At 41.7% G+C, this 130,559-nt stretch overlaps 5 protein-coding genes across 5 annotated transcripts; 4 read left to right on the top strand and 1 right to left on the bottom strand.

Annotated features, from left to right (window-relative positions):
* Positions 1 to 9,648: 9,648 nt before the first annotated feature.
* LOC124128796 lies at positions 9,649 to 16,043 on the top strand. Its single transcript, XM_046492264.2, has 6 exons — positions 9,649 to 9,752; positions 11,766 to 11,856; positions 12,449 to 12,570; positions 13,043 to 13,121; positions 13,347 to 13,468; positions 15,789 to 16,043. Exons 1-6 carry the CDS (start codon positions 9,725 to 9,727, stop codon positions 15,866 to 15,868), a joined length of 522 nt encoding a protein of 173 aa, XP_046348220.2. The 5' UTR covers positions 9,649 to 9,724; the 3' UTR covers positions 15,869 to 16,043.
* Positions 16,044 to 22,830: 6,787 nt separating this feature from the next.
* On the top strand, positions 22,831 to 25,902 carry LOC125374832 (glutamine-rich protein 2-like). The gene is made up of 4 exons (XM_048386494.1): positions 22,831 to 22,849; positions 23,199 to 23,777; positions 23,860 to 24,833; positions 24,877 to 25,902. Exons 1-4 carry the CDS (start codon positions 22,831 to 22,833, stop codon positions 25,900 to 25,902), a joined length of 2,598 nt encoding a protein of 865 aa, XP_048242451.1.
* A 2,544-nt stretch (positions 25,903 to 28,446) lies between these two features.
* Positions 28,447 to 65,049, top strand: LOC124119157. Its single transcript, XM_046481570.2, has 25 exons — positions 28,447 to 28,626; positions 30,130 to 30,197; positions 37,688 to 37,772; positions 38,305 to 38,502; positions 39,761 to 39,988; positions 40,694 to 40,885; positions 41,691 to 41,927; positions 42,725 to 42,790; positions 43,153 to 43,274; positions 45,614 to 45,677; positions 46,032 to 46,235; positions 46,437 to 46,655; positions 47,786 to 47,851; positions 48,371 to 48,492; positions 50,381 to 50,471; positions 50,600 to 50,794; positions 51,266 to 51,496; positions 51,811 to 51,867; positions 52,465 to 52,586; positions 53,043 to 53,157; positions 53,921 to 54,048; positions 54,636 to 54,717; positions 56,509 to 56,709; positions 57,723 to 57,965; positions 64,718 to 65,049. Exons 1-25 carry the CDS (start codon positions 28,542 to 28,544, stop codon positions 64,789 to 64,791), a joined length of 3,495 nt encoding a protein of 1,164 aa, XP_046337526.2. The 5' UTR covers positions 28,447 to 28,541; the 3' UTR covers positions 64,792 to 65,049.
* Positions 65,050 to 71,197: 6,148 nt separating this feature from the next.
* LOC124119151 (kelch-like protein diablo) lies at positions 71,198 to 81,238 on the bottom strand. The gene is made up of 9 exons (XM_046481565.2): positions 81,085 to 81,238; positions 79,395 to 80,081; positions 78,589 to 78,874; positions 77,721 to 77,867; positions 76,675 to 76,806; positions 75,769 to 75,945; positions 74,757 to 74,903; positions 73,441 to 73,606; positions 71,198 to 71,517 (listed from the first exon to the last, which is right to left on the bottom strand). The coding sequence occupies exons 2-9, from the start codon at positions 80,049 to 80,051 to the stop codon at positions 71,343 to 71,345; spliced, it is 1,887 nt and encodes a 628-aa protein (XP_046337521.1). The 5' UTR covers positions 80,052 to 80,081; positions 81,085 to 81,238; the 3' UTR covers positions 71,198 to 71,342.
* A 34,319-nt stretch (positions 81,239 to 115,557) lies between these two features.
* LOC124119163 lies at positions 115,558 to 128,309 on the top strand. The gene is made up of 3 exons (XM_046481582.2): positions 115,558 to 115,631; positions 126,216 to 126,677; positions 127,761 to 128,309. The coding sequence occupies exons 1-3, from the start codon at positions 115,604 to 115,606 to the stop codon at positions 128,003 to 128,005; spliced, it is 735 nt and encodes a 244-aa protein (XP_046337538.2). The 5' UTR covers positions 115,558 to 115,603; the 3' UTR covers positions 128,006 to 128,309.
* Positions 128,310 to 130,559: the final 2,250 nt, after the last annotated feature.

Genomic DNA, 130,559 nt, shown 5'->3' on the forward strand with positions numbered 1-130,559 from the left:
GGGTATGGTGCTGACAAACCTAGAAACATAATTGGGGCGAACCGGGATTCGAACCCACAATCATAGGTTTCTGGCGTGCCAAAGGGATGCAACTCTGCAAAGCAAATCGCGGTGCCTTAGATGACGGGGCCACCCGTGCCCCCAGAAGATAATGTGATCTGGCAGAATGAATTATGGACACCAACAACCCAAATGACATTAAACTTCGGCGTGACAAGCGATTGCTTTAACCACTAGGCTATCATACAGACATTTTAAACTTGATCCTTCTAAACCATACTGTTTTAGCTATATCAAGATGTGGAAGCCTGCTCGGAGCCATAGAAACAGGTCAATTTACCAAGCCACCTGTCCCTACAGAATAGGTGTATGTACTGTAACAATCATGGATCTACTGTCATCGAAGATGAAACACACTTCATCATAGAGTGTGATTACTACTCAGATCGTAGACTTTACTTAGTTAACACTGCTGCAGATATCAATAATGCATGTGATTGTTCAAGTTTACCTACTTAACATAAACTTGTACCTTTACACACTGATATTATACAGCCGCTTCTGGCAGCAACTCTTAGCGGAATGCTGGAAGGCAAACATTTTACTCGTTAAATATTTTACAGACGCTTCTTTTGCCAAAAGGCAGATATTTTAATACTTATGCTGCAACGTTGACACGACCAAAGACGTGTATGGATATTGTATATACGTCTTTGACTCAACTCTCTTTGTATAAAACATATAATATGTTCAGTGTCCCATATGTCGCTTAGGCTGGACACATGCGTGTTTCATTGTTTTTGCATGCTACTATCTACATACTTTATATTGTAGGCACATGTGTGTGCTTCAAATATTGTGATATCAGTAGTCATATCACTACTTGTAACACAATCTCCATGTGCGTGACACTGTAATAAAGTATATTTCTCTCTCTTTTCTCGGTCTCTATTCACTATAAACAATACTTACCGCTCGAATGCAGCGATTCTTCCATCAAAGTTCTATACCAGCAGTGTTATGAGCTTGTAAAAATATTAAGCTCCATGCAGTGTTTCTTTCGTCTGCCAACTGAACAAGCTCAGTTCCAGCACTATTGAGAGTTTGCAACAACGATATAAGGATTTATACCGAAACGTCGCTTTTCCCAGTATTAAAGAAGTTGTTATCCATAAAAAATGTGTCTATCTTGTGTCTATCTTGTTGAGAGTTTGTTACATACCTCCGTGACAGACATTGTCTTTACTGATATTGAGAGTATGATTTGTTTTGCGTTTGCAATTTAGAAACGTGGTGTAGCCACTTACTGTTTATATTTCGATCACATTCATTTGCTTGGTCTCTGTGTTGGTTTCTCCGTACACATCTAGTACATACGGTTTGTTTGTAGAAGGAAACGTAGAAACAAATACGTTTTAGTAATTTATAACAATATCACGAAGAAATATAAAACACATATAGATCTATGCGAGGAAAGTGAGAACTATAAAATAAGTCTTGAAATCATGTTGCACTCTTTTACCCTTTCCACTTTTTCACAAACCGAACTGAAACACACCGGTCACTGTTAATCTGATGTATAAGCTTTTTGATTTCCACTGAGCTTCAGGTAGTGGATACCCACAGTGTTAGTTTGCGTGTATTAATTGATAATCAGTTGACAGTTTCCAAGTCAACTGGCAACAATTACTGAAAGTTTCCAAAAGAACCAAGCGTAAACATGAATTGTTTGATAGGCATTACTTAGAAATTGACGGGTGACAAATTAGACACAATTTATGGAAATACAAGTTCTTTAATTACTGTAAAGGCGACGTTTCGGTATAGATCCTTATACTGTTGTCAAGCAAGACCAACGTAACCACAGATGACACTCTGCAAATTCTCCGCCGTTGCATCACCGAAACTCCTCTTGAAACCAGCCTATCCACAGAATCTATCATCGCCCCCATCATCACCTGCATCTCCTTCACCTACTTCACCTGGGGGGATGAGTACTACCAACAGATACCCGACCTACCCATGGGATCCCCACTCTCTCCTATCCTAACTGAAATCTACATGACCCACTTCGAACAGCAAGCCCTCACCACATCACCCATCCAACCAATTTGCTGGTACACAAAAGTCGACGACAGCTTTGTCATCCTAAAACAAGACCAAGACCCAACCCTTTTTCCAGTCCTGTTGACAACGGTATAAGGATCTGTACTGAAACGTCGCCCTTACAGTAAATAAAGAAGTTGTTATCCATAAGTTGTGTCTAATTTGTAAGAGTAAACGTATGTTATCCAGTTTCCCTTTTTTCGCGGAAACACATCTTTTTAGCTGGGGTGGATTACCGGGTGGATGGAGATGTTAGAAGTACTCACCAAAATCTTACAAAATATTATCCATTCATAGCTAGGTGACATCTACCGTCTTCCCAAGCGCCAACCACCCATAGCCTACCGTCCATCATTAACCATAAACTGTCCACTATCAACTGTCAACTTCATCAGTGCGAGCTCAGTGCCAGGACCAGTTCTGAGTTGGCCTAGTGCTACCCTGTTCAATCACGTGGTATATAATGCCAACACCCGTCGACAAGAACCAATGTAACGGGCGGGTTATGACGAGAACCCTTGTTTTTCCTCACATTTAGGTGTCTTTTTGAAAGTTATTGCTTCGTATGAATAATGCCTTTGTTTTCAATGTTTGTTTTCTACTTCTACTAGAAACACCACATTAAGCTAAATATGCCGAAAAGGCAGAATTTGTGGTTTACAGTACGTTAGCCTCCTAATGTTTAAACATGTCTTGAACAAAACTTTGATCGTAGCTGACTTTCTCCAACACTGACGTTCTGTGAGTCACTGTCAAGCAGACGTAAAACAAAATAAACTATGTACTTTATATAAAATAAATGAACAACTTATACCCAGTTGTTATAACATTTATCACCAAGTAGCCAATTTTAGTCTCATAAACTTAGACATGGAAACAATATTAGTATTCCAATATTCAGACTGTTACTTAACAGCATTCTTTTATTCCAGACACACTTAAATCATGGCATAACCTTTCTCAGGAATGTGGACTTTCTTCTACACATTCATGTTTTAAATGTAGTGTTAAACCAGAAAGACCCCCTTGTTACTTCTAATCTAGGGATAGAAGTCCAAATAGACTTTATACTCGTTTAAGGCATTTTTCTAGATGTCTCAATGCAGATGTGTTTAAAGTCAATTTGTCAGAAAACTTAACATGCCTGTGGAAATCTATGTAAAAACGTCCATCGCCTTTTCTCCAATGTCCAAATTCTAATGCCATCAGAACTTCATTGTTTAACAATATGTTATCAATCTTTATGGTGATATGTCATTGTCATTAATACAGTGTGCAAAAATATATGTCAACAAAACGATTTCATTAACATTTTTATTTATGTCAATTTATACTCGTAGACAACTCATATTTTACATTTTATCAACAGTCTACGTATTTTTATCAGTTATTTATGTTACTATTTCAACGTATTTCAAGTATTGAACTTCGTATGCATTTTATTAATTCCAATGTTTAATATTTATACTATTATCCTCTGTCAGTAACTTTTGCCCAATCTATTTGATCGTTTAATGTCATTGAGATATGTTTAAAACGGGATGTGCGATGACAGGCTAAACGTTTCTTGATTCAGATATCGATTCAGTGATTGTGGCAAATTCTGATCAATATAATTTAATTTAAATGCTGATATTTTTTCATATATAATTTTGTGAATGAAAATCTTGTAGATGTACAGAATGTACGTCTAGGGCATGGTAATGACACATCTAGAAGCATAGTCAGGTCGAATCTGGGATTCAAACCCACTATTTTTGGTTTTAATCACACCCAAATAACGCACCTCTGCAAATGGAATGAGATGACTGATCTGCCCGTGCCCCCAGATATATCTTGATTAAAAGCAATATTATATTTTTGCAAGTGAACGAGCACAAGCCAACTACTCGATGTATATCATTGCAGCGATTGCTGTTCCTTGGGTTCGGAAATTCAACATATACATCTACATATAGATGGTAAATGTACTGTTATGATTTCCATAGAAATAAAGAAAATATGTTATAATTCAATTAAGAGTGTTGACAGATTATTAAGTATGATTTGTTTGATAGTTTGTTGTTCAACGCCGCGGTTCGCAGAATTCCAGCTTTATGACGGCGGTCAGTAAATGATCGAGTGTGGACCAGACAATCTAGTGACTTACATCCTGAGCATCGATCTACGCAACTGAGATACGATGACACGCATCAACCAAGTCAGGAAGCTTGACCACCCGATCCCGTTAGTCGCCTCTTACGACAAGCATGGGTGGCTGAAAACCAATTCTAACCTTGATCTTCACGGGTCGAAAATTGTATGAAAGTTATGCACTATGTAAAAGCAGGAAGCAGATTTCATAATTTGTCCATTATTCCAACTTAAACTCTTTGACACATTAGCTGTACCAGCCTTACTATATGATTCAGAACTATATCTGGTTATGAAAATACATCTATGACATAAAATGTCCGCACCTCATTTCAAAGAACAATTCTCAACCTTAAAAAAGGTGTCCCTTGTATTTTCTGAAAAGAGTAATAGATCGAAATATGTTTGTCAAACCGTGAATTAGACCAGTAATTAAAGTACTTCCCGATAAGCCCTGCGGCAACGACCCTGTATCACCATATGCATTGAGACTGAGATATGAGCAGAGAAGCGTTGAACATGAAAACAGCGGAATTTGGAATCGTCAGCAGGACGGCTTATTGTAAAATTGAAGAACATATACACTCTTCAAAAAGAAAAGAAACGCACAGGTACGAGTAGTATGTAGTTCACTGAACCTGACTACACAAAAAGTCCGGTGTATAAATTGGATATATTTTATTGGAAAATGTTGGTGGCCTGATATTCGACAACCGGTGCGTCAAAGCGCAGCCATTGTCGATTTGCAATGTCTTAAACGGCATTGTTTTCACACTTGTTAAATAATGTCATGGGGGAAAACAGTAAAGCAGAATGCACGTGTAAGTTATGGCATTCGTAACTCGTGGTAGAAGCTATAAAAAGGCAAGCAAAAGCCAATAATTTGTCATTCAATTGTCAAAATTTTTCAAGTTCGAAAATGCCGAGACTCAGCGCTGCCGTTCGGAACACCGTCATAGGACGTGTCCAAAGAGGGGAATCGCATTCTTTCGTTGCCACAACGTCCACCACAGCACCATTTGCCGCCTTTGGGGCCGGTACACACAGTTCCGGCCGACCAAGAGTTACCACTTCTGCACAGGATCGCTACATTCGACTAATCCACCTACGTCATCGCAATGCCACAGCTACGGAGACTGCAGGACGCATCCCTGGTTTTAGGAGGATATCGGACCAGGCTGTCAGGAACCATCTTCGCGAGGCTGGAATTCGACCTAGAAGACCAGTTATAGTCCCTGTTTTGCGACAGATATATCGACAGCGACGCTTGCGTTGGTGCCATTCTTTACAGCCTTGGAATTTGAGATACTGGAGACGAGTCTGGTTTAGCGATGAATCACGATTTCTTCTTCATCGGCGAGATGGAAGACAACGTGTTCATCGTCGTCGAAATGAGCGTTTTGTCCCACTTTGTGTACGTGAATTCGACAAATTCGGTGGCGGTAGTGTCATGGTGTAGGGGGGCCATATACTACAGCAAATCGCTACATGAATCAATTTCTTAAACCTCACCTTCTTCCAATCATTGACCGCCAGGGGGAGCTGTTTCAACAGGACAACGCTCCACTGCACACAGCTTGTGTCACGGTAGACTACTTTCATAATGCCAACATCAACGCCTTGCCTTGGTCGTCGAGATCTCTAGATCTCAACCGAGTCGAACTTCTCTGGGATGAACTCGATCGACGTGTACGCCAACGTCAGAACACACCGCAAACACTCCCACAACTGGCCAACGCGGTGCAAGCAGAATGGCGCAGAATTCCGCAGTACAGAATTCGTACACTTATTCTGTCAGTGCCAAGGAGATGCAGAGCCGTGATCGCTGCCAGGGGCGGTCACACGAGATACTGAGTTCAGTGCAACCTTGTGGCCTTATGTGACATAACAAAGAACAGTTGTACAACGACAACATGTGACTATCGAGCTCCAAAATTTCATATTTTGATCTATGTTATTACATTAGATATATCGACTTAATAAAGAACAATAAATTTACTAAAAATCTACCTGTGCGGTTTTTTTTTGTAGAGTGTAGTTACTATGTTTACTTTCTTCTAAAAACTGTATTAAAATTCATTATGATTCAAGAAAACTTTAACATGTTCCAGCACTGAAGCGCCTGTGAAATATAGCAAACGAGGTTTACATCTTTGATTATTATGAATAGATGCAAATTCATTTGACGTTAAAATTTAACGATAAATACTTACTCTCAAGTACAATGTACATGTTGCTAATTTTACCTGGGTCCACATTAAAGATATCAACCCGAGTCAGTTGTAAGTCAGATCAAGATCAGGGTCCTCGCATATTATTTCTAAATCTATTACTGTTGACACTGTTGAAGTAATAGTGAAATCTCTAGACAACATATGTTATGGTCGAGTCAATGTCGTAATCGTATATACATGCACGGACAAGGCAATAGTGATCATCAAAATCTCGTCGCAAAATTGTAGTCAGGATAATAATAAGGCTAACAATGTTTTGATCAGAATGAGACAGTCCCTTCTTTTTGAGCTTGACGACATATATAATACAGAATAATGACCCTGGATCTACATATAAGAGGGCAGTCTCAGCCGGTTTAAAGTTGGGGATGGGAAAATAGATTTGGACCTCACGAGAAAAAGTGCACGGTAGCAGTCTACACAGCTCACGATCAATGAGTTCAGTTTGCCGGCCTCTGTCGAAATATTTGGTGCCTTTAATGTTAAATGGTTCTGGAAACGGGGGATTTAAACTTGTCAAAACACTACCTGTTTTGCAAATGACTTACAAGGGAATATCCCAGTTATTTCCAGTATCATCCCGATGTACAATGTCTTATGAATATTGTAAGGGTTCAGTCGCTTTTATTTACTTTACCAAATAATAGCATTTAGTTCCACGAGATATCTATGTTACCTAAATCTTGGATAGTGTTCATTATGGTCTGTCTATACCTTTAGAGCTATTCACAATAAACTGAGTGATGGGACTGCTGTCGTATTGGAACATGTAATCTTTCCAGTTTCCACACACATGAACCTGGCATGAAGGAATAACGACTGGTGTTTATTTGATAGTTAAAATCTTTGTGCTATTCCCAGCACCCTCAAATCATCAAAATATCATCTCCATTTCTTTTCTATTTGTTTACATACCTTAAAGAACATGTGACGGCTGCAGTCCCTGAGTAATAGAATAGATACTGAGTGGCTAACGAAACATATACCTCTCAGTTGATTTTTGCATGTTTGAGTTTCACTTTTCAAGCAATAGTGTATAAAAAATAAACTGTACTGGCGCTTAGTCAGCACTCAAAGACTACATTTTTTCAAATTCTTGACAAAAATGTTTATGCTTCAAACTTTTGCAAAAAGAACTTGCCTGCCACAAAAAATATTCAGGCTCATGTTTTTCATTTTAAACATATCCGGTTTTGCAGCTGTGGTCGAAAAAAACGGCTAGTTTCTAAACAAAATCCCCATGCCCACATCAGTATTAAATGTTTGGTCCCTTACCATACCCGACGATTCTTTACATATGTACAGCGCACTTCCAGCTTTAACAATATTAGTTATGGAAATACAGACCCGACATACACGACTCATGTTCTGATTACATGTAGGCGATCAAGTCTTTCTCTGAGACAACCATACACAATTCATGCACGAAAAACGTGGGACAGGTCACGACAAGAAGTAAAAAAACTACCCTTTCAATTTTACTGTTTACTGTTAACCGATCAATAATAGCTGATTATTGATATCCAACATTACAGTTTTCTCCTCTGCTGTGCTTTCATCAATCAGCTTTTCTCGACCAAATAACCTATTTGTTGTCAACCCATATGGTACATATAGCTACGCGTTTATTTCTTAATTGGATGTCTGCTAGTTTATCTTCAGATTATTGAACTTCTTTCCTGAGAGAGGTATTTAAAAAAAATTGAATTTGTCTAACCTTCCAACTGAAAACACAATGGCGTTGGTGTGCTTGTGATTGCGCCAGGTGCACTTGTCACATGCCACGATACAGAGCTCCAGATAAGCTGCGTATTTATACGCAACAATAAATCACCATTGCCCAGTGAATCTAGAGTAACCTGCATACAAATACAAATACAAATACAAAAACTTTCAAATATCCAATAGTGTGACTCATAATGTACCTCAGTGTATCCTTTCCATACCTGTATTTCTTCACATAGATGCAAAAACGAACATATTAAAAAATCCAAAGAATACTTTCAGTACCCAAAGTGAATGTTAATTTGTTACTAATACTTAATGTCTCAAAGCATTATCTGGAGCCCTGCGGCGATACATTTCGATTCATCAAAATTTTAACATGTTACAACACATAAACATATTATTTGTTTGAATAACTCGTTCTTGCAAATGTACATATTTTTTATTTATATAACATTGGGGTTGCATAGTCATACTATTAGATATCCATATTGTAGCATTTCGAGGTAAATTATGATATGCTATTTTTTACAAGTTCATGCATTGTGTCATAATAAAATGTTCAATCAATAAGCTGCTTGTTTTAAGGGTGTTGCAATAGGAGAAAACTCTGTGGTTTACAGATGAAGGTAGGTGAGAACATCTACCATGTCGAAGATAAGCTCAAGTGCTACGTTGATGTCGGTGAAAATTCCGTACTCAGCTGTTTTAAAATGCCTACAGATGCGCAGCTTAGAGTAAGGCCAAAGTTTCTTTCAGTGACTTTTAACAATATTTGTAACTGGCTCCGTTCCAAATGTGCCCGCGTGCATGTGTGCAAGTCCCTTCTGGTTCTAAACGAAACCTAACCATTGCTCCTAGTTCAATAAAATATCCTCCTATGAGCAGGTTGAGGGGCATGGTGAGAATCAAGGGTGGTGTAAGGGTTAAGTTGCCAGGAGCAAGTAAGAAACTCGTGAGCCAGTTTACCTACAGTTTGTTGCTCCATTTCTGCATTGCTAAGCCTTTCATTCATTCTTAAGTTAAGTGCAACCATGTATACACCCGCTGTGTGTCCATATATTTGGCTATTCAAGTACTCAAATACCTGTAAATGGTTATCTATACTGATTTAAAAAAGTTTTCAGCCTCTAAAAAAAGGTATGTACAATAAATCCAAGTTAAGTGTTGTGGCTCCGGGAAACCTGCTGAAAGCGCAAAACACATTGTTCAATAAAAAAAATCACTGGTGCTTAGTGCATCTCAATGGAAAGTGAATTTTTATGTCTATTGCCATCAGTGATCTGCACCTACAGGGAAGCAACAAATCTGTCTTAAGACTTAAGACTTTTCAACGATCTGTTTTTCTAAAACTAACTGCCAAGATACCAGTAGAACCTACACAAAAACGTCTTGTGTTTCCATGGTCTCAGTTGCTGTTTTGGCGAGACAAGACTTTAGGTATGGATACCGCAAGGTATATAAGAGCTGGGATTTGGCTGTCTCATCGGAGTCACATCTTCAAAGTCTGGTTCCACTGCTGAGAAATGTTCCGTCTACTGGTTGTTTTTGTTGGTAAGTATGAGTTGGGATTTTCTTTTTAGCATAGCTTAAATAACATTGTATAAACTCGCATGCGCATGGTTTGTTTGGTTGTGATATGATTATCTTAGAAGCGGTACGTGTTGTTAGTTGTTGGCAGGGTCAGGACATTAATGATGGGCATGGTTGGCCCTGTCTGTAATGCGAATTGTAGTGTCTATGACTTGCCAGAAACCTATGATAGTGGGTTCGAATCCCGGTTCGACTTGATTATGTTTCTCGATTTGTCAGCATCATACCCGTGCTCGTTGGTTTCATCAGAGAAGCTATTTTGCTTGCCTCGGGTTTGGGTTTTCCTCCAAGCCAAGATAACACGCTTTGAAATAACTGAGCTACTTTTAAAGTGACGGTAATCCAATATAATAAAAAAACGCCAACGCCAGAGAATAGCCAGGCTCGATTATCCCACGAAACAGATTCCATTGGGCGTGAAAGGCAAAGCAGCCGTGAAAATTATATGAATGGATCACTGAAAATGAGTGATGACACCAGGTATTAGCGAAAAGGGTAAGCAGGTCCTGCACTCAGGTGTTTATAATTAATACAGAGTAATTCTCCCTGTTAATGTTGACTGATCTGTACTCTTCCCATCGGAAATACGACTCATACATATTTAGATGTTTGAAGCCCACAGATACAAAAGAGGATCCGCATGATAATAGGTCACGATGATCCTTGCTATGGAGGCGAATGAATTGGTTCATTGCCGGATGGCGTTGGACGTTCCTCATCATATCAACCATTGACATATCAGGCCCAGACTAGATTATTACAAGCCGCCTTGATATAGCTGAAAAACAGCTGACGGTGGCGTAAGACAACAGCATAAAAGGGACATAAGAATATATATGCATGGATTAATATTTAAAATCTGTATTCTTTATATATAACGTTTCGAGGCTACTTCTGGTCCCTTCGTGAGAAGACATATACAAATCGAGCAATGCTCTCTAGATAGAAGAGGTAGATAGGTGAAGACAGATAAAGTGGTACTGTGAGTGAATGTTATTACCGTAGTTATATTATTACACTTCTAGCGGATGATTTATCTGCGTGTGGTTCCATCGATGGCCAGGAGAGAGATTTTGATAAGATGCTGTGTTCTATGAAGCTGTCCTAATCATGAGTTATGTTGGCACACATATCCTCTTGTGATAGCGTAATTCTAACGAAATTCAGCGTGGTTTTAGAGAGTTATACTGGCAGGTTTTTTTTTAAGTCAGCTGATCCCGTGACCGTTTCGGCCTTCTTATGGTCTACTTACTCGAAGGGGTAAGGGGGCTGGTGTTGGGAGCGTTCAGGTCGTTGGCGTAATGTTTACAAGTAACCAAATACCGCTGAAGTAAATTACAAGGTGTGCAAACTGGAAAAGCTTAGGATAACCCTTCAAAAATATTTCTATTCAAAATTTCACTACACCCCAGTTTAGTGTTTCTATATGAAAAGGGCAATTAATATAATTACTTATGACAAACAATTATCATAAATGTCATCATAATATGCTCGTTCAAAATTGGTATCATTTATGCACGTACTCCAGGGGATAATACACATATAGTACCGTAAAACTTCTTTATAAGAGGCGCATAAAAGCAGAGTATTATTTTACATACAGATCGATTGTCATGTTGGGAGAGTCATCGAATGATCGATGGTGAAACTATCGGCCACTTGGTTGTTTCATACAGCAGTTATTTTTAACTTACGTTCTCTTAATCCACTTTCAGCCGATATAGACGAAGTGAGAATAACTTTAAACTATAACTCAAACCAATGAAACCTTCAAGTTTATAAATGCTGGATTGCAGATAAACTTTACATTTTCAAATTTGTTTGTGATATTATGTGATTTGTTGAAACCGTGATCCAGCGTGGGTTATTTTATGCCACGTTTATGCCATGATGATTAAATGCATGATTATGACAATCATGTACAGATCGACCTTAATGTATTATTTCCTCATTTATACGACCTCCTTTTATCAGTTTGTATCGGCCACACAAAGGCAACAACATGCACAGAATGCAAGACTACCTACAGCGATGCTGACAAAGATGATGATACTAAGAAATGCACGTAAGTATGCCTCTGCTTCATGTTAGATATGATAAGAAATAGCCATCTAAATATGTCGTTTGAAATAGAAAATACTAATAGTAGCCGTTGACACTCACTGAAACTAAAACATATAGAATCAAAGGATACCACTATGTTTACCTTTTAAAGTTAAGAACAAAGTTAAGAACGAGTTAAGGATAGTTGGTCTAGTGCTGTTGGTATTGTAACTTATCAAGACATATCTAGGGATATACGTTTTTTCATAACAAATTCTGAGTATATTAAGCATGCTGCGTTATAGATTTCGTGTTTATTCAGTGAATATGTTTAATGACTTTCACTCAAATCATGTCTTTTAGGATACATTAACTTTATGTTGTGAAATTTATGGCTATTTCCAATCCTAAGTTCATGGTTCATGGTTAAAAGGTACGAAGTGTTTCAGATTTACTGAAACATTGTGGAGTTATTATACATATGGTTTAATACTCTATGAAGGTTAAAAGAGAGTTTTTAATGGAAACATTTGGGTTTATGCGATAAGTGAATATAAATATAAATTAACCTTCCACTAAGTTCTTATACTAATATATATGATGATATAATTTAGAGCCTGGAAAGCCTATATGACTTGTTTAGAGTCATCAGCCCTCACAGATGCAGGATGTCCACTAACTGCGACAGAGGCTGCAGCTGTCAAAGCCGACCACGACGCTATTGCAACGAACTGCGGTAATAATGCCAATCATGCATAAACTGAACATACGCTAAATAACTGATGAAATTAGTACACAACCTCATGTAAACTAGAACGCATTCCAATAATAGATACTTAATGTAGCAATATTACCCCAATAGTAATCTCAATTTGAAATCTGTAATTATGATAATGTACTCAACTTCTAAAGGCACTTCCATATTTGGTGGCGTAAAAGACACTTGCCAACTGTATTCGGTAAAAGAATGAATGAAACGCAATTGTGAATTTGTTGACTATTTCATAACATATATGTACATGTAATGCTATACAGCGCTACTGCCTAAAAACGAAATCTCTCAATCTCATTCCTGTAACCTCAAAGAAATTACATACACATTGTTGCACTTCATCAATTCATATAATTTATCAGAACGTAAGCTGATACACGACACTACATAAACCTGCAAATCACATGAGTTAAATATCCCAATAAATGGTTTCCAGACCTGGACGCCGTTGAGGCGTGTGCATGTCAGAAGACATTTTGGGGAACCGACCAAACATCTAAATCTGGAAAGTGCACGTAAGTCTTTTTTTAAACTGTCACTGTAGCTACATAAAATAGCTACATTTTATATTATATAGGTATATATATATTATATAGGTAAAACCTACACAACATTATTGGTAACGTTATCCATTAACTATACATAACTATCATATTGATTTAACAGTTAATGTACATAGTATGTACTTTATGTAAATACTTGTGGTAAATATCATTTCCGCATTTGTGATTTCTTCTCAGAGCTCTGGCTGCGTATCTAAAATGCCTTGCACCGGCAGCATCTGGAGGATGTGCAGACGAAAGTGTCGCAACTCTTTCGACAAAAGCTTCGACTAACCTTGTTGCCACCCAGTGCATTGGATGTGAGTATAGCATTGAACATGAGAGAATATTAAACTGGATCGAAACAACGAATTATTTTACCACAGCTGATACACAATTGCTGATTATTTTACCTGTGCTCAATGTCACAATTAATGTAAATTGACTGTCAAAAGAAACTTTATCATAGTTATAAATAACTCTAGTTTAAAAACCACAAAAGATAGATGCATCAAGTACATTGTATTGGAAAGATCAAAATCTCAACGAAATCATCATTTAAAATAACAGTCATACAGCATCCTAAATTGGCATGACGAATTGAGGTAGGGTAGCAAAGGCGTCTTTCAACGTAATGGACAAAGAACACACACATCTAAGTTCGCTCAAGATCAGTGATACGTCACATTAATAGCGTGTACAACCTACCCCTGCTACAAGACACGTAAAACATCTCCGGCGCACAGATTAAGTCAGTCGTCTGATGACGTCAGGTGGGTTACGTATTCATTTTTCTTGAAAGGCCAGTTCGTGGTTGGGAGACGTGGTCACTCTCGGAGACGGCGATCCATGACATCCCAGATGTGTTCTCTGGGGGACATGTCTGGGGAGCGTGCACGTCACGGCAACACGTTGACGTTGTTGGGTGCAAGTTTTTGTAAGATTCGGGCTGTATGGGGTCTGACGTCGTCATGGTGATAAGGCAGCTGTTGTAGAAATGTTAGGACGATCGGGCGAAGAATGTCACTCATGTAACGCTGAGCTGTCACATAACCACAAATTCCTCCCCACACCATAACCCCCTCCACCATGTGACACGGCCTTCTGAACGCAGCATGTCGCCATTCATTCTCCCCTTCGGCGGTAAACAGAACCGTCTTCCATCAGTGAAGACGACCCTCTGCCAGTCACGTCGCTGCCAACAAGAACAGTCAGGGTCCATGTCCATCTCTGACGACGATTTTGCGCTGTCAATGAATGTCCTCTGTAAGGTCTGTATTCCCTAATTCCTTGAGCTCCGAGTCGCTTGGTCACTGTCTGTCGACTACACTTATGCCCTAAGGCATTCGTTGCTGATGACGTTACTGTCAGGAATCGATTCAGGAGATGCAAAATACGCAAGTACCGGTCTTCACTGGGCGTAGTTACTCTGAGTCTGCATGTTGTGGCCTGTTTGATATCTGCTCGCTCTGTCTGTAACGTTGCATCAGGTTAGTTACAGCAACACGGGAGCAACCAAACGTTCTAGCAATGTGGACATGGATGGCTCCCATCTGTATCATACCCAGGGTCCGCTCGCGGTGTCAGTCGTGGCATTTCTGTGGTAGTTTCTTATCAATGTAAGTGTCTGACATGTCGTACATTCATTTATATACCCTTATTGCACGTGTAGTTTCGGCTACCCAAGCGGCACGTCTTCTTCATCTTTTCGCATTTTAAAAAAAACCCCACTATTGCTGAGTGCAGCTTTAAACAACAAACGAACAACAAACAAAACCCCGTGCCGTGGACGTGTATCACTTTCTGCATTGAGCATTGTTGTGTTTGGACGATGTATTTTGCATTGATTTAGTTGGAACCTGTGTTTTTAAATGTTTGCAATTTTTAAAGTGGTTACGTTTCCTGTGGACGTCAGTTTAGTCCAACGAAAGCTATAAGTACATCAGAATTACTCGAAAATTGTTACACCAGTGCACATGTTATTAGTTGAAAATTTACCAATGAACAAAGTTACAATGCAGTCCGACTAAAATTATATCGCAATACCTGTGCATGCATACAGAAGCACATTCACATGTAAAGTGATCACATACATGTGTAACCACTTAAGCGTCGGTCTTATTTTCGCATTTAGGAAGTAACCGTTATCCATTGAATTTTTACCGTAGTTTTACAGAGATGCGACATTACTTTACTTCCGGTCATCTGGACAAATCTAGGATCAGTATGACTCATCAATCTATTTTGAGAACGGCAAAAACTGAACCTCAATTCCTACTAAAATTAAAACGACACATTCATAAAAAAAACAAGCAGTTAGGAATTATTGTAAAATTAATGGCATGAGATTGCATCGGGCAAAACGGTCGTGGTCACAATGAAGGAAATGTTATCTATTGTCCCCAAAAAGCATTGCCCCAGCCGGGTGAGAGAGGCAGTCGAAAGTTTTATTTAACGGACGCCCGACTGGAAAGATGATTAGACGACGTACGACATACGTATACGTAAAGACTTGGACAACGGCCATACCACACTCACACATGGACCTTTAGCCACGGTGAACTATAAACTAGCGACCTCATAACTAACGTGCATTGAAGATAGCATATGTTTTACAATACTCTATTTCTTAAACTTCAGGCGAAGAGCAGTCCGGCGCAGGTCAAGTCTCTGCTTTGGTAACCTTAGTGATGTCTTTGGCTGCTGGCGCAATGATGTAGGCATTGAACTCGATCACTTGCAAGCCGAATCTTGTCCTGACGCAATGAACAAATGCAGTAATGTGATTATGTGACCCCTTTTAGTGTAGCAGTGCTCCATACTGTGATGACGTGTTGAGTTTCTGGCTTTAAAATGTCAGTTTTTCCATTGAAAATAAACGGTATTGTTCACTTATCAGAGTGTGATGTTGTTAGTATTCTGTATAGGAACATCGTCGAATTCAAACGTGAATGCATCTCCTCTAAGTGTTACATGAACACGCATTAGTCATTTACAGCAAACTACGGTTATAACAATCTCAAAGAGACAACTAATTTTAGTTCGTAATAACCGTAGTTCGTTATAAGCATATATACAACAAATGGCCGGGACTAAAAAAAAGTTCGTTATATGGTTCAGTTCGTTATAAGCATGTTCGTTATAAACGTAGTTTACTGTGAAACGTTACGCATTGAGTTAGCAATTATGGCATGCTTAACCTTTTCGCGAACACCTGGCGTCATCACTGATTTTCAGTGACCCAATCACATAATTTTAACCACTGTTTGCCTAAGACTCCCACTCGGCAGGTAACCGAGACTGATTATTCTCTAGTGGTAAGTTTTAATATTTACACCTAAATACATTTACTGTAGAAACAAGAAAACCTTGACGTGGGTAAATGTAAACATATTGTTTAAAAACGTATCTGTATCACGTGACTATGCAACCAATGCATCATTATATTTTTCAAGATTTTCCGGGAACAATTTACTTTCATAAATCTTCTATAAAATTCCAGCTCTCCCCTGTTCTTCATATAATGTGGGTTAAACATAATTTTATTGAACAAATAACATAGTACTTGATCAATCGTCTGATCAATATTTTTTTCACACCAACTGCATTGACAAATACCAAACCTTGCTATAGGAGACAATTAGGTCAATATCGGGTGATCACCATTTGCGAGGCAGTGGCAGCGCATTGAAGACACCAGATGATTGAAAACAGCCTGGGGGATGTTGTTCTAAATGTCAGTCAAAGATTGGCCCAACTGAACTAGTGTTACCGGCTGGTTCTGGTCCTGTCCCAAACATGTGCTATAGGGGAGCCGGCCATGGAAATACAGCGATGTTATGCTGCCTCAAAAAGTATTTTACAACACGTGCAACTTGACATCATCCTACTGCAACGTGACGTTGCACAACGGGTAGAACATGATCTCAAACGATGTCGTCTCGGTAGCCTCAAATTGCCAGTTGTGTTCTCCCAAGAGTTGTGATGCCACTCCACAGTATTACACTTCCAAACCCAATTTGACGATGTTGAGTAACGCAGGCGTCGCTAAAACGCCTGCAGACCCTTGCACAACCACCGGAGCTCTCACCGGAGCAAAAATGGGCGTAAAATTATTTTTATTGAACTTTATTTTAAACTTACTTACTTTTTTTCCGCTGGTAGTGTACATAACAAATAATGAATGTAATACAATATAAAAACGTTCATTATTCGTGCATGTTCATTAGTAGGGACACAATTGCTACCATACACATACATCCTCGACCATCGCATTTTATTGTGAACGATCCTACGTCTTCCACAAGGGTAAGGCATTAGACTGAGTTAATGTTGTTTTACGCTATTTCAGCTGTATTGCTGCAATCACAGTTGTTCATATAACCAACTATTTCTAAATATAACGTTACTTTAAAACACGACACGCTAACGTTCCTCAGTGACATATTGTGAACAATAAACACATCTTAGGGAGTTTCTTTGACACTAGTCAAGTTGATAGTTAAGTGGACGGGATATCTTTTGATTAATAATCTCTTTCGCTTGTCTTTGTCTGATAGTAATCTGAGAAAGACTGCTGCAATATTTACACTGTTATCCATGGTTGTACTTGATTTACGAACAATCACTGAGCACTAGAATGTCACTGTGTTGATAACTGAGTCTAGAAGTAGCTGTGTGCCATAAAACAGGATGCAAGGAAGTCAGCTTAGGGAAGGTCAAACTGTGCGATCGGGCCAACATAGAATACTCTGAGGACCAGACACAAACAAACGTTTAGAAAATGTATAGGGCATGTAACCAAACAATTCTTAAGTGTGAATCTTGACTAAGCAGTAGATAACTCATGTGTCAGAACATGGCATGAAAACACATTTTGAAATGCTCTCTATCTGGCCTTGGTGTCAACTCGCCAGGCAAAACAGTTAAGGCTTGTGAAATCAAACCCACTTGCATATTTATTTGAATATAAACATCTACGTGTTGACAAGTGTGATACTTTATTTTATGAAGTATATTCAGTAATCAATATTTTTCAAATCCTTCAAAAGAAAACGTTGTAGTAAAAATACCAGAGAAAGAAATCATATCAAAACATATAACACATCTGTTTTACTACAAAGTAAGCCCTCCTGTCTTATGGTGACAAAGAAATGCTTACATGTACTGGTCCGCTCAAGCACTTTAAGTCAATAATCGGAAATACCATACTTTGTAAAATATAGTGACATCTTAAACAAAATTCTCTTTGTTTTCATTATTATTTTTTAATCATTTCTTTTAGAAAAGTGTATATCTTCAAATACTAGTAAATGTTCTACCACATTTCTGTACTGGGAGACTTATTTTCCTTTTGTGCTAGAAATGTGCCAATGCATACAGTTTTTATCAACAAGCTGAATAACCATTGCACATTGTATTTTCCTCTGAATTATATTAAGATTGTATTTAGATACATACATCGGTGAGAGATATGACCCTTCTATTTTCTACATACAATATATGCCTATATCCCAGCGTCTTTCACATAAACATTAAACCAATGAGGGTAGTCATTTTCTGGAACATCAGTTAAATATTCTTTCTATGTCAATCTATAAGTTTTTGAAATTGTATTGTAATTCTTAAGGACAGTTTTATCTTTTCATGAATCTTAATAGTTGACGACATGAAGCGACGTGCTGGCATTGTCTCCCTTTGTCCATGAACCAGTATTCCATGTAACGATTGCTGTATTTGCAAATGCTTTGTGAAATGAGCAAAACATGCATTGTCAATGTATTAAAAGAATGACTTTATATAGTGATGTAAACTTAAAAGTGTTTTTAAACCATAATAGATGTAATTTTTACGACTCCTTGAATTTCATTTTTAATATTGGTCATTTCGATACAATAATGAGAGGAATACATTTAATATGCACTCGATTCGTGGAGAGGCGCTAACATCGGCATATGTTTCGACACAACGCAATACTGGTCTGCATAGTCACGTGACACACAATCAGGTCAAGTTGGGCGTCTCGCACAATCAACGGGTGCACATGTCTGCAATTTATATATTGTGTGAGAAGGGTATATTCATGTATGTGCACAAAGTGAAATCCTATATTTCGACGAATTATCTTACGTGGTAGTTTATAATTAATGGAACTACCGAAAGAAAGAAGTGTAGGCAAAACGGGAATACTTGTGTATAGTTCCTAGACAACTGTAAATCTCGCAATGCATTCTCGTCACCATGATCCTTATCCTGTCTCTTACCTTAGACTGCACCTCTAACAGCCTCCTGCTTGGTCTTAATGCGCAATTCTGTTTTTGTTTAACCAATCATCCGGACGATCACATGTAGACCATGTGACACAGCTCCTTAATGAGGAAATGTGTTAATCAAGACGATAGCAATGGGAACGGCACTGTTCGGATAAACGCTCTTCACCGTATATCAAACAGCGGTCCACGTATGATTAAATATAAATAGCTACTTCATGGCGGCCTATGGATGGTCGTATCTGGACTGGGTAAACCAGTGGCCGACAGTGGGAGTAAATATACCGAGTTGGAACTTGGCGTTAAAATGCAGGCGTACTTGAACAGGACAGTTTTGAGTATATATTGTACTGTATATATTATTGTAACTTGATAAAATTTCATATCAAGGTAGAGATCTCTATCACCAGGGGTCAATTGAGTAAACATGGAAAAAAGTTCATGACATGTGATTATAGGAGTAATTCAAAGAGAATTTGAGAAATCAATTATGAAAACTAAGTCAACAGCTATCGTGTCAAATGTCATGATCACTTTGAAGGTAATTCACTCAGGTAAGACATGTAATTTGATGTAGACATCCAAAAACGATTCAGTGCGCAATATCTCCAATATAACGAGTATAAATGTGCATTATCTCAAGAGTGGGTCTTATTTGAAACGATTCAATACGCCCGCTATTGGGGGTTAAGGTCACAAGAAACCAATGTGTCGAAGAATAGAATGCTTTAACTAATAATAATAAATTAAAAAACAACACTAAATTCAACAGCATTTATAGTACACCACAAAGGCAATGTGATACCACACATGCTACCAATCTGAAACTTTGTGTGTGGTGGTGGTGGGGGGGGGGGGGGGGGGGGGAGCCCGAAGTGATGCAGGTCTCAGACGTTTACCACTTCGGTGAAACCCACGAGCACGGGTATGGTGCTGACAAACCTAGACACATAATCGGGGCGAACCGGAATTCGAACCCACAATCATAGGTTTCTGGCGTGCCAAAGGGCCAAATCGCGGCGCCTTAGACGACTGGTCCACCCGTGCCCCCAGTGTTTATTGTAAGTAGCAGCAAAAGAATGAAGTGCTTGTCAATTAGGGTGACCTCCCTTAGTTCCTTTGTGTTTGTGAGTGAGTTGGGTTTTACGCCGCTTGAAACAATATCCCAGTTATATCGCGGCGTGTCAGCTTAATGTGGGAGGAAAGACCCAAGTGATGCAGGTCTCAGACGTTTACCACTTCGGTGAAACCAACGAGCACGGGTATGGTGCTGACAAACCTAGAAACATAATCGGGGCGAACTGGGATTCGAACCCACAATACATAGGTTTCTGGCATGCCAAAGGGCCGCAACTCTGCACGGCGAATCGCGGCGCCTTAGACGACTGGGCCACCCGTGCCCCTTTGTGTTTGTGACTGGTGCAACCTGTGGGGCAGGATAGGCTCACCTTTTCGCGAACTCTTCTTATCTTCACTATTTGATAGTGATTCCAAAACGCATGTTCATGATATAGTCGGAATCATTCAATCAACTCTGCTTTCAACAGATATTTCTTATGAATATGGAAAGTGTTTCATCGCTGTTATTTATGTATGTAGTTTTATTAGAGCAGACAGGATACATGTTCAAAGGATTAGGAGATAATATGTTGATTGATAATTGTCATCTAACTTAATGGATTTGTGGACATCATGAAAACAGATGTCACGTGTGCTCAGTTGATCAATCACACTGGCACATAAACATTTAATGGTTCAAACAAATTGGCTTTCGAGTAGTATTTGTTAATAACATTAAGTCACTTGTATGTACACGATGGTTTGTCAACACTCCATGCGCATTCAATTTGTGAGGTAATCAAGAACGACTGTCCAGTCGAAGGTCATGAGGCTGTCATGATGTTGCACAGTATATCACCTGTCACCACGTCGTCCCTGAACGACTTTCACCTGGCGTCTGCGTTGTATATATGGGGTAGAGGTCCTGGGTGATAAAGTCAGATTACAGGTAGATAAAGTTTGGTAAATGTAACTGACGACTGGACATGGCTTTGGTTGGTCGGTAGGTTGGTTGTTTTTTTAACGCCGCACTCAGCAACATTCCAGCTATATGACGGCGTTCTTTAAATAATCGAGTCTGATCACCCGATCCCGTTATTCGCCTCGTACAACAAGCATAGTCGCCTACTGGGCATGGCGACTGTGACAGGATTTCTTGTGGTGCTTCTGATTTTGGGGCATGTGAGAGGTGTAAGCGCATGTAATATAAACCAACCTTTAATAACAGATACTATTCCTTTATTTGGCAACGTCACCGTGCACGTTATGATGTATTATACCAATGCTGTTGGTTTTTTTGTTTATTGTTTAACGCCGCATTCAACAATATTCAAACTATATGACGGCGGCCTGTAAATAAACGAGTCTGAACCAGACAATCAAGCGATTGATATTATGAGCCACGATCCAGGCCGTCGGCGTGCGATGCAACGCAATCATCCAAATCACCGAGCTTGACTATCCAGTCCTTTTAATTTCCTCTTACGACAGGCATAGCTTGCTGGAGACCAATTATAACATTGATATTCCAAGGGGCATATCACCAAAGTCGACAACGTCGACGAACTTGGTCTCTTCAGGCTTTCCTCCATGAGCCGACAGGCTGTGTGATATGGTTAAAATAATGTTCTAATCTATGCTAAACGCAGTTCCCTCACATCCGCATCCTTGAAAAATGATGCACTACTTACATATGAATAAGTATTGAAGATGCAAAATATATTGTCATCATCTAATCAGGCTTACTAAATCAATCAAATACTTTATACCTACCAAACTCTTTCAGCTGGCATTGCCTGCAGTGAGCTTACCATGAACAATTACACTGGTCATGAAATTGTTCGGGGAAATGTTGATGGTTATTGCAGGGTCTCAACCACACTATAATTTACAACGACGCGCGGTCCTTCTGTGAGATCCTGGGCTCCGACCCGTCCAGCTAAGGGAAACCCAAAGACAGAGAAAAGTGTTTGAAGCGACAGGTAATCCGCTGTATACGTCAGATTGTGTAAGAGAAAAGTAGTATGGCTGTTTTATTAACCAAACTCGATACCTCTCCTGACAGGAATAAAATGACATTTTGCAGGATGTACTGACATTGAACTTTTCAGATTTGACAAATTCTACATTTACATGGTCATACATATTTATGTATCTTTATTATTGTGGCGACTGCGTAGATAGCAACAAATTGTCTGCACAATATCATCAATTACGAAGTCAAAGAATATGTAAAAACTCTCATGATTAAGTAATAGCTTAACGAGGGTTACGTTGTCAATTACTAGTATTCTTTGTCATTAAGTGTGTGTCTAACATAGGTTTTGTGCAGCACTGGATCGTCCTTGAGAAGAATGGAGATGGCTTGTGGCAGTCGGTTGCAGAGGGAGACATCGAGCATGCAACCATCCCTGTCGACCGATTGGAGGATACACCTCATGACCTCCTATAACCACACACAAGAGCCCACACCATGACAACATTCAACCAAATTATACGTAAATTCCGTCTGAAGCCATTTGAGGAAACCGACCACAACAGACCTGTGAGCATAGAAGGGGTCCCGGTCTGTGTTGAACCTGCTGCTAGATCTGGGGGGTCTGCAGAGTCTGCTGCTTGATCTGAGGAGCCATTTGGCCAAACCGACCGCAACAGATCTGTGTGCATAGAAGGGACCGCAGTCTGTATGTAGATCTGAGGGGCCTGTGAAACCTGCTGCTAGATTTGAGGGGCCTGCGGAACCTGCTGCTAGATCTGAGGGGCCTGCTAAATCTGCTGCTAGATCTGAGTTACCTGCTGAACCTGCTGCTAGATCTGAGGGGCCTGCTGAACCTGCTGCTAGATCTGAGGGGCCTGTGGAACCTGCTGCTAGATCTGAGGGGCCTGCTGAACCTGCTGCTAGATCTGAGGGGCCTGCGGATCCTGCTGCTAGATCTGAGGGGCCTGCTGAACCTACTGCTAGATCTGAGGGGCCTGCTGAACCTGCTGCTAGATCTGAGGGGCCTGCGGAACCTGCTGCTAGATCTGAGGGGCCTGCGGAACCTGCTGCTAGATTTGAGTTACCTGCTGAACCTACTGCAAGATCTGAGGGGCCTGCTGAACCTGCTGCTAGATCTGAGGGGCCTGCGGAACCTACTGCTAGATCTGAGGGGCCTGTGGAACCTGCTGCTAGATTTGAGTTACCTGCTGAACCTACTGCTAGATCTGAGGGGCCTGCTGAACCTGCTGCTAGATCTGAGGGGCCTGCGGAACCTGCTGCTAGATTTGAGTTACCTGCTGAACCTACTGCTAGATCTGAGGGGCCTGCTGAACCTGCTGCTAGATCTGAGGGGGCCTGCGGAACCTGCTGCTAGATTTGAGTTACCTGCGGAACCTACTGCTAGATCTGAGGGGCCTGCTGAACCTGCTGCTAGATATGAGGGGCCTGCAGAACCTGCTGCTAGATCTGAGGGGCCTGCGGAACCTGCTGCTAGATTTGAGTTACCTGCTGAACCTACTGCTAGATCTGAGGGGCCTGCGGAACCTGCTGCTAGATCTGAGGGGCCTGCAGAACCTGCTGCTAGATCTGAGGGGCCTGCGGAACCTGCTGCTAGATCTGAGGGGCCTGTGGAGCCTGCTGCTAGATCTGAGGGGCCTGCTGAACCTGCTGCTAGATCTGAGGGGCCTGCGGAACCTGCTGCTATATTCGAGGGGGCTGCAGAATCTGCTGCTAGATCTGAGGGGCCTGCGGAACCTACTGCTGGATCTGAGGGGCCTGTGGAACCTGCTGCTAGATCTGAGGGGCCTGCGAAATCTGCTGCTAGATCTGAGGGGCCTGCGGAACCTGCTGCTAGATCTGAGGGGCCTGCGGAACCTACTGCTAGATCTGAGGGGCCTGCAGAACCTACTCCTAGATCTGAGGGGCCTGTGGAACCTGCTGCTATATCTGAGGGGCCTGCGAAATCTGCTGCTAGATCTGAGGGGCCTGCGGAACCTGCTGCTAGATTTGAGGTGCCTGTGGAACCTGCTGCTAGATTTGAGTTACCTGCTGAACCTGCTGCTAGATCTGAGGGGCCTGTGGAACCTGCTGCTAGATCTGAGATACCTGCTGAACCTGCTGCTAGATCTGAGGGGCCTGTGGAACCTGCTGCTAGATTCGAGGGGCCTGCGAAATCTGCTGCTAGATCTGAGGGGCCTGTGGAACCTGCTGCTAGATCTGAGGGGCCTGCTGAGCCAGCTGCTAGATCTGAGGGGCCTGCAGCACCTGCTGCTAGATCAGAGGGGCCCTGGGGAACCTGCTGCTATATTCGAGGGGCCTGCAGAATCTGCTGCTAGATCCGAGGGGCCTGCGGAACCTACTGCTGGATCTGAGGGGCCTGTGGAACCTGCTGCTAGATCTGAGGGGCCTGTTGAACCAGCAGCTAGATCTAAGGGGCCCTAGGGAACCTGCTGCTAGATTCGAGGGGCCTGCGGAATCTGCTGCTAGATCTGAGGGGCCTGCGGAACCTGCTGCTAGATCTGAGGGGCCTGCTGAACCTACTGCTAGATCTGAGGGGCCTGCAGAACCTAATCCTAGATCTGAGGGGCCTGTGGAACCTGCTGCTATATCAGAGGGGCCTGCGAAATCTGCTGCTAGATCTGAGGGGCCTGCGGAACCTGCTGCTAGATTTGAGGGGCCTGCGGAACCTGCTGCTAGATCTGAGGGGCCTGTGGAACCTGCTGCTAGATCTGAGGGGCCTGCGGAACCTGCTGCTAGATCTGAGGGGCCTGCGGAACCTACTGCTAGATCTGAGGGGCCTGCAGAACCTACTCCTAGATCTGAGGGGCCTGTGGAACCTGCTGCTATATCTGAGGGGCCTGCGAAATCTGCTGCTAGATCTGAGGGGCCTGCGGAACCTGCTGCTAGATTTGAGGGGCCTGTGGAACCTGCTGCTAGATTTGAGTTACCTGCTGAACCTGCTGCTATATCTGAGGGGCCTGCTAAATCTGCTGCTAGATCTGAGATACCTGCTGAACCTGCTGCTAGATCTGAGGGGCCTGTGAAACCTGCTGCTAGATTTGAGTTACCTGCTGAACCTGCTGCTAGACCCGAGGGGCCTGCGGGACCTGTTGCTAGATCTGAGGGGCCTGCGGAACCTGCTGCTAGATCTGAGGGGCCTGCGGAACCTACTGCTGGATCTGAGGGGCCTGCGGAACCTGCTGCTAGATCTGAGTTACCTGCTGAACCTGCTGCTAGATCTGAGGAGCCTGTGAAACCTGCTGCTAGATTTGAATTACCTGCTGAACCTGCTGCTAGATCTGCGGGGCCTGCGGAACCTGCTGCTAGATCTGAGGGTCCTGTGGAACCAGCTGCTAGATCTGAGGAGCCTGCAGAACCTGCTGCTAGATCTGAGGGGCCTGCGGAACCTGCTGCTAGATCTGAGGGGCCTGTGGAACCTGCTGCTTGATCTGAGGGGCCTGTGGAACCTGCTGCTAGATCTGAGGGGCCTGCAGAACCTGCTGCTAGATCTGAGGGGCCGATTATTTGTTTGTTTTGTTTGTTAATTTGTTGTTTAACGCCTCACTCAGCAATATTCCAGCTGTATGACGGCGTTCTGTAAATGAACAAGCCCGGATCAGATAATCCAGTGATTGACATTATGGACATCGATCTACGCAACTGGCATATCATGACATGCATCAACCAAGTCAGCGAGCCTGACCACCCGATCCTGTTAGTCGCATCTTACGACAGGCATGGGTTGCTGAAGACCTAGTCTAACCGGGATCTTCACGGGTGGAGATAAGTATGAGCTAGAATGTTAGCTTTATAATGGCTTGATAACTTTGTTAATGTCCATGATTCTTGTCTGACAAATTTAAAAAATGTATTGCATGTACTCACTGAGAAATAAGGAGGTTAGTTCAGTTTGTATATTTGTATGTATAAATATATATATATATATATATATATATATATATATATATATATATATATATATATATATATATATATATATATATATATATATATATATATTAGGTACCTGTCATTTACACTTATTTTTTGTAGCATCGTGGGGGGAACGGGTGCCCCCGTCGTCTAAGGCACCGCGATTCGCTGTGCAGAGTTGCTTATGCAAGAAACTTATGATTGTTGGTTCGAATCCCGGTTCGCCCCGATTATATTTCTAGGTTTGTCCGCAGAATACACGTGCTCGTGGGTTTCACCGAAGTGGTAAACGTCTGAGACCTGCATCACTTGGGGCTTTCCTCCCACTTTAAACTGACACACCGTGATATAACTGGAATACTGTTAAAAGCGGCGTTAAATCTAACGCACCCCCTTGGTGTAACTAAACTTAACCATGGCTTCTTTGCCTTAGAACGGGCATAAACTGACTGAATTTCCTCACACACACACACACACACACACACACACACACACACACACACACACACACACACACACACACACACACACACACACACACACACACACACACACACACACACACACACACACACACAAAAAAAAACAAACAAAAACAAACAAAAACAAACAAACACACACACAAACACACACACACACACACACAATATTGTTATTTATAAGTTAGCAATGTCATGCGCTTGTGCCTGGGACAAACAATAGATCACATACAGACCAAGGGCGTTACACAGAATGCTTTGTGCTACCAGTGTTATGTATATATATTGCTATGGGCTTGCTTTGTTGATTTGGCATTGAATACCCGAGTATGGTACGCCAGTATGTTGTGAATACAACCCTATTCATAAAACTTGCATGTGTTGGCCCTGATGTACTTGTTATAAAACATGTAGTTATAGCTCCAAAAGATATACCATGATGATTTGAAAAACACGCGGGTCTACCTTGAATATCCAACACCCAGGAACCTCACAGCGTGCCTCCGAAAGAAGTGAAAACCCTGACTTTGACAGGAGATCCAAAGTTTCACGTCGCGCGTGTGCACCTATGGTGTTCATACTATGAATATTATAATTAGTGCACATTTTATTGACAAAAAGAGATGCATTGCTAGTTAATGATTTGTTAGCATTGAATTATATTTGATATCGGCATGATAGACATTAACTATTCAACCGATAAACTGCATTTATTAGTACCCTTAATAGAAAATAGAAAGCGCCAACTTCAGAGAATAACCAGTCTCGATTATCTCCACCGAAATAGATTCCATTGGGCTTAAAAGGCAAAACAGCGGTTAAGTAGTATGAAAATCAGTGATGACACCAGGTGGTCGCGAAAAGGGCTAGGCTATCCCACCAACCAGTAGCACCCGTCACTCACACAATTTGCATTCAAAAGTAAGTATTGTTAAGCTTCTTCTCCTTACAATCATTATGGGCAAGATATTTATTCGGAGAAAGTGAAATACTTGTGGTCTAGTGGTAGAGCGTCCCCCCGGAGAGCGGAAGGTCCATGTTCGATCACCGGTTGCTTCATACCAAAAGATGGTACTTGTTGTTACCCTGCCTGACGCTCGCATTAAGGGGCCAAAACAAGGACTGGTTGGCTCTGAGTCAGTATACTGTGCCTGAGTGGGGTTTTCATGGGTGGGGCATTCATGCTGTATGCTATCTCAGTGAGCTAGCACTGTAAAATCGGCACCAATCCGTACCAGTGCAAGCTGGTGTTTTACGGAAAGATGACAACGGGACAATGTCAAGGCAAAATATTTAACATTGTGTTCCAACTGTCGCATTGCCGCACTTTGGTACATTTTTTTACACATTTTCTGGTTCATGTGAGGTGACAACGCCACAAAGTCTGTTCAATGATTCCATTCAGAAGTCATAAAAAGATGAATCTATTCATACTTTTATGAAGGAGTCACACGGTGTACTATTCCATTGAAAGGGGTGTATACAAATGTTAATAGTAAATGCGCGCCTCCGCCTTAAAGGCATGTAAAGAAATAATAATGCCTTCTGCTTTGCACTGAAATAATCCGCCATATAAGTAGAGCAATGCATTTTGCCAAACAGTCTCAGATTCGACAGCAGCAGTGAGCCATATTGTACTGGTTGATTTGTCTCTTACATATACTACTCAACAGCGATGCTGTGGACTTTGCTCTTCGTCTCCATCATCGTGGAGGTACACAGCATTGACGTTGGAGACTGCATCTGTTATCAACCATCAAGTATGTGATATATAAATATACCTGGACAATAGTTTAGCATCGATTGCTGTATACTTTCATTCAGAATAGGTGTCGTTTGAAAGTGTATCTTGATTTATATCCTGACGAAAAATGATTGTTTTGGTTTACATATACATATCTAAACTAAAATCAATTCTATCATTTTATATATGTAACTATTCCGCATTAAAAAACAACAACAATCAAGCAAAATTATCTGGCTCCCTATCTGGTCCCCTATCTGGTCCCCTATCTGGTCCCCTGTCTGGTCCCCTATCTGGTCCCCTATCTGGCTCCCTATCTGGTCCCCTATCTGGTCCCCTATCTGGTCCTCTGTCTGGTCCCCTGTCTTGCCCTACACTCACCCGAGAACATTGATGTAACATGGCCTCACCGTGTTATGTACCACGACCAACAACACTTAAACGGTCATGAAAGCTCCTCATTATTAATTTTGTTGTGTGTGATATATATATAATTTGTGGTGGTGGTGGTGGTGGTGTGTGTGTGTGTGAGTGTGTGTGTGTGCGTGTGCGTGTGCGTGTGCGTGTGCGTGCGTGCGTGCGTGCGCGCGCGCGCTGAACACAAAAATTAGGGATCATACATATTTTATGTTCAATGTTCTATATCCCTCAAACTATTCATGACCCCTTACTTCTTTGTACAGTATATTACATAGTTCTATATATTGCATAAGCCTGTTTTTGTAACTAGACGGTAAACATGTCCAGCATGAGATGATGGTATAGAATCTCAGTCCAAATCCGAAACGAAATAATTCCATAAACTCTCATCATAAACAGTTATCATTGTATAAATCATAAAATAATGCAATATGCATTGTATCACTGGTGTTTATTTATGGTTAGATGTGAACACAATATATTTTTGTGCATTGAACAAGAATATCTAAAAACTACGAATTATTCATTTAAAATTTGGTTTTATTGCAAGATACATATTTGTACGTTTGGATCGTTTCTTAAATGTATTGGCATCATTCGAATGCAAAATTCGATAGAATAGCTTGAAAATAATAAAAATTAGTTTACTGATTTACAAATTCCGCGATTCCTCTGCAATTCTGCGGTAAGTTACAGTTTCTCCAAATATTTTTTGCGATCGCGTAATCGCCGAATTCGTCTAGGACTGTATTAACGACGAATCCCATTTTTTGTGAACGTCTTTGTAATATGATGATCTGTGAGAAGTACATCTACCTGAAATTGTTCAGAAACATCCTACGTTGTGCAAAGTGTAGTTGGTGACGTGTAATAACAATGACAAATTCCTGAAGATTTATCACATACCTGCATTATGCTTATGAGCAAAATTCTGCAATGTAAGAACATATCATTGGATAATTCTATGACCTCTTGTGTTTTATTTAGGTTTTGTCTTTGTATATTGCGTGAGGATTTCTTGCAAATAAACTTCTTCTTTTCTTCTTCTGGTGGGTAAATATGACTTGTGTCTACTGTATTTTGTTTGTTCTCCACACAGGATCACCTATTTGTGCCAGAGTCATCGCTAAAGCTGAGGCATACTTTACCATTAAGTTACCGACGGGGGTAAGTAAACAGTGTACAGTGTAGAAACAGGTGGTGTTTAGCCCAGTTTGGAAAAGAAGGAATTCGTTACCATCTCGTGTTATTCCGGGATAAGCCGAATAGCGCCTCGTGCCCCTCTCGTGGCCATTTATGCGACTGGGTTCCGTCTAAGCGCAAACGGGCATCGTTAAAAGAAGGGTCAACTAGTTGCGTAATTATTCAGGTGTAAAATAAAAAATTGACCGATGTACTTGGAGTCATACGCGCAGTCCGATTGGTTTGTCGTTTTTTCGAACATAACATTCTTCGTTAGGGGGTCTTCTTGCAGGTTACCGAAACGGGCGAGTGGGGACCTACATGGGGTCGAAATGGTGATTGCGAGGGATTGTGAGTTTGGTACAACGCCTGATTTAGCATTGTTCCATCAACATCACGACATAAACAGAGTTCTTCACATATGTAACCATGTGAAGAATCGAACCCGTGTCTTAGGCAGAACTAGCTAACGCTTTAACCACTGCGCTACCGAACCACCTCAACTGAATATGAAGAATGTATAATTACAAAATGTATTTTTAATTGTTTAGATTTAGTACGCTTTATTGCCTTATATAAGATAGGTACGCGATAAATTGCAAAGAACAATGAAGAACGAAGCGTGGTTTATTTTACGATAAACATTGTTATATCATTGCGTCATTTCTGGAGATTCTAACATGCGCTCGCAACTTGACGAGAGGGGAGTGTCTAGTGAGTTGTTCCCAATATATATGGCTTGGAAACGCAGATAAACGCAATGACCGAACGAGCGCATTCCAAAGCGGTAGAGGTATGACAATCGGTACTGGGAGAAGAGATACAGGTAATCGACGTGTGGATTTTGGGAAATACGGGAATTACCCACCTGTGCATAAATGGACTTGTCCGACATTACCGAGGTCGGATTCTATTGAGGGAGTCATCATTATTTAAATAGGGGTAAATATTTTTAAGGCTTGTACAATTTATCGTCATCCTTAAAGAGGCTGTACATAATGTTGATATCTCATATAAGATATAAACGACTCGTGGTCGTTGTATATTTCTTAATTAAGTGTAGCCCCAATCATTGCATTTATCGTCGTGAAATAGAGTACAGTCCGGTCTTATGGAAATGAAGACAAAATAGTTATAGAACTTTCTTATATCGTTTTCAAACCGTGAAGAAAAAAACTTTTTTTACTTTAATTGGTCACCTCATATCAATACATCCTGCGCAAGTACAGTAATCAACATTAAATTGAACGTTGTCGTCAATGAATAATTTTCATTTTTAGGTTGCCCAAACCAGTTTAAACTGGATTAGTGTTCAGTTGGGATGAAGTCAAACGTTAATGCCTTTTTAAGATTATTTCTTTTGTTCTCAGGTTCCTTTCAACATTAATACTAGTGATATCGGTGTTGGGGCGGTCGGGTAGCCTAGTGGTTAAAGCGTTCGCTCGTCACGCCGAAGACCCGGGTTCCATTCCCGACATGGGTACAATATGTGAAGCCCATTTCTGGTGTCCCCCGCCGTGATATTGCTGGAATATTGCAAGAAGCGGCGTAAAACCATACTCACTCACTCACTGATATCGGTGTTCTGTGTTCACGTAATGGTTTAAGTTTCGGTTATTTTCAATGACCAGGGAACAAAGAGGGGTCAGTTTCTTTTTCTGAAATGTCTGAAAATAACCACAAGATATCATCTTTTACATCTTGACCAGAGAGCGATTGTAGACAATCTGATGTTTACATCTTGACTAGAGAGCGATTGTAGACAATCTGATGTTTACATCTTGACTAGAGGCCGATTGTAGACAATCTGATGTTTACATCTTGACTAGTGACCGATTGTAGACAATCTGATGTTTACATCTTGACTAGAGACCGATTTTAGACAATTTGATGTTTACATCTTGACTAGAGACCGATTGTAGACAATCTGATGTTTACATCTTGACTAGAGACCGATTGTAGACCATTTGATGTTTACATCTTGACTAGAGACCGATTGTAGACAATCTGATGTTTATATCGTGACTAGGGACCGATTGTAGACAATCTGATGTTTACATCTTGACTAGAGACCGATTGTAGACAATTTGATGTTTACATCTTGACTAGGGACCGATTGTAGACAATCTGATGTTTATATCTTGACTAGGGACCGGTTGTAGACAATCTGATGTTTACTCCTTGACTACAGATCGATTGTAGACAATCTGATGTTTACATCTTGACTAGAGAGCAATTGTAGACAATCTGATGTTTACATCTTGACTAGAGAGCGATTGTAGACAATCTGATGTTTACATCTTGACTAGGGACCGATTGTTGACAATCTGATGTTTACATCTTGACCAGAGACCGATTGTAGACAATTTTATGTTTACTCCTTGACTAGAGACCGATTGTAGACAATCTGATGTTTACATCTTGAATAGAGAGCGATTGTAGACAATCTGATGTTTACATCTTGACTAGGGGCAGATTATAGACAATCTGATGTTTACATCTTGACTAGGGATCGATTGTAGACAATTGAATGCTTACATCTTGACTTGGGACCGATTGTAGACAATCTGATGTTTACATCTTGACTAGGGACCGATTGTAGACAAGCTAATGTTTACATCTTGACTAGGGATCGATTGTAGACAATTGAATGCTTACATCTTGACTTGGGACCCATTGTAGACAATCTGATGTTTACATCTTGACTAGGGACCGATTGTAGACAATTTGATGTTTACATCTTGACGAGAGAGCGATTGTAGACAATTTTATGTTTACTCCTTGACTAGAGACCGATTGTAGACAATCCGATGTTTACATCTTGACTAGGGACCGATTGTAGACAATCTGATGTTTACATCTTGACGAGGGACCGATTGTAGACAAGCTGATGTTTACATCTTGACTAGGGGCCGATTGTAGACAATCTGATGTTTACATCTTGACTAGGGACCGATTGTAGACAATCTGATGTTTACATCTTGACTAGGGACCGATTGTAGACAATTTGATGTTTACATCTTGACTAGAGACCGATTGTAGACAATTTGATGTTTACATCTTGACTAGAGACCGATTGTAGACAATCTGATGTTTACATCTTGACTAGAGACCGATTGTAGACAATTTGATGTTTACATCTTGACTAGAGAGCAATTGTAGACAATCTGATGTTTACATCTTGACTAGAGAGCGATTGTAGACAATCTGATGTTTACATCTTGACTAGAGAGCGATTGTAGACAATTTGATGTTTACATCTTGACTAGAGAGCGATTGTAGACAATCTGATGTTTACATCTTGACTAGAGAGCGATTGTAGACAATCTGATGTTTACATCTTGACTAGAGAGCGATTGTAGACAATCTGATGTTTACATCTTGACTACAGAGCGATTGTAGACAATCTGATGTTTACATCTTGACTAGAGAGCGATTGTAGACAATTTGATGTTTACATCTTGACTAGAGACCGATTGTAGACCATTTGATGTTTACATCTTGACTAGAGACCGATTGTAGACAATCTGATGTTTACATCTTGACTAGAGACCGATTGTAGACAATCTGATGTTTACATCTTGACTAGGGACCGATTGTAGACAATCTGATGTTTACATCTTGACTAGAGACCGATTGTAGACAATTTGATGTTTACATCTTGACTAGAGACCGATTGTAGACCATTTGATGTTTACATCTTGACTAGAGAGCGATTGTAGACAATTTGATGTTTACTCCTTGACTACAGATCGATTGTAGACAATCTGATGTTTACATCTTGACTAGAGAGCGATTGTAGACAATCTGATGTTTACATCTTGACTAGAGAGCGATTGTAGACAATCTGATGTTTACATCTTGACTAGAGAGCGATTGTAGACAATCTGATGTTTACATCTTGACTAGAGACCGATTGTAGACAATCTGATGTTTACATCTTGACTAGAGACCGATTGTAGACAATCTGATGTTTACATCTTGACTAGGGACCGATTGTAGACAATCTGATGTTTACATCTTGACTAGAGACCGATTGTAGACAATTTGATGTTTACATCTTGACTAGAGACCGATTGTAGACCATTTGATGTTTACATCTTGACTAGAGACCGATTGTAGAAAATTTGATGTTTACTCCTTGACTACAGATCGATTGTAGACAATCTGATGTTTACATCTTGACTAGAGACCGATTGTAGACAATTTGATGTTTACATCTTGACTAGAGACCGATTGTAGAAAATTTGATGTTTACATCTTGACTACAGATCGATTGTAGACAATCTGATGTTTACATCTTGACTAGAGAGCGATTGTCGACAATCTGATGTTTACATCTTATCTAGAGAGCGATTGTAGAAAATCTGATGTTTACATCTTGACTAGGGACCGATTGTTGACAATCTGATGTTTACATCTTGACCAGAGAGCGATTGTAGACAATCTGATGTTTACATCTTGACTAGGGGCCGGTTATAGACAATCTGATGTTTACATCTTGACTAGGGATCGATTGTAGACAATTGAATGCTTACATCTTGACTTGGGACCGATTGTAGACAATCTGATGTTTACATCTTGACTAGGGGCCGATTGTAGACAAGCTAATGTTTACATCTTGACTAGAGACCGATTGTAGACAATCTGATGTTTACATCTTGACTAGAGACCGATTGTAGACAATCTGATGTTTACATCTTGACTAGGGACCGATTGTAGACAATCTGATGTTTATATCTTGACTAGGGACTGATTGTAGACAATCTGATGTTTACATCTTGACTAGAGACCGATTGTAGACAATTTGATGTTTACTCCTTGACTACAGATCGATTGTAGACAATCTGATGTTTACATCTTGACTATAGAGCGATTGTAGACAATCTGATGTTTACATCTTGACTAGAGAGCGATTGTAGACAATCTGATGTTTACATCTTGACTAGAGACCGATTGTAGACAATTTTATGTTTACTCCTTGACTAGAGACCGATTGTAGACAATCTGATGTTTACATCTTGACCAGAGAGCGATTGTAGACAATCTGATGTTTACATCTTGACTAGGGGCCGATTATAGACAATCTGATGTTTACATCTTGACTAGGGACTGATTGTAGACAATTTGATGTTTACTCCTTGACTAGAGATCGATTGTAGACAATCTGATGTTTACATCTTGACCAGAGAGCGATTGTAGACAATCTGATGTTTACATCTTGACTAGAGAGCGATTGTTGACAATCTGATGTTTACATCTTGACTAGGGATCGATTGTTGAGAATCTGATGTTTACATCTTGACCAGAGACCGATGGTAGACAATTTTATGTTTACTCCTTGCCTAGAGACCGATTGTAGACAATCTGATGTTTACATCTTGACCAGAGAGTGATTGTAGACAATCGGATGTTTACATCTTGACTAGGGGCCGATTATAGACAATCTGATGTTTACATCTTGACTAGGGATTGATTGTAGACAATTGGATGCTTACATCTTGACTTGGAACCGATTGTAGACAATCTGATGTTTACATCTTGACTAGGGACCGATTGTAGACAATCCGATGTTTACATCTTGACTAGAGACCGATTGTAGACAATCTGATGTTTACATCTTGACTAGGGACCGATTGTAGACAATTTTATGTTTACTCCTTGACTAGAGAGCGATTGTAGACAATCTGATGTTTACATCTTGATCAGAGAGCGATTGTAGACAATCTGATGTTTACATCTTGACTAAAGAGCGATTGTTGACAATCTGATGTTTACATCTTGACTAGGGACCGATTATAGACAATCTGATATTTACATCTTGACTAGGGATTGATTGTAGACAATTGAATGATTATATCTTGACTTGGGACCGATTGTAGACAATCTGATGTTTACATCTTGACTAGGGACCGATTGTAGACAATCTAATGTTTACATCTTGACTAGGGACCGATTGTAGACAATCTGATGTTTACATCTTGACTAGGGACCGATTGTTGACAATCTGATGTTTACATCTTGACCAGAGACCGATTGTAGACATTTTGATGTTTACATCATGACCAGTGGCCTGTTGTACATAATCCGATGTTTACATCTTGAGCAGAGACCGATTGTAGACAATCTGATGTTTACATCTTGACTAGAGACCGATAGTAGACAATTTGATGTTTACACCTTGACCAGTGGTCTTCGTACATATTCCGATGTCAGATTATATTTCACTGTTTATTAATTAAGATACCCTGCTTCTGCTATATCTACATAGTGTCCTAACTATCATAGTTTAAACTACAAGCACCAGGGAACCCTGACTACCGATAAACAGATAATGGAATATTTGTAAAACCTATCCATTTGTGTTCAGGGTACTATATGTGCTTATATACCAGTATACATCAGTAATAATGACAACGTATACATGCAAGCTGGAATTCAAATAATCATAACACAAGTTATACAATGATATTATGTTGCCATAACAGTATTGCTGTTGAACGTTTGAATGCATTTTCAAGTTCAATACAGATTATGCCAAGCCTTAGTCCTGAAACAGGATCATTGCAAGGTGAGATCTCTGTCTGGCTTAAAACCAGTGCAGAGGAAAATAACTTGCTCCAAAGTTGTCACGCGTCAACGAACTTGGAGTTGATATGTCTACCTTTTATATCTTATTGGTAGACACGCTTCTTGTGTGAAGAAAGTGACCCATTGAAGACCAAGTGTAGGTAACCCTGTCATTTGACAAAGGGGCGCTGTCAATGACACGCATAATAGTTGCCAGCTAATATCAACAGAGACCCAAACACAAACGCGTTTATAAACACATTAAAATTAAATATCTTGTCCCTGTTCTATGGTCTGAGAAACATGTAACCGTCGATCAGTCTGTTTTCACCTAAATCAAAATGAACGTCAAACGTTCATATGCTGGATTAGGCAGTACGTTTGTCCTGTTTTGACAACCGAAGATTTTTTCAAAAAGAAAAAAACTAGATTCAAAACCTCAAAGGCGACATTGTAGAAATGCATATGATTTGCTCGTGACAGAACTTGTATGTTGTACAATGTACGGGGCCTAGTCGTCTGAGGTACTGCAAGTCAAGATCTAGAATTGCGTCCCGTATATTAGGCTTCGCAGAAACTTGTGATAACGGGTCCGAAAACTCGAATTATGTTTCTAGGTTTGTCAAGACCTGCTTCAGGTTTCCTACCACATCACACTGACACGCCGTGATTTAACTGGAATAATGGTCAAAGTGGCTTTAAATCAAACTCACTCACTCACTCACTCACTCACTCACTCACTCACTCAGGGTCCAAGATTGAATGAAACATTTAATACTGGCGATTACAGGTCTTAGAGTTAACCCTTTTTAACTAACCTCGGCAGAGAGATATTTTGGTAGATTATGAAAAGGGTATAATCTTACTCAATTTAAGAACCTCCTAACTAAGAATTCCCATTTCAGAATACGATCGTAGGTGCATCATTGGCCAGTTTAGGAGACGCGTCGGCATGTCCTCTACAATGTCCTTCTGATGTCGTGGTACGAGGTAAGACACATTTATGTCCTTTTTCTTTTCTATGACAAAGTACATGAGACTACACTGTAGAATTCGGAGTTTGTTGGTAGATGTGACTATCGGCCTGGGATCCGCTGACTTTGGGCTTGAATCCCAGAATCGCCCTGATAATGATCGTTAGTTTTTGCGGCGCCTATCCGCGTTCGTGTATTTTACCAAAATAGCAAAGATGTAGGAGTGCAACACTTTGTGCTCTCCTACCAGATTAGGCTTAACCACTGTTCAATGCGGCCACCGTGTTAAAGCGCGCGCGCACACACACACACGCACGCACGCACGCACGCACACACACGCACACACACACACACACACGCAAGCACACATACACAGACGCGAGCACACATACACACACACACACGCAAGCACACATACACACACGCAAGCACACACACACACGCTCTCTCTTTCTCTCTCACACACACATACGCTCTCTCACACACATTGTCACTTATGCCAACAACAAACTAAGGTTAACTCATTTTCTTTTCATTATCGTAATAAGACAGCCCCACGTGCACCGCAAACATCGTGTCTACCTACACCCAAACCAAGGTAAAGGCACAGTTTGGTGGAACATGCATTTACGGCCTTGATCATACCATATCCTTCAGGGATGCCAAGGACTACTGCGTCAACAACGGGCTCAAACTTGTGCAACTGCAGGATCCTGATAAACAGAAGAAGGTCTTCGAGGCAACAAGTAAGATACACATCGACACTACCTTTTCTAACACAGACCCTATAGTATGTGTATGCGGAATCAATTCAGTACCCGACCCGTGAAGACTCCGGGGTAGAATTGGTCTTCAGCAACCCATGCTTGCGGTAAAAAAGACGACTATTCTTGTCGTAAGAGGCGACTAACGGGATCCAGTGGTCAGGCTCACTGACTTAGTTGATGCATGTAATCGATCCCAATTGCGTGGACCGATGCTCATGATGTCAATCACTGGATTGTCTGGTCCAGACTCGATTATTTACAGACCGCCGATTATTTACATTGAACTTACAGGCACTTTTCAACTTTGCTTCTCCATGATGTTTTAAATCGTTTCGACATGTTAAACATATGTTAACCAGTTTTCCTGATTTTACAAGTTTTTGCGCTTGAAAACTAAATGTACAGTCTAAAAAACATCCGTAACAGTTTTAACAGTTGGCGAATTAAAACCGATATCACTCTCTTTCTTTTTTAATTACTTTTCTTTTCACAAGATAAGGTGCAACGCGCAATATATACTATATTCATTCTTCATAAAAGAGGAAAGTGACAGTGAACGTGAAAGAAAGTTTCAAGTGTTAATTTCTTTTTGTCCCCAGTACGTATTAAAATGCTATCACTTCCCCTGGCGACTATGCTTGTCGTAAGAGGCGACTAACGGGATCGGGTGGTCGGCTTCGCTGACTTTGTTGATGCATGTCATCGTATCCAATTTGCGTGGATCGATGTTCATGGTGTCAATTACTGGGTTGTCTGGTCCAGACTCGATTATTTACAGACCGCCGTCATATAACTGGAATATTGCCGAGTGCGGCGTTAAACAACAAACTAAACAATTCAGTACCAGGAGGACGCGGGATCGTCGAGGGTCATTAGGGATAATTAAGGATCATAAATGGTCATGAATGGTCATAGATTATCATAAAGGACGACGAAGCCTTGGAGGCAGTTTTTGCACAGGAATACATTACACTATGTTTCCCTCGTGATTGTGGGTTCAAGCAAGGTTTCAAATAAAAAACACAAAATAAATGAATCTCTGTTAAAAGCAGAGGCCGTTGCACGATTCCGACTACATCATAAGCTTCTGTTTATGAACCACTATCGGTTAGTGGTGATACCAGGTCTTCGCGAAAAGGTGAGCGTATCCTGCCCCACCGGTTGAGCATATATTATTCCAAGCATATATAATGATTTTAATTACTTGGGATGTTCCATGCTTTTATCTTTTCTGTAGACTGGATGCAGCACTGGATGCACCTGGAGAAGACGTCCGGGACGTGGCGCTGGGGAGGAGCAGTAGGGGAGGCCATGACAAACCCTCGATGGGAACAGATTCAGGACGCCACTAACTTTGACCGGGCATTCACCATGACAACGCTGAACCAGAACAAATTCCTGTGGAAAGGGGGGGACAACAGTTCGTCATATCGCCCAGTGTGCGAGGGGGCGGCTACAGAGTGTGGTGAGAATATTGATTCTGGATTGCCTGGTCCAGACTCGATTATTTTACAGACCGCCGTCATATAGCTGGAATATTGCTGAGCGTGGCGTTAAACAACAATCAAACAAAAAACCAAAACAAACAACATTTTCATTGCTAGGGTTTCGAACGTTGATTCAGTTCCTGTAAATGTGGTAAACGTCTAAGACCCGCATCACTTCTGTCTTGTCTTCCAACTGAAGAACACTGACCAAAGTGACGTAAAACTTGACTCACTAACTCTTACTCAAAAGGGGGGCACGGGTGGCCAAGTCGTCTCAGGTGCCGCAATTCGCTGTGCAGAGTTCCGTCTTTTTGGCACGCCAGAAACCTATGATTGTGGGTTTTAATCCCCGTTCGCCCCGATTATGTCTCTAGGTTTGTCAGCACCATACCCGTGATCTAGGGTTTCACCGAAGTGGTAAACGCCTAAGACCTGCATCATTTCGGGCTTTCCTCCCACATTAAACTGACACGCTGTGATATAACTGGGATACTGTTGAAAGCGGCGTTAAACACAACTGACTCACTCTTACTCAAATCGTTGGGTAGGATGTACTTCCGGTTGACCTCTTCCCGTTGGCATGTTTATTAATTTATGCAAGGCCGACGGTTCAAGCCGAGCGTGGGTGACGGGTCAAGCTGTTTCAAGGACATCAACACATTAGTTGAATATTTAACCAACAGTTTCAGGATCTCAGGGGTGTGCAGCAACCTTCACTGAAAGTGTGAAGAGTGGAATTGTTGATGGCAGGTGCTTTTATGGGGTCAGTGCTGGCAAGAAATACCCTGAAGCCCGATCTTCCTGTGAAAACAATGGACTGAAGCTGGCATGGGTACAGACACAGGCTACACAGGACTCTGTGAATCAGGCTACGGGTAAGAAGGGCAGCGTATGGTTCACGATGTCATTTTATTTAACTTGAGTAGCCTGGAATCACATCTGAAAATGTGCCCATGTTTTGGTTACATTTGTAATAAAAGACGCAATTAACAGATTTCTCTGTGTGAAGACTGGATGTGTGTGTGTGTGTGTGTGTGTGTGTGTGTGTGTGTGTGTGTTGGTGTGTGTGTGTTGGTGTGTGTGTGTTGGTGTGTGTGTTGGTGTGTTGGTGTGTGTGTGTGTGTGTTGGTGTGTGAGCTGGTGGTTCTGTTTGTTTCTAATTCATATTTCACTGCCAATAAGCATACGACGACAGCGGCATCTTGGTCCAGGAGAAGAGTCCGTGTAGTTCCCTAACATCCCATGCGTGTCGTAAGAGCCTAGACTGACAATAAGTCCCACAATTATAGTTATCTTTTTACAAAATACATATCTACAAAATACAGATAATAAAATCCAAACGGAGCCCAGAACAATCCTTACCAAATCATTCTCGACTTGAGTTGGACTCCTTTATCATTTTTCTCTAGGGTCTGGGTGACAGACCAGTTAGAGCCCCCCAAAATGAGAATCGGGTGCTTGGAATGTGTGACCTGGGTAATTGTGTGTTACCGCACGTGCATTGTTGTTCATGTTGCAAGCCACACGTTTGCCTGGCCTACACTCGGGCACTGATATTACTAACTGCAGATTAAAACACAATTTACTCACTCGCGTTTCAAGCAACCTATAAGGGAAATAGTAGAGCCGACCAGACCATGTGTATTTCCTGAGTATCTCAGTCTCTGGGATTGTTTACAGGGCTGAAGCAGTACTGGATTGGCCTGGAGAAGATAGGCGGAACGTGGACTTGGGTTGCTCCAGATGCGAGCAACAACGTGGACGCCTCTAGTGATGTTGGAGGACGTTGGCAGGGGAACAATGATGCCTCAAACGCTTATGTGAAAGATGCGAATCTGAAGAAAACAAACGGAAACCCAACACGGGACTTTGTATGCGAAGGGGCAACATCATTTGTAGTTACATCAACTGGTACAGGTGATGTTACATCGTACATTGGACCCGTGAAAATCCAGGGTAGATTAAGCCTTCAGCAACCCATGCTTGCAGTAAAAGGCGACTGTGGTTGTCGTAAGAGCCGACTGAGAGGGTCGGGTGGTCAGGTTCGATGACTTGGTTGGTGCATGTCATCGTATCCTAATTGCTTGGATCGATGGTCATGATGTCAATCACTAGTTGTCTGATCCAGACTCCAGGGTCGGAGTCAGTGTATCGTGTGTGAGTGTTGTATCCAGGTTAAAGTATCACTGTTAAATCGGCAACCCGGACTCGTCCAACACACACACACTCACTCACTCACTCACTCACTCACTCACGCACTCACTCACTCACTCACTCATTCACTCACTCACTCACTCACTCACTCACACACACACACACACACACTCACTCACTCACTCACTCACTCACTCACTCACTCACTCACTCACACACACACACATACGCGTCGCTACATAAGTGCAATAATCTTGAACGCGGCGTTAAACCCCATTTCACCCCAACTTCAATCACCTGTTGGGGCATATACTATAAAGCGTGTGAGAGTGGTCCCACATATGCTTGGTGCAAGTTGTCACGTCATAGAGAAAAGAATATCCATGTATATATATTAGCACAATGGCGTGCGAGTTGGTTGTGTTGTTTCATGTTTTTGCAGAAACTACATGCAACGAGATTCAAATCTACTGAAGGAACAAAACCTTTGTATATAACTCTGCTAAAACAACCACAACGATAATAGAGCATTACATTGTGTTTTTCTGGCCGCGTTTCAGGCTCTCCCTCCGCCGGCTCCTGTCTCTGTGTGAACAATGCTTCTGCCACGGCGTTTTCAACTTCAGGTTGAGTAACTCAATATGCTTTCGTTTATCCTGTATCAAATTCTAAGGTACACTTCTATTTCTTATAACCGTACTTTAAAGACGCAAGTTTCAACGCCACATATTTTCCTGCCTGGATGTACAAGAGCGGACGCAGTATTTTATTAAGAAGGGTCACTTAAATACACTTCACACAAATATGTCCGAACGGTATCAGAGTGCTGCAAGCGTACAATCTGTCTGAGTTTTTGGCATCAGTCTCAATTCTATGAAGACATTCGGAAACGAAATAGTGTTAATAATAAATTGCGTGCAATTATAACAAGCAGACAACAAATATTTTGCCTTACTGACGACACTTTCATGACCTATATCTGATACAGGGGGTGCTGAAGTGGTCTCAGTGTCCACCTGTTTCACTGCGACCGGAAGCGTCCGAACTGGTGACCTGTTCGGCAGCTTGGCAACTCTTTCTTTCTACGAAGTGAACCGACCAGGTCTGAATGTAAGAGCCTTTATTTAACATTATTTTGAGACTGTGAACTCGGGTATGTACCTTCACATTGTAAAGGACAAACGACTAAATGTCGGAGGTTGTATTTGGTAGTTTCGTCCCACTTTACAGTATTGAACTTAGTCGTGAACTTACTTATACATCACCTTAGGATTATTACCACATACCGTATCGCAAAAATATAGATCCTGAAAGGCAGTGATATTATGATACCAACGACCAGTGAATGTCCGGGGGTAGAACCGGCAGGGTTCGCGCAAAGTTCATGCACGGAGTATGGTTCCATGTGTCATGAGTTATAAATGGCCTCATTTTATTAGTTGATGAGAATGTATATACATATGTCACTTCCAGGTCATATGTATTCACAGGCGATGTGATAACGTAGTGTATTTTGTAGGATTATATGCTCCTTTTATGAGTGAGTGAGTGTGGTTTTGCGCCGCTTTTAGCAATATTCCAGCAATATCATGGCGGGGGACACCAGAGATGGGCTTCACACATTGTACCCATGTCGGGAATCGAACCCGGGTCTTCGGCGTGCTCCTTTTATGAAATTTGTTCCTTTGGACTACTTTTCTCTTTGGGAATTATTCCCATGGAACAGTTTTACTTGGACATTTTTTTCCACGGTACGTAAAACTTGCAATAATTATTATATAATATCCAGGTACAAGTATCTGCTCAAATGCGGTTTTGTTTGTTCTCCGACCAGTGAATCCGTTTGCATTCCACTTATCATTCTCAACTCCCTGGGGAATATACAACCCAAGATGCCTACGGGCGCTAGGGTTGTTTTTACATCCGACTCACATATCGGGTACCCATTCCCTGCTGGGTGAACAGAGGCACATTTGAACTAAGTCACTTGCCCAGGGTGACACCACACGTCTTGACACTTGTGTTTCGGGTGTATGTACGTATTCGTGTTTCCGCCATCAGGTCATCTGCCATCGGACGAGTGTGTTCCTTTGAGTGCACAGGGTGTATGTACTGTACACTAGGGGTATTGACAACACTGTAAAGATATGTATACATTGATGGTCCCGAGGCTGAATAACAACCCGGTCACTAGCGGGATACGATTTCAGCACCTGGCGCTTTTGACCGCTTGCCCACTGCGTCCCCAACATCCGTTAACAACAAATTCCATGTGGAATGACCATCGTTGACATATACAACACCCGTGAAGCATTGGCGATGTAGGAGAGCGTATGCATGTTAAAATCCGAGAGAAAAGTAATGTGTTGTAATATTTTGAGGTGAAACACGTTTGGACGTCAACATCTGTTAATGCACATGGACGTCAGTTTCGCGGTCATGTGGTACGCCGCTCTTCAGTGAACGTGAACTTAACATTAAAAGGCGTTTCTAATGTATAATGTTTAATTTACATGAAGACAACTCATTTTACCGTGTCTTGTATATGAGTTAAGCGCATAAATCATTTATGTTTGAAAACTATAACACCAGGGAACCTAGCTGCCTAATGCTTGGGACTTATTGCTTTGATCTTCATCGGTGCTAATTATCTAGCTGGCTTCCATTTGACCTCCAAGATGCAGACCTTCCAAAAAGCAGTTAAAATTAGCTCACTATTTAATTGGGCCATGCTGGTCACACCTAATTAATGAATGGACTGGTCAACTCCCCTGCTATGAGGGATTATCAATATGTTGAGACAATGAGCAGTAGTGGACAACAACAACATTGTCTTAAAAAAACTCCTCCTTTCTTTAATCTGCTCCCGGTACATCACAAATCTTACTCAAACATTACCTTTAAACAAGTAGTGGGATTTGTGTAAGAATATACCAAATGTTCTCAATCACTAATACTTCCTTCTCTTGTGTATGGTATAACATATAACTATATTTGAACATGAGCTTTCACCTATCAGTGCTTATCACCCCCGGCCTCCCGTTTGCCCAATGTCCATTGCCTATTACCTATCAATGATAACTTAAGTGCTGGCTTCCATACTATCAGCGCTAATTACTGTAAAGTATTGGCTTCCATTGTCTATTGCTAATCAGCGCCAGTCATCTGTTGGCTTCGCTTGTTTGTTTCCACCCCTTGTCAGTTTCCACATTTTGTTATCTTATTTATTTTGTTGTCCTAACATGAATATATATAATATAGACAACAAAATTATATATACTTATATATGCTCTCTGCCTCATGGTATTCATTCACCTGATGAAGGAGTAAGCATGTACTCCGAAACGTTGTGTTCCTCATAATACAGAAGTAGCCATCCATAAATTCTCTTCATGTGTATCACTTCTAAATGCCTTTCAAAGACCTATGATATATCAATTATTTCACAGACGGTGTGGGTGCTAAGCACCCATCTTGATGCACGTGCCAACACTTCCTGCACAAATGGAGGAGGTAAGTCTACCGGAACTCATTACAGAGAGGGGTAGTCGATACAAGCAGGTTATCGATACATTTTACATAATCATTTTAATGATATCTTTGTGTTTGTTTAAGGCCACACTCAGCAATATTACAGCTAGATGAAGGCGGACTAACGGGATCGGGTGGTCAGGCCCGCTGACTTGGTTTATGCATGTGATCGTATCCAAATTGCGTGGATCGATGCTCATGAAGTCAATCTCTGGATTGTTTGGTCTAGATTCGTTTATTTACAGACCACCGTCATTTAGCTGGAATATTGAGTGCGGCCTTAAACGTAGTTCATAGTTCATACGTCATAGTTCCGTCCACTATTTACCTCATCAGGACCAACGACGACTATCAAAGCTCAAGGCTGCAGGGTGTATTTCTCAGAAAGTGTCGTTGAGGCTGTGGTTGACGACAGGTGTATCTATGGCGTAAACAGCAATGTTAAGCGGGCCGCTGCTCGAGCTCTGTGCGAAGACAAGGGATTAAGACTGGCCTGGGTGGAAACACAGGCTACCCAGGATAAAATATCAGCTGCAACAGGTAAAATATAGACCAAATTAGTTTTCTGGCATCATTTATGCAAACAGCGTTTCATAGATATTACTGAGATATTGCTGATATCGGCGTAAATCCATACTCACGCACACACTCACTCAACCACTCAAGCGCGCGCACCCAACCACCCTCACTCACTCAACCACAACCAAACACCCACCCACTCACTCACTCGTATTTCTGCAGGTTTCAGTCAGTATTGGGTTGGCCTGGAACAGATAAGCGGAGCGTGGACGTGGCTATCAATAGACGGCGACAGCAACACGGACGCCTCTAGCGACGTGGTGGGACGTTGGAATGGGAACAACGACGATCAGTACGCTTATGTACAAGGGTCGAAACTCAAGAAATCTAATCCAAACCCCTCGAAGAAGGTCGTATGTCAAGAAGTAGGGAGAACCATTGGTAAATGTTTGGGAATGCAAGCTGAGTCTGAGTGAATGGAGTTTTACGCCTTCGTCAGAAATATTGGATCTGGAACAGGCTTGTTTCTAGTTGGTGCCCGACACCGAGTGTTAGTATCCAGCATTGGTGGTTCAACGGTCGTTTTTTAAAAAAACAACAACCCATATATCATTATTTCCAATATCCTGTCCAACAATGTATTGTTTTGTTATAGAAATGGCTTCACTCGACAAACTTAATAAGTTTGGCGATGTATATATTTGTGTGTGTGAACTTTGGAAAACAGTTTGCAAACTAATTTGTAAAGTTCGAGAAACTGTTGGCGAGGAATAGAATCGGTTTCTATTCTCACTAATATTTTGGCCAACATTTTAGCCTTTTCAAACTCAATTTTGACGTGTGAATGGTTGGCAAATTTATGTTGGTCGCATACAACCAATCGGATACTGCGAGGACAGCACATGATTTTTACTTAGGTCTGCTACAAAATGGCTTCGACCGCCTCCGTGGTCAAGTGGTAGAGCGACCGCCCGGAGAGCGGAATGTCCGGGCTTCGATCCCCGTTCGCGTCATTACCAAAAGACGCTAAAAGATGGTACTTGTTTGATACCCTGTCTGGCGCACGGCATTAATGGGCTCAAACAAGGACTGGTCGGCTCGGAGTCAGTATGTCACTTTGGCGGTTATTTTAAAGAGAGTATATGGTAATTGGTGTTTTTTTCCCGGCATGTATGTTTTGAAGTGACACGGTGTGTGTACCTTCCCCCAAAATTCGTAATAGTCACTGTTGGCGCTACGATCGAGCCTGGACATTCCAGCCTAGTTTGGCAAGGGTGGAAACTGGACTTTTACAGTCAGGTAATTCCCTTGCCTCGGGAAGATTATGTTTGCCTGACTATAGGGACAGCATGTTGAAACTAGGGAGGGAAGTCCTTATCCTACAAGACGTTCCCAGTAAATGTCGATATGACGCTTGTTTTAGTCATTTAACGTGTCCATGTTTAACGTCGTGTCATCCGAAACGGTTGATCATAGGTCCAGGGTATTCATCATAACAAAATGGAGATTTGAGACACAGGATATTCGAGGATAATGCCTCTCACACAACCCTCATTTGTTTACCCTCGCAGATGGTCCAACCATTGGCACTTGCATGTGTGTCACCGCAGCCCTATCCCCTGCATTCTCTTTCTGGGGTAAGTAAACCTCATTATCTCGAATTCCTGGTGACCAGGTGCTAAATAGACATCGAGTTATCCGTACTTCGATACAAGCAGAGTACGTATTTTAGACCATAGTGCCGACAAGGGATCTATCGAGTCCATTAACTAACGTCGTCTTGAGAGGTAGTAAATTTCGAGTTAATAAGTTTGCACTGTACCTATAAATCAGTCACATCACGTAAGTCGAAATTGCTTATATGATCAGCGTTGCCATACACACATGGTGCAATCAGTATGGAGTCCTTCTGTAATTTCCATACAATCAAACGGGGGGGGGGGGGGGGGGTCGCCATACGGTTACGTCACCTCCGTCTCTTTATCACTTTCTCCTTGCAAGCGGACGTATAACTCGAAGTAAGTTTATATATTAATAACTATATAGTGTCATTTTGGCTTAAGGACAAAAATGTAGGATGGATGGATAATGGATAAGCAAAAAAGTACTTTGTTGTGGCAATGGATGGTGTTTATATACAAACAACTCTTTGACAGGTATCCCAGTGACGGTGTTAAAAGGTGAATGTTTTCCAAGCGCTGGGAGCGGTAGGACGGGCGACTTCTTCGGACAAACTGCCTCACTTGAGTTCTATGAACTGGTGAGACCAGGTTCTGGCGTAAGTGCATATATTCTCACAACACACATATATAACGAATACAGAACATATTCATTGATGCGTGGGAATTCCGAGTAAGATGAGGTGAGGTAAAATCGGGATTAACGTCGCCAAGATTATTGCACTTATATAGCGACGTGCATGCACGCGTGTGTGTGGCTGCTTGTACTAGTCCGGACTGGTGCCGATTTATAGTGCTAGCTCACTGAGATACCATGCCGCAGTTTAACATCAATACCCCACTCAGACACAGTATACTGACTCCGAGCCGACCAGTCCTTGTTTTAGCCCCTTATGCCGAGCGCCAGACAGGGTAACAACAAGTACCATGTTTAAACGTCTTTTGGTATGAACCCCGGACCTTCCGCTCTCCGGGCGGACGCTCTACCACCAGACCACGGAGGCGGTCTCCGAGTAAGGAAAAGTATGCTTGTCTTTAGAGACGACTAAATGGATCGTGTGGTCTGGCTCGGTGTCTGATTGCATGTTACCGTATCTCAATTGCGTGGTTCAATGATGTTAATGGATTGTCTAGTCCAGATTTGATTATTTACAGAGCGCTGTCATATTGTTGAATTATTAATGAGTCCCGTGTTACACAACAAACACACATTTATTGAACCTATCGACTAATGGTACGAGTTGTCACATACAGTAAACTACATTTATAACGAAAACTCTATTACGAACTAACGGATATAACGAACTTATTTTGTACGTCCCTGCCATTTGTGTATATATGGTTGTAACGAACGACGGTTATAACGAACTAAAAATCGTGGTCCCTTTGAGTTCGTTATAACCATAGTTTACTGTATGTCGTCGAGTGAAAAAGAGAGGAAATGAATTTTATGCATGAGAATACAGGATGACAGTGTTTACGTTTACGTTGAACTTGTAAATACAGACTCACAACGTATTGTTTGCGGGCGATTCTAACACGGAAATCACCAATTTACATGAATACTGTGGTTTGTTTGTTTCCTTGTTGTTTAACGCCGCACTCAGCAATATTTCAGCTTTATAACGGCGGTTTATAAATACAGTAAACTACGGTTATAACGAGCTCAAAGGGACCACTTAGTTTAGTTCGTTGTAACCGTAGTTATCTATAAGCAAATGTACGGAATATATACAGCAAATAGACAGGACCAAAAAATAGTTCGTTATAACCGTACTTTGCTGTAAATCGAGTCCGGTAACGGTTCTGGACGTTCTCAAGGGGTGGATGAATCCCTATGTATTACCATGTATTTGCAGCGTTTTTTTATAATAATTCTTAGAAAATCAACTTGGGTCAAAAACCTTCTGTAAACTTCAAAACCGGCCTGTTAAACACAGTTGAGCCTTACCGATTCATTTAATGTTAGTATCCGTCTCAAACATGCAGTTGAAGTCAATTCTCATTCATATCAACACGTCTAATAACTTTCATAAAGATAGGGGTGCGCTCGGGTAGCCTTGTGGTTAAAGCGTTCGCTCATCACGCCGAAGACCCGGGTTCGATTCCCGACATGGGTACATTGTGTGAAGCCCATTTCTGGTGTCCCCCGCCGTGATATTTCTGGAATATTATTGCTAAAAGCGGCGTAAAACCATACTCACTCATAAAGATATGTAAAGCATATCCGGTGGACCAAAACGGTTCTCACTCTGCCTTTTCCTTTTTGGAACCGACTGGAAACAATCATGCATATATATGTCATGGGGTAACAAGCTTCTGTGTATGATTGACCTATGAAAGAATACATGCGTGTCTTTTAAATGCATATCCTGGAAGAAGACTGATGTTGGCTTAAATGGAAGTGAAGTATTAAAAATATAAATATTGTAAAAAGTGGTACCATCTGATTCATGTCCCTCATGTCCTTCATGTCCTTTGTTTCAGTCTGTTTGGGTGCTTAGCAGCAACCTGAGCCAGGTCTCAAGCCAGAGATGCAACACTAACCTCTTGTGCACAGACGAAACCATCGTTAGAAGTAAGTCTCGCAGAACATTCTCATACAGCAAAACCCGGCTCCCTTTTTGTTGAACAAATTGCATTTTTCAAAGTAACTCCGACTGAAATCTGTTTGCTTCGTTACTTTATATCTACTTTCTTTACCAGACAGCGACGAATGTTCTACAAGTTTTGCCGGCTACGACTACATGAAGTCAAATACTCAGTTCGGTAGCACCTGTGTCTACGGTCTAAATCACGTACTGTCCTACAGCCAAGCCAAGGCCTATTGTGAGGTCAACGGCCTGAAACTGGTGCAACTGCAGGATCCTCAGAAGCAGAAGAAGGTCTTTGAAGCCACAGGTAATTGTCCATTTTGCTTTTAAATTTATATCAACATGTGCATTCCGTGCTCCTAGAGCAAACTCACTGAGAACGTTTTGTGAGATGAAACTGAAGTTAATGATCTAAATGTTCGGCTCTAAGATGACCATATTTTATGAATGACTCTGTAGTAAACGAACAATTCATGATACAGTAAACTACTGGTTATAACGAACTCAAAGGGACCACTACTTTTAATTCGTTGTAACCGTAGTTCGCTATAAGCAAATGTACGGAATATATACAGCAAATAGACAGGACCAAAAATAGTTCGTTATATCCGTCAGTTCGTTATAAGCGTGTTCGTTATAACCGTACTTTGCTGTACTTAATATAAAGGACGACGAAGCCATGGAGACCCCATGTTTTCCCCATTATAGTGTGTTCAAACAGAAGTTCAAAGCATATCATTCTCCATTTAGGATGTTCCATGCTTACATTTCCCTGTAGGGTATAGCCAGCACTGGATGCACCTGGAGAAGACGTCCGGGACGTGGCGCTGGGGAGGAGCTGGAGGGGAGGCCATGACGAACGCTCGATGGGAACAGAGTCAGGATGCCGATAACTATGACCGGGCATTCACCATGACAACGCTGAACCAGAACAAATTCTTGTGGAAGGGTGGCGACGAAAGCTTGTCATATCGTCCTGTATGTGAAGGGCGGGCTTCGGGATGCTCCCGTAAGTAAAGAAAACCAAACTAGAAATTATGTATGTATACTAGTATCGCTTAATGTAATAAGGGCATATTATAAAACCATTGCTTTTCTGTATATATTACATAAATTAAAAGAAAAAAAGAAAATATTTGAAGTTTGTTTCGTTCATTTTCTTTCTTTTTTTTTTTATTAATAAAAGGCTCGCAGTAGGTCGATACACATTTTCTTGACGTATTCATTGATTCATGTGCATATGCATCTTCCCGAGGCAAGGGAGTTAACTTGCCTCGGGAAGATGCTTCATATGCTTATTTTAATATGTTTTTCTTTGTACAGCACGAGGAACCTGCATGTGTGTGAACAGCCAAACGGCTCTTGCTCTTGTTCTTCCAGGTAAAGAAACGTCTCATATATCATGCATCCCACAATAGGATAAACAATGTTTGTAGATCAGACATGTAATTAAAGACTCATTGTGAAGACATCAAACCGTTAGGGATAGCAACATCGATATCTTAATTGGATGTAACGTCGTTTCGGAACTACTCCTTGCCTCTTCATCATGCTCTCCCGACTGCTAAATGCACATAAAAAACTGACATGTTGCAACATTTGAAAAACTATATAATTAAGATCAGTATCAGGAAAGCAGTTAAAAATATAAGACGTCAGCTCCAGAGATTAACTCGATTATTGGGCGAAACATATTCCATTAGGCGTAAAAGGCAAAATAGGGGTTTAAACTACGTACATGAAACACTACAATCAGTGACGACACCAGGTGTTTGCAAAAAGGGTAAGCATGTCCTGCCCTACCGGTAGCACCCGCCATTCAAACAATTTGCATAAAAAAGTAACTGTTTATATTTTCCGTAATTTGAAAACATTTCTTTTTTAATTCATAACAATTTGAAATGCCTACGCTTCCTATGTTTCCATGTCAATGCTACCTGTGTCAACATGTAACGGATGCATTTTGAATATCTTCAGCTGCCCTGAAAGTGTTGAGCAAGTCTGATTGTTACATAGCCACAGGAGACGTTACCAACGGTACAACCTTTGGGAGGGACTTATCCACGATGTTCTTTGAACTGACGAACGCCAATGGCAGTGTACGTCAGACAAACTGTTAACTACTTTGTTTTAAAGTCTCTTAGAGTTCTTTGACAATTGTAGGAGTGAGTGAGTTGGGGTTAACGCTGCTTTTAACAGTATTCCAGTTATATCACGGCGTGTCAGCTTAATGTGGGAGGAAAGCCCGAAGTGATGCAGGTCTCAGACCTCGGTGAAACCCACGAGCACGGGTATGGTGCTGACAAACCTAGAAACAATCGGGGCGAACCGGGATTCGGGATCCACAATCATAGGTTTCTGGCGTGTCCAAGGGCGAATCGCGGCGCCTAAGACGACAATTGTAGGAATATATGATACATATCGATTAAAGTTTGAAGAGAACAAAACCTTTCTCTTTTCGTCACGTTTCTCTGTGTGTGCATTCTTTCGTTCAATTCATGCTGTTCAAGTCTTCAATTGTTAACATATGCCTATACCTTGCATTCATCTTTCAGTCCGTATGGGTACTGAGCAGTGACGTCGATCAGAGCCCATATTCAAATTGTGGCCGTTTTGAAAAGGGTGATTGTCTCTGTACAACGGGCGTCGCGACAGGGGTTGCTGTTTACGGTAACGTTGTTCAAATACATAGAGCTCGATCTCAACTTACTGCACTGATAGGATGCATAGTGTGTATTTGTGTTCTTATGTATGTATGTATGTATGTATGCGTGTGTGTGTGTGTGTGTGTGTGTGTGTGTGTGTGTGTGTGTGTGTGTGTGTGTGTGTGTGTGAGTATGGTTATACGCCGCTTTTAGCAATATTCCAGCAATATCACGGGTGGGGGGGGGGGGGGGGGGGGGGACACCAGAAATGGGCTTCACACATTGTACCCATGTCGGGAATGGAACCCGGGTCTTCAGCGTGACGAGCGAACGCTTTAACCACAAGGCTACCCGACCGCCCTACACCAAATGAACAGTTATGGATCGAACAACAGTAAAGAGTCGAGTGTTCTGGCTCGGCCACAGTTTCTATGTTAACGGCAGAAATTGAGAGATATCGACACGATCGTGTTATGGGTTGTTGTTAAAAATGCGTTTTATTTCATATTTTGAGATACCGTACATACCAACCAAATCTTACTGTTCTAGGCCAACCAAGTACAGGTTGAAACCTGCAGAAATACGAATGAATGCGTGAGTGATTGGGGAACGTAAGTGAGTTGTGAACGCGTGTAAATGCGTGAGTGATTGAGTTGTGCATTCTTGCGTGAGTGAGTGAGTGTACAACATATGTCAGTCCTCTGTGTGTTTGTCCTGACTTCGGTAGTTTGCATCCCCGCTTTTTCAAAACCCTGGATCTTAACTGATGGTCTCCTGATTGCTTGCAGGAAGCCAAGTCACAGTGTCGTCGTATATCGGGGGCACCTGTTACAGGGCTACGGGGGACGAGGTTGCCGGTGATGATTATGGCTTCCCAGACGTACAGTTTGTTGCTTTGCAGGCCGATACCAACAGGGTAAACATGTATAACATGAACAGCTATTTATTTTGTTGTCAAGTACCCTGCAAGGTACAACATTGATCTTAACCGATGACCGCGCTCTGAGAGATCCCGCAGTTGTGCTTTGCACATTTTATTATAGTCAACGTCCACAATCAATAATTTTCGTAGGCATTTCCTATACATTAAAATAGCTTTACGTCTGCCATAATGCTTTAATCGCTCTGTGTCTGATGCGTATTGGCAGACTCCTTTTTTTACGGCGGTCTGGAAATAATCGAGTCCAGATAATTCAGTGTTTAACATCCTGAACATCGATCAACTTAATTGGGATACGATGACCAACCAAGTCATCGAGCCTGACCACCTTATCCATTTAGTCGCCTCTTACGACAAGCATAGGTTGCTGGGGACCTGCTCTAACCCGGAAGCCCCACTGGGGTCTAAGTCTTGTAAGCGTTGTGAACTTTCTGTCAGCATCAATTTCTCCCAACTGTTGCGGATAAACATAAAGAGTTTATTGTTCTGGTGGTACACTGTATACAGGACTTTGCAATAAATGTTTATATAAAATTATTAACGTTTTCTCCGAACTGTTCCAGATATTGCTCATGGAAAAGTCGGTCCTAGCGAAGGAATCGGATGTGTCCAAATGTCCGTGTGTTGACCAGACAGTGTACAAAGGTAGACACTTTCCTCTTGAAACATATTAACACTTTATATGATTAATCTTCATATACCATGACCACTGTACATAGCAAAGATATCACATGTACACATCTGTACTTTAATCGATTGTACATGATCTTTATATTAGTATCAATGTTCGGGAAGGTACGCCATATATATCTGCTTACCGAAATGTTCTTGTGGCATCAATCAAGAAAGCTGCCGAAATATACTTCAGTTCAGTTTGGTTTCGACTGGAAATACTTCCGACCATCTTAGTCGTATTATATTTAACCATGGGCGTTTGGCCATGGAGTCGTAACACACCTGTAAAGAATTAGAAATAGATCTATCCAGCTTACGTATGAGCGAGTGACCTGCCTTTTCCGCCGCTTGAAACGTTATGTAGTTGTACTGTGACTTGTCAGCTTGATGTGGGATGAAGTCCCGAAGTGATGCAGGTCTCGACGTTTACCACTTTGTACCACCAGTAGCACCAGTATGGTGTAACAAACCTAGAAACAATCAGGGCGAATCTGGAATTCGAATCCACGAGCATAGGTTTATGGCACGCCTAGGGGACACAGCTCTTCACATAAAATTGCAGAGCCTTAGACGACCGAGCCACCCGTGCCCCCAGATTTGAACGAGATTGGTTCCGACCTATCCTTTTTATCTTTATTTATCCGTAAATGACCCAAACCGATATTCAACCGAGTCGAAGTTTTAAACTTTTTGGGTTTTTGGACGAGTATTGATGTATGTGATATCAAACGACACAACGGTTAGATTGTATTTATTATTGAAAACCATGTTTCAATTTGTAAACAGTTAAAACCAGTGTCTCAAGTAAACAGTACAGCTACAGCTGCAGTGGTATCGAGGTTAGTGATGTCCTTTGATTGTGACATCATAGTAACCGATGACGTCACAGTGGTCTGCAAAGCATTGCGGTGCAATTTCATTGTAGCGATAACCCTTTGAGATATGGCTTGATTTCACCCGAGCGACATCTCCCGTGGAAGCCATTTTTGGATGTTATATTCCAGTGTTTCTTCATGGGCATCACATCATCACAAAAAGGGGGAGGATGTGAATAAATAAAGGTGTATTACAACCATATTCCTCGGCGCATAATCGTATCAGAGAAAATAGGAATGATGTTAACACATGTCCGTGTTACTTCGACAGTAGCTCATATTTAGGATATCCGACTCAGAGGCCAGGAGAACATGTTTGACTATATGAAGGTGTTACGTGTAGGATAAAGCACGTCCGAGTTTTTTTAATGATATTTAAAACCCGAGGGGGAAAGTAACTTAAAACAACATGAATAAACAGTTTTATGTTTCAAACATACTTTCCATGAACCGTAGGAAACGGACGTAAAATATCTGTTGCTGGCGTACTGAACTTGGAAAAAGTCATTCTTAAAAACGTTGTGATTTGTCAGCGCCTCTGTGGCCTAGTGGTACATTCACTGGGCTGCGGATGTTCGGGAATATACAGAAAACATTTGTCATTGATTTTACATTTCATTACATTGTGTTCAAATGCAAAATAAATTTCTAGCGAGAAACATGGATATGTTACAATCTAAACGGAACTTGTATTAATAAACTCCAGGGGATATAATAAGACATTATATAGCAAATATGCCTGAAATATCATATAAAATCCCGGGGATATTACAGCATCCCTATTTATGAGATTAAATCCCCCTGGAGAACAATAGCATAACGTCACTGGAGTTTTATAATTTAAAATGAGTACGTACTTAGGTATTGTCCACTCTGTACTTCCCAGGTAGTGCATCTTGTACTCAAGTATTCCAGCAAAGTCTGCCATCGGCAATGTCCCTGACAGCTAAGATAGGTGGTCGATGTCTCTATGGCGTCGACAGTACGATGAACTACGTGGAGGCCAAGACGTTCTGTGAAGTCAACAGTTTACGCCTTGTAAGGGTGGAAGATGACACGTTTGCCAGCAAACTCGAGGACGGAATAGGTAATACTATGTGATATTCGTTTGCGTAATAAAATAACCCACCTGGATCTCGTGCCCCTAAAAGAGAATACGTCAGCCATATTCCAGCTATTTCTCTGCGATGAGTTGTTAATCATGCTTGGGATGGACAAACCAGTGACTGAAAGCATAAGCAACGCCCTATGCCATCATAGCATGACGAGACGCCATCAGAGCATGGCGAGGCGCCAGCAGGTCATGACGAGATGCCATCAGCGCATGACGAGAGGCCAGCAGATCATGACGAGATGCCAGCAGGTCATGGCGAGACGCCATCAGGTCATGACCTGAGACGCCATCAGGTCATTACGAGACGCCATCAGGGCATGACGAGAGGCCAGCAGGTCTTGGCGAGACGCCATCAGTAATGGACCGGTCACTGCTTCAAGACGTTTCAAGATGTTTTTGCCTGAAAGAAGAAACCAAGCAGTCTTACATTTTTCAGAATACCCTGTATATCCGGTATGTTTTGAAAGCCTCAGGGAACAATTTTTTTTCTTGATAAAAAATCACTGTCCCCACAGAGTATTCTATTCTTGTCATACGATCAATTTTACAAATATTAGTTTGCATTTAACTAATCCACTGATGAGCAGGATACATTCACATTTTCGCGAACTCCTAGTATTATCACTATTTGCTAGTGTTTCATAATCTCATGTTCGTTGTATAGTCTGGTTCGTAAAATCGACTATGCTTTTGGCAGAGAATTCTTATGAAAATGGAAAGGGTTTTGTCACTTTTATTGACGCCTTCCAGGAGTTGAGCGAAATTAGAAAAAAGAAAAACAATATTGTTACTTTGGAAAGAACGATTTAGAATAAACCCCATTTCCACTTAGTACTGTAGCAATGCACCAAGAAACCAATCGTAGAACGTAAATGGAAATCGCACCCGGTTTTCATCATGGTATCGAATGTTTGAACTACTATGATAATTATCACGGAACAGGTTGGAACAAATGTATATATTCTTTTATATATGTTGATGTACAGGTTTTCAAACATATTGGGTCGGCTTGGAGAAGATCGGTGGGACGTGGACCTGGGTGGCCCCAAGTAGCAGCGCCAACAAAAATGCAGAGGCTGATGTAGCAGGACGCTGGCAAAGACCCAACATGGCCGCCAACTTTGACCGGGCGACGGTTCACGCCAGTGGTGGAACAAAGTTCAGGCTGAAAGGAACTAACGCAAACAGTAACAGAAGAGTGATATGTGAAGAAATTGTACCATGTTCAGGTGAGTCTCTCTGCACCTGTACTGAAACAGTGAGCGCCAGTGAGCGTGGATTATTTGATGAATTGATCAGGTGGTGTTGGTGGATGGTGGGTGTTTGTTGATGGATGGAGTCGGTGGTTGTTAGGTGGATGTGGGAGGAGGTTTCTGGGTAATGGGTCAAATAGCCGTTGAGGAAAGAGTATGTGGTGGTTGGGCGGATGTGGCATGTGGGAGTCGGTATGGGTGGTTGTTGATGGATGTGGCACGTGGGGGTTGTTGGTGGATGTGCCATGTGGTGGTTGGTGTGGGTGGCTGTTGGTGGATGTGGCATGTGGTAGTTGTTGGTGGAAATGGTATGTGGTGGTTGTTGGTGGATGTGGCATGTGGTGGTTGATGTGGGTGGCTGTTGATGGATGTGGCATGTGGTGGTTGTTGGTGGAAATGGCATGTGGTGGTTGTTGATGGTTGTGGAATGTGGTTGTTGTTGGTGGATGTGGCATGTGGAGGCTGGTGGATGTGGCATGTGATGGTTGGTGTGGATGGCATGTGGGAGTCGGTATGGATGGTTGTTGGTGGATGTGGCATGTGGTGGTTGTTGATGGTTGTGGAATGTGGTTGTTGTTGGTGGATGTGGCATGTGGAGGCTGGTGGATGTAGCATGTTTAGGTTGGTGGATGTGGCATGTGGTAGTTGGTGTGGATGGTTGTTGGTGGATGTGGCATGTGGTAGTTGTTGATGGTTGTGGAATGTGGTTGTTGTTGGTGGATGTGGCATGTGGAGGCTGGTGGATGTAGCATGTTTAGGTTGGTGGATGTGGCATGTGGTTGTTGGTGTGGATGGTTGTTGGTGGATGTGGCATGTGGTAGTTGTTGGTGGATGTGGCATGTGATGGTTGGTGTGGGTGGCATGTGGTGGTTGGTGTGGGTGGTTGTTGGTTGATGTGGCATGTGGTGGTCGTTTGTGGATGTGGCATGTGGTGGTTGTTGTTGGATGTGGCATGTGGTGGTTTGTGTGGGTGGTCGTTTGTGGATGTGGCATGTGGTGGTTGTTGGTGTGTGTGGCATGTGGTGGTTGGTGTGGGTGGTTGTTGGTGGGTGTGGCATGTGGTGGTTGTTGGTGGATGTGGCATGTGATGGTTGGTGTGGTCGGTTGTTGGAGGATGTGGAATGTGGTGGTTGCTGGTGGATGTGGCATGTAATGGTTGGTGTGGGGGGTTGTTGGTGGGTGTGGAATGTGGTGGTTGCTGGTGGATGTGGCATGTGATGGTTGGTGTGGGGGGTTGTTGGTGGGTGTGGCATGTGGTGGTTGTTGGTGGGTGTGGCATGTGATGGTTGTTGGTGGGTGTGGCATGTGGTGGTTGTTGGTAGGTGTGGCATGTGGTGGTTGTTGGTGGGTGTGGCATGTGGTGGTTGTTGGTGGATGTGGCATGTGATGGTTGGTGTGGTCGGTTGTTGGTGGATGTGGCATGTGGTGGTTTGTGTGGGTGGTTGTTGGTGGATGTGGCATGTGGTGGTTGTTGGTATGTGTGGCATGTGGTGGTTGGTGTGGATGGTTGTTGGTGGGTGTGGCATGTGGTGGCTGTTGGTGGATGTGGCATGTGATGGTTGGTGTGGGTGGTTGTTGGTTGATGTGGCATGTGGTGGTTGTTGGTATGTGTGGCATGTGGTGGTTGGTGTGGATGGTTGTTGGTGGGTGTGGCATGTGGTGGTTGTTGGTGGATGTGGCATGTGATGGTTGGTGTGGGGGGTTGTTGGTGGGTGTGGCATGTGGTGGTTGTTGGTGGATGTGGCATGTGATGGTTGGTGTGGTCGGTTGTTGGTGGATGTGGTATGTGGTGGTTTGTGTGGGTGGTTGTTGGTGGATGTGGCATGTGGTGGTTGTTGGTATGTGTGGCATGTGGTGGTTGGTGTGGATGGTTGTTGGTGGGTGTGGCATGTGGTGGTTGTTGGTGGATGTGGCATGTGATGGTTGGTGTGGGGGGTTGTTGGTGGGTGTGGCATGTGGTGGTTGTTGGTGGGTGTGGCATGTGATGGTTGTTGGTGGGTGTGGCATGTGGTGGTTGTTGGTGGGTGTGGCATGTGGTGGTTGTTGGTGGGTGTGGCATGTGGTGGTTGTTGGTGGGTGTGGCATTTGGTGGTTGTTGGTGGATGTGGCATGTGATGGTTGGTGTGGTCGGTTGTTGGTGGATGTGGCATGTGGTGGTTTGTGTGGGTGGTTGTTGGTGGATGTGGCATGTGGTGGTTGTTGGTATGTGTGGCATGTGGTGGTTGGTGTGGATGGTTGTTGGTGGGTGTGGCATGTGGTGGTTGTTGGTGGATGTGGCATGTGATGGTTGGTGTGGTCGGTTGTTGGTGGATGTGGAATGTGGTGGTTGTTGGTGGATGTGGCATGTGGTGGTTTGTGTGGGGGGTTGTTGGTGGGTGTGGCATGTGGTGGTTGTTGCTGGATGTGGCATGTGGTTGTTGGTGTGGGTTGTTGTTAGTGGGTGTGGCATGTGGTGGTTGTTGTTGGATGTTGCATGTGGTGGTTGGTGTGGGCGGTTGTTGGTGGATGTGGCATGTGGCATATTGTGGGTGGTGTGGGTGGTCATTGGTGGGTGTGGCATGTGGTGGTTGTTGGTGGATATGGCATGTGGTGGGTGGTGTGGGTGGTTGTTGGTGGGTGTGGCATGTGGTGGTTGTTGGTGGATGTGGCATGTGGTTGTTGGTGTTGGTGGTTGTTGGTGGATGTGGCATGTGGTGGGTGGTGTGGGTGGTCGTTGGTGGATGTGGCATGTGGTTGTTGGTGTGGATGGCTGTTGGTGGATGTAGCATGTGGAGGCTGGTGGATGTGGCATGTGGTTGTTGGTATGGTCGGTTGTTGGTGAGTGTGGCATGTGGTGGTTGTTGGTGGATGTGGCATGTGGTTGTTGGTGTGGATGGCTGTTGGTGGATGTGGCATGTGGTAGTTGTTGGTGGATGTTGCATGTGATGGTTGGTGTGGGTGGCATGTGGTGGTTGGTGTGGGTGGTTGTTGGTGGGTGTGGCATGTGGTGGTTGTTGGTGGGTGTGGCATGTGGTGGTTGCTGGTGGATGTGGCATGTGGTTGTTGGTGTTGGTGGTTGTTATTGGATGTGGCATGTGGTGGGTGGTTGTTGGTGGGTGTGGCATGTGGTGGATGTGGCATGTGGTTGTTGGTGTTGGTGGTTGCTGGTGGATGTGGCATGTGGTGGGTGGTGTGGTCGGTTGTTGGTGGATGTGGCATGTGGTTGTTGGTGTGGATGGCTGTTGGTGGATGTAGCATGTGGAGGCTGGTGGATGTGGCATGTGGTTGTTGGTATGGTCGGTTGTTGGTGGGTGTGGCATGTGGTGGTTGTTGGTGGATGTGGCATGTGGTGGTTGTTGGTGGATGTGGCATGTGGTGGTTGTTGGTGGATGTGGCATGTGGTTGTTGGTGTGGATGGCTGTTGGTGGATATGGCATGTGGTGATTGTTGGTGGATATGGCACGTGGTTGTTGTTGGTGGATGTGGAATGTGGTTGTTTGTGTGGGTGGTCGTTGCTCGGTGTGGCATGTGGTTGTTGTTGGTGGATGTGGCATGTGGTTGTTGGTGTGGGTGGCTGTTGGTGGATGTAGCATGTGGAGGCTGGTGGATGTGGCATGTGGTTGTTGGTGGGTGTGGCATGTGGTGGGTGGTGTGGGTGGTGGTTGGTGGATGTGGCGTGTGGGGGTTGGTGGGGATGGCTGTTGGTGGATGTGGCATGTGGTAGTTGTTGGTGGATGTGGCATGTGATGGTTGGTGTGGGTGGCATGTGGTGGTTGGTGTGGGTGGTTGTTGGTGGCTGTGGCATGTGGTGGTTGTTGGTGGATGTAGCATGTGGAGGCTGGTGGATTTGGCATGTGGTTGTTAGTGTGGGTGGTTGTTGGTGGATGTGGCATGTGGTGGGTGGTGTGGGTAGTCGTTGGTGGATGTGGCATGTGGTGATTGTTGGTGGATGTGGCACGTGGTGGTTGGTGTGGGTGGTTGTTGGTGAGTGTGGCATGTGGTGGTTGTTGGTGGATGTGGCATGTAGTTGTTGGTGTGGATGGCTGTTGGTGGATGTGGCATGTGGTAGTTGTTGGTGGATGTGGCATGTGATGGTTGGTGTGGATGGCATGTGGTGGTTGGTGTGGGTGGTTGTTGGTGGCTGTGGCATGTGGTGGTTGTTGGTGGATGTGGCATGTGGTGGTTTGTGTGGGTGGTTGTTGGTGGGTGTGGCATGTGGTGGTTGTTGGTGGATGTGGCATGTGGTTGTTGGTGTCGGTGGTTGTTATTGGATGTGGCATGTGGTGGGTGGTGTGGGTGGTTGTTGGTGGGTGTGGCATGTGGTGGATGTGGCATGTGGTTGTTGGTGTTGGTGGTTGCTGGTGGATGTGGCATGTGGTGGGTGGTGTGGATGGTCGTTGGTGGATGTGGCATGTGGTTGTTGGTGTGGATGGCTGTTGGTGGATGTAGCATGTGGAGGCTGGTGGATGTGGCATGTGGTTGTTGGTATGGTCGGTTGTTGGTGGGTGTGGCATGTGGTGGTTGTTGGTGGATGTGGCATGTGGTGGTTGTTGGTGGATGTGGCATGTGGTGGTTGTTGGTGGATGTGGCATGTGGTTGTTGGTGTGGATGGCTGTTGGTGGATATGGCATGTGGTGATTGTTGGTGGATATGGCACGTGGTTGTTGTTGGTGGATGTGGCATGTGGTTGTTTGTGTGGGTGGTCGTTGCTCGGTGTGGCATGTGGTTGTTGTTGGTGGATGTGGCATGTGGTTGTTGGTGTGGGTGGCTGTTGGTGGATGTAGCATGTGGAGGCTGGTGGATGTGGCATGTGGTTGTTGGTGGGTGTGGCATGTGGTGGGTGGTGTGGGTGGTGGTTGGTGGATGTGGCGTGTGGGGGTTGGTGGGGAGGGCTGTTGGTGGATGTAGCATGTGGAGGCTGGTGGATTTGGCATGTGGTTGTTAGTGTGGGTGGTTGTTGGTGGATGTGGCATGTGGTGGGTGGTGTGGGTAGTCATTGGTGGATGTGGCATGTGGTGATTGTTGGTGGATGTGGCATGTGGTGGTTGTTGATGGATGTGGCATGTGGTTGTTTGTGTGGGTGGTTGTTGCTCGGTGTGGCATGTGGTTGTTGTTGGAGGATGTGGCATGTGGTTGGTGGTGTTTGGCTGTTGGTGGATGTAGCATGTGGAGGTTGGTGGATGTGGTATGTGGTTGTTGGTGTGGGTGTTGGTTGGTGGGTGTGGCATGTGGAGGGTCGTGTGGGTGGTGGTTGGTGGATATGGCATGTGGTGGTTGTTGTTGGATGTGGCATGTGATGGTTGGTGTGGGTGGTTGTTGGTGGGTGTGGCATGTGGTGGTTGTTGGTGGATGTGGCATGTGGTGGTTGTTGGTGTTTGGCTGTTGGTGGATGTGGCATGTGGAGGCTGGTGGATGTGGCATGTGGTTGTTGGTGTGGGTGGTTGTTGGTGGGTGTGGCATGTGGTGGGTGGTGTGGGTGGTCGTTGGTGGATGTGGCATGTGGTGGTTGTTGTTGGATGTGCCATGTGGTGGTTGGTGTGGGTGGTTGTTGGTGGATGTGGCATGTGGTGGTTGTTGGTGGATGTGGCATGTGGTTGTTGGTGTGGGTGGTTGTTGGTGGATGTGGCATGTGGTGGGTGGTGTGGGTAGTCGTTGGTAGATGTAGCGTGTGTTTTTTGTTGGTGGATGTGGCATGTGATGGTTTTTGGTGGATGTGACATGTGGTTGTTTGTGTTGGTGGTTGTTGCTCGGTGTGGCATGTGGTTGTTGTTGGTGGATGTGGCATGTGGTTGTTTGTGTGGGTGGCTGTTGGTGGATGTAGCATGTGGAGGCTGGTGGATGTGGCATGTGGTTGTTGGTGTGGGTGGTTGTTGGTGGGTGTGGCATGTGGTGGGTGGTGTGGGTGGTGGTTGGTGGATCTGGCGTTTGGGGGTTGGTGGGGAGGGCTGTTGGTGGATGTAGCATGTGGAGGCTGATGGATGTGGCATGTGGTTGTTGGTGGGTGTGGCATGTGGTGGTTGTTGTTGCGTTTGGCATGTGGTTGTTGGTGTGGGTGGTTGTTGGTGGATGTGGCATGTGGTGGGTGGTGTGGGTGGTCGTTGGTGGATGTGACATGTGGTGGTTGTTGTTGGATGTGGCATGTGATGGTTTGTGTGGGTGGTTGTTGGTGGGTGTGGCATGTGGTTGTTTGTGTGGGTGGTTGTTGCTCGGTGTGGCATTTGGTTGTTGTTGGTGGATGTGGCATGTGGTGGTTGGTGTGGGTGGTTGTTGGTGGGTGTGGCATGTGGTTGTTGTTGGTGGATGTGGCATGTGGTTGTTGGTGTGAGTTGTTGTTGGTGGATGTGGCATGTGGTGGGTGGTGTGGGTGGTCGTTGGTAGATGTTGCGTGTGGGGGTTGGTGTTGATGGCGGGTACAGGTAAGATGATATTTTAAATGGAAGGGCATATGGTTGTTGCAGGAAATGATGGTGAATGAAGCATGAGTTAGTTGTTTTGGTGGACAGATGGGATTTTTGATAGATGGGGCATGATCCAGTTAATACTGCAAGATGAGAAATAATGTTGGCAGGAATATCACTGGCTTAAGATAAGTTTTCAAATACACGCAGTATCCAATAACAAGTAGTATCCAATAACAAGTAGGATGCACAAGATGCTTATGATATATATATATATATATATATATATATATATATATATATATATATATATATATATATATATATATATATAATATTTGTGTCAATCAGGCGTACGTTCAGTGGCACAGTTCCTGGTTGCACTCCTGTGTGCTCTCATCTCCCACCTCGTCTCGAAGATGTGAAATTTCCAGCCATGACCAGCCTCTCCTTGGACGTCCTTCGTGTGACTTTAGCTGTCGTTTACAATGAAGATCTGCCAGTTTACTTTCTATGTCCTCATTCTCGAAAGGTTTGCAGATCTGATCTATTGTTTAAAATATTGTTAATAATTCGTGGTCTCTATTTCTAGTCCTTGTAATCCTGCTCTCTCAAACATCAAACTGTTGAGTTTAGAATATATCATGACACATTTGAATAAAGCAATCTGTCATACCTCAAAAGGCTCGTTTTACCTTTTTCAATTTGGGGGCTCCATAAGAGCTTGTGTGTTAGTGACATACTGAGACTATATATACCAATCACACGTTGATTAGTAGGACTGGTGTTGAATAAATTTACAACTGAGTGAGTGGCCGGGGTTAAGGCCTATTGTAACAGTCAGTCATATGACGTAATATGTCAGACTACCCGTGAAAATCCGGGTGAGAATAGGTCTTCAGCAACCTATGCTTGCCGTAAAAGGCGACTAACGGGATCGGGTGGTCAGGCTTGCTGACTTGGTTGATGCAAGTCATCGTATCCCAATGGCGTAGACCGATACTCATGATGTCAGTCGCTGAATAGTCTGGTCCAGACTTGATTATTTACAGACCGCCGTCATATAGCTGGAATATTGCTTAGTAAGGCGTTAAACAACCAACACACATACAAACAAACAAAATGTCAGACAGCTGAAAGTGATGCAGGTCGTCGACATTGGCCTCTTAAGTGATACCAGATCTCATAAGGCTAAGACAAAAGGAAATGTGTCTCCGGCATCGGTGCAACACTTTAAACCCTGCGCTTCAGTCATTATTATTGCCAAAAAAATGTTCTTTAATTTCCAATTTTCCGCGTCATATGAAGCAGATTCTGTTATCCATTCTTGACAACAGATGTTATATTAAACAGAAGAGTGTGCCCAGTTGTGTTGTTAGTCTGCTTGGTGGGAGAAAGAGTGTTCCTCCCTCGTAACTTTATATTTAATATACGTTATAAAAGCCCTACCATCGACCCGTGAAGATCCGGGGTAGAATAGGTCCTCAGCAACCCATGCTTGCCCTACATTTTCGAAGGCGACAATGCTTGTCGTAAGAGGCGACTAACGGGATCGGGTGGTCAGCTGGTGTGAATACTGAACCCGTGTTTAATATCCTACTTTGATGTACGTGTTTTACCTAGGATGACTGCACCTGCACAATTCATGGCCTTGGTTGACTGCAGTTGTGTGAATGTGTGGAAAGGACGTTGCATGTTGCATGACTTTAGTTAATCGGTCATTTCAGTATTTTCCAAACAGTTCACACAAAATGGAAAGAATATACTTTAATTGTTTTTGGAACTTGCTTTTCTTTTGCTGAGCAGTCTATCATTTTTTTAATATTAATTTTCTGTTCACTTTTATTCAAATCAATTCATAAGACCTATAAAGTAACAGTTACTTTTGCCTATGGGGATATCATCAAGCACTATCATAGTCACTTCAGTACTAAAAGTAGTCATTGAATGTGCATTCCAAGTGCAGATAAAAGAAAAGAAAAAGAGGCTTACATTATTTTTTGCACTACTCTCAGCCTCACAGGGATTTTCTACACCAAAGTCTTCTTTGCAAGATATGTTTAAGAATATATTAATTAAAAATGTCAACAGCAGAGAATAATCAGTTTTGAATATCTGCCGAAACAGGATCCTTCAGGCATAAACATCAAACTAGTGTCGACAATTTTGAACGGATCACTGAAAATCAGGTATCCCCAAAAAGGGTAAGCATGTCCTGACCTACGAGGGCTGGCTGAAAAGTTCTAAGCCTAACTGTGAAAGACCCGTACCAAGTCGATGGTTTCTCCACATAGTCCCCTTCCAGTTTTACACACTTTTGCCAGCGATGCTGGTCAAGAAGAAATTTTCTTCAGCCACCCTAAAAAAAGTCATTCACAGTGGAAATGACATCATCATTACTAGGACAATGGTGACCGGCTAGCTCCTTTTTCATTTTGGGAAACAGGCAGAAGTCTGACGGGGTCAAATCGGGTGAATAAGGGGGATGGTCAATGAGTTTGAAGCCACAATCATGGATCGATGACATGGCAACCCCCGATTTGTGAACAGGAGCATTGTCTTGGTGGAACAGGACTCCTTTAGTGAACATTCCCCGTCGCTCAGCTTTGATAGCTTCATGCAACTGTCTCAGTAGGTCAGCATAATATCTTCCATTAATAGTCTGGCCTTTTTCAAGATAGACAATCAGCAGAATACCCTTGGAATCCCAAAAGACTTCCATTGTTTAGACTGAATTTTGGTTTCTGGTTGAAAGTGATGAATCCAGGTCTCATCCATGGTTACAAATCGGGCCAAAAAATCATCGAGATCTGCTTCAAAACGGCATAAATTGTCACGGGACGTCAGGAATCTGACACGTTTCTGATCCGCTGTCAAGAGCTTTGGCACCCATCTTGCGGAAACTTTTGTCATTCCTGATAATGTGCTCAACCCTCTCATGAGAGATGCCCACAACACTGGCAATATGTCGAGTGATTAATCGTCGATAAGCCATCACCATGTCATGCACCCGGGTAATGTTTTCTGGAATGATTGCTGTTGAAGGCCTTCCTGGACGCGGGTCATCGCCAAGGCTCTCTCTGCCACGCTTGAATTCCGCAGCCCACTTCTTTACAGTGGAAAAGGAAGGGGCATCATCCCCTAAAGTGGAGACCATGTCAGCATGTATCTGTGTTGGAGTTAGCCCTTTCAGTTGCAGGTACTTGATGACTGCCCTATAGCCAGCTTTGTCAATTTCTGGTGATTTCAATGGGTAGGTTCACAAGATGGTCTGGTACAAAGACAATAATAACACTCGTATGATTCATTAAATGATTGTACTTGTTGGTGGCAAAAGTTTGTTTCAATCCGATTGAGATATCCAACTTAGGCTTGGAACTTTTCAGCCAGCCCTCGTACTGTTAGCATCTGCCACTCTGTACCAGTAAATTGTGAAACCTCATTGTGAAGGTCATAACACCTGGCATTGTGTGGAAACAGGGATCTCCATTACACCATGCATCCAGCCCCTGGGTAATGTTGGTATAGCTTCCTTCAGGTGTATATTCAGCTTCTCCTCAGATGACCAACAGAGAACATCAACATAGTCACACATGATGGTTTATTTCATCACATCATATAATGCTAACCATAGATGGTCAATAAATTAACCTGTAACTTCTTACATATAATCTCATCTTCGTATGGCTTTAATGACAACCATGGAATAATGACAATACTTGTATGGTAGAGAACACAGGTACTATAAATAAATAATGTACAGGTACTCTGTATCATTGCACCGGGCAAGATATATACACATCCTCTGAAATAAATACATGTACATTCTCCTTAGATAAATACATCTCTTACCACTCATGACAATGATTGAACACAGGAAATACACAATGGACAAAAAAATAGGAACAATTAGAAACAGCTGAAAAAGTGAATGATTCTTTTTGTACAGCAAAATTCAATGGTTCATTGCGACCTGTTAATAATCGGAGACATGGCAAACTAGTGGTTGACTATGTAACACTCCTGTACAGTGTGGCATGATGACATCAACACAATTGTAAGCATCCAATCCTCAATAGTGAAGACCTTCAACAAGCATAGGGCTCTTTTTACCCTAGAATAGCTACAGTTCTTACAATTTTGAAGTTCATCAAGTGAAAAATTACTGACCGTCATGTCATTCTAAAGATACACACAGGATGTCATGTCAACAAATGCTTCCTCTTGTATCTTATCTTTTTTTATTTACATTGCAAATGTTATTTTTTTTATTGTTTTACGATGCAATAAAAGAGTTATATTCCAGTTATATCAAACAGTCTGTAAATAATCAACTCTCGGCCAGACAGAAAGATGTCTGGTACAATGACATGCAGTCAACCACACCATCAAGTCTGACCACCCAATACAGTTAATTCACTGAGAAGCTTTGGTTACTAGGAACAATTCCAAACATACCGGCCAGTAGTCAGCAGGGTCATTCATGTTCCTTGCGATCAGCAGATATCACAACATAGAGCCAAGTACTTACACATCCACGTACTTTGCAGCCATTGTGGGGTAAAACTTGATAGCTCAAATTTGCTGCTTTGAACGAGCTCAAGTTCAGTTACAAACTTACATTCAGAAACATCTGGATGCTGTTCAGCTCAATTCATCAGGTGGCTCTTCAGTAGCATGTGGAAAGTTCATTGACAATTCAGTAAACCATGACAATTCAGTAAACCATGACCAGGGCTTGATGAGCTAAGAAGGAAATCGCCCACACGCAACATATTAATACTCATATTCTAAGAACTTTGTTGTTTAACGCTGCATTCAGCAATATTCCAGCTGTATGACGACAGTCTGAAAATAATCGAGTCTGGACCAGACAATCCAGTGATTGACATCATGTGAATCGATCTATGCAATTGGGATACGATGACCTATTCTACCCCGTATCTTCATGGGTTCCTAAGAACTCAGAGGCTGGGAGCAATGTGTCACACTCATATTGAGAAATGCATGAAAAATGCATTTGTTTGTTGGATTGTTTGATCATAAATAAATATTTGTAGGATATCCTTGATATTTATCTGTGTGAAACGATGATAACTTCACCACAAAATATTAAACACTTTTAAAAAAAGGGAGCCGTCATTTAGATACACAAACATTGTATTTGTTTCGTCCTAATCAAAATGAAATTATTGGTTCTCAGGCAACAACGGTCTTAATAATTCTAACAGAGAGAACCACCAAGTTATCAGGACATCCATTCCCTGTCCAAATCAGTAACAAAATACTTTAATGACATTTATTTTGTGTGTATTGTTGCCCAAGATCAAATATTTGTTCAGGCTTATTTAACAGATGTCAGCCATGTTTCAGTGTCAACCGAGTCAGACATCTGGATCTCATACAATGGCTCCAGTGCAATATACACATCTGGGACACATTGCAGGGGCGGGTTATTGAATATTTGTGATCGTTGGATGTCCGGTACCTGCTGTAGTTGAGTGACTCGACCCTTCATGTCCCAGTACCAGTATAGGTGTCAACAGAATAACTGGGCCATGTTGCCATAACATTGTATTAAATCAATGTCATAAGTATGGCATTTCCAATAATCTTAGCGCTAAGATTGCTTTGAGGGACAGGACTGTGCTTGGGTAAAACTAGAGGTACGAACACCTGTGGTAATATGACATTGTAAGCTGTCTTCCACTGAAACAACTCCAACGCCCCAGTCAGCATTATTCCAGTGATCTGGCAGCAGCATGTAAACAATGAAGTGTGGACCAGGCAAACCACTACCAGCATCAAACCAGTACCTACATCAAGACCAAGGGGTTCCATTTTGGGGTCCTGGCGACTGAAAGCCTTTAATTGTAGGGGTCCCAGGTTAAAACATGGGGTCCCAGGGAAATGTGAAGAACTGAATACATTCTCTACCACAAGTGGCTTAAGGCTGCACATGCTCAAAGGATATAGTTAAAAATAGATGGGGAGATCCCCAACTGAAACGAATCTGTGAATTGTGTCTTTTTTAGTAAATACTTACATAAATAAATTTTATGCGGTACCAAATTATGAACTAGTACAATTCATTCCTAACCATGCATACAAATATCTGAATCCCTGTGGAAGCACTGTATTTTTCTGTCCTGCTTCAATTTTTATGCATAAAGGATGGAGGATTTCACATCGGGTATATCCCTACATGACTCAAGTATTGAGTCATGGGTTTGCCTGGTCCAGATATGATAACCTACAGGGTTCACACTTTCCCAGTCATGCAGTGAACAAAACTTGATTGAGAGGCTAATGAGTCATTGTGTTTGTTTGTTGTGTAATGTCCCACTCAATATTCAGCATGCAGACAGGGATGAAAGAGCTCAAGACCAGCCTCCCTGTTACAAATAACAAACACGTAGCAGCAGTCAACATTGAGGCAATATTTGTCTTCAGCAGGATCAATATCATTCCAAACAATAAATCCACAATACAAGAAATACTTCATGATCAGAACATTTGTTTAACACCACACTGAGCAATATTCCAAATAAATGATGGTGGCCTGCAGATAATCAAGCCTGGACCAGGTAATCTAGTGATTGATATCATGAGCACCAATCTACGCTATCAAGGTATGATGACACGCAGTCAACCAAGTCACCAAGCTCACCCAATCCATTAAGTCACCTCTTACGGACCAGCATAGGGGGACCATTTATAACCTGTAATCTCCATGGGGTGACTCATGACAGGTTGACATGTAAAGGTGTCTGGAAAAAAGGAGTGGTGCCTGCCTTGCCCCCCACCCCCACCCCCACCCGTTCCTCCAGTGGGAACCACAACAGTTTGCTGAAGAAGTACACTGCCTCTGCTCATGGAAGTGTACAGTTACCTCCCCTGATTGCACTGCCAATGGTAGCTGGAAACAACTGACAGTTGCTGCCGGATAATGTGTGACCTGAACAGTAACATCTTGTCAAATGTTTGTCAGGTGACTTGGCAGTGTCTCCTCAAACAACGATCTCTCTTCCACCATGTCTTTCCTCATCACCATGGAAACACAGCTTAGCCAGCTGCGGCTGATGTGCATCTCCCCGACGATCTCCCAGCTGTCTGTGTCCTCACTGTAGCACTCCACCGTGTCATGATATCTACATGCAGAGAACAACATTCACTTACTTTAATCATTAAGTATTGTGAACCTACTCAAGTAAAACTCCTGGCTTTTTGTGCCATATAACATGTTAAAAAGTTCCTAGGACACGGACCGCCATGTGGTCTAAGATGCTGCAAATTGAAGGTGTAGTTGTGCCCCTTAGTTGTACCAGGATTGACTAATCAAAGTGTACTGCATACCTGTTACCATTGAGAGTAATAACTAAATATTTACTGTAATTATCACTTAAGAATTAGTTGTAGTGAACTGATCCCCGAAAACATCACCTTCTGCATATTCCATGGGCAAGGTAGAATTCTGCAGCAAATATCTTACCTAATACATGTATGAATAATGAGACTGAAAACAGCAAACAAGCTAAAACCCTTGGACATGATTACTTTGCATATGCTTGGAGTAGGTATGGTTTTACGCTGCTTTAAAGCAATATTCAATGAATGGTAGACACCAGAAATACATTCATACATTGTACCCATGTGGGGAATAGAACCCAGGCCTTCGATGTGAGAAGCAAATCACTAGGCTACCCAACCGCCTGCATATGCTTGGAACTAAATATATTAATTATAAGTTAAGTATCTTTTCCAAGGAATTTGTTCCGGACACGTACACTCTCCTATTGCTTCCTCCTGTTATACTTCCCTCCCTCTCCGAACAATATGTCAAGTTGAGCCCCACCCTGTTCAACCCCTCCCCGCCACCACACAGATCTTGCCCCCAACTACACCCACCCCCCCTTCTGTCACAGCTGATCCCTCCTGTAACACACTTACCGGTCCCACACCTCCTCGCCACCACACACATAGATCTTGCACCTGACCACGGCCACCCCCTCTTCTGTCACAGCTGATCCCTCCTGTAACACACTTACCGGTCCACCCCTCCTCGCCACCACACACACAGATCCTGCCCCACCCTACCCCTCTACTGTCACAGCTGATCCCTCCTGTAACACACTTACCGGTCCCACCACCCCTCCTCGCCACCACACACATAGATCCTGCCCCACCCTACCCCTCTACTGTCACAGCTGATCCCTCCTGTAACACACTTACCGGTCCCACCACCCCTCCTCGCCACCACACACATAGATCCTGCCCCACCCTACCCCTCTACTGTCACAGCTGATCACTCCTGTAACACACTTACCTGTCCCGACCCTCCTCGCCACCACGCACATAGATCTTGCCCCACTCTACCCATCTTCTGTCCAAGCTGATCCCTCCTATAACACACTTACCGGTCCCACCCCTCCTCGCCACCACACACATAGATCTTGCACATGACCATGGTCACCCCCTCTTCTGTCACAGCTGATCCCTCCTGTAACACACTTACCGGTCCCACCACCCCTCCTCGCCACCACACACATAGATCTTGCTCCACCCACCCCTCTTCTGTCCAAGCTGATCCCTCCTGTAACACACTTACCGGTCCCACCACCCCTCCTGGCCACCACACACATAGATCTTGCTCCATCCACCCCTCTTCTGTCCAAGCTGATCCCTCCTGTAACACACTTACCGGTCCCACCCCTCCTCGCCACCACACACATAGATTTTGCTCCACCCACCCCTCTTCTGTCCAAGCTGATCCCTCCTGTAACACACTTACCGGTCCCACCCCTCCTCGCCACCACACACATAGATCTTGCACCTGACCATGGCCACCCCCTCTTCTGTCCAAGCTGATCCCTCCTGTAACACACTTACCGGGCCCACCCCTCCTCGCCACCACACAAATAGATCTTGCCCCACTCTACCCCTCTTCTGTCCAAGCTGATCCCTCCTGTAACACACTTACCGGTCCCACCACCCCTCCTCGCCACCACACACATAGATCTTGCCCCACCCTACCCCTCTTCTGTCCAAGCTGATTCCTCCTGTAACACACTTACCGGTCCCACCCCTCCTCGCCACCACACACATAGATCTTGCCCCCGACCACGGCCACCCCAGGTCTGTATCGCCGCTCGTTCATGGACGCCTTCTGACACCAGGTGTCGGTCATAGGGTCATAGCACTCCATCTTGTTGGTGTTTTCAGTGGATGCATGCCAGCCACCTGAGGACACACAGTTAGGGACCAGTCATTTATTACAGGGGGTGGGGGTCAGAGGTTTTTGATGCACTAATTTACTGAAAACAAGGACCCTCCCCTAGTGTCATATTTTTAGTGATCCTCCCCTGATTACTTCTATAATACATGACCATCCCTCAGCAATGGCATCAATTCCTTTGTCTTTCTTTGACTACTGAAAATCACAGATGCCAAGTAACACAAACAGAGCTCAGCCTGTGACAGTCCCTGTTGAATGAAAAAACTTTTAACAATTCTTGATGATGTGAAGCAACATATTTCATGATCATCAGCTTGATTTTAGATCAAAGTATGACATCAATCTAATATTCTTTAAACATGTTACAGTTTAACAATGGTACCTTCACTGCTATGGTAATAAAGTATCAAAACATCTAGGACGTAAGTTTATATATTTTCACAACATTTTCAGTAAAGGCCAGAAAAGGAATACAGATAACAAATAACATTTAAGTGTTACTTTTGCTACCAAAGCATCATCTTCCCATGGCAAGGGAGTTAACTGATTATAAAAGTCCAGTTTCGACCCTTGCTGGACTAGGCCCGGAATTATGGAGTTATATTTTTATATTTCTTCCCAGGTCTATTTGGTCCTGAAGAGCTGTTAACAATAAACAGTGCAACTGAATGTATGTAATAGATACAACTTTTATTACAGACAAGGTTAAATCTTAAATGTTTTCACTTAACACGCCTAAAAATGCTTAAACTTAATAAGGTGAGGTGAAATGGAGTTTAACGTCGCATCCAAGATTATTGCACTTATATAGCGACATGCATACATGTGTGAGTGTGTGGTTGTTTGTACTAGTCCGGACTGATGCTGATTTATAGTGCTAGCCCACTGAGATACCATGCCGCAGTTTAACATCAATACCCAACTCAGGCACAGTATACTGACTCCGAACCGACCGCGCCTTGTTTTAGCCCTTAATGCAGAGCGGCAGACAGGGTAACATCAAGTACCATCTTTTAATGTCTTTTGTTGTGACGCAGCCTGGGATCGAACCATGGACCTTCCGCTCTCCGGGCGAACATTCTACCACTAGACCACAGGGGCGGTCCTTAAACTTACTAAAAGATACATAATATACAGGAGCTCCCAGGAACTCACCAACAACATAGATGCAGCCATTCAGTGCACATGCCTGAGACCCTGACCGTGCTATCAACATTGGGGCCCTCTCTACCCAGGTGTCCGTGCGGGGGTTGTACCGAGACACCTTGTCAATGCCATCTCCATCCTCCAGGATTGCCCCACCTACACGACGAAGGTGAAGATCACTTGCAACAGCTGCTTTCATCACTACTTTGAATAGCATTTAGAAGTGATACACTTACAATCTGTACTAGTATTGTTTTGCTGTTATTGTTCTTTCGGATTTGCAAACACATTTATAGCAACAACTTGAACAAATGTGTCAAAAACAGGAGTGAGTGAGTGGGTATGGTCTTACGCCGCTTTTAGCAATATTCCAGCAATATCACGGCGGGGGACACCAGAAATGGGCTTCCACATTGTACCCATGTCGGGAATCGTACCCTGGTCATCGGCTTGACAAGCGAACGTGTTAACCACAAGGCCTCCCCATTAAAAACAGGAGGGTGGGGGGAGAAATATTTTTTACTAGTAAATACACATTCTAGTTTCAAGTCTTTGAATGACATTTAGAAGACATACACATAAGAGAGAGAATTAATAGATGTCAAGCATATGCTTACTCCTTCATCCATCAGATGCTTTCAAATATCCAATCATCTTAATAAGCATACGTTTTTATTTATTCATACTTTTCAGTTTTCAATACAATCTCTCACTGATCTCAAAATCAACTGGAATCATTTCAAGAAGACAGGAAATTTGTATGAATATCATATGATCTCTGTCAGTTTTGTGGTCATGTGATAAGGTTCATGTATGGTTGAGAACACCATATAAAACATTATTTTCTCCTTGATCATAGTGTGATGTTGTGAAAAAAATCTTTATTAATATGGTTCATCAGCACAAACAAAATCATCCAAAATTGTGATAAAATACAAAGCCCCAAAAGTTTCTAGATTTCCTAAAATCAACTGTACCATAAACAAGGTGATGGTGGCATCAATGTTGTTAACACACGAACCTGTGACATACACAAATCCTGCAAGGGAGATAACTGCTGGGCTTGTGAGAGCCATTTTCATGGGTGTGATGTAGGTCCAAGTATTGGTGGTTGTGCAGTAGCGTTCCACGGAGTAGAGTCGACTGTGACCGTCCCAGCCTCCAACAGCATAGATGAAGCCATCGCAGTTTGTCAAACCTGAACCATAAAGAGAATTTGTATGAAATACACTGCATGTTAAGCAGAATAGTCTTTTTTAAATGTCCATTCATTGCAGCAAAAATACCCAAAAGACCATGCCCAAGGAAGGAAAAACATATTGAATGTCCAATGAAAACTATCTATACCCATTGAGACTGATGATTTGTAATAATTTGCTCAGTGGCTCAAATCATTATCTTGATCCCTGATTGCACATGGTAACTCACCCAGTTCAGATCAGTTGTATATGCTAACTCACCCAGTTCAGATCAGTTGTATATGCTAACTCACCCAGTTCAGACCAGTCATACATGACAAGACAACATTTTTACATGGCAACTCAGTTGAACTCACCCAGTTCAGATCAGTTGTATATGCTAACTCACCCAGTTCAGACCAGTCGTACATGACAAGACAACACTTTTACATGGCAACTCACCCAGTTCAGATCAGTTGTATATGCTAACTCACCCAGTTCAGACCAGTCATACATGACAAGACAACCTTTTTACATGGCAACTCATCCTGTTTAGAGCAGTTGTATATGCTAACTCACCCAGTTCAGACCAGATACTGCACATTGAAACTCACCTAATCTAAACCATACATTGCTCATGGGAATTCATGCTGTTTAAACCAGAAATTGCATTAGAGAATTCATTCAGTTGAACCCCGATATTATGGGAACTTCCCAGTTCAGACAAGGCATTGTAAGAGATGACGCACCTAGTTCAGATCGAGCGTTGTTCATACTCTGCCGCTGATTCCAGGTGTTAAGAGTTGAATCACAGCACCACACATCAGAAGTTACCACACCGTCGGGAGTCTCGCCACCCACCAAATACAGACAATCTCCTCCTGAAACAGCAAACATTGCACAGGCCTCTTTAACTTAATATTTTGTTGAGGACAGTGTAACATCAATATCAACGGATCAACAGATCAAGGGGGGGACGGGGGAGAAATAGAGCGCCAGGGGATCCGGACCCCTCTTTTGAAAACTAAATGTAGTATGTTGTAGGCAGTAAAATTGACCAGAGCTCCAGATAAGCTGGGTATCTGCGTGAAATATGCATCAGAAATGCAGAAATATGCAGTAAAATATAATCCAAGCCTATCAAATACGCAACGAACATTACAGATACGCTACAAAAATAAAACTTGTGCGTATCATCAAAATATTGTGAAGTAACCTCTGTATTTGATTAGCAAATCAGCAACTTATTTTGAAATTATAAACGGGCATTCCGTCAACCTTGCAAAACTCCACGATGACAGTTACATCATGATCATTTCCCATCACGCTTTCTTGTGGAAGTATTGTGGTATTTTTTAGTCCTATAAAGCTCTCGAACCCACACGACACCAGTTTGCAGGGACTAGATGAATAGTGTTTTTAAATATTTAACTTAAATACCCACATCTGTAAAAACTGGTGGGTAACAGAAATTTGAATACGCAGATAGAATTACTGATACCCAATGATTTTAAAATGCATGGGTAAAATACCCACAACACCAAAAGCTTATCTGGAGCTCTGTTGACTGTTCGAGGATTTTGATATTTTGGACCCCTCCCTTTTAAAAATGCTGCATCCACGCTTGATCAAAGCATAATTAATCCATGTCAGCATTATGAGGCTAAACACTGGTATTCTGAATGCTCAGGCAAAACATGCTTAAGATAACCTGAAATATTAGTTCTATATTTCATGTTATTGTTTTCTATCTGACCAACTGTGTACCGGTACAGTATCTGGAACTCTCACTCACCCGCCACAACCAGGCCATGTTTGCTGACAGCAAAGGGGAGACAACCCACTGTCCTCCATGTGTTGCTGGTTGGGTCATATGTGTCAACATTCTTCAAGATGACTCGATCATCCTCTCCGCCCACTGAGATGAGAACTTCAACTACAACTGAAAAATAAAAGCCAACATCTGAGTTGACAGGAACCATTTAATGACGTACATGTTTCAACAGGATGAGGTGTGTTCAAGATTCTTAAAATTGTATGAGCTGTATGGAAAACAACCAAAGATCAATAGTGGCATATTACATGTTGTTAGTTGTTCAACACTGCACTTAGCAAAAGTCCCATTATATGATGGCAGCCTGTAAAGAATCAAAACTGGACCTGATAATCCAGTGTTTGATATTATGAGCAATGATCCACACCACTGAGATATGATGACATGCTACCAACCAAGTCACCGAGTCTGACAATCCAACCAATTAAGTGCCAGGGATTTATCCAGGATTCCAAACTAAGTGCCCTTGGCAGGGAAAATTGGGAAAAAATCATATTTTGTTCAAAATTGGGAATTTTATTAAAGTTATTTACATAAATTCAGGGGTATTTTAACATTAAACTTAAACACTGCATTCAGTGCAATACTGTTAACTAAGCATAAAAGCCTCTTACTTTCTATTGGTCCTGCTATCAGTGAAATACAAGGCACCTTTACAAAGCCATAACATTAGTTATTGCCATGCCGGCATGAATTGGAAAAGGTATAATTTCTAATTTGGAATTTTTACTGACATTCGCTCCAGACTTGGGGCTGAACATCAGCCTCTGAGCAGGTCCAGATAAATCCTTGTCTGACCAGCATATGACCCCCACAACGATCATCTCACCTGCACACCTCCTGGGCCGACATCGGACTGTATGAAGCTCTGTGCGTCTATCTGGCATCATGTGGTAGGCCTTGGCTTCGTCCACCAGCAGCCTACATGCCGGTGTGTTGTTAACGATGGTATTCCGCTCCACCACATCATGCAGGTAGTACGGGCTGACAAGAGGAAGCCGGACCGCCGACAGGAGCTTGGCCAGGTGTTGTTTCCGTGACTCTAAGTTATGCTCCAGCCAGTGAGTGACTGCTTCAAAGGCCATCTCTTCATGTTCTATATTGAGGTCGTCGTCCTTCAATGGCATGAACATGTTATAGAAAGTTTTCAACAACTAGTTCACAATACTATGCTTTGCTTGTCTGGGTAATCATGCTGACCATGATCATATGTAATCATGGCAGAACCAGAACATTAATTTAAAAATTTGGAAGAATATGTTTTTCTGTGATTAATATACTATTACAGATATTAGCAGTTTAGTGAAGTATGTCCGAAGGTGTTCTGAAAAATTACACTTAACTTTCAGAATGTATATCATGTATATTGAAGTTTAAACCATATTTTCAAACACACCTTTCACTTAATGTTGAATATATAAGCATAATAAGTAAAGCAAATAATACCAGACTTTATTTATAGTCTTTGATTGGCATTTAGCTCTTAATACTTCACTCACTCATACCAAGAATTTAGAAGCCAATAGAAGGCTTGTCAGAATTTCATGCAGAAAGATATCACATCAGAACAAAAGATCAGATGTTAATGAGATTGTTTTGAAAAAAACATTAATATCCCTACATCTTAACACCCACCTGCAGCAGCTCCTGCAGCTTGTCAGGCTCCAGCTGAAGATACTCATCCAGGAGACTCACTGTAGGGAAGCAGCGCAGGATCAGCTCCTTCGACTTCTCCTGCAGCTCAATACAATCATGGGCCTCAGCAAAACAGTGGATGCCTATGCAATTACTATCATCCATGTTGCGCTCCAGATATTGACAGCAAGCATCCCGAACCGTCAAGATCTCAAACAGGTTGGCAGCTGACAGCAGTGACTGGACATTCTGATGCGTGATGAGTATCTCAGATGTGTAGGCGAATTCCAGAAGTGTCTCCACAATGCCTGGTTCAACATTGTTCAGAGTCACTTTCCTCTGGTTGCTCTCTACCAGGTTACAGGCAAACATAGCACGGAAGTAGGCGCTGGAGGAAGCTAGCACGACACGATGACAGGGGAACTCCCGACCTCCAACACAAATGATGACGTCACAGAAGAGCCCCGTCTGGCGCAGGGAGTTGAGACCAGTGAGCATCTGGGGCGGGTGGGAGGAGTCTGTAAAATGGTACTCTTCCTCCGAGGAGAAGGAACCCTGGATGCTGGCCACAGAGTCCAGGCTGAGATGGCGTCGGAGAGCTGGGCTGAAGTTGACTGGCTGGTTGATGGCATTATGGTTGATTTCTACGTAGGCCATGGCTCTCTACTATTACACCAATTGGACTACCTGTCAACATATATACAGTGTCTATCAGTCCCTGAATAAGAAATAAACGACGAGTGGGAGTTAAAATTGTTTATCTTACAATGAAACACTGCAGGGGGAAGTAACCATGAGGGGCGCTGCGTGTTCAGTTCCAAATTCAATTTAGCGCGGTTACATCTACAGGTAGCCTCGCTCTACATTGAAAACACAGTATGTTTATCTCATAAGTGACTGACATACATTATCTGTCAGTCATAAGATAATACATACAGTTCATGTCAGTCAAACAACTAGGGGTTGATATTATTAGCCCCATAATTCTGAGGTGTGATGTCATGCAGTGAACCACCATAGGTTGCTGGGCAGCTAGATCTAGTCTGAATCAGGTCCCCACATGCCACTAATTAAACCACTCACACAATATCAGACACTAAAGTATAGTCTATGTGTAAGAGTGAATATTATTATCCTACCAAATTTTTTATCCTGGGGATGAAATTCTCTAGTGTCAGGGTGATTCTCCCTAGTGAATTTGAACCCATACCAGTGTGTTTAATCCTATAGATACAGTAAAGTATGATTACAACGAATACGCTTATAATGAATTGACGGATATAACTAACTATTTTTTTTGTCATGTCTATTTGCTGTATATGTTCAGAATTGTGCTGATAGCGAACTACGGTTACAACGAATTACAATTAGTGGTCCCTTTGAGTTCGTTATAACCGTAGTTTACTGTACTATACTCGAGTAAAACTTTCCCCGTTATAATATTTTGGTAGGATATAATCCTTGCTTACATATGCAAATCAGTGGTTAACATAATGCACAACAAACAATTCAAGCCATCGGTTGTGCTAAACCAACCAATCCTCATACCATCTTATAAGTCGTCCTTACGTCAGATATCGTCCAAATAATGATGGAAAGCATTCATTGGTTATCAGGATCTGTCACTGACAGTCTGACATCCTGACATTTCACCTGCCTTTAATATCATTTCTTTTCAATCACATCTTACCCAAATGTACCACTGATAATCCCAGGTGAACATATAATCACAGCTTCATACATCGTCCAATATCGCCCCCAGCATCGCTTCGCACTTCACATTCACGTTGACCGAAAAAAGGTAAACACTGCGTGATGGTGGGTCGGCTATACTCTATTTACATATTTCCTTACAAATTAGTCTCTGAGCAATGGAGCAAAACACTTTCCCACGCATGACCCTCACCTTAAAGGAGACTACTGAATTTGTTTTTTTTAACTATTCTTTGGTTTATTTGAACAAGAAATCGCCTAACCTTTTAGACGATGCATTTATTGTTCTGAATGATACTTATATGTTTGCTTTCTGAATTTAATTATTTAGGTGTAAACTGACCTTCTCGGCTGTTTTTACTAAACATGTTATTCACGTGAAAATGTTTTGGCACAATAGTCCACAATTCAGATTGCTCTCTCCCATAGGTTAACAAATATATTCATTTTTATTTGATACACTAATTTGCAGAAAGTACAAACATGAGAAAGGAGAAATCTATACATTGTTAAGCGTATACTAGTATATGAGTAGTCACTCGAACATTTATTATTTCTCATATATATAATGAATATATGTATACCACCTTTTGCAATTAACAGAAATGTAAATCTAAATCCCACCCATACAATTAATACCCAATACGCTCTGCTAGTTCTATCTACGTTCATCCAATTATATCTTCAATACGAAAAATAGCTCACCATAAATAACAATAATCGTCCTCCATGATGTAAATATTCTGGAGACGACAGAGAGGTTACACTCGCACAAAGAAAAGGGACATAACCCAGCTATAGTTAGCACCTGTTCATTGTAACTCATATCATTTGGTGAGAATTTGCTCAATATCATTAAAACCAGGTCTATGTTCTCGCTGCCGCTAAACAAAGTTTAGGGATAGCGAGAACTAAGATCTGATTTTAATGAGATTGGAATTTGCTGTGTATAAGGACAACAAATGTTCGTGATGTTTTGTTCACGGGGGACCAAACAATTCAAACACAAATATCAATATTGATACTGTTTACGTTTAGGAAAAACACAAATCATACGAAATGATGAAATCGTACTACAAAAGGAGATCAGGGGTAGAATAGGTCTTCAGCAACCCATGCTTGCCGTAAAAGGCGACTTTGCTTGTCGTGTGAGGCGACTAACGTGATCGGGTGGTCGGGTGGTCGGGTGGTCGGGTGGTCGACTTGGTTGATGCATGTCATCGATCCCATATTGCGTTGATCGATGCTCATGATATTAATCACTGGATTGTCTGGTCCAGACTCGATTATTTACAGACCGCCGTCATATAGCTGGAATATTGTTGAGTGAGGCGTTAAACAACAAACCAACCAACCAGCATAAAAAATGAAGCCAAAGCGAAACGGGTCGATCTAACAAATAAATTAGTCTTTAGATTCCCACACTCACATACCGCCTCCGTGGTCTAAAGGTAGAGCGTCCGCCCGGAAAGCGGAAGGTCCGGGTTCGATCCCCGGCCGCGTCATACCAAAAGACGTTAAAAGATGGTACGTATTGTTACCCTGCCTGGCGCTCGGCATTAAGGAGCTAAAACAAGGAGTCTGTATACTGTGTCTGAATGGGGTATTCATGTTAAACTGCGGCATGGTATCTCTGGGCATCAGTCCGGACTAGTACAAGCAGCCACACACACACGTGCATGCACGTCGCTATAAAAGTGCAATAATCTTGGACGCGACGTTAAACCCAATTTCGTCTCACCTCACCCACATTCACATGATTTTGTAAGAGTACTGTTATAAGGTTAAAAATGCATCTCAGAAACTAATGATAATAAATAGAACCATTATAGCTGCAATGAGGAGTTGCATTAGATATAGTTTGTGACAGAACTTGTAATTGGAAAGGAATCAATAGAGAAAAGACATTTCACATTTATCACAAGTGTATTCTGGACATTTCACATTTATCATTGGATTGGTCTCTGGCTATCGTCCATGAGTTAATGAAACAAATGGGGAATTACAAGGCATAATTCATTTGGAGCTTCGGAGCGAGTCACAAAATCAATAGAGAGATGAGCAATCTGGCACGTAGGCTTTGGTATTTTTCCGATGGCGACACACATGAGTTCATGGTCAGATCTAAACTTGTAACGAATCAAATGGAGGTATTGAGACATGTGACAGGGACAGGCCAGGCTCGAACACTATAAAATGATACCCTCAACATGAGGAGAGGAAAGCGCGGTTTGCAGTCGATCGAGTCGAATCCCGATCGTTTTAAGTTTCCCCCAGCTAGTGACGAGCCTGGCCAGTCTGATCCTGTCCTGTATTGATAGATGGGCTGAGAGTAAGTAAAACTATGTGAGTATCAACTTGTGTTGCGTTTCTTTATTATGCGGGTGTGAATGCTGATAGAGACAACATGGAGTAAGGGTCATTAGGCCAATCACTCCTTGACGGAGCCGAGCCGTGGTGGACAAGGCGAGGGCAATGTCCTGGCTTAATTGACCACAAGGACCAGGAACGGCAATACATTTAGTAACTGTAGCAGGGTCGCACTGGACGCCCGAAAGCAGTTACGACAGGACGATATTTTGACTAAATAAATGGTATACCATTATTTCTGGCCTGAGTACTAGCCTTATTATCCAAATTTAATGTAATGCATTAATCTATGTTTGACGTCATGGCTTGTTTCATGTTTTGGACGACGTCGGAGAAAGACGACATTCGTATTTTGATTAATATCCATTATGGCGGAACGTTTACCTTGACGTTCATGTATGCGTGTTTTCAAAATACATTCTAAACGATTCTAGGGTGATCGGCCATGTTTCTGAATGATCTTTGATAATTTGATATAAAAAAAAGAAGAACAAATACCGGCCGTGATCAGGATTATGCTATTTTTGAAATACAATTATCCGAGTATACATATCCGATATTTAGATTCAAGACATACACTAAATAACACCGTGAATGGTGATTGAGTGATATGTCAAAATGGCGAGATTTACGATGTACCTAATTTTCAGTTTTCAGAGGTCATTTTCAGTGATTTTGTTTAGCCTGAAATGTAATGATTTGCATGATATCACAGAACAGAGAATTTACCGCGGAATTCATAATCATATATTCGGTCGATTTTAGAGAAAACGCAAAATGTACCATATAAACAATGCTCATTCATTGTGTGTTCCGGTGGTACCGATGGTCATGCTATCTGACCAAATTCTTTTAGACGCCAAAAATAACAAGTCCCCCGTCACTCATGATTGTTGCTTGACCGATTAAGTATTAATTAGAAAAGGGAGTAGACTTGGCATTATTCCCCGCACGCCTCTTATCTAGGGATTATCCCACCGACCCGGTAAATGGACAGTACGTCGCCCGTCCTGAGGCACTGTCTGTAAAGAATAGCCACGAGCTTACGGACTATTCCCTTGATTGCAAACAAACGCACGTATTCTGAAGACCAGACGGACGTAATGGTGCGCTTTACACATTGTTTTGCATAATTGATTAGACATACTACTACAACTACGAAAGTGAGGTGGATCACAATATAGCTCTACACATCAAAGTGACAGCCTCGCTAGCTCTCTGTAGGGCTTCGGTGATAGCGCATGAATGATAAATACGCAAATGGAAATAGTTTTTTACTTTTTTGGATATTTTCTCAATTTAAGTTAAACAGAACAATAGATCCGATGTGCCTCGAATTTACTAGCATTCTTTGTGGAGATGAACACAGTGTGGAGTGAAAATGACATCATAATATTTGTGACATTCGACAACAGTTACATCTTGATGTGAACTTTATTCGATAATTGATTAATACAGCCCAAGGAATGAGCGCTGAAAGTTTAAGCTTGAATACCACTGACCTTTACTGGCGCACCAATTAATTTTGTTCTTCACCCTGCTGTGTTACCCAGAGTTGTCACTATGAGTGAATTATCGCCTACATATTGTACTCACCCCACCCCCCACCCCCTACCCCCACCCCCTACCCCCACCCTCCACGGATTATGTCATACTCAATGAGCTTTGTTAAATTCTTGCTGAACAAGCTTATTGATGTTTACAAAAATGATGTCAATTCTCAATCCACGATATTGCAAAGGAAGAAATTAGTGATTTTCCAGAAGGTATACTTGCCAGGCGTGTGCACCCTGGTGGACAATACGTTTCCAAGAAGTATGCCACTGACATCTATCTATTGTACAAAAATACCAAAAGATGTATCCTGGACAAATTGTTCCACATGAAGCCCGGAGTGGTGTGAAACATCATGTACGCTCTAAAAGCATATGTGGAGAACACCTTATTGGCAACGATAGTATGTGTGATGATCGGTCATATAATGATGTTATGTGTGACATTGTGGGCAAACAAATCATGTTTCCTGATGACCCGAAAGAACGGATGAAGTGTGAAAATGGTAAACTACAAGATTTTCAAGAGAGGTATGAGAGTGATATGAGACAACTAATAACAGCCTGGGATGAGAAAAATAACGAAGTTATAACATATACCAAGGAGAGAGAGATGTCATAATTCACAAGATCTCCCAAATGAAACATTGGCAGGGATATAAAAAACACAGTTCATAATTTTGTGTAAATAAAACAAACTCAGCCTCCATCTGCTTGAAAAAAATAACCCAGCCTCACTAAAAAGTCTCGACCACAATATGGCCATCCTCATCAATACAGGATATTTCTTTGACAGAGAGACATGACCATGAGAGACAGTATGCCTGTAACCATTATGTATTAACAAACATTTCAAGTGGCCTTAACAGTTGTTGAAAGTGAGGGAAAGGACCATTAAGCATCATATACCCTTACTTGGAAACGGACGAACAAAAGAAATGTTACCAATCAACATTGTTTATTCCTAAAAACAGAACAGATACTTGTATGGTCAAAAGACATGAATTAACATCATTATGCCATGAGAATGAAGTTGGCCTAAAATGTACCCAATTGCAGTTTGAGATGCATCAGTTGTGAGGATGAAGGGTTTGTTTTGGTAGGGATATCAAGGGATGGGGGCTGTTGTAAGGGCTTGCTTTAGCTTTTCGAATGCCTGTTGGCAATTGTTGGACCATACGAAAGAAACGTCTTTTTTTCAGAAGGTTGTATAGAGGGGAGGCAATGCCAGAAAGGTTTGCTCCAAAATTGTGATAATACGAGGCCAAATCTTAGAAATGATACATTTCATGGACAATTTTGTGGTGGATCTGTGTGACTGAATCTATTTTTGAAGGATTGACATGGATGCCATCTTTGCCATGTTTGCTGAAGATAAACTGACGACCAAAAGTAACGTTACCAATGATATTTCTAGGATAAAATATGACCAACACAATTTAAAGCAGCAATAACACTTGTATTGTAGGAATCATCATTCAGAACAGTAAAATGCGAATTTACTAATTCAACAACAGAGTCCTTGACCTCCAACAGGGCCATATCTTGACAAGGGGTCATTCGTCCAGTATTCGATCAACAACATTGGTTACAACTTTAAGGTGACGACGGCCCAGACCGTTCAATACGGGATATGAGCGGCAATGCATCTTCGAATACGTCGTCGAACTGAGTAGACAAGCGTCCTCACATCGACTGCAGGTATCCGAATCCATTCCTCACGGAGGGCAACGATCAACGCTTGTCTCGTGAAGGGAGGATGTTGGACGTTTCCGAAGACGACGCCCCAGCTGGTCCCAGAGATGTTCTATGGGTTACAGATCTGGTGATCGAGCTGGCCACGCCACTACAGTCACGTTGTTGGCGTTGAGGAAGTCTCTATTAATACGGGCTTGATTGGGTGTGGCGTTATCTTGTTGGAACACCGTCTGTTGTTGACGCTGGATGAAAGGAAGAACCACTGGCCGTTAGATATTGTCAATGTAGCGTTGTGCTGTCAGACTGCCTTCAACTTCCGTCTTCTCGTCCCCGCAAATGCCGCCCCAGACCACCACACTTCCGCCCGCGTAAGGTTCCACCTCCTGGACACAACAAGGAACCGTACGTTCACCACGTCGTCGATAAACTCGCGTCCGCCCATCAGGTTTGAAGAATTGGAACCTGCTCTCGTCACTAAACAGCACTCGCCGCCATTCCCTTTGTTGCCATCCCTGAGTTTGTCTGCACGACGTCAATCTGGCACGTCGATATTGACGGGTCAGGGTCATGTCCTTGAAAGGGCGATAAGCCCGGAGACCATAATGTCGTAGTCATCTGGTCACTCTTTGTCTGCTGACCGGTTGTCCTAAGCTGGTGGCAGCTGATGACGTCTAAGTAAGAAATCTGTTCCTCAGATGAAGTACCCGTAAAAAGCGGTCATCCTGTGGGGTCGTGACCTTTGGTCTGCCACTCCGTGGTCTGTCTGCGGTTCTGCCAGTCTGTCGGAGACGTGCGACCAGTCTGGTAATGGTCATCTTGGAGCAGTTCATGTTAATGGCAACCGCTCCCTGTGTCGCTCCCATCTGCAGCATACCTATGGCTCTCTCCCTCTGGACAGCGGTCAGTCTTGGCATGTTCGTTGGCGTTAATCATCGCAACCAATGATAGGGAACAGATCCGTGCGTAATTTATACCCGGAAATCGCACGATTATTTGGGAAAGAATGTTTTAAAAAATTGCTGAAAAACACCAATATCTCCCCAAATCCGCAAAGCACGTGCAAAGAACGACAGAGAACATGAAGGCTGTATTCGTGAGATGTGTTCTTTACTGTTTTTGAACAGGTTGGCATCTTTGTTTCAAAGTGGCAAATCAGTAAAAAATGTGTTCTTTACTGTTTTTGAACAGGTTGGCATCTTTGTTTCAAAGTGGCAAATCAGTTAATGTTGGTAACGTTTCCTTTGGCCCTCAGTTTATGCCCTAAGTAGGTGACTTGTTTTGCTGGGTACTGTTCCTAATTTGTGATGATGTAAGTGAGTGTGTCCTAAGTATGATACCAATGACTTGTTCTTTCAGTACCGTTAATCCTAGCATGTTATTTGTCACTGTCCAACGGATTGGGTGTGAATGGCCAGAACATCGTTCCTTTTATATCCACATCTTTGTAGTTTGGCATGCTGCAAGTGCAGCAAAAGTTTCACTTCAAACTCAAGTTCCACGGTTTTGGTTGTGTTTGGGGGATTGATTCTCAACCATTTTGTAACACTATTGGGGGTTTGGACCCAGCATGTCCAACTTTCAGTTTAGTAACGTTTCTTTTTTTCGTCAGTTTACATCCAAAGTTATGCCATTTATGTCGATCATCCACAGTCTACATCACTGCTATGTTCATTGTTTTGTTCAAAATCACCTACACCTGAACAGTTATGTTTTAGTGAACAGTGAGAAAATTTTAACATTCTTTCTATACCGTGAATTTGAAATTTAAAAAACCCCTCAGCTCTCTTTACAGAAGAAAAAAATCTTAGCCCCTAAAAATGAAGAAAAAACCACGACTCTACCCCTCTTAAATATCAAAAGGCCCGCCCCTTACTAAATGTTCCATGGGTGTTATACCCCAGGTCACAGAGGTGTTGGAGGAATGGCGATATTCGTCAGAAAATCAAAACAGTGCAAGGTCACGTTTCTGGATATAAGGTCTGAAAATTAATACGTACCAAAAACTGATTTATGTCATTGGTACACATCTGCCATCGTTCAGTGTTCTGGATAGTGTATATATTGACGATGTATGATCAACAGTCAGACGAAGTTGACACTATTCTCAACAAAGTATAATTCTTGAGAACTCTCAGTGACTATGTGTTTATACATAACCAATACCCCCATTGTGTAACTGGGCCATATGATTGATTTATCACTTGCCTATAGAAGTGTATCTTAATATCGCTGGGTACAGTAAGCATGATGGTGATGACAAGATTAACTGGAAAGAAGCAAGCGAAGATAAATTAATGCTATATCGGTATGAGACTGAGAAACCATCTTCGAGAGACCTGCGTTGATATGTTGTGCTACTCAACTCCTACAGAATATATAAACTCCCACAACGATTTTATCGTGCATGCTCTCAAAGATTCATCAAACAACAGTATACCGTGATCCAGATATCGCTCGTACCTAAAACCACATTGGAAAAGAGACGGCTTGAAACCTCCCCATAATGGAATGAGACGATGTTGTGGACTCTGGCTTGACTCGTGAAAATCTCACAATGCAGACGATGAACACTAACGAAAGTACTAAGTACACAGACGCAAAACGTGTCCAAAAACACCATCGAAGATCAAAACAATGCTGCCTTGACGATAAACTCTGTGAAATATCGAAAGCTACTGAAGTGTGCATGACAATATAGCTTTACACATCAAAGTGACAGCCTGGCTAGCTCTCTGTAAGGCTTCGGTGATAGCACCTGGATGATAAATACGCAAATGGAAAAAGTTTTTCACTTTTAGGGATATTTTCACAATAGATGCCAGGCAAGTGAGGGGACACATTGGCAGTCCCAGCAAATTTGATTTACATCTCAAATGACAGTTTCTTTATCTGCTGGTACAAAGCCAACGTTGAATACAAATTAAGCAGTTAATGACCATGCCCACTTACACACAGTGTCTAAGTTTCACAAATACAAGCACACAAACTTAGTCTGGACGGTCTCAAGGCACCAGAATGTAAAGCATAAACCATTTAAATGACCGGGCATTTACTTAATGAAAAGATAAGTTATGTCGAATATATTTTTCTTCAAGTAAGCTCAGAAGAACTGTATAGCCCTTAGACTAAACTAACGCTAAGTCTCTAAAAATATATAATTTTGAAAGAAACAAATATCTACATTAAAATTGAAAAGGAGCCCCGGTGAGATGGGAGATTCACCTGAGGAAAATCTAGACTTGCTTCATTGAGAGCTTTTGCATCACAGAAAGGGCTGGATGGAAGGGAAAATAATATGGTTTAGGGACGGTGATACAGATTACCCTTAGAATGGTTAGAAGAATAATGAAGCAAAGAATGTATCATATATTTGATATTGTTATAATTGTGACAAACAAATCCGATAAACTTGATATCACGATTCGATAAATGTATGAACTACTGAACTACTGTCGGTATACAGCTATGCGATGATTAACTTGCTAAAAAACCCGTTAATTATTAGATTTCCATATGTGTGTGTTCTTATGTTAACAAACATGGCTGGAAATCATTTGACACTATGTCATAGCGACTGATTTACGACTACCATTTTCTGAAGTACTCCAAAGGCTAATTACCCTGTAGCCATGACATGTATATGTCTCCATAACTTAAATGTCATTATTTATAATTAAGACACTAATCCCCATTGTTAATCCTCACCAACATTTCATTGTATTTTGACTGTCAGTCAGCCTGGACTACCATATCACTTCCCTTTAACTACTGCTTTTTATAGTATGGCATTTATTGCCTTAATTGATAATCCCCTGAACTGTGCCGGTTCATCACGCCCATATGTCCAATGTCCAAAGCAACGTCATTGTCTCTTTGTCTGTCCATTGTTGTTCATTACTATATATGTGTTACCATTACATGGTGTTAGTCAAGCTTGGTATTCCTAGCATGGATGTAAGGACGACCTCGAGAAGGATGTGCCGTTCGTAGGAAACGTCCTGAGGTTGAGCTGGAGCTCCCCTCACCTTAGGTATGCCTGAGCTGGAAGGTCCGCACATCGCTGTGTTTGTGTTGTCAGAGCAGGTATTCCGCTCGTTGTGCAATTGTTCTTTATTTTTTACATATTGTGCATAAAGTGTTCCGGGACAGTGATGTCGATTTTGTCCTTTATTCCCCCAAGAGCTAATTCCCCATCAACATGCGCGTTGACAACTACATAATAAATGGGGCAGTTCACAGTTGTATTCATACTCCATTCCTTAAGTTAAAGGGGCTCTGGCCTCTGTCTTCTACCTGGTTGTCTGGCACTGCCTGCTGGGGCTGATCATCTACCGTGAGTCGAGTTGCTGCCTAACGTAACTGAGCGAGGGATACGGTATGTAAGGACAATTGAACTGAGGACTTACAATTATACTCTCTAGAAGCTAACATAAACCAAGACCAAAACCCTCAACCCCTAATCACCAGCACGCGTAGAATAACCTCAACTAGAAACGGCAAAACGGTCCCAACCTCCATTGTCATAATCAACTTCAAAAAGACCGCTAAATTCCCTGAAGCCCCCAAACACATATCCTTCGGAGCCCACACCAACTTAGAAGTCAAACCCTATATAAAGCAGGTTAAGCAATGTACAAAGTGCCTCAAATACAACCACACTGCCTCCCAATGCACATACCGTAAAACTAAATGTAAAAAATGCGCACGAACAGACTGCCCAGGCACATGCACACCCTGGTGCATCCACTGCAAATCCACCCAACACACTTCACTCTCAAACCAATGCCCATACAGACACACACTCACCCAGCAGGCCAACAAACACATAAACATAGACACGGCTAAAATCCAAACACGAAAATTTGCTACACCTGCATCTAAACCACTCCTCCCTACACCACACCCAAACACCATCCCACAAACAAACACCACACCCATAACCGACAGCTCTGTCTGGGGCCCCTACCGAGAAACCGCACCCACCTCACACATACAAGCAGCCACTCAACCAACCACGAACCCTCCCACATCTCACATAGCCAAAACATCAACCCCCGCATGCAAAACAAACCTCAAAATGACCACCACAACACGACCCTCATCCAAGCACCCTACAGCCAATATGGTAACAACGCTCTCCCACAAGCAAGCACAACAACAAAACACAAACACTATGAAATCATCAGCTACACCCATCCCACAAACACCTTCACAATCCTCCACATCACATGCCTCCCCCATGGAAACTCAATCAGCTAAACCTAATCTAACCGATGACGAAGATTTCTCCACTACTGAGGAAACAATAGACACTACTCCAACTAAAACAAACCAAACTCCCCAACCAGCCAACACCCAAAACCTAAACAACCTCACCTTACTCCTAGCATACATGCATAGTCAAAACTCACCAAAAGCTAGCATGAAATCCTTCTACAAAGTAGCTTTCAATCTAAAATTAACCGATCTTCCCTTCTTCCTCTTTAACCTCCATCTAAAAGAACTCACCGAATAAAATAAAAAATAAAAAATAAATCACCAATCACCCGAACCCAATATTCGAAGGACTAAATATTTTTCAGTGGAACGCCAACGGACTCACCTCCCACGGCCATGAACTAAAAACTAAATTTAAACTAAATAAAGGCCCTCACATTGCTTGTATACAGGAAACCAAATTCTCAAAAAAATCCAAATTCACACTACCTAACTACAACTCAGTTAGAACTGACAGAGCTAAACCGAAAACAAGAAGAGCCGCAGGAGGACTAATCATATTTATCAGGGAAGATATAAATTACGAAGAAATAAAAATAGACACGCCAAACCTAGAAGCCAACGGCATTAAAATCACATTAAATAACCGAAACATAAACATCATAAATATTTACCACTGGGCGGAACAAAAAGTCCAACCTGAGGATCTAAACAAACTACTCCAAATAAGCGATAAATCTACTATATTCCTAGGAGACTTTAACGCTCACCATCCTACATGGAGCATAGATGATAAAATAGATAATCATGGCAAATTAATCTCCGAATGGATAGAAACAAACGACCTAGTACTCCTTAATAGCAACCAACCCACGAGGTACGATAAGATAAACCAAAAAATGTCGGCTATCGACCTAACCATATGCACCGCAGATCTAGCCCAAAGTACTCAATGGGAAGTGCACGACGTCCCGCTAGGTAGTGACCACTTCCCCATAAACATAACCATAGGAAATACAAACGTACCAATCCAAACAGAAAACCAAGAACCAAACTTCCATTACAATAAAGCTAACTGGGACCAATTCCAAGATATCTGCAACGAAGCTAACCTAAACGAAATAGAAAATAATGATCCAGAAACCTATTGTAAAAACCTAACAGACTATATAATAAACGCAGCCAAAACCTCCATCCCCTTCAAAACATCTAAGACAGGCAAACCGACGGTACCATGGTGGAATGAGGAAATAGAACAGACTAGACGAAAACGTAAATCAGCCTTCAATAAAGCAAAACGCGACTACAAATATTTAAACATAGCCCACGAACTAAACCACCAGGTTCAAAAACTAGTCCAAATAGCCAAAAGTAGAGACTGGAAAAAATTCTGCGAAGGTATAAATAACCGTACAGATGCCAGAACGGTCTGGCGCAAAATCCACGCCATCAGAGGCTTAAAACGACATAAAAAAACCCCTAACATTGACAACTCAACCAACCCCGCCCAAAAAGCAAATAATCTCGCCAACCACTTTTCGGCCGTTAGCAGTAACACCAACTTCAGTAAAAAATTCCAAGATAAACTTAAAACAGAAAACAAACCCACAAAAGAACCAAACAATAACAATCTAGAAATAAATCAACCCTACACAATGGAGGAGCTCCTCTACGTAATCCAAAACAGGAAAAAGGGCACAGCCCCAGGATTAGACCTAACTTCTTACCAAATAATTAAAAAACTCCCCCTAAAACTACTCCAGGCACTACTCAAACTATACAATCTCATCTACCTAAACGGACAGGTTCCTACTCCCTGGAAACAGGCCCTAGTCATACCAATCCCTAAACCTAATAAACCAGCTAATCAAGCTAACTCATATAGACCAATATCCCTAACTTCAAACTTATGTAAAGTAATGGAATCAATGGCTAAAAATAGATTACAACATTACTTAACCCAAAATAACATCATAAACCCAGATCAAAGCGGTTTCACTCCTGGCCGCTCAACCCTAGATAACCTCACCCGACTAGAACAAGATATTAAGACAGGACAGCTAAATAAACAATATACCACAGGCATCTTCTTAGACTTCTCTAAAGCTTTCGACATGGTATGGCACGATGGGCTAATACAAAAACTTAAAAAAATAGGACTCAAAGGTCAGATAATAAACTACATCCAGGACTTCCTAAACAATCGTAAAATAACCGTGGGTATAGACCAAACTCTATCGGACCAATGTCCCCTAGAAAATGGTACTCCACAGGGCAGTATCCTCAGCCCCACCCTCTTCAATATAATGATAAACGATCTATTCGAGGGCCTATCCCCTAAAGTAAACACATCAAAATTCGCGGATGATGGAGCCATCTGGATCCGCACTAAAAGCATGAACATGGTCCAAAATTTACTCCAAAAATCTCTTAATAAAATACAACAGTGGGCTGACAAATGGGGCTTCTCCCTTAACTCAGAAAAAACAACAGGAATAGTATTCAAACATAAAAACATGAAACCCGCCTCCCCAATCCTCCAGCTAAACAATCAAACAATCAAATTTCAAAAACAAACCAAATTCTTAGGACTTATTTTCGATGAACATCTCACCTGGGATGCTCACATCCAAAACCTAACAACTAAATGCAGTAAAGACCTAAACACCCTAAGATGCCTAACTGGTTCTAACTGGGGATCATCCAAAGATACCCTCCTCTCTCTCTACATATCACTAATTAGATCAAAACTAGACTACGGCTGCGCCATATACAACACCCTAAACAACTCTCTATCTAAAAAACTTGACTCAATACAATATCAGGCTCTCAAACTAATTACACGCACCCAACATGGCACCTCCTACACCTCACTTCAGGCCTTAACAGGAGAAATGCCACTAAGTCTACGCAGGGAACAGCTAAGCTTAAATTTCTGGGCCGCGTCCCAATCAAACCCTCTCATCCAAAACTTAATAAACCAAAACATCAGCCCCAAAAACCAAGCTCTAGCTCGTAAACACCCCTTACTTACCCCAATATCCCAAAGAATAACAAACTACCTAAATGAACACCAAATTAAAAATCTTAAACAAAACTGCAAACAATCAAATATCTTCACCCCTAAACTTAAAATGCCCAAAATAGACACAACACTAGCTAGCCAAATAAATAAACAAACCGACCCAAACATAGCTAAAACTACCACACTAGCATACATACACGAAAATTGGCCAAATTGGTGTCACATTTACACGGACGGATCCTCAGATCCGACCTCCAAACACACAGGTTTCGGAGTCCATACCACACAACCAACTAAAACCACACAATCCTTCCGACTCCCAAACAACCAATCAATATTCACGGCAGAACTAATGGGCATGGCCTCAGCCCTCCATAATCAAGAATCCAAAAACCACAAAAAAAATCCTAATACTTACCGACTCCCTAAGTGGACTGCAAGCCCTCCAAAACAAAAATACCAAAAACCGACCTAAATTAATAAATCAAATACTTAAAAGCTCCAACGACCTAACTAAGGCAGGCAAACAAATAACCTTCTTGTGGATACCCGCCCACGTAGGAATATACGGTAATGAAAACGCCGATAAAGCAGCTAAACTATCCCTCAAAATCCCAGAAATAAGCTTAAACTTACCCATCTCAAAATCAGAAATTAAAAGTGTAAACAAGCAAAAAATCACCAAAAAATGGCATAACCTATATCTAAACTCAAATAGCCAAATCAAAAAAGTGCTCAGCAAACCACTAACCAAACCAAAAATTCTCCATCCATCCAAAAAAATCGACAGAGTAATCACTAAACTCCAAACAGGACACACCAACCTAAATAACCACCTAAAAAATTTTAAAAAACACACTACAGGTAACTGCCCACACTGCAAACAACCAGAAACCCCAGAACACGCACTCATCCACTGCACACACTACCTAACACATCGAACCGCATTACAAACCACCCTCAATCTAAACAAGGCTCTAACTCTAGAAGCAATACTAAACCCACAAAATAAACTAGAAAACTTCAAGGCCTTAGGCGTATTCTTAATCAAAACGGAACTAATAAAACGCATCTAAAAACACAATAACTCACCAAATCAAAATCACATAAACAAACAAACATCCACCATACCCAGCTCCCTTAGTTCTCCTCCCCAATCCCATCGGCATCTATTCCAAATCTCAAAATTCCCAAATTCTATATAAGCAACCCCTAAAACCCCCCTCTTGGGTTGCACAGACCACCTTCGCCCCTTTCGGAAACACATTAAATGGCCTGGCCCGGCCCGTGTGCGAAATACGCATCAGTCGGAAAGCGCACGTTAAATCTCCAAAGTAAGTAAGTAAGTAAGTATGGTGTTAGTCAAGCTTGGTATTCCTAGCATGGATGTAAGGACGACCTCGAGAAGGATGTGCCGTTCGTAGGAAACGTCCTGAGGTTGAGCTGGAGCTCCCCTCACCTTAGGTATGCCTGAGCTGGAAGGTCCGCACATCGCTGTGTTTGTGTTGTCAGAGCAGGTATTCCGCTCGTTGTGCAATTGTTCTTTATTTTTTACATATTGTGCATAAAGTGTTCCGGGACAGTGATGTCGATTTTGTCCTTTATTCCCCCAAGAGCTAATTCCCCATCAACATGCGCGTTGACAACTACATAATAAATGGGGCAGTTCACAGTTGTATTCATACTCCATTCCTTAAGTTAAAGGGGCTCTGGCCTCTGTCTTCTACCTGGTTGTCTGGCACTGCCTGCTGGGGCTGATCATCTACCGTGAGTCGAGTTGCTGCCTAACGCAACTGAGCGAGGGATACGGTATGTAAGGACAATTGAATTATACTTTGAATCAATATCTCTTAATAACGCTTTTCTGAACAATGATTGGTTAAGTAAGGATATTAAGAATTTAGGGATGAACAACTTCTTTTTTACAATTAAGAGCGACGTTTCGGTGTAGGTTCTAACACCGTTATCAAGCAAGTGTTAGAACCTATACCGAAATCATCTATAAATTCTTATCCTTACTTAGTACTCCAACTTCTAAATGCCTCTCAAAGAAAATGATTGGTTACCCGTGATCTTTTGAAGATGTCGAAATTACGAAGGGAGCATGTTAATTAATTTCTTCAACTTAAACAAACAGACAAAAAGAATGGCGGAAGCTCATCTGGTGTCGTTAATTGCAATACCCGATGGTTACAGTAACTGTTTGATTTAGTTGTAACCCGCAGTGAAAGCCTGTGAGGGTATCTATACTGAACCGAAAAAGAAACGTCACCATGGATAGATATATAAGAAACCTTATTTGCCCAAACACTGTAAACATACTTTGAAACATATTAAAAAGATTAAACTTGGCAAAACTGAACAGCAAGGTTGAAATTAAAGTGTCAAATATTCTTAAAGTGAAACACAACACCAGTCCCTGAGAAAATGGCATCACAAGTCAGTATCTCGTGTGTCCCCCATTTGCATTCATGACTGCCGTGCAACGTCGATACATGGAATGGATGAGGCGGTTGATGAAGGCCATAGGCACTTGAGCCCACACTCTGAGGAACGTCTGACGCAGTTCAGCTGCAGTTGTCTGCCTTGGTCGGACGTCATTCAGCCGTCTTTGAATCTCGTCCCACAGGTGCTCAATGGGATTTATATCTGGACTGAGGGCAGGTCACTGCATGGTTCTGATGATATTCTGCTGGAGGAAGTCTCTTGTTGCTGTCGCAGTGTTGGCACGGGCGTTATCATTCCGAAACTCGTGGTTGCGGCGACGTGCCAAATGAGGTATGACGTTTGATCTCAAGACTTGATCAATGTACCGAGCTGCTGGGACACCATTGCCTCTCCCTGGACAATGTTCTGAAAGACCACAGGGCCGACCCTCTGTGCAAGACCAATTCCACCCCACACCATGATGCTCGGACCACCCCACGAGTCTCTCTCAATAACACAAGCATCCCAATAACGTTCCCCACGGCGTCGCCAGACTTTCTCTCTCTCTCTCTGCCATCTGCTTTTGAGATACAGTAACGGCTCTCGTCTGAGAAGAGGACTCTTCTGCTGGCGGCGCCAATGCTGGTGCTGTGTTGCCAACTGAAGATGGTCCCGGCGATGACGTGGTGTCAGAATGGGTCCTCGGTGTGGCCTGTGACAGTGGAGGTGTCGGCTCGTCAATCGTCGACGCACGGTGTCCACACTAATTTGTCGCTGTAGTGCCCCCATGGTCTGTAGATCAGTTTCCGCAGCAGAAACTAGGCGATCTTGAAGATGCTGTCACACAATCTGACGATCCTGACGTCGGGTGGTAACCCTTCGTCTTCCACTACGTTGTCGGTCATCTGTAGTGTTGGTAGTCTGGTACCGTTGTTGGAGCCTGTATATGGTCCTTACATGGACTTCAAATGCATTGGCTACTTGCCGGGCGGTTTGTCCAGCTTACAATCGTCCAAGGGCTTGGTGTCGCTGATTTTGTTGTCAATCTTGGCATGTGGTAGCAATTCAATAACGAATGAATGTTATCCGATCTGGGTTGATTTTTATTGGGCGAGAAATGGGGGAATGCATGTGCATTTCAATTTGCATTGAGCTCACGTGCATCGGGTTACCATGACCGCTGCCATGATGCGTTTTATTGTCATCTGCTTCGTTTTCATTTTTCCGGACAAGGTAATGTTAAATTTTAGAAACTTTGACAAAAATTACCCAGATATTTAAATGACAACTTTTCATGCAATGTTACTTGGGGTGACGTTTCTTTTGCGGTTCACTATATAAAGCAAGCAGTAGTTACCATTTGGCATTTCTCGTGTCTGGGGTCTGATATGGTGAATGTATTACATGTTATATATAATATGCACGTGGCAGGGCAGCAAGAGAGGATGATCATTTGAGTTGTAAAACACATCGATCAAAGGATTAACCGACAGTACGTTGATTGAGTATTCACTGTTGACGGATACATTCCTCGAACAAGGTAACTGGCATATATTACACATACAACTTTTGTCGGTTGTAATTACGATATTTGCTTTTGTTTCCATACATTTACTGTAGTATTAAATAAAATCATTGTAGCTGCATTATCATGGGGAATTTCTTGGATGCGGGCAGAAAACACTAAGTCATTGTTTTTACAAGCCGTTCCGTTTGTAGGCAGTCAGTGTGTAAATGTGATTCGCTTAGGCAATTTACAAAATGCCCAAACTCATTTTATAGATTGACTGAACAAAATGTTAATTTTTAACAGATTGACTAAAAAAAATTAAGAAGTACAAAATTGCTTAAAACATCACAATAGTAAAATTATGCCAGGGTAGAAAATATAACAATATACATTGACTTTCGTTTTCTTTAAAGCATTGGGTAATGCAATTAAATATCAAAATGCTTGTTTGTTATCATGATAAAATAAATAAGATTTTTCAGTCAGATTATACACCCTTATACTATCAATAAATGCGAAAAATGCGCATACGGGTAACGCGGCATAGGTGGCGAACTTGTCGATACATCCGGGTATCCATGGGAAAAGTTATAACAAACATCCCGCCGCGGAGAATTACTCATGAATCGTCAGAGTTCAGAATGAGTCAGTTAGTATGGTTTTACCCCGCTTTTAGCAATATTCCAGCAATATCACAGCGGGGGACACCAGCAATGGACTTCACACATCGCACCCGTATGGGGAATCGAATCCGAGTCTTCGGCGTGACGAGCGAAAGCATACACCATCAACCTACCAACCGCCCCTAAGAGCTCAGAGCCCCTTGAAAGTTAGTGAATACAAAATGTGTCAAACTTTGCCTATTTTAAGAATGACATTATGTGATAAAGAGATCATTACCCATGTACCACCTATATCACATATGTATGTTACATAGTCAACAAGTCTAGTTTCTTGCTCCGCATAAAAAATTGGAATCGCACCTGACTTGACTGTGTCAACATCGATCTTGCCTTTTATCCTGTCTCTCAGTGTTTGCTCGGGTACAGAGAAGTTTGATGCCGCTTTATGAACTGCAGCTTTATTGTTTTTGACTTCTAAGTAAGCATTAGTCAAAGCTGTAGGCGAATAACTTTTGTATCCCTGTCGGCGTCGGTGAACCCTATGAAAATGAAAAAAAGATTTAGTGATCTAGGGTTACTTATCTCAGTGTTGGACATTTGGTTTTTCTGTACTTACGTGTAATGCACCGATTCGGAACATTTTTGTCAGGAAGGCATGGCAGTGTGTCAAAAGTACCGCTTCGTGACGTCATACGAGACTTAATTTACGAGATTTCACGATAATTACCGCGATCCACAAATCAAGGTTATCCACGAATTTAGGTAACGGTTCTGTATATATATTCCATGTGGAGTGACATCCCTTGGTTTTACAAACGGCAGAAAATGGCGGCTACGACAACGTCATTCACTTGAAATGAGCACCCAGAAAAACTTAGTGTTGGAAAGAAATCCAGACCCGACTGATGCTGAAAATGGATTGATATTAACGTTCTGTGAACTTTGGGTGTGTGTTTGAGTCATCCTACGTCTGCTAATGACGGGGATTACCGCTTGAGGCGGCGCGGTTGGATTTCCCGAAGCAATACACGACAGTGTGGAGCTCAGTGATTTCTTTTGGTAAGTCGAGCATTCTCTGTTATAGCTTCCAATGGACGCTTCATTTCGGTGATCCGACATATACATGATCTGTCTGGCTTCAAAGCCTGCATCATTCATAGCCTGAATCCATGTCGTGAGTTTTCCCTTATGATTTTTAATGTTTCTTTTAGACATTGAGGAATTCCCGTAAAGTAGTTCTATGTGTCGATCTCCGCTCGGTTGACAACGTAATCATGTGACATACTGACGTTCATCGGGAAATGAACGACAGTCAGCTTCGTAGTGTTCATCTAGACGAGCTCACCCGCTACTGTCTATATATAACCAACAAAACAAACAAAGACTCGCCAAAGACTCGCCCAATACAATTTCTATTCCTAATACTAATATATGGTAATAACGAGACGAAACCACACTAATCCCCTTGAATACATATTTATATGTCTATTGTCATGCTCACCGAACAAGTCATGACGTCAGTAATGCAAGCGTTCAATAATGCACGAGTTGTCTGCACAGTTACAAATGATCTTGGTTCTTGGGGTATTGATTACCAACACTTGAGAAGGTCTCTTTTTAGTATGTCAAAAGTGCAGGTTTTTTAACTTAGATAAAAGTGTAGGCTTGAAAATATAACAACAACCAAAATTATTTTTGAAATCTAGTATAATCGAGTGAGTATTGTTTTAGTTAGAAATAATTCAAGCTATTTCACGAAGACCTGTAAAAACTCAGAATCGAGTTTGGATAATGCAAACCTGGGGTAAATTACATGAACAACCATCCATTTGCATGGGGTATGTTGACACACACTCAGCCATCAGCAATATGTTGTAACGACAACGTCTATGTGAGTGGCGTATAAAAATTTTCTGGGAAAACACGAACTAGAGCATGTCATTCAAAACATGTCGACTGTGGTCGACGCAACATAATTATGGCGTGTAACGAGGGTAACGGTAGCTAATATTTCAGTCTACGTAATACTTGACTCCAGTGTGTTGTATCCAATACACTTCATGGGTAAGACATTCCTCAAGGCGATTCAACATGAGCAGCAGGCTTCTCCCTGTCGGCGTGCTTGTCGTTCTGCTGATTGTAGTTGCAGCGCTTCGAGACGGAATGGAAACATTTAACAGTCTCTTGCAGGGGAAGGCATACATTAACACCACAGCACAGAGTGATCTGGATTGTTTGCGGAAATGTTCAAACGACAGAAACTGCCACCTTGCTTGGATAACAACGAGTGAAACAAGGATGTGCTCTTTGCTCCAGAAGGATGTCATGGCCGAAATGGGGATTATCTAATATTGTGTGAAACCGACTCGGCTCTCTACAGGTCTTTCTGATGCATCCCGCCCTATAAGACTCCATGCACATCCTTATTACACCAGCATGCTTAGTGATGCACCGAGATAGACAACCACATTTTCTACTGGTCTTTCAGATGCTTCGAATTATTCAGACCTCCACACAGTGCCACTGCTAAGTTCACTTCCTTATTACAATAACCATGCACAGAACAAATGTTCTTCATAGATGATGTGCGATGGGCGAGATGGATAAACGTATTCTTGCCTGGTCTTCCTGAATTTTCGCATAATATGAGACTCCACCATGGGACAACTTGCCGATTACGCATTCTATTTCAACCATTGTTCAACCAAACAGTCACGCAAGAAATCTAGGCGTGGTTCAACATTCGATTTGAGAAACCATGTGAAAAAAACCTGCAAAATAAGTAATATCAGATAAGGGATATTAGACAAATCAGGAGATATGTGGACAAAGACTCTGTTAAATGCGTAGTCCATGTATTTGTCCCTCCAAGATTAGACTTTTGCAACAGTCTCATGCATGGCATTCAGCAAAATCATCTAGACAAGCTACAGCGAGTGCAAAATACGGCTGCCAGGTTCATCACACACAATGTCGAATGCGCAACCACATAACACCCCTCCACAAAGAACTGCATCAGGTACCAGTGAGATATAGAATCATGTTCAAGCTGCTGATATTTGTCTGCAAATCACTCCATAGTCTGGCTCCAGTGTACCTGCAACAACGTACAAGGCTTTACCAACGTGAACGGACATTACGATCTGCATGCCAACACCAGATAGTTGTGCCATTAGCCCGGTCAACAAGGTATGGGTAGAGAACCTTTAGCAGAGCTGGCCCTGCTCTATGTCAGGAGATCCAAGGATACCAGAAGCTTCCGGTCAACCCCAAATGCTCTTCACCACATGACTGAGCACTTTGGTCAGGGAATATCAGGATAAGATGCGCTACTTAAATCTATAATTGATTATTGAATTATTTTATTTACAATGACGATAAACATCATGTGTTTTGAGATTTGGTGGTGGTATTGAAATGAAAATTCCTTGGGATCGAACACAGAGTAACACCTGCGACTTTCAAAACAGGAATGGCGGGTGCTACCGGTAGGGCAAGACATGCTTACCCTTTTCGCGAACACCTGGTGTCATCACTTATTTTTCTCATCCATTCATATACCTTTTACAGCTATTTTGCACTTTACGCCAAATGGAATCTGTTTCCGTGGCTAATCTAGATTGCTTATGCTCTTGCACTGACAATTGATATATACCAGTCACAATGCTTGTTGTTATATATTTTGCGTAGAAGATGTTCTACAATTCATGACCTTTGTTTGACCAGTGGTACGTATACGCTATTATGGCTTTGACAAACTGTTTATAGTTCTAGCACACCTTTCCTATCATAATGTGTGGAATTCTTCTGCTGGTTTGTCACAAGATACAAGTTTAAATCCTACACGATATTGTTTCACATTAATAAAAGTGAATTGTCACACTGGCAGAAATATTAAAGTTTACTAAGGTAGTGAATTTCCCTCTCCAGACAATAACATGTAAATCTGCTTTACTAACCATTTGATATTTTTGTATTAATTAGACTAATAGGTTGCCTATCGTAGATTAGTAAAAGTGAAAAATTCCAATCAGTTTGATAGTAAAGATTACTATCCATCTTTCAAAGAACTACTGGTTTAAGAAGTGAATTATACTTATCTAATAAGTGATATTTACTAATTTTCTTCTCATAATTTACTAACTGCATTAGTATGTTTACTAAGCTTAAGAAAAGCTCGTTTCTTGGTCATTCTTTGCTCTCTGTTGACAGCTGCTGAATGCAATTTGCAAAACAATACAAGGGAAAGTTAACATTTTCTGTGTCATTTTAAGTTTACTTACACAATACTACAAAAAGTCACTGACAGGTAAATAAAATAAACAAATCTTGATTTACACCGGCTCTCTTCTTCATTGAGTATTTACAGATGTAATTTTAAGAAAAAGCTAGATAGATTAACAGTAAAACAGTAAACAACTAAAAGATGTTCCATTTCCACACGAAATTTAAAAATACATTCACAAATCATTTGCTAAACGTTTTTGTCACATATCTTATAACAATATAAGTGAGGGAGTCACGAGTGAGATTGGTTTAACGCCGTTTTGAACAGAAATCCAGTTAGAATACGGAATGTCAGCTTAATGGGAGAGGAAAGCCCGAAGTGACGTAGGCCTCGGACGTTTACCTTTTCGGTGAAATCTATGAGCACGAGATTGATGCTGACAAACCTAGAAACATTATCGGGGCGAAACCACAATCACAGATTTCTGGCATGCCCATGGGCAACGAATTGAGGAGCCTTAGACGACTGGACCACCCGTGCACATCTTATAACCACATGCCTATCAACATTTAAAATGGCAGTCATACAGCATCCGAAGTGGGGTGGCAAAAACAATCTTTCAACGTAATGGAGAAAGGGTACACACATCTAAAATTGCTTAAATTCAATTACATCAATAGCGTGTACAACCACCCTCTGCTACAAGACTCACAAACCCTCTCCTCTCCTCCCTCTGCAGGGAAGTTCTGTACAATTCGGGCTATGGGGTCTAGCATTGCCATGCTGATAAAGGACACCGCGTTGTAGCTGTTGTAGAAATTGTAGGACAATCGGACGAAGAATGTCATCCATGTAACGCTGAGCTGTCACATTTCCGTTAACGATGACCAGTAATGTCTCCCCTGCCCACAAATTCATCTCCACACCATAACAGCCCCTCTAACATACAGTACGACCTCCTGATCGCAACATGTTCGTTCTCCTCTTCGGCGGTAAGCACGCTGTCTCCCATCAGCTCTGAACAGACAGAACCGGCTTTCATCAGTGTAGACGAACCTCTGCCAGTCACGTCGCTGTCAACAACGTACAATCCGGACCCATCTCAATCTCTGACGACGTAAAAGGCATTCGTCGCTGATGACGTCACTTGTCAGGAATCGATTCCGGAGATGAAAAGTATGCAAGTACCGGTCTTCATTGGACGTTGTTACCCTCGGTCTGCCTGTTCTTGGACTGTCTGATGTCTACCCGTTCTGTCTGTAACGTTGCATCAGGTTAATTACAGCAACATGGGAGCAACCAAACGTTCTAGTAATTCGGGCATGGGTGGCTCCCATCTGTATCATACCTAGGGTCCGCTCGTGGTATTTCTGTGGTGGTTTTGAATCACTGTGAAAGTCTGAAATGCCATTATTCGGCTGTCCAAGGGGCACTTGTTTTTCACTTCGCATATTCAACAAAGAAAACGTGCCGTAGACGTGTATCACTTTTTGCCAAGATCATTGTTGTGTTTGGACGATGTGTTTTGCATTGATTTTGTTGGAACTTGTGATTTTATTTTTTTGCACTTTCATTTTTAAAGTGGCAAAGTTTCTTTTGGTCGTGAGTTTAGTACGTAGCCAGTATCTCCATCCCAGCATAAAGATCATAAACAGAATATAATATGCATGTGTTAAGTTATTGCCGGGATACCAGGTCAAAATAGTGATATTTTGCAAATAATATGCTATCAAACTGGGACTAGACACACAAGGTGCACGTTTGAATTGAATAAAGTGTGAACAGCATAAATAATCTTGTTGTTTAAAGTGTTGTATCCTGGTGTTGTAAGGTGACTCCTGTGATATCATTATTAGTGTTTTAACTGTGCAGACATTGCATTGCACTTCATCGTCTGCCACGCCCATTTCTCACGGTGCCTGACAAGTGTGTAACAGAAAATGATGAACGGTGTTGAAACAATTATTTGTATCGAGGTAAGGCTGGGCACTAGTTACGATAATGTGTCTGAGGGACATTCGTACTTGCCCTTGGATTACTTTCTTTTTTTTATTTCCCTAGGGTCCCTTTATTACTGACGAAATGAATTAAAAATACTTGTATAATTTACTTCCTCTGTTCGTTTGAAAACTAACGCCGTTGAACCAAACGAAACATGTTTGATTCATGACAACAGCCATTGAAAAGTTAACCTCAGGAACACAAATTTAATGTGTGCGTACGTCTGTTCCGTGTACTCCTTCCTAGTGTAAACTCAGTGTCATCCTTTGTGGTGCTGTTGATTAGCATTGGGCAGCCTCTCCAATCAGAGACAGGATTGGTTATTTTAGTAAAAAGACAAAGAAGATATCACAATAGCTGGCACATCATATGAATACTTTATGAAGCATGACGATATCCCCATGCGCGTTACTTTGCATGTGTTTGCATATTTATATGCACTCATAACCCTACTTTTGTGTTCAAGGCATAGATTTCAATATGTCGAAAGATCAGTGTCAGTGTTAAAATGGAAGGAGAGCGCATTTATTTATCAATAAAAGCGACAAAACCATTTCCATATTCATTAGAACAATCTCGATGATATCATGAACATATGTTTATGAAACACTATAGTCGTTGAAAGGCATTTAGAAGTGATACACATAAGGAAGAGAATATATTGATGTCAACTTCTTTATTATGAGGAACACATTCCTCATAATATAGAAGTTGACATCCATATATTCTCTTCCTCACTATCAAATAGTAACTTCTTTGCGAGGCATTTAGAAGTTGAAGTACTAAGTAAGGATAAGGTATATTGATGAACAACTTCTTTATTACAATTAGGAGCGACATTTCGGTGTAGGTTCTAAAACCGTTATCAAGCAAGTGATGTACAGAGTATGGTTGACAAGTATATATTCACTTACTTACTTACTTTGGAGATTTAACGTGCGCTTTCCGACTGATGCGTATTTCGCACACGGGCCCGGCCAGGCCATTTAATGTGTTTCCGAAAGGGGCTAAAGTGGTGTGTGCAACCCAAGAGGGGGCTTTAGGGGTTGCTTATATAGAATTTGGGAATTTTGAGATTTGGAATAGATGCCGATGGGGTAGGGGAGGAGAACTAAGGGAGCTGGGTATGGTGGATGTTTGTGTGTTTATGTAATTTTGATTTGGTGGATTATATTGTTTTTAGATGCGTTTTATTAGTTCCGTTTTGATTAAGAATACGCCTAAGGCCTTGAAGTTTTCTAGTTTATTTTGTGGGTTTAGTATTGCTTCTAGAGTTAGAGCCTTGTTTAGATTGAGGGTGGTTTGTAATGCGGTTCGATGTGTTAGGTAGTGTGTGCAGTAGATGAGTGCGTGTTCTGGGGTTTCTAGTTGTTTGCAGTGTGGGCAGTTACCTGTAGTATGTTTTTTTATTTTTTTTAGGTGGTTATTTAGGTTGGTGTGTCCTGTTTGGAGTTTAGTGATTACTCTGTCGATTTTTTTGGATGGATGGTGAATTTTTGGTTTGGTAAGTGGTTTGCTGAGCACTTTTTTGATTTGGCTATTTGAGTTTAGATATAGGTTATGCCATTTTTTGGTGATTTTTTGCTTGTTTACACTCTTAATTTCTGATTTTGAGATGGGTAAGTTTAAGCTTATTTCTGGGATTTTGAGGGATTGTTTAGCTGCCTTATCGGCGTTTTCATTACCGTATATTCCTACGTGGGCGGGTATCCACAAGAAGGTTATTTGTTTGCCTGCGTTAGTTAGGTCGTTGGAGCTTTTAAGTATTAGATTTATTAATTTAGGTCGGTTTTTGGTATTTTTGTTTTGGAGGGCTTGCAGTCCACTATATATTCAGGGAGGAGGCAGTTTTTATACTGCAGAGTAGATATCAGATGTAGTTACCCTGGAGTGGAGAAGCCTGTTATGTAAACGAAAGGGTAGTAAACATGTTGACCGGCGAAGTCAGTAGTATAAGCAAAAGGATAATGACTGATTGGGGTCTTTAATGAGTTGGTGGTACGCCGGGGGTATGTAATAGCCTTGGCACGGTTGATTGATGTCTGGAGGCTTTTGATGTTGATGGTTTCTTGTAGTTTTATGTTTTTGAAGTCTTTGAGGTTGGTGGTGAGGGAATTGACTTTATCCCACTTGATCCTATGGCTTGGGTTGTCACGGGTATGGTCTGATAGAGCTGATTTAGCGACATCTTTGGAGACTGAGCTTTGATGTTCTTTAATTCGGGTTTTGAGGTGCCTAGATGTTTCTCCAATATAAGCTTGTCCACACTTGTACGGAATGTAGCACATTGCTCCTGATGGTTCTAGTTTATGGTTGGATGGTGGTTTTTCTTGTGACTGTAATTGTTTTCTGAATGGTGTGACTTATCTTGAAAACTACATCAAAAAGTGACGATATATTCTGACGTAGATGCAATTTAATAGGTTTGTGTGAAAGTCACATGAAAATGTTTTAGTTTAATCTTAACATGATATGAAATATCCGTGTTAAAACAATATTCATGTCCCCAAACAATGAGTACAGGGAATGAGATTCATAAACAGATAACTACAATAAAAAAAACTACTAAATAATAAACAATATCGGGCCCAAAACTTATCCTTGGTGTACTCTCTCTGCTATAAACACTGTTTCCAAACGTTCCGTAACCAGCAAATTATTCCTTTAATTTCCCAAGATTCCCACAGCCCGCATTTATATGTATGAAAATTGGATTCTGCCAGGTTGAGTGGATAATCTCCAGGGAAATTAGACTGTCAACTGATGGGAGAGACCATCAATGGGCATAGGGGTGTTTACCTGCTTTAAACAATTAGACGAAGCAGGTTGATACCTGATTACAGATTACAGATTGTTGAATCTTCTTGCATCCCCGTTCACAGTAAAATAGATTGAGCCACATGGCTACTTTGTCTAACTAGCAAAGTCACTCCTCCCTGAAAAGACCTGGGTTGTCTAATAGGATTAAATAAATAAAAAAATAAATTCAAAAATTCAAAAATTCAAGTGATGTTATTGTGTATTATGTGATTGTTGAGTGGCTTATTTAGAAACCAGTTGCATGTGATTGGTGAGTGGCTTGTTATAAAAACCAGTAGCGCCCCCAGTGGCTATTACCAGTTACGTACATTCTAAGCCTCTCCTATTGGCCAATCAGATTTCACCTCTCGTATCACTTGCATTTGCTTCCAACACACTAGCGGCGCCCAGTCAGGACGATCTGATCGATAATCAATATCTATATTGTGATAAAACGGGTCTTACATCGCGAAATGCATCAAATCACGTGGGCACCTTGATTAAAAACATGATTTTTTAAAAAAAATATCTGTTGACAACGAGTTGGCGGTGCACATGCTTTGCAAATCCTGCAATCGACCGAATACGAACCGGATTTCGATTTCGTTGTGCGATGTTGAGTGGACTATGCATAGATGCGTTAGTCCAGCCAAAATGTAACTCCATAATACCAGCCTAGTTCGGCAAGGGTGGAAACTGGACTTTTATAGTCAGGTAACTCTCTTGCCTCGAGAAGATGCATGGATAGAAGCAATGGAAGCGACTCCTGAGGTGCCACGCAGTGAGGAGCTCAATGACTATGCAGTGGCAACATGGGTTGACTATGGTGCTTTGTTCCCTATCGGTCTATGGAACCACTACCTGACAACTGGACCAAGAACAAACAACAACCTAGAAGGATTCTATTCCCGAGTCAACAAATCCTTGCCTTATCATCACCCGAATCTCTTTAGATTTATTGACATCATCAGTTCCATGAGAAGTGCGAACGTGCCAAATTGAGCCAGATTGATTTCGGTGCTGCCCCACTCCCGAGAAAACGAGTCTATAGAGAGAACGAGCACAGTCTTGAACGACTGAAAGTTCAACTGCCTTGCAAAACCTGAATGCCTTGAGCTACTATGCTAAACTTGCCAGTCTTCATTATGATTTATTTGCTTGTTTGTTTGTTTGTTTGATGTTACACGCCGCACTCAGCAATATTCCAGCTATATGACGGCGGTCTGTAAATAATCCAGACAATCCAGTGATTGACATCATGAGCCTCGATCCACGCAGTTGGAATACGATGACATGCATCAACCAAGTCAGCGAGCCTGACCACCCGATTACGTTAGTCGCCTTTTACGACAGGCATAGTCGCCTTTTACGCAAGCATAGTCGCCTTTTACGGCAAGCATGGGTTGCTGAAGACCTATTCTACCCCGGATCTTCACGGGTGTCTTCATTGTGACTTTGTTGTATATGGAGAGTATATGACAACTTGAATGCAGAGATGGCTAACTTGGACTTCGTTAAATTATATGTGAGAATGTTATGTTATCATGTATGTAAGAAGGTTAATAAAGTGCATAATAAGACATCAAGTATCATGAAGTTTTTATGGCCGTAAAAAGATGGCCAGTCCATTAGCATAAGTGTAATGAACACCTACCGCCTTGAACACTAGAACCATAGTTCTTATAAAACTAATAGCTACTGTTTTCAAACATTAGACGAAGCACGCACGCACAAACGCACAACACTTCCCAGAGAATCGAACCAACGACCTTCGGTGGCTTCGTCTATCCGATCAGATGCTCTACACACTACAAAATGGATCCGGCGAATGAAATCGCGTGTATTCATATTAAACTGCAGCATGGTATCTCAAAAGGCTAACACTATATAACCGACATAAACCCATACATATACAAGCGGCCACGCACAAAAGCATGCACATGGCAATATAAGTGAAATGATGTTGAAAGCGACGTTAGACCCAATTTTACCTGACCTCACCTTGGCTACACTTGTAGGGTAGTGAGGAACACAGAAGATGAAAACACCCTACATCACGTTTTCTCAAATAAAAACCGCCAAAGCCAGAGTGAGTGAGTTTAAATTTTACATCGCATCGGCAGTATTGCAGCCATATAGCGATGGGAACAAGGTAGTTACTATTATTAAAAACCTGTCGACGGACAGAAAAACAGTAAGGTAAATATCACAGTTTTGATATAAAACAAACCTGACCAATATTAAAACAAATAATTTTTCAGTAGGTAAGTTCATATAAGTTAGAACCAGGCTACGGACCACTAGCAACCAAGGCTAGACCACCTAACTGGGAATCATGGGGACTTACAGTGCTTTTGATTCCTGCATGATTCCCGGCAGGATTTATGCCATCACTTTGGTCACCAGTGAATGTATGTAATGCTAACCAATATTTTAAAAAAAGAAGCACAAACAATACATTTAAACACGAGTTGATATTATTCACTTCAATATATACTCACACGCAAAAGAAACGCAAGTCGAGTGTGCAGTATACATGTTATTTATTTTCAACAGTAAAGACAAGAAATACTAAAAGGGCAAGATTGACAAATTTGACTGAAGGCAGATGACATAATTGTTTTTTTCAAATGTTAAGCATTAGCATTGATCACTGCCACACATCTCCTGTACATTGAGTGGATCAGACGATTTGTCCTGGGGATCCTCCTGCACACATCCAGAGCAGCTGTAGCGTAGTTCATCGGCAGTTGTAGGGACTGGGCGCACATTGTGCAGACGCCCTTGAACCTCATCCCACAAGTGTTCGATGGGGTTCAGATCAGGGCTGAGGGCTGGCCACCCTAGAACACGGATGTTGTGTTGTTGCAGAAAGACCATGGTAGCTCTGGCAACACGGGGACGAGCGTTGTCCTGCTGGAAAATGTGTTGTTGATGTTGTGCAAAGAAATAGAACAACGTGGGGTCTGATCACTTGGTCGATATACCGCTGAGCAGTGACGCCGTGTCCCCGACCTTGGCCAACATTCAGAAAGCACATGGGTCCAAGTCTCGCATTAAGTCCAATCCCTGCCCATGTCATGACGCTAGGTCCACCCCACGGATCCCTTTCCACAACGTTTCTGTCAGCGAAACGATGACCTCGACGCCGCCAAATTCTGACACTTCCGTCTGCATGGGAGACACAAATACGACTTTCATCAGAGAAGATGACACGCCTCCACTCACGATGACGCCAATTGTGATGACCCTGCGCCCACTGAAGTCGTGCTTGTCGATGCCGTGGTTGGAGAACAGGACAACGTGCTGGTCGGCGACATCTGAGGTTGTTGGAACGGAGACGTCGGATCACAGTGTCCCGGCTAATGTCTCGATTATGTGTTCCTATGGTCTGTCGAGCACTTTCACTTGCAGTTAGGAACGGATGTAGCTGGTGTTGACGGGTAATCTGCCGATCTTGTCGAGGTGTGGTGACCCTAGGACGACCGCTCCGTGGAAGGTCATCTGTGGTCTGTGTAGCATTGTATCGATGCAGGAGACGGTAAATTGTGGTTATGTTAACGTTGAAATGACGGGCAACAATTTGGACAGACTCTCCAGCTTCCAAACGTCCGATAGCCTGGTTTCTCTGAATTTGAGTTAGGCGTGGCATTGTTGACCAAGGAGTGGTAGGTCCAAGAATCGGCCACAGTTTTATACCCACTACAGTTCGTGACAGTTCGTGCATTTTCGATTTCGCGAGAAATGGGTGCATAATTCCTAATATTCATTGAAATGGTGCGTTTTGGCGATTCGTTTTTTATGTTGCGTTTTTACTCGGGGTTCTTCCAAAATGCAACCAAAAATATTGATAACACCATCAGGCTTCACTACATGCTAAAACTCGTTTCAATTTATGGTTCCGTGTTTGTTACCTATTTGCTTAAAACCACTTGCGTTTCTTTTGCGTGTGAGTATAGATGGACTCGATGCCACTGTCGGGGGACAATGGTTTTACACTACTTTAAGCCCCTGAGTGGTACAGCCTTCAATACTCGCAGGTGTTACTAATATCACACTAATTTAAAATAATAATTCTATTTCTTTTAAAAAATCGAGAATTAAACGAGCATTGACATTTATAAACAGATCCTTTAAAGACGTTTAATGATAATAGGTATCCCTTGTGAGAGAAAAGTCTAAACAGTCAAGCAAACTTGACGGAGAATCCTCATCTTTCAGTAAATATTCTTGTATATGTGGCTGTAATCTGATCCCCAGAGGTGGAACCAGCTTCGGTTTAGTTTGGAATAATTCCTCGTAGGGAGGATTAAAAATGCAGTCATATGCTGGTTTGACGGGTTTGTTTTTAATTTTGTGATATATTGTAATGCATGTTTGAAACGTTGCTTCAAAGAAGGCTCATCAGCCTCTAGATACAGACTATCAACAGGAGAGGTCCTTAAGGCTCCAAGACAGAGCCTCAAACCCTGATGATGAATGGAATCTAGTTTGTGTAAGTTACTTTTACAGGCTCCACCATAAATGATGGAACCATAGTCCAATTTTGAGCGGATCAAAGATCTGTAGAAAGAGAGAAGGGTCTCTACTTTGATGGGTGTGTCATATAGAAATATTTTCTGCAGAAGTGTATACGATTAGTATTAGTTTTAGAAAATTTGAAGCCGTTAACAAGCGACCATTTGTGTATTTTATTGAGACACAACTGCAGTTGTCTCTCAATAGTGTGCATGTTTTTACCGCGACAAGAAATGTGAAAATCTTCCACAAATAACGATCCATCAACTGAATCATTCATAACTTTTGACAGACTGTTAATCTTGATATTAAATAATGTGACAGACAAAATCCTGCCTTGTGGGACACCCTGATCCTGATTATAATGGTCAGACTGGGTATGAATGGATCACTGGAAATAAGTTATGACACAAGATGTTCAATCCTTTGGCCCTGTCATCTTCTCTGAAACTGCTGGAATGATGAAGGTGGCATGAATGTTCCGTTGCATTCTATGAAGATATCATATTTTCCTCAAATCATTGTGAGATGAGTTCAAATAGGACAAGATTATTGTATTCATGTTGCGATGTGCATGTACGCACGTTTGTGTATATGCATGCTTGTACAAATCCGGACTTATGTTGTTTTCTTACATTACTGACAATGAAGACGATCTTCGTCCCGATTACAGTCCTTATGATACAGATATTCTCAATAACGATATCAAAGTCGAAGAAATGCAGTTAGCTTCAAAACGAACTAAAACGCAACAAAACAGCAGGTATCGATTGTATTGAATATGAATATCTGACCGAATCTGTGTAAAGTGTACCTTAACCTCTTAAACCTTGTTTTAATGTCGGATGTAATTCGTGAAGCATGGCAAGAAGGCATCATTAAACCGATCTATAAGACGAAAGGTGGGGTCCTTGATCCAAATTCAAATAGACCCATTACAATTCAAAGCTGCCTTGGCAATTTTTTACGAGTATTTGAAATAATCAACTCGATAAGTTCTTAGAGAGTATTTATATCCTCAACCCATCGGAAGCAGACTTTGAAAACAATTATCAACCCTCGATAATATTTTTATTATTAATACGCTGACACAATAAATAAAAAATTCTAAAAGAAAACCATATTGCGCTTTTATTGTCTTCAGAAAAACCTTTGATAATCTGCTGAGACTCGGGCTATGGAAGATATTACTTTGAACAAAATGGTATTGACGGAAGAATTTTTACATTGGCAAACACCATGTACTCAAATAAAAAATTCACGAGTTATGGTTAATGGTAAGATAAGAGACCCCTTTTCCGAGTTATGCTGGCGTAATTTCATCAATTTATCTAAATGATCTTGAGACATTCTAAATGAATAGCAGTATAATGGCTGCTGTTTACAAGTTGACGATGATAATACTGTTCTATATGTTAAAGTATTATTTCTACTTTATGCTGATGATACTGTTCTTTTCCTCGAGAATCCTGATTCCTTACTGAAGTCCATTGACACTATGCATAATTACTGCATTAAATGGAAATTATGAGTCAACATTAGTAAGAGTAAAATTGTTATATTTGGGTCTGGGGCTTCCAAAGGTAAAACGATTTAATATATTGCGGTGAAAATGAACTTGAAGCCGTCAGCAATATAACAATTACCTGGGAATTAAGCTTTATAGGAACCGGCGTCTACGAAGTGAAATCAAAGGTTTGTCAGATCATGGTTCAAACGCGATGTTTTCCTCACCACAAAAGGCAAGAAATACAACTCTTCAACTCCACTGTTTGTTTTAAGCCTCTGGTGTATTGTTAACCAATTCTCCTATGTGGCTGCGAAATGTGGGGATATGAACATTTCGAAATCATTGAGAAAATACAACTTAATTTCTTTTTAAATGGCAACAAGGCTTAGGAACAGTACCCCAAACTTCATTATTTATGGCGAATTTGGAAGAATACCACCTCGTTTAAAATATATAAGAGAAGGATTAACTTCTGGCATAAAACAGTTACTAGTAATCAGAAGCTTTAACTTGTTCTCTATTTATATGTGTGTTAATTATATATTATACTCTTGTACGTACCACCGTGGGTGGTTGCGATTAAATAAATGAATCTGAATCTATACTGCTCGCCCACTGAGATGCCAGGTCACTATTTAACATAGATACCCATACTCAGACACATTACCATGACTCCAGGCAAACAATCCCTGTTTATCCCCTCATTGCCCAGAACGCCATTAATAAGTTAAAATAACTTTCAGCGTGGGAAACAATAATTTATTGTCACTCATGTTCATGTTTTTCGAACGGGGCATGTCAATAGATTATGTCCCACTGGGAGATACACTGTCTACAAATACCCCAGAGATCACAACAATTGGAAGAGGCATAACAAATCATTTGCTGGTCAATACAAGTATTGTTATGACTTGCTGTTTGTCTGTGTCGCTGTCGACTTGACTAGGAATATACTCTTCCTTTAGCAGGACGCGGTGCACTGAAACTTTCGAATCCGCTCTAAGATTGAGGACTAAGATGGAATTCTGCATCATCATTGTTACAGGTAATTCAAAGTTGCCATTTGATGTTTACATTATCAGTTTATACACAAAGGAGCTGAAGTAACTGTACTCGGGTAGAAACAGTTTTGTAGAAGTTCAGTATTCTGTGGAAGTAAGTACAAATGATATGTAATGCAAGACTCTATATTCACACGTGCAGTGTGGTACTAACGGTACCCTTAAGGCTTTTGGAATGTTTTAATAGCTTGTTATGTTTTTACATTTCAATGGAAACAACGTCAACTACTCCTGAAGTCAGGACGGGATTCGTTTCCGGGACCAATTTAGCAAAAACGCATGTTCATATTTGTCAATGAACCATTGCCCACCAATATATTCCATCGAAATTTAAGACAGGTAAAAGCGGTTGTATTTTTATTTTAGAATTTGACGTAGAAAAAAAGGACGAAATTTGCCTGAAAAGAGAGATAACAGCTCATAAAGTATGACATTTCTGATAAGGTGCCATTTGGTCTATTTGGTGATAGGCCACGCTAAATATTTGGTAAAACATCTCAAGAAAATACAAAGGGTAATCGGCCTCAACATCTGCGTAGAATTTTTTGAAGGCGTTCTCGACGTGATGTAGGGTCGTGTCTTGACTGTCGGGCCTCATCGCGGCTCTCCGTGAGGTTTCTGCAAGTGCCTAACGGATTACTATCTGAGTTGACCCGATTTAATCGATCACTGACCTTCTTCATTTACCATTGGTGTATACCAGAAATTTCTGCATTGCACAGTGGATTTACATCACGTGTTCACACAACAAAAGAAACAATCTAAAGGTACCCTGAACATTTTTGCAGCGTGTTATGTTTTGAGATTTCAAAGGAGATTTCAACTGCTATTGTAACCAGTACGGGATTGGTTTCCGAGAAAGTTACAAAAGTTTGTTTCAAAATATGAAACGATGCCATGGTATTGTCAAAATATGAAGGAATACACTTGTTTGAATGCTTTGTCCATTTTGCAATGTCACTAACCACCAGTGCTCTAAATAAGGGTTCCGCGAATGGCTAATTCCAGTTTCTTACATGAAGTAGGCTAAACGTTTATGAGACTGAAGCTTTAAATGACAAATAATTAATTGTGACTGGTTGTATTGATATAGAGGATATTTCATGTGTCGAGTGAAATCTTACGTTCCTTTCATCGAGTTACGGGGGAAAGGATACATTTTCACAGGTGGAGGGCACGTGGAGGATCTACCGAACCTTTGACCAGTGCCATCTCGGGACTCAAAGTGACATTTATATTCAGAAATAACTGCCTGTTATCGTCGTATATACTCTGGAGCATATAAATCAATGCATTAAGAAACTAGTTGATTTATTTCGGACTCAAGCAAATATGCTTCAATTATTTCAAGCAAATATGCTTCTCTCATCACAAGGGACAAACTGAGGATCCTCACCTTTCAATCAATATCCAAGGGTATAACGACTGGCCAATGTGACATCCTCATGTATTGACTGGCAGCCCAAATAGGTATAACCAAGAATCGGGTTTTTTCATGAAGATTGTTTATACCCACTTGTGTGTGCCACTTCGTTTGCATTAGATCTCTATGGTAGCATCTAATTACAGGTTTGCAATCACTGTATGGTAAAAGAAGTGATGTCACTGATTTGTTGAGTGCTGCCTTTGCTACAGCATCAGCCAAATTGTCATTAGCGATTCCAACATGACAGGGCAACCAGCAAAATACGATGTCGTATTGGTCAGTGGCGAGAATATTATTCAATTAAAAAAATTAAGTATCAACAGATGATTTGATGAACAATTGTTTATTGCCTAAAGACATGACAAAGAATAAGAAAAAGATATGACCTGTTGAAATGATTGGTGCTGAATGTATTCCAATTATCTAAGAACAGTGTTGGCATCAACTGTAAAAATAAAACTATAACACTGGGATTCTCGAAGACACTATTTTGGATCCAGTGACAGTGGCACTTGAAACTTTGCCACCATCCTTGGAGCCATCGGTAAAAGTAGAAGGATGGTAATAATATTTGGACCTTAAATGGGCATGGTCTTGGTTTGTGTCAGATTGTTTTAGGTTAGTTAGTGTTTGGGCTACATCCAGTTTAACTAGTTGCAAAGAAGGTGTAGGCAGTAGCTGGTATGGTGACACAGTAGATAGATATAGATTTAGCTGCAACAATAGGACAGACACCGATATCCCCTGCAATGGTCAATTGGTAAATACCTGTCGTGAATATATATCATTTGATTGAAATGACTTTTCATACATAGTATTAAACACACGACACAATCCTATGGTGGATTCGACTGAATTTGAGAGAGTTTAATAACATGTTGCAATGAAAATGTAATTTGACGTTGTTTGAGGGATGTTTCATCAGCCTTTACATTGAAGCTATTGACCGGTGATGTCCAAAAGGCTCCTATTTTCGTAAGCTGCTTTTACAGGCCCACCATAAATTTTGGAGCAATAATCAAGTTTTGAACAGCTAAAAAGAGATCGATATAAATGAATGAGGGTTGTCTGATCCCCTCCCCATTTGGTACTAATAACACATTTCAACAAATCAATTACCTTTACACATGTAGTCTTTAGATATTTTTATGTGGTAAAAATGTTAAATGAAATATATCGGAAATAATAATTAGGGAAGCCAGCCAAAAACAGTTCATGGTCCTCATGCGGTTTATATTTTGGACACAAATGGATACAGTTTGTCTAAGTTTTAGAAAATTCAAACCCATTCTCCAGTGATCATTTTTTAATTATATTTAGACAAAATTGTAAATGTCTCTCGATAGTGTGCACATTTGTACAACGACAAGATATATTTAAATCATTCAGGAAAAGTGATCCATCAACTAAATCACTTAAACCCTTTGAAAGATTATTTATTTTTATACTAAATAAAGTGACAGACACAATACAACCATGGTTTACGAGTATGAGGATTTGCAGAGGTCTTAGGAAATGTTTGATCAGCTATTTCATTAAGCTGATCTGAAAACAAGTAAACCGGATCAATATTTTTAAATGTCCAATAGGTAATTTTGCAGTACAAAAAATTTCCTACCATGACCAATTGGCTTTTGTAAAATTCCATCTGGGTGAAGACGAATCAGAATTTGGGTTTAAGAATGGTGGGGAAGTGATCGCTTCCACAGAGGTCATCATGGACCGACCATTCATATTCGTGAAATAGGCTTGAATCTGTGAGAGACAGAATAAGTACTGAGTACGTTCCAGTGGCAGGATGTAAATATGTGTTTGAATCACCATTACAAATACATAAATTATTATCAGAAATGAATTCGTCAAGTACTTTCCCTTCATTGTGGTCACACTTCTCCATAGAGGGTTGCGCCCATTCAGACCACCACCTATGATGCATTCTAAAGGAGCTGATCACACAGATTTTGAAGATCAGATTGTCGAATCATAGTGGATGGAGGAATATACAAGGAGCACAGACTAAACACAATGCGCAAAGTTAAACCAACAGCTGGAAGATTTGTATTGAGGGACATGACTGTGAATGACGCCCTGTTTCACCAAGACAAAAGACCCTGTGGGGAGTTATGAAGGATGACTGTTGTACTGTCTTATATCAAATTGATCTTTACTTTTAAGGTTTGTTTCTTGAAAACAGAAAGAAGACGGTATAAAATCCTGTATGAATAATTGAATGTCATTAAAATTAGTTCTGAGTCTTCTGCAATTCCATTGGATTAGGTTAACTGATTGAGTCACGGTTGCTCAATAGGCGACCTCACACGTGATCGTGAGGTGGAAGTACTTCTACCTCTATCTTCTGAAGACAGGCTCACCTCCATTTCGAGAGGTCCAAATGAATTACGAAGAGGTACGAGGGCTGGTCAATAAGTTCTAAGCCTGACTGACTAATGTTCAACTATGGGCCGTAACAAAATGAACTAGTCAATGTAGTACACTGTTTGAGTAGTTCATTGCAAGTGTATATGGTCTGTTGAGACCGTTTGTATATTAGTGGCAGTCAGTCGAACATGATAGGGGTCCAAATGGACACGGAAATGGAAAATAAACAGTACCGAACAGTCATCGCGTTTTTGACTTTAGAGAAAAGTACTCCCCAAGAAATTCATGACCGCATGTCACAGGTGTTTGGGGATAAGTGCACTAGATAGTCCACTGTTTTAAACGTTGGGTATCTATGTTTAAGGCTAGGAAACATGTCTTGACGATGACCCTAGGTCTGGACGTCCTTCAACTTCCATCAATGAAGATTCCATCAAGGAGATAGAAAACTTATACTGACAGATAGAGGTATTACCATTGCTGAACTTGAGGAAGACACATGTCTAAGCCATGGTTCCATTGTAAGTATTATTCATGAACATTTACAGACGAATAAGATATCTCCTCGTTGTGTGCCAAAGTTTCTAAATTCTGATCTTTTAAATTCAGAAAGCGATTAGTAACGGCTGATAAAACGTGGGTCTTCAACTATGATCCCGAGTCAAAACGTCAATCCAGGGAAAGGCACCATTCCACTTTCACCGACACCAAGGAAATTCAAGTCTTCAAGAACAGAGAAGAAAGTAATGGCCACTGAATTCTTAGATGCAAAGGGTGTGATCCTTGTTGATTACATAGAAATTCAAAAGACGATTACCTATGCCTTCTATGCTGATTTGCTTCATCGCCTGAGTGATTCTATCAAGAAAAACTTGGAGGAATGCTGACTGCTGGAGTTCTACTACTTTATGACAATGCCTCTTCTCACACCTCTCGACTTGCAAAGGCTGTTGTGCGAGTCACGTTCTTCACCTCTCCAAAAATTGCTTTGGATATACCAAACGGATTTAGTTTGATGTGCTGTTTGCCATGGGTCTCTGTTACAAGGAATCGAGGCCAGGAATCAATATGCTGATGTTCATCGTCAGTTTCACTTTCTACTTCTAAATGTTTTCTTTTTGGACAATTGGAACCAGACAATTGTTGGAACATGTTGAAAGGAAAACGGTTCAGCACCCTGCTCCCTGAAAACCGTCGAATGTAAACAATTGCAAGGACAGTGTTTAATTGCATTAGATCTCGCATAAGGTAATACTTATCAATAATTAGTGTTTTCATAGACCAAGACCAAAAACTGCATTTGTGAGAAATAAATATATGTATGTGCCAAATAAGTATTATGCACAGGCCTTGGCATGACCCTCCGATGATAGAACCGGACCCATTCTATAACCCTTCTAGGTGAAGTTAGGGTCAAAGTGGTGTGTTGGGCAAAGGAACACTGTTTCTGCCTCCAGTGCCCTCAACCACCAGACTCCCTTCCTCAACAGACACAGGGGCGCAATCCTACTTAAACTTGTTGACCAATTAAGTCGCTTTTAGGACAAGCAATGGGGTGTTGGGGACCCAATCTACCGAGATTAAATATTTTCCAAAATCGTAAAAAGTACCCACTGTACGATCCAAATATACCAAAAGTATGCGTTTAAAAATCAATATCAAATAGTTAAGATGCCAGGTTTTCGCGAAAAAAATGACCGTACCCTGCCCCTTCGGTAGCACGTAGGCAAAGGCAAGTCAATTGTTTACCTTGTTTATTTGTTGTTTAACGTCATACAGTCTCGTGGATACCTTCTGTAGGTGGCATTTAGAAGTTGGTATGATGCACAAGGGAGATAGTTCAATGCATATACAACTTCTTTATTACAACGACTGCGACATTCGGTGTAGATACTAACACCATTATCAAGCAAGTGATGTACAGAATATGGAAGTAGGGAGGTTAAGTTTTCTGATGGTTGTAATTGCCACGCCTCCATGAAGACAGAGGATAACCTCTTTAAGTTGCGACCGCCTCCGTGGTCTAATGGTAGAGCGTCCGCCCGCAGAGCGGAAGGTCCGGGGTTCGATCCCCAGCCGCGTCATACCAAAAGACGTTAAAAGAAGTTACCCTGTCTGTCGCTCGGCATTAATGGGCTAAAACAAGGACTGGTCGGCTCGGAGTCAGTATACTGTGTCTGAATGGGGTATTCATGTTAAACTGCGGCATGGTATCTCAGTGTGCTAGCACTATAAATCGGCATCAGTTCGGACTAGTACAAGCAGCCACACACACTCACATACACGTGCATGCACGTCGCTTATATAAGTGCAATAATCTTGGACGCGACGTTAAACCCCATTTCACCTCACCTCTTTAAGTGGCATTTAGAAGTTCGGAGATGGTTTTATGTACCTGTTACAGGAAATATGTATAATCAGGGAATATATTTAATGTCTGATTCACTCAGGGAATATACATAATCCCTATATTTTTCAGGAATTATACATATTCCCTGATTAAGATCAAATTGTTTAGACGTATTCCCTGAAATTACTTTTGAGGCTCTCATTTGGTCAAACTTTAAAAAAATCAAGAAGATAAATTTATTTGACATGATAACAAATACCTTTCACTTACGTTAACAATTAGTCTTAACTGTAATCAAAACATAGGATAGAAATGAGATTAAAATATTGTAAATCGTGAAATTGATGCGTCTCCAAAAGAATGTGACCGCTGGCCCCTAAACTATATAAACTTCTTAATTACGATGACTCATCATACCTTGTTATGTACTATTTATTTTATACTTTAACCTTTTCTTTTGTGTAAACATCATCTTGGATAAACATCAATTATCCACATGTATATAACCTTCATACTTCAGATTTCTGTACATCAATTGCTTGATAAAGGTGTTAGAGTCAACACCGAAACGTAGTCATTGTAATAAATTTGTATATCCATAGAAACCTCCCTTGTTCAGTCTTGTGGATAGTTTTATTTGTTACTATTAATCTTTAAAACGTTTAAGTTTAGTTATTTTTCCAAGTTCAGGAACATTCACAAATTCAGCTCTGTAACAATCCATAAACACTACGACAGATAAATCGTTATACAGGTGTAAAAACTTTTAGACATTTTGTACTTTTGTAAAAATGTTTGTAAAACTCATATAAATTCAGAGTTTAATTGATGTGAAACTAATAGAGCGTTTGTGTTCCTTATCATCCACACCATCGTTTTATTTTTCAAAATTGATATTTTGGCTCAATAAAATACCGAAGCAGCATCATATTTTTTCTAAACGCAAAATACAGTGCATCCGCGTCTAGCAGCCTTACACTGACCATGGTCCGCCTACCCATGTATCTACTGATAGAGGTGAGGTGAAATGGAGCTTAACGTCGCGTCCAAGATTACTGCACTTATATAGCGACGTGCATGCACGTGTGTGTGTGACTGCTACTAGTCCGGACTGATGCTGATTTATAGAGCCAGCTCACTGAGGTACCTTGCCGCAGTTTAACATGAATACTCCACTCGGACACAGTATATTAACTCCGAGCCGACCAGTCCTTGTTTAAGCCCCTTAATGCCGAGCGCCAGACAAGGTAACAACAAGTACCATCTTTTAACGTCTTTTGGTATGACGCGGCCGGGGATCAAACCCTGGACCTTCCGCTCGGAGAGCGGACATTCTACCACTAGACCACGGAGGCGTTCCTTAAACTTACTAAAAGATACTATTTGATTGTGATTCATAAACACATACTCATGACACAGGCGTAATCGTAAATCGACTCTGCTTGTGGCTATGGACATGGTTTTGTCGCTTTTATTTACAACACTAACAATTTAAATGAATTTACATATCTGATTAAACATGCACAATGCACTCTTTGGACAGAGATCGACGAGGAAGTTTTTATTTACATTTACTATGTAAATCAATACTGCGCCCAACACTGAATCTATCCACATAAAAATCCAAGACTGGGAGTACACATCATTAGTTGAACAGTCACGAATTAGACAATAAGTAAAAAGACATATTACGTGAATAAAACATGTTTCACAGAGAAGGAAACGGTTGATCAACTGTTTGTTATGCTCCACCGATTCTCGCCCACAGAAAGTTTCGTATCCATGGTAGAACCATCAGACCATTCGAGATATTTTCGGGAAAGGTTTTCTGTTCAGAAATATAGTTTTCACGGAGAATGTATCAAATTTTGGCGGCCTGCCTTTATTCACTGTTTAAGTTGTTTAAACACTCCAGCCTACAATGGGAGCAGGACAATGCGCATCCAGACTATTCCCAGCCAAGACAATTGCCACCTAGGACAATTACCACCCATAAAAAATATTTCATTAACATGATTATGTTTCCTTCATTCAGTAAATTATACAAAAAGTAACGGGGTACACTGTGGATGAAAGTCGCTGTCAAAAGTTCAAGTAAAACCTCAAGAACAACAGATAATACACACTAGTTCTGAAACAGTTCAAAATCTGCGGTGGCCAAGTAGGGACATGGAGTCTGTTTTTCAATATTTTGATATTTCACTTACTGTTATCGTAACCTTTTGCAAATTAACACGATTTGTCATACAAAATGGTGAAAATGTTCCTCAAAGTCTCTACTTGACATGACACGTGAAACAGATCAGTAACGCGTATAACCGCCACGTGCCTCCAGTCAGACGTTGGGTCTGTTGATGGGTCAACAACAACCACTCCTGGTGCAATGCTGCTCCCAATTGGCATAAATCTTGTACAGGAGGATCCCGTGCCTGTATGCGCCGCCCCAGAATATCCCAAACATGTTCAAGGGGGTTCAAATCTGGGCTCATTGATGGCCAGGGTAGAGTCGTTATTACATTGGCCCTCATGTAATCCACGACTGCATGCGAGCGATGAGGCCTGGCATTGTCATCCATGCACTGAGGTCGAGTAGCAAGTTGGTGGTTGTGAAACTGAGGAACGACGACTGGCCTCAAAACATCCCGGATGTACTGAGCCCCTGTTAAGTTGCCCCTCATGGTGACCAAATCCAACCTGCAATCATGAGAGATACACCCCCAAACCATTACCGAGCCCCCGCCGTATGCAACAGTCGGTTTAATGTTCCTGGGGGTGTAGGCCGTGTTCCGGAGCCTCCAAACTCTCGTTCTTCCATCAGTGACGTAGGGCAGAAAGCGACCAATGGATCCGTCTCCAAGTTCTCAGATTCCAGTTCTGTCGCGCAATACATACTTTGTGGTGATCTCTCAACAAGGTCGTTCTGACATGACCCGTAATGGGATGTCCTCAGATCTTTGGTTAGCGGTAGCGAAAACTAAGATCTGATTTTTATGAGATTGTGACTTGAAGTTCAGTTAAATCCGAAATGTTGAGATGTCAATTCTGGTACAAATGTAATTATGTCAAGCAAGGAGGAAATGGATTGAGATGTTATATTATCAAATTTAGTATCCTGACAAATATCTTTTGAATCAAATGGTTATGTTTATTTTATCAACCAATTGACTTGTTCCATATGAAGCCTTTCAAAGACTAACAAAAACAACAAAAGTCGTTGGATGTGAGTGAGCTTTTGACATAGGTACATTTTTGCACTACATAGTGCGGTAGGCCCACCTGTTCACAACCACCCTAAATTCACACTACAGATATAAAGTAAACACTCGCTGTGATAGTATTTAACCACACACAGAAGAAACCATTGCCATACATGTTATTGTGAATTTTAGGGGCAAATTGATACAAACGTGCGAATTATCTTTCCTCTGTTATATCGGTGTTCTTCCTTGACACTGATTGCTGCAGTAACCGTCATGTTGTTAATCGGTGAGACTTCATTTTAGTTAAAAACAATGTACATGCTGTACTCTCTGATGCGATTTGTGTAACCGGTAAACTTACATCGCTTTGTGTTACACTGTCAGAATTGGTTGTTCTCGTTACCCCCCCCCCCCCCCCCCCCCCCTACTAACCTAGAGCATCTACATGACAGTAAACCTGACCAATATCTATTTGTATTCAACATCTATATCCATTTGAGACACTTCCAGTATTTACGAGAGTAGAGTGAGTGAGTGAGTGAGTTAAAACTTAACGTCGCATCGGCACTATTTTAGCCATGTAGTGACTACAACAAAAGACCCGTGAAGATCCAGGGTAGAATAGGTCTTCAGCAACCCATGCTGGACGTAAAAGGCGACTATGCTTGTCGTAAGAGGCGACTTACGGGATCGGGTGGTCAGGCACGCTGACTTGGTTGATGCATGTCATGGTATCCCAATTGCGTGGGTCGATGCACAGGATATCAATCACTGGTTTGTCTGGTACAGACTCGATTATTTTTTAGACCGCCGTCATACAGCTGGTATATTGTGCGGCGTTAAACAACAAACAAACAAATAAAAGATAACAAAATAAGGGCGTGATGTATTTTCTCATCATGGTGGCCAACTGCTTTATTCTTGGTCTTTAACAAGGCCGCCAAGGGTGATTTGTCTCTTGGGTCGCATTACCGATATGGGCAGCCCATTTGGTTGTGTGCTGGAAAACGATAATTTGTTCTAGATGAATTAATGTTGCCACCTTTGCCTCAGATTCCAACAACAAATTCATTGTTCGCTGGGCATACTGAATGTCCGGAGTTGTGAATGCAAAACCGAGCTTCTCCTTTCAGAGATAAAAATACGGTATGTTTTGAAGAGTCTCTGTCGCAAAATACACCAATACTTTAGATAACTTTAATACTTATTACAGGCTTCTACGTAATAGTATGTGGCTCCTGCACCAGCATCAACGTCATTTCTACCGGAGACGGCAAGATGTACAATACACACGACTACGGCGTTGACGTCAAGACTATCTCATCACTTCTCTTCCGGGTGAAGGGATGCCACGATGGTTACATACGTCTGTATGATGGTCCTGACTTTTCTACTGCCAAGAAGGCATACATATTACTCGGTGGATGGGGAAATGATAAATGTTTGATGGAACCCTGCAGTGGCTGTTCCACCCGATACTCGCAACGATATCCGTACTTAAACTGCAATGAGATGAGACCAATGTGGGTCAACTGGACCGGCAGACTGCTTAGCGTCGGTGAGGGGGATTATGTTGGAGAACAGATGTTCATGTTTACTAATGAGCAGAGGGACTTTGATGTCCAGTACTTTGCAGTTGGATCCGGTTGGAACCGAGTATTTGACTGGGAATTTGGTAAGTGAAACAACAGCTCTGAGATAAGCATGTATCCTGGGTTGTCTTGTTTTGTAGATATTTTCATACGTTTTCAGATATTTTTTAGTTACATTGTCACCATTCTTGTGTTATCAAGATCAATACTTATCATTATACAACATATCAAGAGTTTTGTAGCGGTGCATTACATAATATGTTTGTTTTTTAAACAATGTACTGAATATTTCCTTTTGTCGTCGCTTAACATCAATGCCTCCGGCCAAGAAGACCTTGGTTCAAACGATACCTCACTTTTCCACTTTACTGGAGTTAAGAATAGTTTCAATGATTCTCATAAAAAGGGACAGTGCGTGATGTTCTATGCAGAAGCGTTTGTTTGTTGTTGTTTAACGATGCACTTAGCAATATCGCAGCTATATGACGGCCTTTTGTAAATATGTAAAATTTGGCTTAATGAAACGTGAATTATATTTTCCATTACTTATATTTTCAAAATAATACATAAAAGCGACAAAACCATTTCCTTAATCATAAGAAATCTCTGGTAAAAGCAGAGTCCATTGTACGATTACGACTATATGCGTTTTTGAATCCCTATCACATAGTAATGATACCAGGTTTTCGTGAAAAGGTGAGCGCATCCCGCCCCCCTGGTGGCACCTGTCACATTCATATGTAAAGGCAAGACAACTGTTTACCTGAAAAACACAAACACCGGAATGCATGGTACAAGTCAAAATGAGAAATTGTATCGGACATCATTTTGGTAACTAATGTTTCGAATTTGGAAATGTCTACATGTCTTCCCTAAAATGTTTAAAAGTTTTACTGAGGCCTTGAATGTTTAACCCTGATGAAACAACTTTTGAGTAAGCGCCGTATGATGCTATTTGAAATGTTCGTGGAAAGAGCATGCTTGATTGTACCTCAAAACTTGTGTAATATACACACCAAACCCTGGATCTGCTGGAACATTGCTCGACATTTAGTGAAAGTTGAAAGCATCCCGCTTGTCACAGTCTTGTGAATACATGTTTTGTCACTCTGAATATTTATGTATATATCTAAAAAGATGAGGCTGTGAAAGTGTGCTTTGTTTAGATGGCAAGGCTGGGAACTACTTTGAGCGGGTGGTGCCTAATGGTTGGAGTACACGTCAAATGCTGTCTTCACTGACGTCCAACTCTAAGTTTAAGTGCATCATGAGTTGTCAAGGCAGGATCAGATGCAGATCAATCAGCTACCAGAACACGACCAACATCTGTCAGTTATACTTCGAACGATCACGACCCGTTGATATCGACCCTGACAACACTTGGGAAACATGGATGGAGAGAAATGTGTAAATGATGCTCTTGGCGTCTACATTTGACATTGTGACTGAAAATTATGCACCCGCTATCTTTTCGAGGAAGAATCGAAATTAAGGTTATCTCAAACTTCCCCGATTACCGCTCAGACACAAATCCAGTGTTGTGGACCTCTCTCTTTGTGACATTAAACTAACAAAAACTAGTAGCTATACCTTGTGCTTTGTGTCTCGTATATGTACCCCGCACGATGTAGCAGGAGTGTTTCGTTTGTTTGTTCGTTCGTTTTGTTTAATGCAGCACTCAGCAATATTCCAGCTACATGACGGCGGTCTGTAAATAATCGAGTCTGGACCAGACAATCAAGTGATTGACATCATGAGCATGGATCCGCGCAATTGGGATACGATGACATGCATCTACCAAGTCATCGAGTCGGATCACCTGATCCCGTTAGTCACCTCTTACGACAAGCATAGTTGCCTTTTACGGCAAGCATTGGTTGCTAAAACCTACCCCGGATCTTCACGGGTCAGTAGTGCAGTACAAATACACCTTTCATATGTCAGATAAACTGCTAAAACATTCGCTGTCACTACCCTGTTGTTAAATTCACAGATGTATAAAGACATTCCATTCACTTAGCGAACGTTCAGATTGACAAATGCATTTGTAAATGTTCACAACATAGATATATGTAAATATTTTATCCACTTAATGTGATGTCATTGCTTTTAAGAAGACATGCATTTGTATATGTTTAGGACAGACATATATGTATATAGTGTTTAACTTAATTGGATAACATTGAGCTTCTTTTAAGCGTTAATTGTGTTTTTATAGAGGTACAATCTCTCCCCATTTGTAACACTATCAATGATGTAGATCTTGATTGCCCTCATGTAATTGTTTGTTTGTTTGTTGTTTAACGTAAAGGTATCTACAAATATGTTGTTATTGAACTTGATCTTGTCTGTATTCTCATATTACCTGGCTACTCAATAAATTTGGTCCAAATCAATCAATCTGTGTCGGGCTCGGCTATCACAGGAACTTGTTATTGGTCAGTAAATAGAAATATGTACCCCTATATGTCAGTAGAGAATAGGGGGTATAGATGTTTTATTTACTGACCAATAACGAGTTCCTGTGTCGGCTATATACTTTAGACGTGATGCAGTTGGGGCGTTGCTGACTGCAGCGATAAACACACAAACAAACGAAAGTTACGGGGTTGTCTGATACAAACAGACCAATTTTAGCCAGATCATGCGAACTTTTGAGCCTTTTGTTTGTGTGTTGTTTAACGCCGCACTCAGCAATACTCCAGCTATAATATTGCCGTCTGTAAATAATCGACGAATCTGGGCCATACTATCCAGTGAGTGACATCATAACCATCGATCTACGCAAATGGGGTACGATGACATGCATCAATCAAGTCAGCGAGTCTGACCACCCGATCTCGTTAGCCGCCTCTTACGACAAGCATGGGTTACTGAAGACCAATTAGACTAGCTATTGGACATGTTCAATATTTTGATATAACAATATTTAGTGTAATTATTTGGCGCAAATCCATCATCCCGAACTACAAAAAGTCATCAAGAAGTTGTTTGTTGACAAATTACGCATATAAAAATAACAACAGGCTAATGGTTCAATCTAATTACAAGAATAAAATTGGTTTGTGAACATAGCTCAAACACTGTTGTGTGGCATCTTTGACTGTACACTACAACGAAAACAGACCAAACATGCTCGAGTAAGCAAAAAACGCAATGAACAGGATGAGCAGAAGTCTTAGAAGCAAATCCATCTGTGTTTCTACAATATCATAAAAGTCTTAAATGAATATATCTGTCTGTCTATTGTGGACACGATAATCAAATTGATGAGCAGACAGAAAAAAAGACGTAAGGCATTAACAAATTCGAGTCGTTGAAATTGCGCAAGGCGTCAAACACCGGAAACTCATCTAGCCCCAGTGAGAGGAATCCCCTCAGTGGAAGATTCTTTCGCCTCGCATTTTTTATCATCTGTTTTAAGCTATTCCCTTTTTCAAATTTATTTTGGTCGATCATTTGTGAATAAGTATGCCCTAAAGTATTAATATCTGCAGAGTTTCTATGTTGAGTTTACTTGCACTTTAAGATCTTTCATAAACCCTAGAGTAGTCTTCCACAAGGAATCACATAAAAGGGGAAATTAGAATCAGTGTTTCAAAAGAAGACATCAGGTGACTAATGTACGTTTCACAGAGAAGACAAAGAATGATCAATATTTCCTTGAACGCTAGTCTGTGGAAAGCACTTTGGCAGTATGTCCAATGTCATTTGTTCGTTTATTGGATCTAGCCTTTCACATCACTATTCGTTTTCAAAAGAAAACAGGGACATATATTCTCCACGAGTGAGTGAGTTAATATTTAACGTCACATCGGCAGTATTTCAGCCATATCGTGACGTTCTCCACGAGAGATCAATGGATCTCATGATGAGCATAAGCATCAACATGGTTACAAGTAACATAGATTGTATGTAAACATTGATCATGTGTTAATTCATCATCCACAATGGATATGGTGAAA

Source organism: Haliotis rufescens, unplaced genomic scaffold, assembly GCF_023055435.1.
Source record: "Haliotis rufescens isolate VD_foot unplaced genomic scaffold, xgHalRufe1.0.p SCAF_6, whole genome shotgun sequence".
NCBI lineage: Eukaryota > Metazoa > Mollusca > Gastropoda > Lepetellida > Haliotidae > Haliotis > Haliotis rufescens.

Excerpts from the sequence above, each read along its gene's own strand:
- LOC124128796 (XM_046492264.2), top strand. The coding sequence starts at position 9,725 with ATGTTCCGTCTACTGGTTGTTTTTGTTG. Across the intron at positions 13,122-13,346 it reads TCTAAATCTGGAAAGTGCAC|AGCTCTGGCTGCGTATCTAA; the intron begins GTAAGTCTTTTT and ends ATTTCTTCTCAG. Across the intron at positions 13,469-15,788 it reads TGCCACCCAGTGCATTGGAT|GCGAAGAGCAGTCCGGCGCA; the intron begins GTGAGTATAGCA and ends CTTAAACTTCAG.
- LOC125374832 (XM_048386494.1), top strand. Across the intron at positions 23,778-23,859 it reads CCTACTGCTAGATCTGAGGG|ATCTGAGGGGCCTGCTGAAC; the intron begins GCCTGCTGAACC and ends ACCTACTGCTAG. Across the intron at positions 24,834-24,876 it reads CTGCTGGATCTGAGGGGCCT|CTAGATCTAAGGGGCCCTAG; the intron begins GTGGAACCTGCT and ends TTGAACCAGCAG.
- LOC124119157 (XM_046481570.2), top strand. The coding sequence starts at position 28,542 with ATGCTGTGGACTTTGCTCTTCGTCTCCATCATCGTGGAGGTACACAGC. Across the intron at positions 46,656-47,785 it reads AGAAGTAGGGAGAACCATTG|ATGGTCCAACCATTGGCACT; the intron begins GTAAATGTTTGG and ends TTACCCTCGCAG. Across the intron at positions 48,493-50,380 it reads TGGTGAGACCAGGTTCTGGC|TCTGTTTGGGTGCTTAGCAG; the intron begins GTAAGTGCATAT and ends CCTTTGTTTCAG.
- LOC124119151 (XM_046481565.2), bottom strand. The coding sequence starts at position 80,051 with ATGGCCTACGTAGAAATCAACCATAATGCCATCAACCAGCCAGTCAAC. Across the intron at positions 75,946-76,674 it reads CAACGCTCGATCTGAACTAG|GTTTGACAAACTGCGATGGC; the intron begins GTGCGTCATCTC and ends TTTATGGTTCAG. Across the intron at positions 74,904-75,768 it reads AGGATTTGTGTATGTCACAG|GTGGGGCAATCCTGGAGGAT; the intron begins GTTCGTGTGTTA and ends TTCGTCGTGTAG.
- LOC124119163 (XM_046481582.2), top strand. The coding sequence starts at position 115,604 with ATGGAATTCTGCATCATCATTGTTACAG. Across the intron at positions 115,632-126,215 it reads CTGCATCATCATTGTTACAG|GCTTCTACGTAATAGTATGT; the intron begins GTAATTCAAAGT and ends TACTTATTACAG. Across the intron at positions 126,678-127,760 it reads AGTATTTGACTGGGAATTTG|ATGGCAAGGCTGGGAACTAC; the intron begins GTAAGTGAAACA and ends TGCTTTGTTTAG.